Here is a 144,179-nt window from a genome sequence, read left to right as displayed (position 1 = left end):
AATGCACACAGATGAGTGAAATAAGACATTCTCAAAAGGTCACTGTACTACACAGCTCCACATACAAGACATTTCTGAAAAACAAAAAGGTGATGATGGGGAACAGAGTGTCTGTGAGGGGCAGGTGGGGGGAAGGGTATGATCATTAAGGGTAACATCAAGGAGGTTTGGTGGAGTAGGAACACCTCTGTAACTTGATTGTGGAAGTGATTACACAAATTTGCATATGTGAAGAACTCTAGGTATGCATACCAAAGTGGTTTTTTTTAATAACATTATTTCAGAAAACAATAATGTGTCCAAAGAAGAAGTGCTTTAAATGGCTTATGGAGAACTTAGCACCACTTTTTAAACATAATATGATTTTGCCTGTTTACATGGAAGTAAACTAATTGCAAAGACCAAAATGCATACACATGACTTGAATGTGGTTTGTTAGAGATGTGCACGTGGTGAGATGGAGCCACCTGCCCCCAGAGATCTCAACTCAGATCAGAAAGTTCAAAGATGGCTGTGACTTGGGGCCTCTGTGTCCTCTTTGGAAGTTTGGAGGAAATGATTTCCCCTGTCCTGCCTATGCTAGAGTCTTGTTTGGGGAATCAACTCCACAGGGAAGGCCTAATACCTGGGGTGAAGTTGTTTGTACAGAAAGCCTGATGATCATGCTGCTCCAGAAGTAGCTGATTGGTCTCCCAGGACAATGGGTGCTTTTCAGAACAACAAACATGTAGATGGCTTTGCAGGAGGATGAGAGGACAGTGTTGCTGTATCCCCCCAGGTCGAGGTTGTTATGAAAGTTGTTAAAGTAAAGGTGCCTTAAAATTTTTCAAATAAAAACAGAATTTTGCTTCTTTTTATGTTCTACCCTACTGTTCTAGCAATTTTATTTCTAAAACATTGACTGAAAGTGAAAATAAAACATATGTATTGTGAAAGTTACGAACTAAAAATCAGATGTGATGTTTACTCTTCATCCTAAAAGATCTGCCACAGTCTCATTTTTATTTGCCCATGGAAAATAGATCTATACTCAGTCAGCAAGCGAAAATTGAAGGTGGACATTATTTCGGCCTATCCTTTGAGCGATCTTTTTTAAAAATTAACAATAAATAATGATTTGAAAGGCAGAATGACAAAAGGAGGAATACAGAAAGAGTTCAAGATCTTCCAGCAACTGGTTCACTCCCCACTTGGGCTATAAGGGTGAGGGCAGGGCCAGGCAAGAGCCAGGAACTCCATCCAGTCTCACATGTGGGGGCAGTGGTCCATCTGCTTGGATCCTCTTGTCTTCACAAGCTCGCTAACAGGAAGCCGGATCAGAAACAGAAGCAAAGCAGCAGAGACTCAAAGTAACACTGATACAGGATGCTGGAGTTGCAGGTGAAAGCCTGACAAACTATCACAATCAAGCATTTGCTTCTGCGCCAAACACTCTAGCCATGGTCTTGTTTAATACCAATCATAACACAAACGACAGACACTGTGATTACCTCCACATTACAGATAAGAAATCCTGTCACGTTTGCTGAAGGACTATACCATTGTAGTAATGTAAGGGGAAATGTGTGTGTGTGTGAGAGGAGGGAGGGTAAATAAAGGGGCGGAAAGGGAAATCCCAGGTCTATAGAACTGTATCATGAAAAACGAAAAATTTAAAGGACATTTTAAAAAGAAACCTTAAGTTCAGATGAGCATTTCTTCGAGTCATCTGGGTTCCTAAATTATAAGAGATTGGCTGAGAGAAAATATCTTTAGCATAGTTGATAAATGTTAAGTGCCAGAATGAAATAGTGAGCTTGTAAATCAATAGCCAAAATAATGTGCAGAAGGAATGAGCGAAACAAAGAAGCAGCTAATTCACAAAAGAAACATCACCAACGATCCATTAAATATAAGGAGGTGTTCAATATCATTTAATGATTTTTTACTGTAAACTCAAAGAAGGAGAAGTAACTTTTCATCTGTCATGTTGTGAGAAGGTTGCAAAGATTGACAAAACCAATGGATTTTATACGTTGTTATTATAGACTGGCACTACCGTTTTAGGGGGAGATTGGATACTTTTTCAGTGCATATAATCTGTGACCCAGAAATTTCAGTGTTTTGATAGTTCTTGTAGAGAAGTATCTGCTCATGTGTGGGAGATGGAAGTATGAAAGTGTGATGGCAGCTTGCTTTGGAAGAGTGAAAAGGCAGAAAAACCCTCTTCACTTGGTGACAAATTGGGAACTATTTGGCACAGCACATTGTGGAATAAATATTACACTAGCTTAAAAGGATATTCAGATCCACAAAGGCAAAAAGCATTTATGATGATTCTTTAAAAAAAACTGTAGGAGACAAATATCAAATAACCATAACAAAATATACAATCACAGCAAGTGCTTTTCATGGAAATGTAGACATTTCATGCATAGGAAGAGGTTATAAAATTCCCTGCCAACAGTGCTTACGTGGGCAGGAGCCTGGAATTACTTTGTCAAAGGGAATTTAGACAACACCTCTAAAGTTCAGATTTTCACGACAGAAGATGTAGCCTCGCGTTGTTTCATTACTAACAATGAATACTTTAAGAGTAAGAACCAACTTGTTCTTAACCTATTTTTTATAGTTTGGCTTCAGCAATTTCATTAATTTCCAAAAAACTGTATGCCCCGTTATGCACGTTTTGGGAGGGCATATGTTCTCCAAGAGATTCAGGGCGCTGGATTGATTCCCAAGCATTCGGCTTAGTCATTCATATTGCTATAACAAAATGTCCAAATGTTTGGGTGGTTAACAAAAGTTTATTTTTCAATTTATTGACAAGGTGTCCAAAATCAAGTACCAGTCTAGGTGGGTCTGGGAGATTGCTTCTTCCTGATTCGTGGACAACAAGATGCTTGCTGTGTGAAAGAAGGCACAGGGATCTTTCTGGTATGGACAAGCACCAGGACTCCATTCTCAAAACCTGACTACCTCCCCAAACCACCTTTCTCGTAATACCATCATGCAAGGATTAAGATTTAACCAACAAATTTGGGGGAACAAAGACCTTTAGCCTACAACAGGAGCCAATATCCAAAATGTTTCAGGAATGAGTTTAGTGGAACATGCTCCTGTTCTGATGTGGTCTTGGGGAAGTTATTTTGCCTCTCTGGAAAATGAAGGTTTGCAATGTACTTAGCTTATGGTGATGTGAGCCTGATGGGAATCAATATGAACAAACCTAAATGCACGTTACTGCTATTACTTTTGTTGCTGGCTACTGTTACTATTTTTGTTGTTAGCTACTATTATTACTCTCAATGTTAGCTGCTGTTATTACTTTCATTGATGTTGCTATTATTAACAGCTTGAAAAGAGTCTTTCATTCCAGTGACTGGATTTCTCAACAATGTTATGCAACAGACAATATAGAGATCATTCTAGCCAGTCTGAAACTCCTTCAATTTCAGATTCTGAAATTTTCTTCCCTCTGTAAAAATGACAAAATGTTGAATGACATCAATCTTTCCATCTGTTCGTTCTTTTATCCAATAAACGTGTGGTGAGTGCTCCCTCTCATAGACATTGCAGAAATAGCTGGAGATAATGATGTAGCTAATATGGCCAGCCGAGTGCTTCTCTCGGGGAGGTGGGAGTCCACCATGGACATGGAACCCAAAAGCACAAGGTCATCGCTGCTCATCGGCAAGTGCCAAGTGTGTGCCCTCGGGGACTATCAGGACTCTGATCTGTTACTGCCTTTCCAGGGTAACTGAATCTGAAGTCCAAGCATTAATTACTGAGCAGTGCAGCAATTGTGTCCTTAAAGCCTTAAACCCACCATTTCTCCTTTTTACTGGGTCATGGAGGGGCCTGAAATCAAGAGTCTCTTGCTGGCCCTGTCTTCCCAGCAATGAGGCCCGATGAGCATGATGGTGCTTAATCATGGTAAGGCACTTGTGTCTCCAATCACATTCACTCTGAGTTCAGGCAATGGATTCAGTAGCAGGTAGAATCTCAGAATAACAAAGTGGACACATGGGCGGCTCAGATGTCAGCCGGGCATCACTTTTAAAGGTTCCCATCGGACCAACACGGCCCACTCCTCACACCTCCGAGGCATGTGACCCTTGGGTTGTGAGAGACCTCGGAGGGAGTGATTGAAACATGTTCCTGAAGGACAACGAGAGAAGTTCAGCATGAGTGTTTGACTGCCTGAACTGGAACCTGCGCCTCCTGCCACTCCCACACAGGCACTTTCATGGCTTTGGTCCATTGACATTCTTGGAGGGCTTGTTCTCTTTGTTTCCAGAGAGGAAAGAACTTTGGATGCGGGGTGGGGGGGTGCCAGTGGGCCAGGAAGGAGCTGAAGGGCCAGGTGACTGAAGGTCCAGGCTGATGGAGCTGTTAGCACAGGAGGTTTCTGGGCTCTGGTCGAGGAGGCCACATATAAGTGCTTGGTCCTCCACTCTGCACAGTGCCCAGTGACTGGCTTCTGCAGCAGTGTGTGGAACAGTGCTCTTCCAGGGACTGTGACAGTTTCATGCTGAGACCTCAGAGGCTTACAGGGCTATCCTTGTCCAGGGTTGGATCTAGGTTGTCACAGTTTTATGATCACTAACAGGACTGCTTTCAAAAGAAAAAAAAAGATGCATTTATTTTTACTTGAAAGGTAGATTTTTATGGGGGGAAGGAAAGACACAGAAAGTCTTTCATCCACTTGCTCACTCCCCAAATGGCCATAATGACCGGAAATCAGCTGATTCAAAGCTGGGAGTCAGAAGCTTCTTCCAGAACTCCCACGCAGGTGCAGGCTCCTAAGGACTTGGACCATTGTCTGCTGTCCTCCCAGGCCATAGCAGAGAGCTGGCTCAGAAGCAAAGCAACCTAGATACAAACCAGTGTTCACATGGAATGCTAATGGAAGATTAGCCTGCTGAGCCACAGCACTGGCTCCTAAAGACTGCTCTTAGTCGATGTCTGTGGGACCTCTTTGTGGACTCCCACAGATCACAGGAGCATGCTTTGTGGCGGGGGACATGAAGCCATAGGAGAAAGCTATAGCTACAATACCTAGTGGAGAGCTTGTGCTCAGAAATTGATGTCTTTATCACTCATGCATCTCTCTGGCATTGAGATTGAACTTCATATATATACACATGCCAGGGGTCTTCACACATTCTTGAGAAGATACCACCTCCCTCCTGCCACCCAGTCCTATCCAGCTGCACAAGAGGTTGGAAAATAAAGCCTCAGTACTAGGCAGCTCGAAACCCAATTTAAAAAGTAGAATAAGAAGTCCATTCCTGCATAAACAGGAGGAAAGCAAGCAGTTCCCACACAACAGTTTATAAGGCAAAATTTTAATTAAACATCATTATCACTATCTCTTTAGGCAGAATTCCTAATAAGTGGTAAGAAAAGCATTAAAACCACAATAAATGCCAGGTCTGGAATGCTCTTTGCCCAGCTCATCAAGAGACTGGCTGTCTCCAGTGCCCTAGGCCCATTACCGGTCACTCTCCATCCCGAATCCACCTCTGCTTGGCTTGTTGTGTCCTCTCTGACCTTAAAATCTAATCATGTATCTGTTTACCCTGCATCCTTCCCAACACAAGAGCTCAGTACGGGAGGGACGTCTCTTTACTGTCCCTTTACTGTGTGAGCAGTGCCCACATCAGTTCGTTCCACAGAGTAGGTGTTTAGTAAGCATTTGCTGGTTGAATGAAAGCACATGGCAGAGCACACAAAGAATTTATCTTTGCCTTGGTGCAGGAGCGAAGAAGCACAGCTAGCGAGAGAACATGGAGAATATTGAGTATTCTTGATAGTGAAGCAGAATAAAGGCACAATGAGGCACCTTTTTTATTTAGTGATCTAGTTAAGTGAAAATGTTAAATGATAAACATGCCATCAAGCCAGCACGCAACAGCAGCCTTCCGCATCCGTGGGATCGTTGGGGTAAGAACTGTCCAAGTCTGTCAGGCTAGCAGGTTCAGGGAGAGAAGGAAGGGGGCCTATGCACCTTGCACTGACAGTTTTTGGGGGTGACATCCACATCACATTCCACGTGAACACCGCTCCCCCAGAGCTGTGCTGATGGTACCCTGAAGCCACCAATGGGCATCAGAGGCCACAAGAAGACATGTGCCTGAGAGTTCACCACAAAGTCACTGATAAAAACAAAAGCTAAAAATAAGACCCAACTGTCCAGCTCTATGGAAATATTCTAGTAAATTTGAGCACGTAACATTCATGGGCTAGCACTAAAAATAGCATGATACAGAAGTCCCAAGACATGATGACACAATATGCTGAGGGAAGAAAAGAATACCCACAAAGGCATTTTTAAAATTCTTTGGATGCTGAGATTATATGCACATATAGTCTAAAGTTCCTTATCAAAAGTTTTTAAAAGCACATTTTTACGCCCCCATCCCCAAATGCTGCAAAATTCATACTTCTCATCTTTGAGGGAAATTTATATGAAAATTAATTAGGACCAGCACAGTGGCATAGCAAGCTAATCCTCAGGCTGCAGTGTCGGCATCCCATAGGCACTGATTTGACTCCCGGCTGCTTCACTTCTGATTCAGCTCTCTGCTTATGACCTGAGAAGGCAACAGAGGATGGCTCAAATCCTTGGGCCCCTGTACCCACATGGGAGACACACAGAACACTCTTAGGTCCTGATTGCATGTTGTCTCAACTCCGGGTGTTGCAGCTCTTTGGGGGAGTGAATCAGCAGATGGAAGATCTCTCCTTCGCACTGTAAATCTACCTTTCAAGTAAAGAAAAATTAAAATCTGTAAAATTTGAAGACTACTATGCAGAGAACATTATTCTGAATGGTTTTCAGTGTACTTAAAGGAAAAGAACATCCACAAGCCATGAACCACAGGGGTGATCTCTAGGTTCCTGTCAGTACACAGCATTGATGTACAGTTGGGAGCTGTTGTGCCAATCTGCTGGGGCGTTCTACACATTACAACAGGCACGATACCCCTACCCCTAGGACCAGTGTCATCACCATGAACACATTTTGCAGGTAGAAACATGGAGATGCAGGGATAAAGCTGTTTGGCCAAAGTCAAGCTACAGCTCACTACAGGGCAGCCTTGCCACACAGATACGATCCTTCCATCTATGGTATTGCAGAGGGAGATTTTTTCATCAGAAAGGAGCCACTAGGAGATCTCCAAGAAGGGTGGCCCAGGAGGGAGGACCTCAGAGCAGGTACACTTCTGTGCTTTGCAGGGCAGTACGGTTGCATGTAGCCCACAGGCAGCCTGGCAACCACGCTCCCAGAGTCATCCAGCGAGGCCAGTGCACAGGGAGGAATGGAGGCTGGAGATCCTAGCACATCACTTGCAGGAGGCTGAGACAGTCGAGAGGGGGGTGGGAGGAGGGGACCCTAAGAGGCTGCTGTCTGCGCGAGGGTGGAGAGAGAGCTGGAATGCAGAATTGGAAGAGCAATGTTCTGAACAGCAGAGACTCCTAAGAAATGTCAGGCTGCCCAGAACAGACAATTACCCGTTAGCGACACCCTGGCTTCTGGCCCGAGTATGTCTGATAATGGCACCTGCTGAGAGGAAGTCACAGAGGATCCTGAAATTTATTGGTGCTGTCCCAGTCTTCAGGCTTTGTTTTTCTTTGTCTTAAAGAAACGGGCTAATGAGCCTGGGAGTAATGCAGCAATGATGGGAATATGCACAGAAATGCTTGTTAGGGTTTAAGACAGTTGTTCCTTAGGATGGCACATTCTCTCAGAAGCAGCCTATCATTTCATTCTCCAGGAACCCGCCTGCACTGCTCTGTCAGGCTCTTGCCTTTCCAGGTCGGTGTTGGGAAGAGCAGAAAGTGCCTGGCTGCCAGAAGGCCTGGTGGACCAGACAGGAGGCACCAGGATTTGTGCCCTGTCCAGTCCACATGTCTCAGGGTGAAGGGACACAGGAGCCATCCCAGCTCATGTTTAGTCCCTTTGGGCCAGTTCACCTGGATCTGTGCCCAATCAGCTGAGAAGGCTCCCAGGGGAGCGGCTACTTCGCTTTTACCCCACCAGAGCTTGTTGTAAAGGGGATAGGAATTCCATCCGCGTGGCTCGTGAGATCCCTGTCACCCACAACACTCCCTGGGGCCTGGAATGACACCTGCATCTAACCCTGCCGAGGAATGCAACAAGAGCTGACAGCCTAGACTCGGATCAGCTTTTCACTCTAGGGAACATCTCCCACCACAGCTCTGTTTTTTACTTGGCGTGCTCGGTCACCCCTGCTCACACAGAGTGGATGTCCAGAGCAGGTCAGGGAAAGGACCAAGACAAAAGGGTCACCAAAGGCACAATGAGCAGTGAAATCCTGGCTCCCAGAATTTTTTTCACTCTGCTCACCTACAGTTAGCATCAGACACTGTGCTAGGTTACTGGGAAGGCCTGGCCACAATGACGTGGATTAAGAACACATCACTCAGATAAACCTTACCCACCAGGAATGGCAACTGGTACTACGCCACAGACATGGCTCTAAGTTCTTTTCATGTATTGTTTTGGTTCCAGAAAGCACTGTTTTCTTCCCATTTTACACTTGATCTTAGCCAAAAGGCCGAGAAGCGATTGTTTTCTTCCCATTTTACAGATGAGTAAACTGAGTTTTGGAAAGGTGCCCCTGGCCAGTGGTAAGGACCAGGCTCTGATTCCTGCTCTTTGCCTTACCTGTGCGCTTGGCGACTCCCAGGAAGCTTCCCCACAGGCAATCCTGAAGGCACAAGTGCCACATGGCTTCCCAGGAATCACAAATGCTGGATGAAAATGCAGAGTCCCAGGATGGGGGCTGAAGGATCTGGTTTTCTGGAGCGGAGCTTCCCCAACCTAGACATTCAGATATATACCAAGGCTTTGCAAGCCCAACATGCCAGTGTGCCCCACCTTCTTCATTCAGTTGAACATGCATCCCAACTGCTACTCATTTCCTATCCCCTAGCAGGAGAACAAACAGAGAGAACAGACTATGTAGAGGTGCATTGCCCCACACTGGGCTGAATCTCAGCTCAGAGCAGGTTGGCACGCAGCCCTCTGCTCTCCTGCCGGTCCCACCTGCCCCGGCCCTTGCCCTCTGCGACCAGCTGTGCAGCCAGTTGCTGCTTAAGCCATTCAGCACAAACACAGCAGATGCAAGCTCCCAGAACCAACAGTGGGGTGAGACACAGCTGAGCTCAGAACCCAGATACTCGGTCTTACCCAAGTCCAGATGCCGCTGGGTTCTTCCTCCCCGGGGATCCGTGTGTAGGCAGGGAAGAGTCCTCCAAGAGGACGTGGGCAGGCAGAAGGAATGGTGTCAGGAGCCCTGCCTTGAAGAGGTCCTCTGTGCAATGTCAGAATCATGCAGGGAAATTCCAGCCACGGAGGCGGGAGAAGAAGGGGGTTGTAAGTTCCCAGTGTAGGGGTGGGAGGAGCAGCACACGCACTGCTGGCTCCCTTGCATTTCTGGGTAGCATCATTTTATGCCCGTTTTACAGATGAGCAAACTGAGCCTCAGAAAGGTTAAGTTTCCTCATTTGTAAAAGGAAAGCAATCACTGTTGGTAGAGACTCCTTATTAGCAAGGAGCTAGATGGAAAATAGAAGAGCCAGGACTCGAACCGATGTCCATATGAAATGCCAGCTCTGCAGGCAGAGGTTTAACCTGTGAGCAGCAGGTCACACTTGTTCACACTCGCTGTATGTGTGACACACACTGCCTAAAATCAGTCAGTTGATCTTAAATAATTTTCTGTGGAGTCATTTCGATCCCTCTGTGATAGATAGAGCCCGCCAGGTTTGCAGTGTTTTCCCAGAAGGTAAGAGAGGCAGGATTTGGTTCTAAAGTATGTCTTCCCAGGAACTACCCAAGATCCTTCCACTTTTCAAAGTGTCCCAAACATGAGCTGTCTGTTGCTTCAGAGAAATAAGATTCCAGCCTGTCTGCCCAGCTCCACATCCACACCCCAAACCCCAGTGGATAAAACACCTGCGTGTTCATCTGCAATGGGGTTGAGGATTCATCAAGGACAAACATACAAGTGCTGAGAAGGGCCCAGAAGACAGATCAAGTCACAGCTCACCCTGGCGGCATGTCAGAAATGTGGATACTGGCACTGCCTTCTGCTTCTCCAAGCATCAGAACCGAGGAGCCTCCCCTCCCCGTCCCTGGCTCCGGGTGGTGAGGAACTTGCAGGCACTGCAGAGTTCCTGGAAAGCCCGGTTCTCCCTGCAACGGTCTGTCCGGATCTCTACCTCACCTCCTGTCATCTGCACCTCACTCCTGCACGCCAAGCTCATTGCCACCTCAGGGCCTTTGCTCTCGTGTGACCTCTGCTGAAACTAGATCTGCCCCAAAGCAGCTGTTGCCAGATTGCCACAAAGCTTCCTCCTCCTGGCCACCCAGCTCTCAGACCCCAGCCCATGCCCCTGGGAAGCCTTTCCAAGCTAGCTTGTCTAAATTAGCCCCCACACCATCCATTCCTGCCCATCACATCAGCCTGCCGGATTTCCTTCCTGCTTGATGTTTACCACATCTCAAATCATCTTATAACTCCATGTCTGTTGACAGGCGAGAAGAGGCTCTGGCCCATGAGTGCCTCTCAGGATATGTGCTGCGTGAATGTACAAACGAATGCATGGGAAATCTTACTAACTTTCCTTGTCAGAGGGATCCAGGAGCCTGTCCCACAAACTGCTACCTCCTGATTAACAAGGGCAGAGACCACAACAAGTAATGCCATGGCTGGTAACGACTTAACAACCTCCCAGCAGTTCTTTGCACACATTTCGCTGGGCATGGTTCCAACCTTAAAAGGGCACTAATTGCTTTTCTATAAGGAGGTAGGAATGCAGTTGCTCCGTGTCCTTTAGTCCTGCTGGATTGCATTATTGGATCTGTTACCTTGTTAATTGGGCCTGTCTCACACAGCCAGTTTGATCTTTGTTCTGCATATGTCTGGGATTTTGACAGCTCCCCATCCAGAGACGAACCAGGGTAGCGTGTATGTGTGTGTGTGTGTGTGTGTGTGTGTGTGTGTGTGTGTGTGAAGGGTTAAGCTTCAGCCAGGCTGTCTGCGCTCAGGGCCCCAAGATTGGCCCAGCAATGGGAGGGGTGGGCCTGGAAGGTGGAGCAGGCTGGGTGTGCACCAACTGCCTTCCCCCACTTCATGCCCTTCCCCAGGAGCGCACATGCTTGCCCAGCTGGACTGAGTGCAGGGGAGCTCAAATCCCTCTAGGAATGGCTGCAGAAGCCCACACCTGGAAGTACCCCCTCCCTGGCCCTCGGCAGGCAGCAGCGGCAGGTTGCGCTAGTAGAGACTCCTGGTCATTAGAGGAATGAGCCGGGAGGGAGCAGCTTCCGAGCCCGGCAGCACTTGGTGGGAAGCGCCAGGCGAGGATGGACGCAGTCGCCAGCCTCCTGGTGAATTCAAGCGGCATCCCTCCTCCCTGCGAACTCGTGCTGGACAATGAAACGCTCTTCTGCCTTGATCAGCCCCCTCCTTCTAAAGGTAGGTGCCAGAAGCTGCTGTTTGATTTCCAAAAACTGTGGAGTTGCGGGAGGAATCCAGCAGGGGCTGATAAAGCCAACAGAACAAAGCCATTGTGAGGCAAGGCTGCCTAGCTAGAGTCACGCATGGGCTCAGAAGTTTGGCTAAAAGATCAAAAGGAAGAATGGAGTTAAACACGCTGATTGTTCTCCTGCTGGGAGAGTTGGGGAATCATGGGCAGCACCTGGAAATGGAAGGGGCACTAAATCAGGGAGAGGGAAAGCCCAGGGGCACAAGAGCGGAGGACAAGCACTGGGGCTTGAACTCCACAGCATCACAGAGAAGGGGCTGGCCCCATGTCTACTGTGACACCCAGCACATTGCAGGCGAAATAACACTTCCCAGCAAGACAAGATGCAGACCAGCTTTTCCTCAGGAAGCTGTGTTCCTACAAGGTGCTTCCCTAAGTGACCCTGGAAAAGGGTGCTTGTGTTGGCCCAGTGGGTGTTGTCAGGGCAGGAGTAGATGGGTACATGCATGTGCACCCCAGGAAAGAAAGAAAGAAAGACAAAGCTGGCAGGGACTCAGCAGGCACATGGTGTGTGAAGGCTTTACCGGTCTGTGGCCATAACCCCGGTCTCCCGCCTCGCCCTGGGTTCTCTGCAGAGTGGCAGCCAGCAGTGCAGATCTTCCTGTACTCTCTCATCTTCCTGCTCAGTGTTCTGGGGAACACACTGGTCATCACAGTGCTGATTCGCAACAAGAGAATGAGGACCGTCACCAACATCTTCCTGCTCTCCCTAGCGATCAGCGACCTTATGCTGTGCCTCTTCTGTATGCCCTTCAACCTCATCCCTAACCTGCTCAAGGATTTCATCTTTGGGAGTGCCCTATGCAAGACCACCACCTACCTGATGGGTAAGTTGCTGCAGGTGCCATGCCCAGAACCTGCTCTTGATCCCCACCCCCACACACACACCAGCTCTCTGCCAGGCACTGCAGAGAAGCCCTATCTAGGGTCACAAGACCAACATCTGGTTGTGTGTGACTGTGTTCTAGCAAGTAGCTCAGTCTTCTCCCGCCCCAGGAGCCGGGTCCTTAGCCATAGGGTTTCCAGGCCAGTTTCTAAGAGTCAAAAGAGTTGATGGGAAAACCTAGAGCAGTCTGACTTGCCTATTGGAGAGGAGACTCAAATGTGACTCCAAGTTTCCCAAGTGTCCTATCTCTGTCAGCAGGTCTGTATTCCAGGGCAGATGTAAATGCTAGACCAAAGAGCTCTTGCTGGAGGGATCGGGGTTGCTTGGAAAGCAGCTTCACCACAGCTCTGAGATCTCCTCTTCAGACTCACTTCACAGCTACCCTGTAGGTTGAGGCCATCTCAGACAGAGAGGAAGAGAAATTGAGTCCCTTGGGCTGTGGGCTAACTACATGCACCCTGTCAGACTGAGCTATGCAGTCCTGTGCCTCTAGCAGTCAAAATAATGGAACTATAAGCAGCACAAAGCTGGTGTTTGCAAGAACTTCTTACACAGCAAGCATTGCACTGAGAGCTTTCATCTCCACAGCTTCACTTTATCTCCCAGGCACCCCAAGAAACAAACACAGTCATTCTCCCTGATCTCACCCAAAGAGAGAGCACAGAGGCCCAAACAGGTTCATTCTGGGCCCCAAGACACACAGACACTAAGCCACCATGGTAGGATTCGAACCCAGGTTAGGAGGCACAGCCTCGCCAACAGAGGTCATGTCGCCCAGCTGGTTGACTGTGGTTGTCCTGATGCTAAACAAATTTCTGAAGCCTGTCTCCTCTGTGTGCCAGATAGCCCAGCACTGACCCATCCTGAAGCCAACTTGGGAGCAAGTTGGGACCAGGTAGGGAAGGACCAGGTAGGGAAGGAGAGGGGGAGTTGCTTTTTGTTCTGGCACATGTTGTGTAAGATCTGCAGTGCTGATCTGGGCCAGAGCAGTCTTTAGAAGGCTCTAAAGACCTGTATTTTCCCCCAATGGGGGAAGCAGGATCCAGCACTGACAAAATGATGACAAATTACTGACCTCCATGTCACACACACATGACTGAGAACAGTCTGGTTCCTCTGAAAAATTAAAAAAAAAAAAAAGGCTAAGCAATGAGAAGGATCACTGTGAGAAAACAGTGACAATAATGTGCGATACTGCACAGGGCTGTTGGCTGTCAGGCCCCAAGCGTGTCTCGCCATCACAGCATCTGAGGGCCTCACCCAGGGCACGGGGCATAAGACTAGAAAGAAGCGCTAGGTGAGTGTCACAGCACAAATCACTTGAAAATGGTTAATTATGTCTCATGGGAATTTCATCTCAGCAAATATACTTTAGCATCAAAAAAGAAGAGCAGGATCATCCTAAGAGTATTTGTAATGTCCTAATGATTTTATTGCATTTCCAATTCTGGTATTCTGGTATAGCAATTTTGTGGTCTTCTCAATATTGTTAGAAGCAATTTACATTCATTGAATTCCTAATTTGAAGCGCAAATAAAAATAAAAAAGAGTGCTTGCCTGACAGTGAGTTTATGATGGACTGTTTACACAGAATGAACTCTGGAATTTGGAGCTAGCCTCAACACATCAACTCTTTAAGGCAAAATAGAGGAAAATGCAGCGAATCCTATCCCAGACTCCAATTTTTGGTTAATGGGTTTGGAGTCATGGACCAGAGTAAACCTAGAGAAGTCATAGTTAGACTTCCAAGAAAAAAAAAAACACATTTTTGTTCATGATTTTAGAGAATTGATTTCTTCAAAAAGCATTTGTAAGTCTGAGGCTATAGAAAGAGGTCTTCCATTTGTGGATTGACTCCTCGGATGGCCAAAATGGATAGGATTGGACCACACCAAAACTAGGAGGCAGGTCTCCTAGGTAAGTGCATTTTAACCATCTTCCGCTGCTTTTCCAAGGTGTGTTAACAGAGAGCTGGGTCAAAAGTGGAGCAGCCAGTGTACAACAGGCATCCATATGGACTGGCAGCATCCCAGTGTGCCAGCAGGCATCCGTATGGGCTGCCAGCATCACCTGCTACACTACAGTGATGACCCTCGGAGAATTAATTTCTACCCATAAGCATAATGAGGATCTACAGACCTCAAGTTAAACCTCTGCTCCCAAATCTACATCAATTGGGAAGTTCAATAAATCATTTAAAGAGGCAGACAGAGGCTTGGCATGGTGGCCTAGTGGCTAAAGACCTCGCCACACCTGGAATCCCAGATGGTTACCAGTTCATTTCCTGGTGGTCCTATTTCCCATCCAGCTCCCTGCTTGTGGCCTGGGAAAGCAATCAAGAATGACCCAGAGCCTTGGGACCCTGCACCCATATGGGGAACCTAGAAGAAGCTCCTGGCTCCTGACTTCAGATCAGTACAGCTCCAGCTGTTGTGGCCACTTGGGGAGTGAATCAATGGATGGAAGATCTTTCTGTCTCTCCTCCTCTCTGTATATCTAACTTTCCAACAAAAATAAATCTTTAAGATAAAATAAAGAGGCAAACAGATGAATTGACAGAATGTGTGGCTGAAGGATTCTAAAGGAAAGATAAGACAAGTATACAGTAGGGAAATTCAACCATTTTTGGCCATGCCCAAGCACACATTTTAAATGTAGTGTATTCCATATCTTTCTCACTGTAATGGTGATGTATACTTATTCTATAAAGTATAGAAAGGCAGAATGGATATAAAGAAAATCCTAGCTCCACCCAGAGAAAGCTGTAGCCACAGTGTGGCCTTCTCACTGCCATCTTTTTTTAAATGTGGTTTCCTTGTGTTCCAACTAGTACATTTTGAAACTTGGGATGATTTGCACTTAAAAAGCACACACTTAGAACTTCTTACGAGGAATCTTAGGGATGCCAGCACAGACCCTAGTCACTTTTCAAGGTGATAGAGTCCTTGAGAAACGTGTCTCTGTAAGATCAACTCCATCATGCAGAACCATGGGGGAAACCCAGCTTTTCTCTGGTCTCTCCAAGCCCTCAGCTGCAGGGTAGTAATGTACTCCTTCCCTTTGACTATGAACTAATGAGCTCTCTCTGCTAAGCAGGAGTTAGGCTGTAATCAAAGCTCAATAACCTTATCTCCAAACTGGCAAGAAGATGTATTTGCAAGCACGTTTCTTTAACAGCGTTAAATCCTTTTTTGGAACAAAGCTTGGGAATAAATCATCTTTGAAAAAACACACACACTTTCTCTACCTGTCAGCGATTCCCTCTGCTATCAAGCCCACTGAGGTCAGATACACTAAAACTAATGTGCAAATAAGCCTGAGGTCTTGGAGCCACCATCAGCAGCCTCTTTGTTCCTTTTCCAGGCACCTCTGTGAGTGTATCCACCTTTAATCTGGTCGCCATATCGCTGGAGAGATACGGCGCAATTTGCAGACCCTTGCAGTCCAGGGTCTGGCAGACGAAATCCCATGCCCTGAAGGTGATTGCCGCCACCTGGGGCCTCTCCTTCACCATCATGACTCCATACCCCATCTACAGCAACCTGGTACCTTTCACCAAAAATAACAACCAAACCGCAAATATGTGCCGCTTTCTACTGCCAAGTGACGTCATGCAGCAGTCCTGGTAAGATGGGATGGCCTTGATCTCTCTTGTTAAGTATCATTGAGTTGGTCCTGCAGTGTTATGAAAAGCTGGGTTTCTTTGCCCAGAGTTGCTGGGGGGGGGGGGAGGGGCGGGTTTGGGGATCAGCTTCGCAAAAATTTTTGGAGAAGCATCATTCAAACTTTGTTCTGGAATAACAATGGCAAACACTGAGTCAGGGGGCTTTGTTTTAAACAATGTTAATGCAATTGATTTCCCCCAATCCTGCAGGGTAGGTACTATGTATGTCCATTTTACAAACAAGGAAATAGAGATTTGGGAAGGTTAGGCTGCCCAAACTCACACACCTAGGAAGGAGCAGTGCTTAGCCCCAATGCAGGGCGCAGCCAAGTGGTCTAAGGGGGTTTATACTGACTGGCATGGACAGCTGTGATTGTAGGATTGAAGAAATTGCAGAAATTGAGGCCCATGTTCCAAGCAGGTTTTCTCAGAGCTGCAGTGGTAGAACTCTACTAGAAATAAAAAGGCAAGATGGTCCAGCTGATGCCTTGGCTTCCTGGCTGGAGAACCTTGGGTACGTTCACACAACGTCCCTAAACTTCAGGTGCTTTGTCTTGCCAAGGAGATAATGCACAAATGTTGCTTCATTTGGCTGCCTCACTGGCTGGTGGTGAGGTTCAGCTGAGAGTGCATATATGGGAGTGACTCTGAAGTGGCAGTACAAATGCAAAGTTTCTATTTACTGACCACAGGTAACTTAGAAGCTGAGGACCAGACATTGAGACACGGGGGCTTGGAACTGCTGTCTTTGCCTTGATCCTTTCATTTCCACCAAGCAGCACACATACAGGAAGCATCAGGTGCCAACAAGAAGAACAGTTCTGAGACTTGAAAAGGAACCTTATAAACACATGTCATCAAAAAATGGTCCCACTACCAGGAGCCTCTGACAAGTTCATGGCCTCATTGTATAACCCTACATACACCAGGCAGCAAATGTGATGGATGGGGCCACTTATAAGAAGGGGATGGTGATGCCCAAGGAATCAAATGTGCTTAGAGAAGGCATAGATCTACCCCACCAGGCACCAACGTGAGCCTGCCATAAGGCCATCTGCCCAGGGTCATGAAGAGTGAATGCCTATGAGCATGTTAGAGATGCTCATGAGCCAAATGGAGCCAGAATGTCATCTATTATACAAACAAAACCTCAGGTTATTCTCTCATTATGAAGGTCACCAGAAGTAATGCATTGTGTTGTTGACAAGCACAGATTTTAGAATCATGTTGCTTGGGGTTGAATTCCTCCACTATTCCAACCTGTGTGACTTCAGACAAGTGATTTCTTCTCTTTCAGTCCCAGTTTCCCCATCTCTAAAATAAGTCTTGGCATAACAGTGTCTATCCCCAAGGTTATTACAGGAGTTAAATCTAGCAAATACACAAAATGCTTCGCCTGGTGTGGAGTACAAATAACCAGTCCTCAGTGAATGTAAGCTCCCATTATTACCAGGATTGAATTAGAGTTCACATATTTGGAATCATTTTTGAAGGCTTTTGTTATAACCAGTGCTCCCTAAGAGACTTTCTCTAAAAAAAGAACAGACATAAACAACTTGTAATAATTGAAACCCCAGACGTGGAGCTGCCAAAGATATTAAATACTAGTAGTTAATGTGTTTGGCTTACCCCAATGAGAACCAAGAAGGAACCTGCTGGCTCCTTCCCACTTGGGTCTGAGGGGCCACAGTTACCAGTTACTGGATTTCTTTTGATTCAATCAGGCAAACGTTCCTGCTACTCATTCTCTTTCTTATTCCTGGAATTGTGATGATGGTGGCGTATGGATTAATCTCCCTGGAACTCTACCAAGGAATAAAATTTGATGCTAGCCAGAAGAAATCTGCTAAAGGTAACTCTCTTTCAGCTATGTTGTGATGCCAAAGAATGTGAAAGCTTCCATCACTTAAATAAATACACCCCGAGTGTCTATGTAGTGCACTCGAGGTCCTGACAATATCAGAAAACTCGGGTGTCATAGAACCAGTCCCGTACGCTGCCTATTTTCTCATCATTAAATGGGGAATGAATGCTTCACAAAGGCTCCTAGGTGGAATCAAATGAGATGAAGCGCCTATAACCCAGTTCACAGCTGAGGGCTCACAAGTGCCAGACTTCTGCAAGGCTGTGTTCAAAGGGACAGCCTTCAGCAACCAAAGCCCCCTGCACATGCACCCTGCTTGGGATCCCCAAAGGCTTAGAAGAGAATACATTGACGGCCACCTGCCACAGCCCAGAGCTGTCACCTCATCCCAGTCCCCTTTCCCCACTTTCATGCTCACACTATGGCAGGCCACACAACTCACTCCTCCACCCATCACACCCTCCCCCCATGAGCATTTACCCCACACCTGTGTGGACATAACTCCCCTCCCTTGCCCCACCCTTTATCAGGCCTTACTGTGTAGATAACTCAGACTCTCCAGCCTTGCTGTTCTTGGACTCCTTGTCATCCAGATTCCTTACACTAAAGGTACTTAAAAGCATTGAGCAAGCAGGGAGGCAGGCGAAGCTTGGGAATCTTCATTCTTTCTCTTTATCCCTGTAATCTACAAGTGGAAGATGCTATGGGACACCGTACTATATGTAGTGTCTGCTTTTATTCCTTTCAAATAGCTTTTCATCGGAGTAGGCTAACAGATGTCCACACAGCCACGTTCCTTTATCGGTAGCTTCAGTCACCATGGTTTCATTTATGTGAGGTCAAACACAGTCTGAAGAGAGTAAATGGAAAATTTCAGAAATAAGTGAGTTCTGTTTTAAGTAATGTTTATTATACTATATATTTTTACTTCTATTTTCTTGATAGTTATTGTTGTGAAGTCTTTACTGTGCCTATTCTAGAACTTAAGCTCTGTGATCAGAGGTGTGCATGTATATACCGAGCAACCTTAGCCTGAGAATCCAAACTGAGCAGTGTCTGAAAGGAGAGATGCTTTGAGTGCTGTATTCAGATTCCGGAGCATTTAGGATTTCTGGTTCTCAGATTATGGTTAATCACCTGGCATATAAATACTCTAAAAGCTGAAACACTTCTGGTCCCCAGTATTTTTGGGAAAGAATATTCCTCCTTCACCAAGAAACATGAGGCTCTTCATAAATATTATGGAAAAGTGGAATTGTGGGAAGAGTTTCTGTGGTAGGCGTTTGGCCCAGCAGTTATGATGCTGACTGGGCCATCCCCATCACACATTAGCATGTTGGGGTTCAAGTCCTGATCCCAACAGTGGTGGCCCAAGAAATAGGGTCCTGGCCACCCATAAGGAAACCCAGATGGAGCTCCTCCTGGCACCTTGATCCAGCCTGGTCAGCCTCTGACCACTGCCAGCATGGAAGGAATGAGCCAACAAATGACAGCTCTGTCTGTGTCTGCTCACCTCCCTCTGAGCCTCTCTGCCTTTCAAGTACAGGCAATAAAATTATTTAAAGTTTATTTTGGAATCCATGCTAACTTTTCCCAGATTCTACATTTTCCATGAACTTTTTCAAGTACCCTCCTAAACAGTTTGGTTCCAAGCCTCCTCCGGGATTCTGGGAAGGCATGCCCCAAGTGAGGGCTTCCTGCAGTTAATCATATCTGGGTTACCTGTCCAATTCTCCTCCAGTTTGGTTGCCCCTGTTGATAGAGGTAGACAGAGCTTCTGTCTGCCCTTACCCCAACCCAAACACTAAGCAATGTCCTTTGCCCCTCATTCCATTCCTCCCTTCTCCAGAAAGGAAATCTAGCACCGGCAGCAGCCGGTTTGAAGACAATGATGGGTGCTACCTACAGCGGTCCAAGTCCCTGAGGCAGCTGGAGCTTCAGCGGCTGTCAGGAAGCAGGGTCAGCCGCGTGCGGAGCAGCAGCTCAGCAGCCAACCTCATGGCAAAGAAGCGGGTGATCCGCATGCTCGTAGTCATCGTCATCCTCTTCTTCCTCTGCTGGATGCCCATCTTCAGTGCCAACGCCTGGCGGGCCTATGACACAGTCTCGGCTGAGCGCCACCTGTCCGGGACACCCATCTCCTTTATTCTCCTGCTCTCCTACACCTCCTCCTGCGTCAACCCCATCATCTACTGCTTCATGAACAGGCGCTTCCGTCTCGGCTTCATGGCCACCTTCACCTGCTGCCCTAACCCCAGGCCCCAGGGGCCGAGGGGAGAGGCAGCAGAGGAGGAAGAAGGCCAAACCACCAGGGCATCATTCTCCAGGGCGTCTCTCACCGGACGTCCCTCATGAGCAGGTGCGGCTGCCCCTGCAGACGGACGGAGCCACAGGAAGTGGAAGAGGCAGAGGAGCAGGGGCGTTGTGTGTCCAGCGGGAACCTTTCAATGTGTACTTGTCCTTCACCATCCAGCCGGGGTGAGGCCAGGGCTTGGTACCCAGCCAGCTCACAGCCAGCACTTTGCAGTCACTGTCAAGCTATCAGCCAAAGTAGGCCCTGAGAGCAGGCACCCCATAGGCTCAAGCTGAAAAAAAAAATAGAGATGTGGACCTACTGGGTCTTTTGGAAGGTTCTGGAAAAGCCAAGGCAGGCTTGCACACCACACAGGCACACACTTGTATGGTCTGCTGCGTCTACTCACGTGCTATTGTAGATGCTGCATGGCCCACGGGGAGTCAGTGGCTCCTTCAGCTTCACGCTGTACCACCCTCATGTCTGCCACAAGTGGAGCAAGATGCAAACTCCCAGTGGCCATTGTCAGGCCCAGTTTTCTTGAAACCCTCCAGGGGCAAAGACAAAAGAAGTATCGACATCAAAAAAAGCCAAAGGAACGTTGTCCGCAAGGCAGAAAGTGGCATTTTGTTTCTCAAGAGGAGATGTGGATCGGAGTGGAAAGTTCTCTGGCTCTGAGGAGTGTTGAGGGCAGGGGGCATGGAAATATTTGTTTCTACTTTAATAATAATATCTATTGCTTTACTTTCATTCATATGGTGGTTTCACAGCTCTTGACTCCTTTGCCTCTATGTAATGTCTCATTGTTAATTGTACTTCCTTTCCAGAAAGATCTCCAGGTAGAAAGAGCAAGCGTGTGCCCTGCCAAAAGTAGAAGCATAGGAATCAAAGCTGGCACCCTAGGACTCAGACACCTTTGAATGCTGATGCTTTTAAATGCCTTTGCTTTTCAGTACACTGTTTCCTCACGACCACTCAGCTAATGTGTATGTGTGAACCAAACGTGTAGCCATGTTCTTTGCATGTAAGGAAGCTCTTTGTGTGTGTTTTTTAAAAGTATTTAATGGATATTAAAATTCAGCAACTAATGTCATTTTACATTCTTCTACCGCAATTGATGTCTTATGGGAACTTCGCTTCCTTGCAAAACTGGTGCAGATATCTCTGTCCAAAATGTAGGAATCTCTGTTTAAGATGAGTAAAGGTAAGCTTTACTTTCAGCTACCAGAAAGTGCTTTTCTAGAATAGTATGTATTCATGCATTCAGCCAGCATGTGTGCCTCTGCTTCTTTTGTTTTTTCTTACAACAGCATAGTCCTGTCCATTTAAGTAAGGTAACTTGGGCACTTTGATAGAAGCACACTTACATGCTCGTGTGGGAATGAACAGTCTTCGCCTTCCTGTCTGTATGCACGTAAGATGTGCCCTTATCTTCTTGTAATCACGCCACGGATCTCTATGGTTCAAGGCCCATGTTCCTTGTGGTACCCAAGGGCCATCGACCCCGGTGGTCCAATGTCATGAATGTGGAGGAAAAAGGTGGGGAGTGACAGGAAGTGATTGCAAAGAAGGCCACTGGTGTTGTGGAATGTAGTAAGGCATGAGCATCACACGTGTTCAGGGAAATTGGTCCTGTATGGAGAGGAAATACTGGGGTGGAGGTGCGTATTTATTATACAGGATTTTTTTAGGTTAGGTCGTCCCCAGTCAGCAATCTTATTGTGTAATCTATCACTGGCCATCCCAGAAAGATCATAAGGTAGAAATCTAACCAATAGGGCATGGCATGATAGCCTAGTAACTAAATCCTTGCCTTGCACTCCCAGGATCCCATATGGGTACCGGTTCATGTCCTAGCTGCTCCATTTCCCATCCAGCTCCCTGACTGTGGCCTGGGAGAGCAGTCAAGAATGGCCCAATGCCTTGGGACCCCACACCTACGTGGGAGACCCAGAAGAAGCTCCTGGCTTTGGTTTCAGAATGGCTGAGCTCCGGCCATTGTGGCCACTTGGGGAGAAAACGAGCAAATGGAAGCTCTTTCTCTCTGTCTCTCCTTCTCTCTGTATATCTACCTTTCCAATAAAAATAAAATATATCTTTTTTATAAAATCTAACCAATGGTAATCTGTACTGCTAAAATTGTGAGGATAAGAATTACAAATGTCTCCAGTTTTTGAGTGAGCCCTATGCCATCTGTAGTGTTCCTGACAAAGGAATAAATGTCCCCTTCTGACAGTGTTAGCTTACAAATGAAGATGGATTAAGCCTCCCATTATTAGGAACTGCTGGAAAATCCAAGCCTACAAATAAAGATTTAAAGGATCAAAATATACATGCCCAAATGCTTTGTAATTTCCAATTAACAATGGATAGTTTTCCTATGGCCATGTCGCATACACTAAAATACATCCTGTATTTTTTTTTTAAAGATTTATTTTTATTATTTTTTCATTGGAAAGGCGGATATACAGAGAGGAGAGACAGAGAGGAAGATCTTCCGTCCGATGATTCACTCCCCAAGTGAGCGCAACGGGCCGATACTATGCCGATCCGAAGCCAGGAGCCTCTTCTGGGTCTCCCACGCGGGTGCAGGTTCCCAAAGCTTTGGGCTGTCCTCGACTGCTTTCCCAGGCCACAGGCAGGGAGCTGGAAGGGAAGTGGGGCTGCCGGGATTAGAACCGGCGCCCATATGGGATCCCGGGCGTGCAAGGGGAGGACCTTTAACCACTTGCGCCACCGCGCCGGGCCCTACATCCTGTATTTTATCTGGCTATACACTATCTTAAAATGTTTTAAAATGTGTAAAAATATAAATAATATTTTCCAGATATAGAACAATTAAAATTTGCTAAATTCATTGCAAAATCTTCAGCATCCTGAAAGCTTTAAAAAGAAGGAGAAAGCTATAAACTTGTACAGTATACATGTGACCTTTGGAAAGGCCTGATTTTTACTGATTGGGGAAAATTCCCTCATGTTAACACTATTCTCATACTTTGCTGGGTTAACTGCCTTCATCTTATGTCAAAGTAGGTTTATAATTTGTATTTGGAATGAGGGGAGACAGTAGAGTTAAGGGGGGAAAAAAAAAACATCGATTTTCTATAATTTTCTAGTGTTTTCTGCTTGTCACCAGAGTGTTAAGTGCGATCTTGCGCATTGGGATGGAGAAATGCATTTTGTTCTTTACTTAAACTCTGTATTTTCTTGGCTCCCTGTGCTCCTGTCACTTAGACAATCTCTCATTAACAAATCTGGGGAGAGAGAGAGTGTGTACTACTCGGGTTTTGTGACACATGTCTTTGTCTACTTAGCAGGTGCCTTCTCCACGCACATGAAGTGTTGTCTTCAAGGGGTTGAGTGATGATAGCTGTTGAACCTCCACTGTATTCCCTTGCTGTGCTTTGCCCGGTACTTTACACACTGTGAATGTTCAATAAATGTCACGCCTGACTCCTGTCCTGCCTGCCATGCTTTTTGGCTTCTTCTCTTTCCATTCATAGGAGTGATTCACCATGAAACAAAACACATCCTTAGAATAGTGTGAAGGCAGCAGAATTTGTAAGAGACTTTCTCCCACTCTGTGCGCATCTCCCCAAGATTCTGGCCTTGCTGCAACTGGCCCTTTCCCATCTTGTCTTCCTGGCATGTGTGAGCAGGGAAGAGGGGAGTATCATCAAGATGTTGCTTGTGAATGGTGTTAAAACACTGATTTTTAAAAAGGGGTTGGAAAACAGGTGTTGAGCCTACCAGCTGAGATACCCACCCCCTGTATCAGAATATCTAGGTTCAATACTCTCTCTGCTCCTGACTCCAGTTTCCTGCTGATGGAAACCCTGGGAGGCAGTGGTGATGGCTTAAGGATTTGTGTCCCTTCCGTGTGTGGGGATCCTCGACTGAATTGCCAGCTCCCCGCTTTGGCTGATCCTGCTCTTGGCCAATGAGAATATTTGGAGAATAAATCCGTGGATAGGAATCTCTCTGGTGCTCTCCCTTCTGCTTTCTCCTCCTCCTCCTCTTCTTCTTCTTCTCCTCCTTCTCCTCCTTTTTCTTTTCTCTTTCGCTCGCTCTCTTCCTCTTTCTCTCTCTCTATTACAAAGGCAGATACACAGAGAGAAGACAGAGAGAAAGATCTTCTGTCTGCTAATTCACTCCCGAAGTGGCCACAACAGCCAGAGTTAAGCTAATACAAACCCAGGAAACAGGAGCTTCTTCCAGATCTCCCATGTGGATGCAGGGTCCCAAGGCCCTAGGTCATGTTCGGTTGCTTTCCCAGACCCAAGCAGGGAGCTGGATGGGAAATGGAGCAGCCAGGACATAAACTGGTGCCCATTTGGAATCCCAGTGCATACGAGGTGAAGACATTAGCCACTAGGCTACCATGCCAGGTCCTAAATAAATAAATATATGTTTAATTTTATATCCATGGACCTCTAGAGGAGGCCTTCCTGGCTTCATCCCTATCCCCACATTTATTTTCATTTCTTTCTTTCTTCTTAAAATATCCTTGTTCTGGGAGAAGGATTTGTAAGCATTCTATCCCTGGAATCCAAACATTCTTTTTGAGGACGCATCTTGGTCTCATCTATTCCATTTTCATTAAAAAACAAAGAGACAGATCTTCCATCTGCTGCTTCACCCTCCAAATGCCTGATGCAATGAGAGCTGGGTCAAGTCAAAGCCAGGAGCCAGAAACTCAATCCAGCACTCCCATGTGGCTGGCAGAAACCTAAGTATTTGATCCATCACCTGTTGCCTCCCAAGATGCATGCTAGCTGGAAGCTGGACCAGAAGCAGAGGAGTCAAAAGTTGAACCACGTACTCTGATAAGGAATTTGTGTGTCCCAAGCAATGACCTCACCCCTGTGCCAAACACCTGCCCTAAGATACGTAATCCACTGCTGAGAGCTGGCAAATGTTATCAAGCCTACGTGGCTCCCTTGATTGTACTCTGCCCTGCATCTGCTCTGCTATGGAGCCCCTCCAGGAGCTTTTCCAAGTCTCCCCAGAGGTAAGCCACACCTGCTCTCTCCCCACAGTGGTGGGCTCTCAACTCTAAACATGATCTTGCATTCCTCTGCTTGCTGGAATGGATGTTTCAGACTCCACTAGCTTCTTGACACTCTGCAGTGGCACAGAGCTTGCTGTTTGCTCACAACTGTCAGCCTGCCAATTCCACCTTCCCTGGAGTCTTGAAAGTGCAACTTGGTGAAGGAGCAAGTTCTTCCTGCACGAAAAGAGCAAACAGACAAGAATGAGTTCTCCGGTGCCTAGCATGGTTCTTAGCGCAGCTTAGCTGTTCAGTGCATGTTTCAGGGAAAGGATGGATGAAGGCACGAGTCTGAATGAAGTCATTCTTTTCCTAGCACTCTGGGGAGGGCACCCTTCCCCACTGCGGCTTCCTGTGCAGGCTGTGCAGCAGATGCTTAGCAAAGGCTGTGGTTGATTGAGCGCTCACATTCCGTTTCCATAATTCCAGAAAACTCTCGTTTTCTAGTTTGCTGGCCATAAAAACTAGGTCTGCAGGTGAATAGATAATATTCTGGATGGGAAGTGTTGAAGTCCATGACCCATTCTCAGGGGCTGTCACTCAGGTAATCCCGGCAAGTCACACTCTCCTCTGGGGACTTTTTTCTTGTGCTTAGTGAAGGGTGAGGGATTGTCATGCTGCTTCTGATACTGCACGACTGGATGGGTCAGAGTTCCCAGGCCTGGAGTCATCCCACACTCTCCCTTCATTTGGTTGGCTCCATGTCAAGTTGGCAATCAGAAAATCTGCTTGACACCCAAGTGCATGATCACCTCAGAGGAAGGCTCCCAGGGTGAGAACTAACAGGGCCCAGAGAGGCATTTCCATGCTCCCAGCCATCCTAGGTCATGGTTGCCTGAAGCTACCTATGGGAGGGTTGTCCCCACAAATACTAGCCCCGGTCCCAGAGAAATACAGGAAAGAAAATCCACATATGGGCTAGAGACAGGCTCCCAGCATTTATTCAGCCTGCTCTGTGTAGATGCCAAGGAAGTCAGAGGTGACAGCAGATGATAACAATTAACCCTGGCAGAAAGGTGTCTGGCACCTGTGGCTTCCTATTTAATTCTCCAAAGAGAATAAAATGTGAGAGACACACCATTTTCCAAACGGAGAAAGAAGATCAGAGCCTGTCCAAGGTCAGACAGCTGGTCAATGTCAGAGACAGGACAGAGCCCCATTCTGATTCCACCAGAGTGGGGTGGGATTAGGTGTCACTCTAGGTAAATCAATAGCTGGCCGTTGAGTTCCCTATCACACTTTCCAGTCACTGCCCTTGGGGGTAGCAACCTTTTGGCAGGGAAAGTGCTTGTGTTCCCCTCAACCACCACTTCCATCCTCCCACCCTCAGCTCCCTTAACCTGGAGGATTTGATACCTGGGTGGTTTTATTTATTTTTTTTTCTGCTTGTACTCTGCATGCTTCTCTCTCTATGTTTATTTTTAGAATAGAGATAATACCTCTGCTACCTCGCACTGAAGCCAGGAGACAGTATCAGTAAATGAGCTTTCACTAGCATTTAGCAAATCACCAGCATTATGAAGGGAGATCTGCCAGCTCAGAACGGTCAGAAAGGAGACAAACACGTGCCAGCCTCTCCATCAGCTGCAGGGCAAAGGTTCCTGGTTCCCGCTTCCACCTGTCACCTTTGATCAGGTGTGAGGTGCAGGTTTCTGATGCCGCGTCCCACGGGGCCTCACCCTGCAAAGCCCCAAACACATAGTATCCACAGGAGAGGTAATTGCCAGTACCACCCCACATCATTTCTCCTGAGTTTCCTTCCGTTAAAGTAGCCTCCTTTCTCCCCAAACCTCAGACTGCAGACCTGACTTGTCTATTAAACAAAGGCAGCAGGAACTGGGGAAGGTTTGGGGCTTCACATCCCAGGCCCAGCTAGGTGTGGAATAGTGAGCAAACTACTCAGGGCCCGTGTCAAAAAACGGTCCATTTCCCAAATCAGATCACAGCTGTAGGCAGTGACAAGTGGCTCACCATTCCAAAAGAGGGACCAGATGCAATCCCACAATTTACTAAGTGGTCATAATGGATGGGGGGGGGGGACAGGATACCCAGCATGGATCAAACATGGAGCTAAGAGGAAAAGGAAGCTATTCCTGATCATTTCACATCTTACAATGAATGAATTACACATGAAGAGTGTCTGACAGGCAGTAGGTGTTTCATGAATGACAGTCGTCATAAGCAACACCTGACTCCGATTTCAGCCGTCAGCTCTGTCAGACTGGTCTCTTGGATTTTGATTGAGAACATTCTCACTGAAACTCCCCCTTTTCCTTAGAACTCAGAAAGTCATGGGGACCATCCAAGTCTCCTTTCTCTGCACTTCACACCAAGCTCTGCCATCACATGGGTCTGACCATAGAAGGCCAAGGTCATCTCCCTCTCTGCCTGGAGGCTCCCCATGGACTAAAGATCCACGTTCCTTGGCCTGGCATCAAAATCCTTAGTGATTGGGAGCCAACCTTCCTTAGTATCCTTCAGTTTCCTCTTCCTTCCCGAACAAAATGGTTTGCTATGCCCCTCCCCCAAGTCCTTCCTTAAACTCATGCCTCCCTCACTTTTGGAGAGTCTCCTGTTCCCTTTAGCTCTTTCTGATGAAATTCTGCCATCCTGTCACTCTTTGTACCCAAGCTCACCTTTTACCTGCCCTGTGAAACCTCCAAAATCTATCATAAAGGACTTCTCCCTCAGACTCTTCAACGTGGTCTTTGCAGACTTCTGGGTACAAAGCTTATTCCCCTGCCTGCTCCTCTTGCTCCTCCTCTACCTGCTCCTCTTGCTTGTCAATGAAACTATCACATACAGGTATTAACAGTTTTGTTTTCAGAGGTGGGATGTGGCAGTCCACAATGAATTTTGGCAAAACGTGACAAAATCTCCTTCTAATTTGCTGGTTGTTGGGTTAGGGCTGGGACTGTGACCCTGATGTTTAACAACATGCTGTTGGGTTAAAACAGCCAGATAGCAAGACAGCAAGTAGGCAGTAAGTGGTCTGATTCCTGTGGTGTATCAGCTCCTGCCACAATCAGTTTCAAGCTACCTGCATGGCATCTTTGATGGGGAACTGGAAAGAGATGTGTTGTCAGCACACCATTTCAGATGTTTCTCACCAGGCAGAAACAAGAAGCGTGACTAACAGCAGTATCAATGATAGCTAAATATAGCAAAAATAATTGCTGATGCATCTTGAGCTTTGACTGCCACATTTCCTGAAAATATGATGATTGCCCTTGAAGCCAATCCCCACTAGCAGTAACTCACCACTGGTTCTGGCTAATGAAATGGGAAAAGTCTGCTTAGGGTCTCTAGACTTGTTGGTGAGTGTGGGATGCTTTGAGCTTTGGTAACAAACAACCCTGAGATGAATCACATGCTGGAAGGTGTTCAACACAACAATGTTTGAATCCTTTATTCCAAAAATGAAGGATGGGAGTGAATATTGTGGCTCATCTGGTCAAGCCACCGTTTGGGAGGCCCATATCAAGTCCCAGCTACTCAAGTCCCCTGCTAATGTTGTTGGGAAGTAGTGGATGGGTGGCTCAAGTATTTGAGTTTCTATTAGCCATACTGGAGACCCAAACAAAATTCTGGGCTCCTGGCTTTATCCTGGTCTCGCTCTGTCTGTTACAGGCATTTCAGGAGTGAAACCAGCAAATGGAAAATCCTTCTGTCCCATTCTCTCTGCCTCACTCTTTGCCATTTTGCCTTTCAAATAAATCAATTAAATAATTTTTTTCTACATAGAAGTATTTGGATTAGATTGATTCATTTAAAAGCTTAAGCACAAGGAAATCTTTGCTTTTCCCACCAAGAAGTTCAGGGCAGAAGTCCAAAATGCACGAATGTTGATACTATGGTTGAAGCAATGGGGCTTGGAACACATCCTTGAAATCCAAAGGGACTCCTTGGGTTCCCCCAGAACTTGATTTGAAAATCACTAATTTGGGCCCTCATCAGGACCCATAATCTGCACCTGAGAGCCTGTGATGTCATCCTCTATTTATCAGGCCTAGGCAGTAACATCAGTGTGCTGGGCTTCCTCTCCAGTCAAGCTGTGCCCTTGGCTTTGTCCAGTAAGCAGACTGCCATCTGCTAGGCTCAGGATTACAAATAATTCCATGCATCATTCAGGCCCATCCTGGCATCTCCAGCAGGCTCTCCCTGTGTGGATTTGAACAGTCATGTACTGATCCCGTGCCTGCCGGTGAGGGCCTGAGCCTTGCTCCCTCTCTCCAGCTGCTAGTACAATTGTTTCTCCCACAGGAGCAGCTTTTCCAGGCTGGCTTCTGCACAGAATCATCAAAGGCTCTGATCCACTGGGTAACCAGAGGATTCCTCTTTCCCTCTGACAAATAAACACCTAAGCATGGCCTCTGTTCAAGAAGGAGAGGATTGTGTTTTCTTGGTTTCTAAACCTGCCCTGGAACAATGAACTAACTGCCCAGAGATGTGTTTCAACCCATTCTCTTTTTTCCTTAAAATTTATTCATTTTTATTGGAAAAGAAGATTTACAGAGAGAGAAGCCGAGACAGCATGATCTTCCATCCACTGGTTTTTTCCCCAAATGGTCACAGTGTCGGATGTTGAGCTGATCCGAAATCTGGAGCCAGCAGCCTCTTCTGGGTCTCCCACAGGGTTCACAGTCTTAATGGTTTTGACCATCCTCCACTGCTTTCCAAGGCCCTAAGCCTGGAGCTGGATCAGAAGTGGAGCAGCTGGGACACGCATGCCTACATGTGCAATGCCAATCCTTGAAGGCAGAGTATTAGCCAGTTGAGCCCACCCACTCACCATTACCTTTTGAGTCCTCAGTTCTGGTAGGAGTTTTCAGAAGGCCCCACTCATTGGGCTTTAATTTTTAAAATAATGAGAAAGAGAGATAAACATATATTTTGATCCTAATGGCTCATATCCGAAATATCCAAGACAGCCAGCACTGGGCCAGGTTGAAGCCAGAGGCAGGAACTCAATATAAGGCTTTCCCCTAAGTGGCAGGGCCCCAAGCCTTCAGCCATCAACTCCTAGGAAGTTGGTTTGAAAGCCAAGGAGCTGGGACTTAAACCAGTACTCTGATATGGGATGCTGGCATCTAAGTGTGGACATGACCACTGAGCCACAACTCTCGCCCCTTGTTGGGCTCTTTATGATACCTAGTGCATCAGCAGTGACCTGGGTGCCTATCCGCAGGCTCTAGGCAGGCTCTGTGCACCACCACAGCTGACACTTTGCTTGTTTGGAGGGAAAGCAGCCCCTTGAAACATGGCGAGGAAAACCATGTATCCTTTCTTCATGAGCCACAGCACTTGGCTATGAGGCCAGAGTTTCCCTCCCACTCCCTGCTGTGGGCTGAGCTGTCCGTCCCTAAAACCCAGACTTTGAAGGTCAGAGTGACACCTGGGGACCTTAGTGAGAAAGCCAAGTACAATGGTGTCTTAAGGGGGCAGCTCAATCCTTGTCCAATCCAGCTGGTGACTACATACGAAGCAAGAGATTAGGGCTCACACAGGGACACTCAGGGCACTTCTGGACAGAGACAGCCTTGTGAAGAGGCAGCAAGAAGGTACCAACTCAATGCCACAGGGGAGCCCTCCCCGGAAACCAAACCTGCCACCTTGCTATCAGACTTCCTGCCCCAGCAGTGTGAGTAAATGCATTTCCATTACTGCCGCTCCTGTACTTTATCGAGCTAGTCCTTGCAGGTAAGATGTCCTCCTTCCTAAAGGGTTCAGGGCTCACAGGCCACTCTCAGTCCTAAGGGATGATCCAAATGGCTGACCTCTCCCCTCCCCAAACCCTGGGCTGATTTTGTGGCACAATGCGCTAAGCCTCCACCTGCAAAGCCTGTATCCCAAGTGGTTTTGGCTGTCCACTGCTGATTCAGCTTCCGGTTGGCATTCCTGAGAAAAGAGCAGAAGATGTCCCCAGGGTCCCAGGACCTGTTGGAAACCTGGATGGAATTTCTGGCACCTGGATTCAGCCTGGCCCAAGACTGGCTGTTGCTGTCATTTACAGAATCAGTTAGCAGATGGAAAATCTGCTTCTCTCTCTCTTTCACTCTATATAATTCTGTCCTTTTAGTAAATAAGTAAACATTTGAGAGAGTGGAAGGGAGAGAGAGAGGCTAGAACCCACAATGTCCCTGTCTTGGGGACCCACAACCCCTGAAGCATAGAACTCAGGCCTCACACCTGTTCTAAGCTCACTTCTCTCTCAATGTTACCATCGTATCCTCCTGGTCTCTGATGTCAGTAATTCCTCCAGGCACAGAGACAGCAGCTGCAGCAAGAAAGCAGCCAATCATAGCAAAGAGACAAAAAGGGTGTGTAGAGAGCCAGAGGCTCCAGCGGTAGAGCCAGTGAGTCCCAGACTCAAATTCTGCAGGAGTTTTCTGAACATCTCCAGACAAAACACAAAATGCCACTTCAATTTGAACTTCAGATAAACCATGAATAATTTCTTACTCTATGCATGTCTCCTGCAATGCTATGGGTTTTTATTTATTTGAAAAGCAGACAGATGAAAGCCAGAGAAAGTTCCCATCCTCTGATTCACTCCTTAAATGCCTGTAACAGCCCTTTGCTGGGGCCAAAACCAGGACCCAGAATTCAATCCATGCCTCCCAAGTAGATGACCAGGACCCAAGTATGTAAACTGTCACTGGCATCTCCCAGGAAGTTGGAGTCAGGGGCAGATATCAAGCCCAAGTACTCTGGTGGGTGACAAGCATCACAGCAGGCATTTTAAACAGTTAATCAAATGCCCATTCCCAAGGTTGCATTTGTATTTGCTTCATCTAGCAAATACATCCAGCTCTACTTGCAGACCCCATGGACGGGGCACTGACTCTTTAGAACAGCAATGACTGCAGGGGTTTCCCAGGCTGCTGTGACAGCACACCAAAGACTGGGTGCCTTAAGCAACACACACTTACACCCTTACAATGTGGGAGGTTAAGGGCCAAAGTCAAGTTGTGGGCTGACATACTTGCTTCAGAAGGTCCTCCCAGCATGGAGGGGTTGCTGGCAGTCTTTGGCATGCCTTGGCTGGTGAAAGCATCTTGCCAGTTATTTTCTGCATCCTCACATGGCCTTCTGTCTATGGGCATGTCCCTGCATGCACATTTATCCCTCAGGAAGAACATTAAGATAACTGGGTTAAATCCATGCTCAGGACCTCACCTGAGCCTCTGAAGTGACCCTCTTTGCTCAGAATGTCACCTTCTGGGTGGCACTAAGTGTTAATATTTCAACATACATATTTTGGGAAGTCCCAGATCTGTGGAATTGGCACATGTGTCTAAACCCATAGAGCAATCACAAGGCCCCTCAGAGCTTGAGGGACACCAGGTCCTGTGCCATGCAGACAGCCTCTCTGGCTACCCAGGGCCTGGCATCTGTGGTCTCCAATATGCATCCTTTTGGCTAGTCTCACAACAGCTTGAGGTGGGTGTGTCAGACCAACTGTGCCCAGGCTTATAGAGATTAAGAGATGGAGACATATATGCTGGATCACAGGGCTAAGGCCACAGCAGGAAGTCCCACCTTTAGGATGTGCTGTCCATTGGCCCTTCCCAAGATGGACAAGTGACAAGACTCATCAAGGAGAGTCATCTGATGGACAACAGAGTTCTTTGTAGGAAACCAAGCAAGTGTCTGGTCCAGACTTGCCTGGAAAATCATTGAACAGCAAGAGGCACTGTCTGTCAGAGCACAGCTGATTATGCTTGGGCAGATGGGACATATGGGTGCATGGAGAGGCCAGCCTCCACCTCCAGCCACAGCCTGCATTGCTGCCTGTGAAAGCACAGTGGGGTTCTGGGTCACAGTCTGACATTTGCCAGTGGCCCCTCTGCCCTGCCCTTTGAAAGTATGCATCTTGAGAACAAGATAAATAAGGCCACTTCCCTGGGCCAAAGCTCTGCTAGGAGACAGGCAAACAGCGTTGTCAAATGCCAATTTGCAGGGGAAGACAGGAAAAATTCAACACAACTCAGGTAAGAGGCTGGAGTGGGGCTCAGGAACACACCTAAGTAACCATGCCCCTAGGTGACCCAGAGAGGGTGCAATTGAAGACTCTGCATCTTCAACAGCTTTGGTCACCTGTTTCCCCAGGTAAAGGTTCACAGGGCGACAGCTCTCATTGCTGCCCCTTTCTGAGAGCCATGGAGGACAAGCAGTCACACAGGTTGGGACTGACCAAGATGGATCAGCCTGCCTATCCATAGACACTAGCAAACAGAGGGAGAAGTGGCCTTGCCAGAGAAACAATATGCATTTGAGGGGATACCTCCCTTTCTCCCCAAGGTTGGACTCAAGGCTGACCCTTCAGGAACTGCGCAGTGCTGGTGGGGATAGTGAGGGAGCCCAGTCGTAGATCATATGGACAAACAAGAAGGCTTGACCAGAAGACCCCAGGGCCAGCCTACCTGGCTCCTCACCAGCACCACCCTTCATCTGTCCCCTTGCTGGCTGTGAGCCCTTGGACAAGTTGACAATCACTCTATACTTCCATTTTATTATCTAACAGGGGGAGGAGAACGGTAGCCATCTCCAACGGAATTGCAGAGAACAAAGGAGATCTTCTTTTTAAATATCATTTATCCTATCAGAGGGTCATAAAAATGTTAGCCACAATTCTCAGGCCAAGGAGACCTATTCGGATAAAAGCCACTTCTGCTTCCAGAGGACAATGGCACGGAGTGGATACTACATGACACATGTTGGACTTAGGGCCCTGGGTGTCCACCACCACCAGATTCCACGCAGGTGGCTTTGCAATATGTGGATTTGCACTACATCCTGACCCTTTGCGTTTGACAACTTCCTTGTGCATTCTTTCTATTTTCACTCTGAGATCCCAAGCACCAGCAGAGCAGGTGCAGCATCCTGCAGTCTTCTATGTAATTGCCAGCATGGGATTTGCCCAAGGTGGGTATCTATGACACAAAAACACAAGTGGAGACAAATTTGTTTACCTCTAAGCCCCACTGTCATGTCTAAGAGTAGCTGACCAGGCCTCCCCTCCCTCACACAACTCAGTGTTGCTCCTTCTTCATTCTCCCCCACCCAGTGACTCCACAGATGCACACACACGCATGCCCCTATTTCCTTCCCAACCCCGCAACAGCACCAGGGTGGCTGTGCTGGAGAATGGAGGCAATGGGAAGGCAAACCAAACACTGTTGAGCTTGTTGTGAGCTTTCTCCTGCTGCTTCTGTGAGCTGAGGACAAGGCATGAGGCTGGCTACTCTTGACCATAGTGGTACCCAACACCAGCTGAGAATGCAAAATGCTAGGCAGCCCTTCCTAGTTCTCAGCTCTGGTGCCTCTTGTTTACCCAAGGGGGTGGGTGTGAGCCCAGCCGCCAGCAAGAGGCCAGAGCACGCACATGGAAGGGCCAGCAAGAAAACACAGTCAGGGCCAGCTGGAAAACATAATCACACATTACTGTGGTCAGTTTTGATTTGTCAATTCCATATTTGTAGTTCAGCAAAAACAAAATATACTTATTAGCTAAAAAGACACCTTTATAATTAAATTATCTATGGAAAAAAGTCATGGAGGTGAACCCAATGCAACTCTAGTTGCTGGTCCGCTGACCCCTTGTTAATACAGAAGGAGTTTGAGACAGTCAGGTAGACAGGGCACTGGCTGAGATTTCTCATGGAGGGAAGAGTATTACCCTTCTCCCCAGTATCCCTGCCCTGTCAGGGAGGGAGGTGGAAGCACAGCTATTTTAGTCCAAGGAAACACGCCACACAGGGTTTGCTGTGCAGGAGAGTGAAGCAACAGTACAAAAGCAGGAAGCCCTTTGCAGAATCAAATTATGGTTCCTGGGGCACAGGGAATGCTGTGACATGACCCTGAGCCCCATCTGAGGGTTCTTATCCTAACTTTAAGAGGACACAAGAAAATGGAAAAGGACTAAAGCCATCCAAGCACGTTGAGAGGTTGGTAAAAGATGGCCTTTGATACCCACATTGCCCATAGAGGATTAGATGATTGCTCAGCAAATATCTGTTCTCCAAATACCACCATCCCTGCCAGTGTGACAAGCATGTCCTTCCCTAACTCCCAGCCATGGGGACTGACGGCATGATTTATCTTGAGGGTGGTGGCAGGGGGAGCAGAAGTGACAGTAGGCAAGTTTGGTGCTGATGACTGAAGAGAGACCAAATGTGCCCCATCACTCTTCAATTTATAACTGGTCCATGAAGGAGAAAAGACCTGTGGAGCAGGCCTGACCTTACCCACAGCTGGGAGCCCCGAACAGAGCCTGGCAGGGATCGGCTCAGCCTGGCTCAGTGCTTGGTTGACAACAGGTTTGTGAGTAAAAAACACCTGCTTAATTCTTCTTGGTATCCTTGGGTCCTGGATGCTTTGTTACACAGCATCACCATATCAGTAGCTCCCCACTTTCTTGCTGGTCCTGCACTGCACATATACAGGGGCTCTTGCCTTTGGTTGTAATCTTGTCATCGGCTGGCAGCTGGGCTCACTCACACACACACACACACACACACACACACACACACACACACACTCTCTCACTCACCTGGGTAAACCAGAAAATGGAGCTGGCAACCAGAAAGTGGAGACAAGATACCACTTCGGCTCTTGGCACCCTCAGCTGGTGCACCCCAAGCTTTTTGCTTTCCTGCCACTTTTCCTCTCTGATTCCCATTTCTCCTCTATCTCGTCCCAAACAAAACTTTTGATCTAACAGCCCTAAGCTGAGCCTTTGCCTCTTCTGACTGAACTTCAGTTACAAACTTTTCCCTCTCAAGCCCATGCATTTTGAAGTCTTGTCCCTTGACGGAAAGACTTTGCCAGCAGGAGTCTAGGCATCAGCCAGGAGGTGAGAGAAGCTCTTAAAGACTGCAAAGGCCCTACTTGGTTCTCTGATTTCACACTGCTAGAGCCTAACACGGGGTGGATCCCAGCAAATGACTCCCTCTCGGCTCCTGAGTTTAGGGCTTGTCCAAAGCCACACATCTGTTCCTTTCTGTCACTTGTCTGGGAGAAAGTTGGAGCAATTGGCTCTTCTAGCAGGTTGAGTGAGGACTTCGCCTCTCCGCCCTCCCTCCGCTCTGGCCAGCTCCCCGGGCCTAGTGGCAGGATGTGTTCAGGAAGATAATAAATGCTCAGAGGGTGCCAGCAACTCTCTCAGGGCCCTCGTGTTTATTAAACATGAAATCCCATGTGTAAATACAATGTCAAAGGTATGACACCACCAATGTGATACAAGACAGACTGGCGGCTTTAACCTCCCATCTCTAGATGTTCTTCAAGTTCTGACTTTCAGGCTTAGAATCTCTAAATATTCTCTGGGAAAGCTCAAACGACTCAAGAAAGAGGTCAGCAGAGGCCAGCAGAGGCCAGCAGAGCCAGGCTGTGTCTCCCCATCGTGTCCCCAACATCCAAAGCTGCAGCTTTTGGCTGGGGCACTGAACATGGCAGTGTCAGTATCGGCGTACTGGGAGGTTCCCACTCAAACTGGATGCTGGACCTGGACTCAAGAATACAACAGTGCTCTCCAGAGCCCCCCAAAGGCTCTCATGACTCAATCCCTTCACCATAGCTGCCGAGAGCCTGCTGGCTTGCTGGCTCCATGGCACAGGACATGGCACAGGACATGCAAGACAGCACACTGCCCCGAGAGTGGGCTGGCAGACACATGGAGGAATGCAGGGGCTGGTCTGAGAACAAGGACAAGAGGCAAATAGGACAGGGCTAGGTGATGCAGCGAGGAAGGCAATGAAAGAAGGCCCAAGTACTTGGACCCCCTACCATCCACATGGGTGACCCGGATGGAGTTCCATGCTGCTGGCTTTGACCTGACCCAACCCTGGCCATTACGGCCATTTGGGGCGTAAAGTAATGATTGGATGATCTTGCTCTCTCTCACTCTATCTGGTGTTTGCAACTGTTTTTCAAATTAATAAATAAATCTGGGAAAAAATGGAAAAGAACTAAAGCAAGCAAGAAATTCAGCTCTGGGACCCGGCGTGATAGCGTAGTGGTTAAAGTCCTCGTCTTGCACGCTCCAGCATCCCATATGGGCGCCAGTTCTAATCCCAGTGGCTCTACTTCCCATCCAGCTCCCTGCTTGTGGCCTGGGAAAGCAGTCGAGGATGACTCAAGACCTTGGAACCCTGTACCCATGTGGGAGATCCGGAAGAGGCTCCTGGCTCCCAGCTTCGGATCGGTGCAGCACCGGCCGTTGTGTTCACTTGGAGAGTAAATCATCGGACGGAAGATCTTTCTCTCTGTCTCTCCTCCTCTCTGTATATCCACCTTTCCAATAAAAATAAATAAATCTTAAAAAAAAAAAAGAAATGGGGCTCTGTGTTTGTCTGCTGCTGATCTGAGCATGACAGTTTTTAAAATAGTGTCCTTTGCTCCTTTCCAAACATTTGGCCTCCAGCCTGCTCCGTGTGTGGTGCTGCCTGAGCCTCCGTGCTTTGCAGCGGATCCAGCCTCTGTGGCTGCACTCCAAGTGAGACATCTAATGAGCTGAGTGTCAAACCATCAGCCATCTACCCTGGACAAGTCAGCTGAGCCCGGAAGGATCTGATTGCATGCGCCAAGGGCGCCTGGGCCCAGCAGGCATGCTGCCCAGCGTCCCTGCTTCCTGCAAGAGCATTGCTTTCATTTAGAAGTGTTTTGTCCCCTAACAGTTCATGTACTGAGAACTGGTGGGCAGCATGGCAATGTGCGTCAACTGGTGGAAACGTTAAGTGATGGGGTCTCATCAAAAGTGAAAATTTACATAGATTTGTGCAACCCCGAATGATCCCCCAAAACTGAGCTGCTATAAAATCAGTTATGCCTAGCCCCTGCACATCACCTTGATGTGGAATAGCACCTGCTTTTGCTTTATGGTGATGGGGATTCAGAATGGCTGGGAAAGCTGGACTAAGAATCGCTTAGATAGCTCTTGGGAGTACCTTCACTTCGCACTTCTGTGCACCTATTTTTAAAACATTCTGAGACCATCTGTATTGTGATGTGAAATTGAGTGATTGTGCTAAAAGATAACAATCTTTTTCCTTCCTGTCTTCCATGAGCACTCTACCTCTGGTACCCAGGGGGCAGTTAACATGGTATTTCTTACTAAAGACCAAGAAGCACTGGTGCATAGGCTATATTCCCCCACTAAACATAAATGTGCTGCCATCTACTGGCCAACTCTGATCACAACCATAGCTTGCCTACATTTAAATTTTAACTAAACTCATGTGAAACACAAAACATATTTAAAGAAACTTTTGGAAACATAATCTATCCTAAAGACTATATCAGGATTGCATCTTTGAATTAATAGCATTTTAGAGGTTTAGGTGACAAATTGGAGCTCAATGAAATGTCCCACCTACATGTTAGGTGCTACAAATTCTCCTATCACACACAGTTAGATACAGGATTGGGAAAAGGAAGGGAAATAGAGGGATGGAGGGAGTGAAGGTGATGTTCTGTAAGGACCTGCGAGGGTCAGGCTGGCTGCAGGTGGATGGCAGCACCAGGACCCCAGAGGAAGTGAAGTCAGGAGCCTCAGCTGTGGCCGCGTCTGCTTCTGTCATGGGCCCTGACTCGGGGCTCCTCAGCAGAGGGGCAGAGTCCCACGCCGTGGGGGCTCTTGCCAGCCCACCCTGTGGCCACTGCTGGGCTGGCCCAGACAGGCCGAACGAACAATACACAATGGCCATCCAACCTACTACTTGACTGACCCCCACATGAAATGGACAGTCAGTATTGCTAATCATGGGCGCCCTCGGGGCCGAGACTGGCCGCTTGAGCTGAGGCCGCCTTGTGACTGGCTGCCTCGGGGCCTCAGGTTGGATCAAAGGAGTCTTCAGGTTAATGTCAACATTTGCTTTGGAACTCTTGATTCATTTATTCTGTCACTATTTGCTTCTGCTTGTCCTTGCCCTGTGTGAGAACAACCGGATGCAAGAGGCCTTGAGCTGTTCCCTTGTTCCACACCTGTGGGATCCTGCACACCTGCGTGGCCGCAAACACTGTGTCCCACTTCTGGGGCGATGTCAGATTCCAGCCCAGGAAGGGGCTGATGAGGTCACGTAGAAAACCGGCTGCCTGCCTCACCTGCCTCACCTGCTCTGCAGGGAAGCTGGCTCCCGTACTGTGGAAGGGAAGGCTCCCACTGGGGGCCGTGCACCCTGACTCAGCTCCCACTTCCAGGTCCCATTATTAACTCAGGGTGCTTCTACGGCCCTTAACTTTCTGGCTGTAACTTGCCCTCTCCCTGCGCTGGGAAGGAGGGGGAGGGGTCGTTTCAGTGCGGGAATACTTCTAGAAGAGTGAACAACTGGGGAAGAAGCAAAACAACACCCCAAGAAACGCCACTGCTGTTCCCAAGAGACCACCGTGAGCGGCCAGGGACTGTCCTGTGCGTGGGGAAAGGAGTGTGCAGCAAGATCCAAGTCTAGTGCTGAGCACACAGTGGGTGCTCGGGGTATCTATGCCAAATGGATGCCTGTGTCCCATGGTGTCGCCAAGCCATGTTGACTGTACATCCCTGCTCTCACTCTGAAGCTTCATCAAGCTTCCCCAGCAGCGCTGTAAGGAGCAAAGCAAGGTCTCAAGGAGGCTTTTTTGTGCCGGTTGAGAGAGACGGAAATAAACACATAGCCAAGTGTCATGTGGCGATGCATGATATGGACGGGGGAAAACAAGGAGGCAGGGAGGGCCCAGCACGATAGCCTAGTGGTTAAAGTCCTCGCCTTGAATGCATCGCGATCTCATACGGGCACCGATTCTAATCCTGGCAGCCCTGCTTCCCATCCAGCTCCCTGCTTGTGGCCTGGGAAGACAGTTGAGGAAGGCCCACAACCTTGGGACCCTGCACCTGCTTGGGAGACCCAGAAAAGCTCCTGGCTCCTGGCTTCGGATCGGCTCAGTTCCAGCCCTTGCAGCCACTTGGGAAGTGAATCAATGGACATTGTCTCTCCTCCTCTCTGTCTTTCCAATAAAAATAAATTTTAAAAAAAGGAAGGCAGGGGGAACATGATAGGAGTGGAAACAAATTCGCAACAAGGTTTAGAGATGATCTGCACAAAATGAGGGCAAGGCTTGGGGACAGCAGGCAGGAGTGACCCTGAAGGAGTGAGCATGGCGCGTGCAAAAGCCCTGGAGTGGAACATGACACGGTGAGACTCTGGGTTGATATGAGGTGGCCGTTCCCCATCCCAGGGGACTGGGATGTGTGGAAAGTCCTGAGTGGTTTTCCCCCTTGTCTCTCCCCTTTTCCCAGGAGCAACAAGAAGAAATAGTAAATTTGGAAGCAATGAATTCACCCAATTTTCCCTAAACCTCAATCCTTCCCGCCCTGATCAATCATGTAATCATTCTAAAAAAAAAAATAATAATAATAAAAAAAGCCCTGTGGTGATAGCATGCTGAGTGAATTAAAGACAAGGGAGCCAGTCTGCCCTGGAAACGGGGTGGGAGGTGAGGCCCAAGAAGCCAGCGGGGGGCTGAGCAGGACCCCCGCGAGTACCTGGAGAGGGACAAGCAGCAGAGGGACAGGGCTGCTGGCAGGAGGAGGGCAAGAGGGGAGCTGGGGTGCCTTGCAAGGGGGAGAGACCACGCTGGCCGGGCCCACAGTGGTGGCAGCAGAGGCGGGAAGTGGACAGATTGAGGGCAGATTTTGAAGTTTTCAGGGCCTGGCTTTCCTGGGGGCGGGGGAGTGGGGCTGCCTGTGGAATGCGAGACAGAGATGTGAGTTAAGTTCACCTTCAGCATCCTGACTTCCTGGCAAAGGGAAGACTGGGTGTTGACCCACAAGGAAAGCAGCTATGGCGGCGCGGGCTGAGGAGCCAGGATGGAACCCTGCGGTGGTGTGAGACGCGAGTCGGGGTGTTTGTTCATCTTCAGGAGACAAGTCAGCGGTGACAAGCACAGTGCTGGCGTCCAGGCGAAGGCTTGCTCAGGAGACAGGAAGTGTGGGGCAGGTCCATTTCGAGGGTGTTCCAACTGCGAGACAGGGAGAGATGGGGACCGGGGCTCTGTGCCTGCGGAGGGGAAGGGACAGGATGCGCTCCTGGGCCTAAATATGGTAGCAAAGTCTGACGCGCCGACAAAGCTGACTGAAGCAGCGCAGCCACAGCAACGTGTGTCAAAACCGACCGGCCCAAAGCCTGGGTGTGTGACACTACGCTGAACTTTCTGGCATCTTACTAACCAAATGTGGGCTTGTAGGGGAAAAAAAATGTAACAGCTTTTTAAAATTGGAAATATTTTTTGTATGCCTTTTATACGCTGCTTCCAATATGTCACATTTGTTCACAAATTAAGACGGGCAAAAAGAGTCAAAGTAAAACTTCAGGCTACCCAGGACCCCAGCACCTACAAAAGCATCTGTGTCTCCTTCTCTGGAGGGAATGAAACTCCAGGAAATGCGCGCACAGCACAAAGAGCCAGACTTCGCGATAATTCAAGCACAGACATTTCCACTTCACCGAGACACCTGCGGCACAGGGGCGGGGCGCTGAGCAACAGTGGTGCGCATGTGCGTGTCCCTGTTGCGTCCCAACAGGCTTCTTTCACTCCCTGCGAGCGAAGGAGGCGCACGTCTGCGTTTTCCTCCCCACACCCCCCTGCCCTACTGGGCCCTTCAGATCCCTGGGCCGCCGCCTTCTGTTTTGCTTCTCTGCTTACCTGGCACCTGTGGTCCCATGCCCTAGGAGGCACGTGTGTATTTGTTGATTTCACTTCCACGTGCCTCCTCCCAGCAAGGGAGGAAGCCCAACAGAGTACCTTGGCGGCTGCAGTGAAATCTCCACACTTGCAGGATACTGGAGGAGTCCAATTAAAAACAGCCTTTTTATTCCCCTCAGACTAAAGTTTTAAAAACTCACAAAGCAGCTGGAATTTTGGCGCAGTGGGTTAAGAGAAGCCAAGCACCCCGTGAGTCCACATTGGAGTCCCTGGCGTGCCCCTTGTGATCCAGGACTCTGTCAACACACTTGGCAAAGCAGCGGAAGGTGATCTGAGTGCTTGGGCACCAGTATCCATGTGGGAGACCTGGATGGAGATTCTGGCTCCTGGTTTCAGCCTGGCCCAGTGCCAGCCGCTATCGCTGTCCAGAAAGTGGACCAGCAGATGGAAGATGTCTTTCTCTGTTTCTCTCCCCCTCTCCATCACTCTGCATTTCAAATTTAGAATGTTGTTTGTCAGGGCTGGCTAATTTGGGGGCTTGGCAGCTTCAGCGAGGCTGCCAAAAGCCCCTCGATTTTATGAAAAGCGGGGATGCAACTCTGCATCCTCACCGCAATCGCCTGAGACCATTTAGGTTCTCAGACATGGCAGCCTGGAAAGGAGCCTCTGAAGAGCGTGTGTGTGGCAAGGTGGGCAAGGTCTTCGCAGGAATTTTAACTCTGAGCCCGTAAGACTTTCCTAACATCAAATGATTGATAAAACTCAGGACTATCATCATGTTTATGGACCAAGATGTTTACTCTCTGTAACCATTCCCATTTCTCTATGGGAATGGGACCTCTCAGATCCAACTGCTGGCCAAGCAGCCTGGGCATCACCTGGGAAGGCAGTCATACACTGTAACCCGGCTCCAGCATCCAGTAGTTGGAGAAATGCCGCTCAGAGCAGCGACACTGGCTCAGTCTGGGACCTCTTGGCCCCTTTGAACTCCTCCCTCAGTGATCTCAGCTGCATCAGGGCCGGGCCTATGTGACCTATGTGTCTATGTCCAGGCCAGGCCAGGCCAGGTTTTGCCCCCAGCTTGGGGCCTGGAGAGCCAGTAAACAGGGCTCTTTCATTGATTGCTGAACCCAGCGTGCGGCTGTGGCAGAGTTAAATAAACACTTCCCAACACTAGATCAAAGGCAGAAGCCAGGGATCTCATTAAATTCAAATGAACACCTTCAAAGGGAGCTGGGAATGGGTACGTAGCTGCTGTTGGGACTGTATTCTGCATCCTCCCTGGATGTGTCACACCAAGGCCAGTGTGAGCTCCCAAGTTCATTTCCTGTGCCCTGGCCACCCAATGGTCCTAATGCACAATGCCTCACACTGTGGTAGGGGCAGAGGACAGGAGCAAGACGCAGGCTAGAGCTCCTGACAGCCCATTCTGCAGACAAGACAACTTTTCTTTTTTAAAAAAAGACTTACTTATTCTTACTTTGAAGAAACATTTTACAGAGTCCAGAATGAGAGAGATCTTCCGTTGCTGGTTCACTTCCCAGATGGCCCAATGGCAGGTGCTAGGCCACCCAAAGCCAGGAGCTCGGAGCTCCTTTCACATGGGTTCAGGGGCCCAAGGACTTGAGCCATATTTTGGTGCATTCCCAGGCTGTAAGCAGGGAGCTGGGACATGAGCTGGGCCCCTATGGGATAGCGGACTTAAAGGCAGGTGACTAGTTAGCTATGTCACCCAGCCAGTCCCACTTTAAAACACACATACACACAATTTAGTTCAAAAAACAAAGGAATAAAGAATGAGGAGGACTGAATCTTATCTTCTGGTTCATATAGCAACAGCTATGGTTAGGCCAGGACAAAAACTAGGAACATGGAAATCCAAGCACTTGGGCATCATCTGCTGCCTGTCCAGGTACATGAGCAGAAAGCTGGATGGGAAGCAGATAGGAGGTGACAGCGACACAAGCGGTGGCTTAATTCATTGTGCCACAAAGCTGGACACTGGAAAGTGGTGTCTAGAACAGGCCAGGTGAGGCAGGCAGGGTTTGGAGCTAGTGCCTTAAAGAGCTTTTCAGAATCTGGCCCATGGGTGGGTCCTGAGAATTGGACGAGCGAACTACTTCATGTACAGTCGTCAACACATGGAAGAAAGGATTCATCATGGATTCTACAGTTCGGAGTCTTCTGAGCAGCTGCCCATCATGGTCTTGCTTCCTAGCAAGCTGTTTCCTCTCCACCTTCTCTCCTGACAGTTGTAAATACGGGCTTCTCATCACAGAAGCCACAGCACTACAGCACGTTCCTCCCACAGACCCTTCTAGACATGCAGGCAGACGACTGCTCTTGGCTCGCATGGCCAGGTACTTCCATCTGCAAAATGAATCTTGTGCAGGTGACACCAGGAGAAGACAGCTGCCTTGCAGGAGAAAATCTAGCAAAAGATGAAAGCCATCACTGTCTATTCAAGGGGCCCTTCTCTATGAAGGCGTTTCTGTACTGATGGTTTGAGACTTCAGCCTAGCAGCAATGATGGGATAGTGTAGAGGCAAAAAGGACGGGCAGCTATACTCGCTGTCCTGAATGGGCAGGGCAGTGGCAGGAGACCACAACCAACATACCCAGGACTTGACCCAGCTACATGCCATTCATCCTTCTCACATTCTGATGTGCTTATCCATGGCAGAACATTCCATTAATGCCAACCATTGCAGAATAACCTACTTACGTTTCTTAGCAGTTAAAAACTTGTTTTTCTGTATCGGAGAATATTCACCTGCATCTTCCATAAACCAAGATTCACCACGATTTCTAGGTGTAAATTTCTGACAGCTTTGATGAAATCTTCACTGGACACCTGTGTGCCGACATAGCCCGTCTTGTCCTGAGCACGAAGCAGTGTGTGTGCAACTGTCTAGTGTTGCAAGTCCCGACGGGACTTGGGGTTTACAGCTGTCCATTAGCCTTCTGCTTTCGGCTGTACGCCAAGGTCAAGATGAACTTAAATCATCTCACATGTACTTTATTTATAACCATTTCACCTTTCTCTCAACTGTTTCCCAGTACTGAATTTGTTCCTAGGGTTTCCTTTATATAGTCCATCTTCCCAGAGTTTTTTTTAAGGGGCAAGACTTCCTTTGGTCCGTAGACCGAGGTAGCTCACTTATCTAGTAAAATCATTTAGAAAGTCTATCATGTCACTATTTTTCCATTTACAACAGGAGGCGCACACTGATTAAAGTCTAGTGGTTAAGGCTGAGAGGCCTAGCTCTTAGGCTGTCTGCAGGGCCTGGAGGGTTGACACTGCTTAGTCTCCTAGTCTCCTGACTCCACCTTTCTGCTACTGCAGCCCCTGGGAGGCGGTAGCGATGGATCCTGAGTTTCGGTCCTTGCAATACAAGGGACACCTTGGTTGAGGTGCTATGGCCTGTGACCAATTGTGTCCCAGGCATCTGGCAAGCCAATCGGAAGATGCTTTTTTCTGAATCGCTTGTCAGCCTTTCTGTTAAGATCAAGTACAGAAGATGCTCACATCTCTCTCAAAGGACATCTACTAACTCACTATCAAATCTCAACTGTTCAGTCCTCACACTTCAATTTCCAATGGAACCATTTCTTATTTAAGTCAGTATTTCTACCTCAAGAGGCAGTGGCAAAATGCTTGTTAACTACGCTTACATTCTTTTAGAGAGATTAGAACAAACTATTATTTAAAAATTATGTCTCTCCTACTTTGACATTTGTGTTGAAGCTTAAGATGCTCTCTCCAATTCTTGAGTCCCCCTGCAAGGGCACAGTGGGCTGTGCTGTACGCCAGACCGCGTGACTGCCTGCCGCCAGGTGTGCCACTCCCCACCGTGGTGGGCTGCATCAGCTGCTCACCACCCAGGGATGGGAGACGGCACCCAAGGGACAGAACAACAACATAGGAGAGAGGAAAACCACATGCAGACCTCCCCAGCAAGCACAGCACAGCTGAAAACGCTGAAAAGCAAACTACATGAACACAGTTACCTCTGTGGGGGCGATTTAGGAGGCAAGATTGTAAATATAGGAATGGTAGCACAGAATTTAGCTGTATCTTTATAAAATGTTCTGGATTCGAAGACGGCAAGACACGCATCAGCACATCCAACACACAGCGTTTACAATGGTTTACATTTTCCTCTTTATTTATTCCTGGAAACTGCCCGTATTGCAGGTTTTTCATGGATGAAATATGGAACTGAGCAGATTTTCCCTTTTTTTTCTACAAAATTATGGTATAAACTTGCTTGATTTTCTATCTTATTGCTAATAAACCTTACAGGCGCACAGTTTGTAAAATAACCCCCTTAAGGACTGAATGCATAGAGCATGCCGCAAGGTACGAGAAATCAGCTAAAAAGGAGCATAGAAACCTACATCTGGACCAACACAGTACTGAATGCCGGCAAACATTTATCACGACACAGGGAAAAATGAATGAAAAGAGATACAGTTCAGTCCTGAATGGGTTAAACAGAAACCCTAATATATTATTGTTTCTAACCATCAATCCAACATCACAGTGCTTGAAAACAAAGTCAAGGGCTGGCACGGAAACTGACACATGGCTGTTCAGTACTCATCAGAAATACAGCTGCTTTCACAAAAAAAGGAGAAAAAAAAGAGCTTGGTAGATAACTGAAGAGCATTTTGTTTCAAAAAGGACCCTCATTCCCCCTGCGGATATTCTGGTTTCCATGACTAGTCAGGTTTAGTTCTCAAAAACAGTGTTGGAGAAGCTCCATGGGGGCACAGCTGGTACTAGTTTCATTAAAAACAAAAGCAAATCAACCAGTTAGGACTCCCCAAGGAATTCATGTCCCCATGATGGCTGTAGGTGCCAGTTTAAGAAAAGTCAGCAGCAGGTTAAATGTTAGACTAGTGTTCAACTGTGAAATCATTCAAAATATAAAGGGCATTTTACAATAAAACTCCTCAGTCTGATAAATGTAATGGGCTCCATGGACTGGATCACAGCTCAGCATTCATGTACATTTGTAGAAATTGCATAGAATCATGAGAGCCCAAGACACCTTTCTGAAATCGCATTCTTCAAAATGTCAAACACCCTCCACTTTCACCTCTGTGCACACTGATCTCAGAGTCTCCGTGAGCGTGAACAACTGGCACCTCATGTCTCCCCGTGGGCTGGAGACAACACGTCCCACTGCAGCCGGAGGACCAGGTGCCTCCACACTACACGCTGGAAACTGACCCCAGGACCACCGGAAACGTCTCCTCTTCTGTTTTCAAGCAGCTGACAAAAGAACTACTGACAAACAACAGACTATCACAGACCTATCATTTCACTCTTCAGTCTCTGGTAAGAAAATGGCAAAAAATTGGTGGGGAAAATGGACATTTCAGAAAAAAAAAAACAAAACAAGGGTGTGAAGGGTGTGTGTGTATTTGCTGTCAATTGTCTGATTACAAAGGAACAAAGAACCAAAATAAGATACAACCATTTGGAAAAGCCAAAGTTCATTTTGATAAATCCATGACTTTGAAAAAATCACTTTGAGCTACAAAGCTGGGTAACGAAGTTTGTTCTTCCAAAGCTTCTCCTTTGTAATCAGTTAATTTCATAACATTCCTTAACTAACCATCAATAAGAAGTGGAGGATTAAAAGTGGCCCGCTGAAAGTAAAGCAGCATGGAAAATACCTTTACACCCAGAATAACAAAGCACTCTGCAGTAATTACTTCCCATGACGCAACAGAGAAAATAAATACTACCCAGAAATAAGCAAGTTTGCAAGTCAAAGCGAGTGAACAGTTACAACAAAGAAAGATAAGGCCACAATGAGCTCTGCCCTTGATCACAGATTTAAGGTGTGAGGCAGGATTAATTTACAAGAGAGGAGTGAGTGACTGGAGCAGATCGGAAAGGCTATATACATACACACAGATATTTACATATAGTATAGTGCAGCCTGGGGTGATTAAAGGCTTTCTTTCAATAAGAGGAAACCCCAATAACATTGATTTAACCACCTCGTGTGTTTTACAAAGGACTTTCCCCTTGAAAAGCAAGGACAAGGCAATTTAAGGATGTTTGGAACAGTATTTACAGTGGCATAGTCTAAGCACAGAGTAATGAAGACTGCAAAGCAGGAAAACAGGCTCCTTGTATTTAAAAAGCCTAACGATGGAAACTTCTTAGTAGTGGCCCAGGACACCAGAAAGACACCAGGAACGCTGCAGGAAGTCACAGTTTTGCACTCACAAGGTACTTGTGGCTCCTGTTTTATGGGACAGTAAAAGCTTACCACAATCCAGAGGTAGTTTTTACTCTAAGGATGATTGTATCTTTGCCTGTGTCCTCAACACATTGCACACAGGGCTCCTGTACTCAGGTACTCCGACGAGTCTGCTGCAGTTGCTAAGAAGCTGAACAAAGGCGTAACCAAAGTGCAGGAATGGCAGCAGCATCAGGCTGGCCAGACGAGCATGTGAGCCAACACAGCCCTGAACACTCAATCACGTCTTAACACATTTTTCCTTTTTTTTTTTTTTTTCTGAGCAGGAGACATTTGTGGAGATGCCCAGTACCGGGGAGGAGACCAAAATAGGCATGGGGAGAAATAGAAACATAAGTTACATTTGCATTTTATGATCTTGCAATGACCTGCTTCTAAAGTACTGTCTTTCAGCTATTTTAGTTTATCACCTAATAAAAGCATCTTCTGTTTAAAGATTACAATGATGATTTGGATTAGGCTACCAAACAAGAAAAAAAAAAAAAAAGAGGCAAAGGTAATAAAGCATGCTTTTGTTGAAATTTTCCACATTCTACCATAAGGGTGTCATTATCAATTGATAGCAAATAATTCTCATGATATATTCTTTTTTTTCCATTTGTCAACAAGGCAGAAAAAGACCCTGCTGAACGAAATCATTGGGAACATTCCATGTTCAAAATAAAATGTTTAACTTACACATAATACAAGTTATGTACAATATCGGGGCGGAGGAGGACCTGAACACGTCCCGGCACGTACAGATGCACTTACGCACAGGGAAGGGGGGCCAACACTTCAAACACCGACACTTTCTGCGCCATTAGCTCATTAACTAAATGGCCACATGGGATTCCACACCAACGTTAAAACTTCTTGGATTACCACTATAAATACAATTTCTTTGTAAAAAAAGGAAAACATAGAAGAACTCCCAGCAGTGTCTGAGGACAGAGACCAAGTTCACGTCCATTGCGTGTAGGCAGGCAAGGCAGAGGCATCTCTTTTAAAGCTTTTGCACAGACTTCATTTAATCTTTTAAAAAAAAAATATGCAGACTTTTGAAGATGTGACTTGCTGAAATTTAAACAATTTCAACTCACGGAAAGTCATTAAGACGTCAGCATAAAAAAGGAAAAAAGAAAAGTTCCAGCCTTGGACCAAAGCGACCTGGCATCGGGTAACTGGATGAAGCAGTGCGGTCGGGCTTGGAGCCGGGCTGTACTTCAGAGCAAAGCTCCAAAGGGCAGGGAGAAGAGCCTATTTGGTAACAAGGTGTACTATATACTGCGATATAAAAAAAGGTATGGTGAAAAGGTACCTTTTACTAAAGCTTATACAAGTTCCTTGGTCCGTAAAAACTATGTTAGATTTGTGCCTTCTAGTTTGCTTAACTTTTATTCCAGCCACATATCTATTTCTTGCCCATTTAAACAAAACTGACCAAACAACAACAGAGAAACAACAAAGACCAAAAAAATAAAAACAAAACAAAACAAAAAACAGCTGAAAATTCAACTCCAATGCTTTGTACATTTAGCTGTTGTTTTCGTTTGACGGTGGCTTCTGTGTTTCCAATCAGCACTTGCAAGTAACAGGCAGGGGCTTTCTATAGTATCACCTGGTATGAAAAGTTTTCCCAAGAAACCACAAGAGATTGTTCATTTTTTTTTTTTCTCTTTCCTTTTTCTGTCAACTTTCGGCCACACTCCAGTCAGTTTAGGTCCCAGCAAAAAGACGGTGGTTAGGATAGCACCGTGGCTGCGGATGACGCTGTGACGCTGGTTGAATTTGTACTGGTGTTTGTGTAACTGCCCTCGCTGTTTGTGCTGGGCTCGCTGGGGGGCACTTGGCTGGAGTTGGCTCGAAGGATGGCTCCCGCGGCGCTGCAGTGTGGCCGGGGCCCTGGTTCTGGGGTGTAGGTAAAGGTAAGGCTGGTGGAATAAATGATTCCATCATTACGAACCAAAGTTACTGGAACTTGGACTGGCTGCCGGACCCACCTCCAACCTTCTCGGAATGCAGAAATGTCTGGGACAACACAGAGCATGCTCTCTCCACATCTGAGGAGGAAAAAGAAATCATGCACAGGCTACTTTCAGACAGCAAAGTTATTTTAGAAATGATACTTAACAGAAGCTTGTCTGACGTAATACAACCAATGCCAGGAAAGAACCCCAGTTCCCAGAACCCCTCCCCCGATGCAGGCAGGACAAGTTGTACAAGTACCTGTACATCGTTTCGGCTTCCACATCCCCAAACCACACTCGTAAATTTGGAGTGAAATTCTGTCCTGTGAGTTCAAGCATCGCCACGTCCCCTCCACCATTCAGCTGCAATTCACACAAAAAATCACGCCACTGAGATAAAACTTCATTTGTCATTAAAGTACAGCAACCACATCCTCATGCAACTTTCACTTCATCTGCGAAAGCTTGTAAAGGATTACAGCAGAGAAATGTTTAAGTAGCATTATTACAAAGTTAGCTAGAAACACTTCATGGCAAAACGCCACGGTCATTTACATTTGCATTGTCGGGAATGCCAGTTCCTTCCCTCCTATTTTGCTTTTCATAATTGATGTATAACAAGACTTCTGTATCACAGGATTTGGAGGAAAAGTCAGAATTACTATGAGATAAAATCATGCTAGGTCCCAGTGAAGAACGGCTACGTGAGCTAAAAGCCAGTATGTGACTTAAGTGGCCTTACCTGGAGACTTTCCACAACAGGCACAGGGGTGACAGGGGCAAGGACGGGGCCCATTCCCTCGTAAAAGGTGTACTCCGCCTTGTCTGTGCTAATGATTGTCCAGGAAGCTCCGTCATTGATCATTTCTTTATTTGGTTCTTTTGGACATGGAGTGGCCTTATGAGAAAAGAAAATTTGCAAACTGAGTTTTATGTACATTGCAGTTTAACATTCACAGACTAAGGCCAACAAACAGAGGATTTAGTAAAAATTCATAAACTTCCTAAAGCCTGATGCTTCACTATTATAATAAATGTAAACAGAATGTTAATAGAGAAAGCCCACAGACAGCAGTTTTATTATGACACAGTCTTTCAGAGACATATTAAACAGCTAACACTATCTTCTGGAGTAACATGAGTGTAATACTGTGGGAGAAAGTTCATTAACAGAATATCAATATCTGTGACATAAGCAGATATATAAAAGCCTTTAGGCTCCTCTACAAAACAAGAATGGGAATCCCTACACTGACAGAGCAGCTAAGGAAGGAGCTGACTTCTGACTTGCAGTCCCAGGGACCCAGATCTGCTGTCAGGGTGCGTGCGGCCACCTCTCTGGAACACGAGCTTCACATGAAACCACAACCACCGTTCCATCACCTACGTGATCATAAAAGCCCTCAAGGAAACTGTTCTCAGATGAGGGTCAGGTTCACTTCTGAAGCTCATCAGGACGCCCCCAGGAGACCCAGGGCAAACATGATCCAGGCTAAGCTCTCAGAAGTGTTCCAGGCACTCAGACACAGTACAGGCCTCACCCTGTACTCAGCACAACACTGCCACAGGCCTTACCTGGTACTCTTAAGTCTGTCTGGGATATTCGGAGGGGCTGTTTCCAAGATTTAGAACCTTGGCACTAGGTGTTAACTATTCCCTGGAGAGCATTTCCCTCCCTTCTGAATTCTTCCAGGGGCAGGATGGCAAGGCCACTGGAGAACCCTGCCCATGCAGGATCCTGAGACCCAAGAGTGAGATCTGAAGGAAGCTTCACACACTCAGACGCTGCTCACCTGATCGCCTGTCCATCTGCAATTAAGACATACCTGAAACTGGATTATTCTTTCTTGAGAAAGGCACAAGTACATTCTTTCTGTATCCTTCAGGTAGAATGCGCACTTATGGAGTTGAGACACAGGATCATCTGCATCCAGCAAAGCCGTCTGCTTATCAACCTTCCTAATTATCTGTATTTTAACAATGAAAGAATAAAAGGTCATCACATGCGAGTTTTTCCTTTTGCACAGTCAAGAACACACAGTAAGTACACAGTATATGATGATACCTGACAGTATTCACACATCGGCAAACAACAAGGAGAGGAAGATGAGTACTCTTAGTTTGCAAGCAGGTTAGAATGGGCAGAGTGCCCTCTCCCATGAATATCTCTAAGCTGCAGGGAGAGAGCTGTTCTTAGACTAGCGCTTTCCAAATGCTGCTGTGCACACAGAACATCCGGGGCTTCGCGGGCTCCAGGCAGCCTGCTGTCTGCACTGCCCCCAAGTCTCAGGTGATGTGAAACTGCTGCACACGGGCCACGTCTTCAGTGCTGATCTATCCAAAAACATGTAATGGCAAATGTTCCAACATCAAAAGTAAAAGGCCTAATAGGTTACTGTTTTCCACTTCTCATGTATTTGAAAACTTAACTGAAATAATTTTACAGATTAGGAAAGGGATTCAAAGAGGTTAAGTCAAATTGCTTCAGTGCCCAGACAGGTAGCTGAAGGACCAGGAAGCTGATCCCAGGAAGGCTGTCCACTCAGCCTGATTCTCCAACACATTCTATAGTTCTGAATTCCAGAATCCAGGGCAGGTGCTGCGGCTTAGCAAGTTGAGCCATCACCCAGGCTTCCACTTCATAAGGAAGTGTCTGATTTGGAGTCCAGGCTACGTTCCTCGGATACAGCTTGATTCTAACAATGTTCACAGGAGGCAGATGATGAATGGCCAGGGTTTAACTGACAGCTATTCTTTTGTTGTAATGTTATCCACTAGTTAGTTATTTCTTCGGCCCTAAGCTTTCATGGTGCCTGCCACATCTGCTGTCCAACCACATGTTCTGTATAACACTATACAAAACCAACTTCATTAAAGTCTTCCCCTCAGGCCCCTTCAGCTGTTGGACACACTGCTTTGTCAATAGCTTCCATCAGGTGGTCCACTTCCGAAGATGCTGCACAGGCCCTGGTCTTGGTGTCCCCTGTGATGTCATGGCTGTGTTTGCAATCTTCTTCCATCCTGAGTACCAGGAGCAGACACGTACTTAGCAGCTCAGGAAGCTTCTTTCTGTATTCCAAACATATTTTTAGAGAACTGCTCTGAAACTGGCTGTAGTTTTATCTTCTGCCAACTAATTGGCCTAAATATTTTTGAGTAATTCTTTCTTATAACTTTGAGAAGACTGCTTTTTAAAACATCTCATGGGAAATATTCATCTTCTCAGAGTCAAGCCCCCCTTGAATGAAATCCAGATGTAAGTTCAGCTCCTCACAGCCACAAGGAAAGACTTGTGCACTCACACCTTCACGTTTTAATATTTATCTTGTATTCTCTTCTTCATTTATTTGGGTCTAGCACCCTCCCAAGATGTGTGCTTCATGAGAAAGGAAATATGCTTTGTTTATCCGTGTCTCTCCAACACTCAGATGCACCTAGCATGAAGAAGGTGATGCAAGAACCACCTTGCAGCCAAGGAATTCTTGGTGCCACAGTTCTTAACAGTAACCACCCACGGGGGGGCGGAGGGGGGAGGGGAGGGCTGTGAGGGTGAAACGCAGCATGGTGTATCAATATTGTGAAATGCTACAATTTGAGTATTCCTATTTCAAGTATTTGAACTGCTTCAAAATCTTAAACTTTCTAAGCATCAAACTATTACAATGTTCCAAAAAGTTTGGGATTTTAGAGCAGTTCAGATTTCTAAACCAGAGGCCCAATCGATAGTCTATCCCAATGTCCTCATATCTGAAAGCCTCTTGAACTCTGAAAGTTCTGGCCAAACATTTCAGATGAAGGATATTCAAACTGTATTGAGGCTTACCATATGATTCATGCCTCACTTACTGGTTGTTTGTTTTCTTTAGCTCAACTAAAACTGTCTAAACCTCCCATCTTTAAATGTGCTATTCACATTCACAAATTTATCCCTATCATTGCTTAGAATTACCACCCAGCTAGTGCTGTAGTGTGGCACATTAACGCCACCGCCTGCAACACAAGTACGTGGGTGCCACTTCCAGTTCTCACTCCTCTACTTCCAATCACACGTGCTTGGGCCCCTGTCACCCAAGTGAGAGAGGCAGGTGGAACTTCTAACTCCTGGCTTTGGCCTGGTCTTGCCAGGGCCCTTGTTGCCATCTGGGGAGCGAACCAGAGGATAGAAGATATCCAACTGCCCCATGCCATGCAAGTCTGGCTTTCAAATAAACAAGCGAAACTTCTGTTTTAAAAAATAATTTTTGTCAATCTACTAAAAACATTAATTTTAAACTTTAAGATGAAGACAATTCATTTTGAACAAGTATGGATTCTATAACAATCTGTGAGATTAACTGAACTCAAATATTCCAATTCAGTACTAAAGCCTTAAAGCTGTATTTATATTCAGTAAAATTTGAATTTTAGAGAAATAATTTATTTTTAAACATTATAATCCTGGGGGCTGGCACTTTGGCATAGCGGGTAAAGCTGTCACTTATGAGCTTAAGTCACAGCTGCTCTGCTTCCAATAAAGCTTTACTGATAATGTGCTTTGGAAGCAGTAGAGGATGGCTTAGTGCTTGGCCCCTCCCACAACACAGAAGACCCAGAAGGCCCTATACCCAGAAGAAGCCCCTAGCTACTGCCTTCAGATGGCCAGCTCCACCTGCTGTAGCCATTGGAGAGTAGACCAGCTTAGCAGATGAAAGATTCTGTCTTCCCTCTCTGAAACTCTTTCTTACAAATAAACAGTTAAAACTTTAAAAAAATTATAAGTCTAACTAATGTTTCCTTAATTTTTATAGTTCTCACATGTTTACACCATGTAAGAGTCATGAATTCTTTTTAGAGCTACTACTTGTGTGCCTCACGGTTTTTATACCAGCTGGTAATAATAAGCAGATTCACAGGTCATGGTTTTCATTTTTCATAACAGCTCTTGCTTTGATGACTTCTAATTACTAAGAAAAGAAAAAAAGAAATCTGAGAAAAAAGGTAGCATGAACTCATTGTAATTGAAGCTGTACATATGAACTGTCAGAAAACATCAGGGGTTACTCCACCTGGCCCAGCGTCCTCTAAGTTGACCTTGTAAACTGCTGGTATTTTATTTCCCAAATTGCTGAGATTAAATGAACAAGAAAATTTCTTATTCATATTCTTATCTGTACCTGCTACAGGTATAGCAAGTATTGGCTGAGTCATACCATGGGTTGCTCATCAGCTAGAGACCGAACAGTGGGCAAAGGTTACTAGGCGTGACAGGAGGCGAAGTAGAACAGTGACAGATCTCAGCTGGCCCAGCCCCTAGTCCTGACAGTGTTGATGAACATGTGGGGCCAACAGCTAACTGGTTCCCAGTCAGCGGCGAGGTCGGCTTGTAGACTTTGAGGGAAGGAACCTTAAGAGACAGAGTTTGTTTGTTTGTTTTTTACTGGGGCATTCAGCTCCCTGAATCCTGGGCTTTGGGAGTTAGTATGCCTCAAGCTAGGCTCTCCAGTGAGGGGACATTCAGGAGAGTAGCTTTCAGAAAATCAGGGTTGAAAGCACCTTTTTAGAAAGGATAGGAAAGGGAAAACGTACTATCAAAGGGAGTGGAAGTGACTAAAGAAGTGGTATAGACATCTAAAGTCCACCCAGGATCTTGAGGACACTATTCAGAGTTTTGCAGTCTTGGCACTGCTAGGAGTCTATTTAGCAACATGTTGGTGATACCACAACTTTTTCTAACATATCCTCAAAGTTAAGTTTTTATTGTATCATTTTTACAGTGACCGGCACATATTTTTCAGCATAACGCTTCAACTAAAGAAAAAGTCACTTCAGGCATGGCATTTGACATGAAATCGTAAGTGGAAACAATGTTGTCAAGACTTGAGTCTCTATGCTCCAGGGTTCACAGGTGAGCTCTTGCTGACAGAAGCACACACCTGTGAAGCCCAGCTTCTGCAGCACCAGTGTTTATTTGCATACACACACCTGACACCAGGAGTAGAGCCACACACAAGAAGAATAAAGGAAGCACTGACTTGCTTGCCTTCTATTTTTTCACACTCTTCCTAACCATGACAGGAAAAGCAGGGGAAAAGGCAAAACAATAGAAACTAGGAAAATACATTCCTTTAGCCAGTTATGGATCAATCCAGTCTCTGGGTGAAACAGCTGCAGAAATAAAGGTCAATGAAACACTTCACCAAACATAAATATGTAGAATGTTCTCCCACTTTCCCCCTCAACTTGATTTTGACTCAGATTTACCGATCAATTCTCTTGCACCTTTAATATAAATAAATAAGGGAGGAAACTGGGGGAAAAGGTAAGAGTGCAATAAATTTTCACTTTAACTTCTTAATTAAAAAAAAAAAATTCCAAGCCTCCCTCAAAATAAGAAATAGCAACTTACTTGTTTGTGAGAGTAAGTTAAAGAAGACCTTAAAAAATAAGAATTTCTACACTTTTACAAACCTGGTGTTATATTAGAATACAACAGTTATCACAGTAAGTGAAGACAGTGTATCTGTGTTAGTGAAGCAAGCAAGCACAGTGTAGATTACAGTACCGGCTGTGGAGCATGTTCAGACAGACAAGCACAAAGGAAACTCCTAGCAACATGTTTGCAACAGTAAGTTATTAAGAAAGTACTCACTCCCAGCTGTAGGGAATGGCCCAGATTGTATGGTACCTAGGTAAGTGTTACACTGTTGGGAGAAAAGCAGCTAATAGCTGCTGGGCACCCTGGGCCTGGTAAATGCCAAATTTGTGTTAACTATACCAGAGTGCCAACATTGTCGCCTCTTCCAATTTTTTTTAAATGTGTGGAGGACAGACAGGAGTGTGCCAACCACAGGGTCTGGGTCCTGGTGTGGGCGATGGGTAGGCAGGCAGGGACCAAGGTTGGCACAGCACACTGCCAGAGGATCAGACGTTGTGGGCTGTGGATTGTTCAGGGAAGTGGGTCTGAGGATGTGTGAGAGGGAGGACAGCTGAGGGAGATGCGACAGGTGAGGAGTGACTTCTGGTAGACGTCCACCAACCTGGTTACTACACTTACAGTTAAATGAGGGGGATGAGACTGAGTGGTTTAGAGGAGCAAAACCGGAGGCTCTTTTGGGGACTCCCAAATACACCCACCTACATATAAGACCTGAGCTAGGATCGTTGGTAGTAACCACCACCTACCAGTAAACACAAAAGTCATGGCGGGGGTGGAGGGGTGGCATGCCTGGCAGGGCTCAATCATAGTACCTGTCAATGAATGTTGGAGCATAGGGTGGACCATGTTATGCTGGGTCATGACATTAGCCAGATCATGAGAAAACCAGGTCTGGGAGCAGATTTTGTGGGGATCATGTGCTCACCCCTATGGGACTGCCATCAACTGGTTTGCTCAAGGGCTGGGGTGGTGTCAGGCTGAACTGGGCACGACCAAGAAACTCAACACTCATGGGTACTGGGGTTGGGAACAGGCTGGGCTGGTCCAAGCTGTAGCACCCACACGCACAACCAAGAATCAGGTGTGGAGTGGGCAAGGCTGCAACATCTACCAGGGCACACCAACGCCAAGAAAGACTGAGGGCAGACTGCAGGTAAAGGGGCTAGCACCTGTTGCCATACCTAGGACCTGAGTCTTAGAGTGGGAACTCTCCTGTGGACCAATGTGCCGGCTGATGAGCATGTGTGTCAGGGCTGGCTATTGGCCTGGCCCGGTATGGCTGCTTTACTTCTTGGCAGGTGGGTTGGTGCTGGGACAGAGTTGGGGGAGGGAGGTTGCCAGGCAGGGCTAGATTAAACCATAGCACATTAGCATGCACAGGAGACAGGAAGGGGTGCAGCTTAGGTTAGGGTATCACACCTAATGGTCTACATGAAACCCAGGGATGGAGGCAGACTGGGTAGGGTTAGGCTGCAGAACCCACCAGTGAGAGTTGGAACTGCGGGCAAGCCAGGTGAGGCCAGACTACAGCATCTGATGGCAAAGGCCAAGCTAGGCGATAGGTTATGCTGGGATGGATCATGGCAACCACTGGTACACACAAGATCTGTGGCTGCGAGTGAGCTGGTTGGGGAGCTAAGGAGACACCAGTGCAGGGCTCAGGTTTCCATGAGTGATCCTCATCAGAGTTGGAATGGGGGTGGCAATCTGGGCTGGACATGGCTGCAGCATTCCTTGGCATAGGTGTGTACTGGGCCTGAGTGGTGCCAGACTGGACTAGGTCTCTGCTCCTGCTGAACCATGTGAGAGAGCTGGGTCTGTAGGTAGATTAGGCAGGGCCAGGCTGTAGTATCCAACAGTAAAAGCCAGAACAGGACATAGGCCAAGTCAGGCTGGGCCAAGAACCCACTGGTGTGCGTGAGATCTGTCACTGGAAGGTAAGCAGCCCAGACCAAACCAGGCTATAGTACGAGCTGGCATACATGCAGGTCAGGTCTCAGGGCAGGCCAGGCTGGCCAGTTCATAACACCTACCAGCAGATCTAAGAAAGGGTAAGATCCAGGATGAGGAATGGTCCAGTGGGGAAACCTTGAGTACCTCTGTTGGGCTGTAACTACCACTGGTGAGTGTGAAAATCAGAGCAGGGGGAAAGTCTGGTTAGATAGGCAATGGCACCGCCAGCATGAGTGTGGACTGAATAGTGCATTCAGTTGGGTTGAGCTAAGATCCAACGCCCATTGATGTGTGTAAGAGCTGAAGGGGTTGTGGGACAAATTGAACCAGTCTGCTGTACATACCAGCATGCACAGGAACCAGAACTGGGGACAGGCCTGGTGGGAGTTGCAGGGGGTCACTCCGACTAAGCTGCAGTGCTTGCTGGTGTGCTTGAGGGCTGAGTGTGTGGTGGGCCACACCATAATTAGTATGTGTATGGGATGGGGCTGGGGACAGAACTGGCCACAGGTGACTGTAACCACCAGTGTGTGTAGGCTGATGTGGGTGATGGACAGAGCCAGACCCCGCCCTGACTGACACACACGGGAGTCAGATTGGGGTCATCTTTAGTGAGACCTCTTTCAGGACACTCCCCCTACCCGCCTGGTCAACTGGATCACTAAACTCAGAACTCCAACCACAGTGAAAAATCACAGGATCTGTGGTCAGACCATGAAGTGCTTGTGTTAGAATTGGGTCCCTATGGTTATTGAGGCCTGGGCAGTGAACGCCATGCCCAAATGCTCACGGGGGACATGACAACCAGTTTACTGAGGCCTACAGAAGACATCCAGTACCATGGAGGGCAGAATAGATTGGATAGCTCCCCTGGACAAGTAACTGGGCATAAGATGGATTGTCAGCCAACGGACCTTGGAAGGATTTCCCCAGTCTTGGAGCAATGAAATCAATAGCATCTCAGAATTACCCAAACCACCTAAGCAATATCCTTGAAACATGCTCCATGTCAGAAACCCTGGGATGACATCGGGTGGCCATCCCCCATTCCTGCGTACTGATGTGGTTGGGCTGCTGGGAATGGCCCTGCCCCTTCACTCTACTTTCCACAGATACCAGAAGAAAAAGAGGAGGTTGGAGGCAGTTGTCTCATCTACTTTCCCCCATTCTTCAACTCTCCCCATCCTAACTGGCAGTCAATAAGGGCATGCATTCCTCTCAACTTTGTCAACTATGTAAAAAATCATAAAAAATAAAATTAATTTATCATTAAAAAATCAATAATAATTTTTCAAAAAAGAAAGTACTCAAAAAAATAAAAACTGGCTGATTACCTTAAAGCATTTCCAAAATAAGGTAGGGTACTCTTGCTAATCATAGATAGCATAGATTACTAATATAAGCTTTTAAATTAAAAATCCTGAAAATGAGCTGTATCTTTCTATTCCAGTGTCACCAATTCCCTGTTCTAAGAATCAATTATTCCACATTTCACTAAAGCAGAAGGAGAGCCATACCAATCTTGGGAGTGCCATGCCAGTCACAGAACACACGAGTTTGACCGTTTGTCCATAATGGATGTAGCCATCTCGGACGGTGAATTCCTCCCCTTCTGATTCATCATCATCCACTGTGGTGGGTGGACAAAGAGATCAACTTATTATTTATAGAATTCATTACTGTTTAGGAAAATAACAAAGATTAATACAACCCTATATTTTATTATCAACAACTGCACAGTAAAAATACTATGCGCACATATACTCACAGAGATGGATGTAAAATGCTCCCCACTGCTGGGAACTGGCGTGGAAGTTGCCTCCTTCTACATGCAAGTATCTGGTACTGACAGTCTGGGACCGAAGCCGATTAAACAGAGCCACCTTTGTTCCTGAGGCAATGCACACTGCAAAGAAACACAGCTTCTGTGGACAAGCTCGGGGTAGGTGGCCAGGAAAGGGGCTCTTCTGCTGGCCAAGTGACACTTGCTCTTCACCACGATTTAATAATTAACAGATTCTGACAACTAACAACTTAAACCTCCCAGGAAGTGCAGATGCTATCAGAAAGACAGAAGGACACGGATCTATCCGTGAGTCATTTTGAAATGACAGCTGAACAGGATGCTCAATGTAGTACTGATCACCGGCAAGGAAATCACTTTAAAAATATTAAATAACTGATGAGAGGAATTTGCCTAAATAAATTCTAAAAGCGTACACCCACTTAAATGATGCGTCTCTAAATGCACGGATAAGTACTATTTCCCTGGGATATCATCAGAACATTTCGTGAACCTCGATTCTAGTTGGCAAAGACGTATAGTGTTCCATGTAACTTGCACTGAATATGTGGGCATAGAAGAGTACAAAAGTATTTGGTGGCAACTGTGTCTACATACTATGGTTTTAGAAAAACTAAAACTAAAACTTTTACGTAAACACCAAGCATTGTATATATGAATTTTGGGGAAAAGAGGCAGACGGGGGAAAAAAATCTTAAATTGAAATAGTTCTCTGCCATTAAGAACCACACAAGAATTTGGGGTGGGCATTTCACACAGCAGCTAAAATGCCACTGGGGAGTGGGGGGGCCCACAGCCCACATCAGCTTGCCTAAGTTTCAGTTCTGGCTCTGCTTCCAGTTCTACCATTCCACTAGTGTAAATCCCACGAGGCAGCAGTGCCAGCTGAGATGGTTAGCTTCTTTCTACCCACATGGCTAACACTAGACAAGAGTGCCAGCCAGGTTCCAAGCTTCAGCACTGCCAGGCTCGACTGCTGTCAGCATTTGTGGAGGGAACCAGAGGAATAAAGATCAAAAACAAAAACCCTTAATTAAAAAAAAATCAAACAAACAAACAAAAAAAACAAGTTCAAGGGCTTGGGCCCCTGCTACCGACACAGCAGAACAGGCTGGGGTTCCTACAGATTTGATCTGGCCCAGCACTAAGTCTTGTAGGCATTGAAAAATGAGTCAGCAGAGAAATCATCTCTCTCCGTCTTTCAAGTAGATCAAAATAATTTTTTTTGAAAGTTTTTATTCAGGATCCTAGGATGGCCTTTTAAAACCCTCTTGGTACAGAGCTTTCTAGGTGGTACTTTCTACATTCTGAATACATGAATTCGTTTGGAATGGAAACCGACTTGGAGACTGCTTGACTGTTAACATCAAAGACTCAAGATATCTCATGCCGATCAATATCCCCAGCCATATCCAATCACTATACTGAAGTGGCTCTAATGAAGTTGCTGTCCATTTTCAATTTTTAAAATGTCACATACACACAAAGCCAATTATGGATAAACTAGCTATTTAAAAAAAAATTATTAATTCACACAAGCTTGTCCTAGAACTTCATGGTGGGAGATGGGAACAAGAAAGGAACAACAGGTCTACATACAGTCTGCATTTTTCAGTGACTGCTTCTTTTTGGAAGGCTTGGAGATGACTTTTATCCGCTTGCTGAGGAACACACCAATGTCATCACTGTTGCCATAGAACATCTTTACAGATAACATGAAGTGTTTTCTCTTGTCTGAATCAGATATGTACAAGGTTTTGGCTGTGCAATAGCTCTGAGAAAGAAAAGAAACATTTTCATTGCACCAACACCTTGCCAGCTAAATACTTAACAGCTCACAAGGACCTTGACAGTGCCTAAATGAAATAATTCCACTGGATGATCAATAAAAGCAACAGCAAAATCACCAACTGTAAAAATGACGAAAACTGATCTCTGAAAAGAAAGCGTAAAACATTAATTATCAAGTCTACGAAATACAAATACTGTGTTCCATTTGACCCTCTTCAAAAACACAGTTTTGAAAGTTTTTTTCCTGTTTTATGGTACTGTATAATTATCACTATAATTTGGGCAGAAAAAGCAATGACTCATTTTGTAAACAATTCAAACAGAACTACATTAAAAAGGTTTAACAATGGTGCTTCTAAATGTTCTAATATTTGCTTTTCTTTACATAGCTAAGCGCTAGAGTAACCACTTAAAAAAACTAAGAAAGAAGGCTACATTAACTGGGTTGACGGATTCGCCATGTATACATTCCAGGCCTCTTTTCACTGCGCCCAAGAGGACCATTCATACAATATCTCAAACAGAAGTGTATTTCAAAAAACAGGCAAGGCGTTAAATCAGCTTACCAGAATACAACATCTGGTAACTAAAAGTATTGCATTGGAAGCCAACACACTCACCAGACAGCAGGCACTGGTACACTTCTAATACCACTGCCACTACTCCAACAATACGTAACGACTTTAAATCTCTTTCTCTCAATTCCTGAACATCAGCAAGAGCCTAAATTACTGCTCTGGCTTTCCAGATATGATAGCTGAAGCTCCAATACACCAAAGTATCAAGAACATTTTTAAAAGATCAAAGTTGTGCTTTAGAGCTAGGCTAAACCAAGTTTTTTCAGCTACACTGTTTTTGTATTCTTTTTAAAAGGCAGAGCAAATGTTGCTCATTTAAGAAATGACTAACAAGTTCTATTTTATCTTGAAAATTTATTCACAGGCAGCACTTGTGGCAGACAAAAGTACTGCTAACAGTTAATTTCATTTCTCAATGGCAAAGTGACACTCGTATAAAGAAAATTTAAGTAACATGGATATGCTATACTCAGTTAAATTTTCATAGATTTAGTAAAGTATTGAGAGACTTTGCTCTACAGAAGACAAATCAGCATATAGCTAAGGAGAAAAACAGAGCAGTACATGGCAGGCAAACAGCTCCATTCACTCAAGACTTCCCAAGCCTTCAAGAGTCAACGGCTTTCCGGGAAGACTGTGCTTAAAGGCCCACCCTACTTTTACAATGAGTAACATCAAGAAGTCATGAATTGCTGTGCGCCCTATAATGATATGATCAAAATGGGATTCTGCATACTAAAGTAGATGTTGCAGGGAGCAAAAGCAAAATGTGCTTCTAAATGTGAAGAATTAAACTTGAAAGTTGAAAAAGGTTGAGATCACTTTTAGTACCACTACAAATGGATATGACTGATATTGGGAAAGAGTAAATACTGAAATCTAACAGTAAGTTCTACCAGCAAACACAAAAATAAGCAAACTGGCAGAGAGGTTGGATTATAAAACTTACACACGGGGATTTTATTTTGTTCACTGCCCCTTCCTCCCCAGCCCCCAGGGTTGTGGTACATTCGGGTTAAGCTGCCGCTTATAACACCAGCATCCCTCATCACGTGTTGGCCCGGACGGAGCTGCTCCAGCCAACTGGGAAGCCAACATACGAATGCAAGATCTCTTTACATCAATCTCTCTCTATTACTCTGCCTTTCAAGTTAGTTAAATAACAATGAAGTGAATTCCAAATTAGAGCATGTAGTGTTTTAGATGTTTAAAAATCTACGTGTTTATTTTTGTTTTACTCCCCTTTTATTTTTTTCTCAAAATGCTTTTCTAGGATCTGAAATTCTAACTCAGCAATTTTAGATTTAATTTCATACTTACGAATGCTATGCCACTTACATTTAACGCGTTTCATTGCTTCAGCCTCTGTCACATGTATCTCATCCGAAACACTACTGCTCCTCGCATCTTCACACTTGCCCTCTGCACCCACCTCTCCGTGAGCTCCCAGTTCTGTTTGGCTAGGACTACTTGACATTGTTCCCCATGCCATTGTGGTTTATTCTGGTATTATTTTCTTGGTGATTTTCTCTTTTTTTTAATTTATGTAGTTTATTATTTTATGATACAGTTCCATGGGCTCTGGGATTCCCTCTCCCCCCCTTGATGTATTTATTTCTATTTGATAGAGAGAGGAGAGACAGCGACACATTCGATCACTGGATCACTCCCCAAAAGCAACAGCCACTGCTGAGTCAATCTGAAACCAGGAGGTAGGAAGTTCTCCCAGATCTACTTCAGGCCTTCCTCCATTGCTTTCCCAAGCCATACACAGGTAGCTGACCGGGAATGGAGCAGCCAGGACTCAAATCAGCACCAACATGAGATGCTGGCAATGCAGAAGGAAGATCACCTTGTTATAACACCATGTGGCCCCCAAAAGCGCGTAGTTTTTTTTTTTATGTACAGAAATTATGCCATAGATTAACCTTATGGCAATTAATAACAAAAAGAAAAAAATTACAGGAACATAAGCTAGGAATGACTCAAATTTCATTAAGAAAAAGAGAAAGGGCCTGGCATGGTAGCCTACTGGCTAAAGTCCTTGCCTTGCATGTGCCGGGATCTCGTACGGAATCCGGTTCCTCCTATGGGTGCCGGTTCATATCCTGGCCTGCTCCACTTCCCATCCAGCTTCCTGCTTGTGGCCTGGGAGGGCGGTGGAGCAAAGCCCAAAGCCTTGGGACCTTGCGCCCACATGGGAGACTGAGAAGAAGCTTCTGGCTTCAGATTGGCTCAGCTCAGCCACTGTGATCACTTGGGGAGTAAACCAGCAGATGGAAGATCTTTTTCTCAGTCTCTCCTTATCTCTGTAAAATCTGACTTTCCAAAAGTGAATAAATCTTAAAAAAAAAAAAAAAAGAAAGAAAAAGAAAAAAAGTCTTACTGACCCTTAGAAAATATTAAGGACTCAAAAAAAAAAAAAAATCACAAAACCCAAGCACATAAAAACGAAAATGTACTTTCTTTACCATACTAAAATGCTACATTAGCTAATGGCACTTTAGACAGAAGATGGCATATAATTAAACTGCTAGCAGCAACTAACATAAAGACAAATCTTTGAAGACAAGATCTTCACATGACACAAATATCTTCCTGAAATAAGAAATAACAAACCTAACTTTGCAAAAAATCTTAGTAAGAATATGCAATTTTTAAAACTACGAAAAATAGCAGTATGCTAATGAAGGAAGTAGTTCTTGTTGTAGAGTTTACCTAGATGTAACTATGAAAAAAGTTAAGAGAAAACATTTAATGAAGAAATTAAAAGAACTCTCATATCCAAAATATTACCATTCATAAAAAAACTACATTCAGGGCCCGGTGCAGTGGCGCAAGTGGTTAAGGTCCTTGCCTTGCACGCCCGGGATCCCATATGGGCGCCAGTTCTATCCCGGCAGCCCCACTTCCCTTCCAGCTCCCTGCCTGTGGCCCGGGAAAGCAGTCAAGGACCACCCAAAGCTTTGGGACCCTGCACCCACGTGGGAGACCTGGAAGAGGCTCCTGGCTTTGGATCGGCATAGCATCAGCCGTTGCGCTCACTCAGGGAGTGAATCATTGGACGGAAGATCTTCCTCTTTGTCCCTCCTCTCTATATATCTGCCTTTCCAATAAAAAAAAATAATAAAAAATAAATCTTTAAAAAAAACTATATTCATAAAAAAAACTATGGGTGGATTTAAAAGATTTTTTTTGCCGAAATTATCTTTAAGTTTTTCAAAAATAAACCAAAATGCCTTCATACAAATTACTTGAGTATAAGCCCTTTAAAAATTAAATGTTCTAAGTAAAGCAAAACCAACAAAAATTTTCAACAATGACTAATTAAATTATGTGTTCCATAAATCAGACTGCTGCAAAAAAATGTCCTTACACTAGCACAGTGTGAAGTGAGGCAGCTGGGAGCCAAGGGCTTCATGCGCCAACAGCACACACTGCCCAGGACAACCTGGCCAACCTGGACCCACATCACGTCCCTTCAGTTTGCTTGAGCAGACTCACTTTTGATCCTTTTCTTTTTTTCAGGGTTTACTTATTTATTTGAAAGTAGTCACAGAGAGGGAGGAGAGAGGGAAGAGGACAGTCAGATATCGTCAAATGTGCCGATTTACCCCTCAAATGGCCAGTAGAGGGTTGGGCCAAAGCACAGCCAAGAGCCAGGAACTTGATCCAGGTCTTGCAAGGGGCTGGCAGGAGCCCAGGCATCGTTTGCTGCTCTCCCAGGTGCACCTGCAGGAAACTGGGCCACATGTGGAGCAGCCAGTACTCAAACTGATGCCCCGCTGGGATGTGGGTGACACAGGTGGTGTCTCAGCCAGCTGTGCCACAGCTGTTTCCCTGTTCTTCGATCCTTAAGTTCTGTGCACAGGATTAGAATGCCTCTACAGAGTCTTAACCAGTCTTTCTCTAACAGCATTTTTTCATTAAAATCAAAAATTATGGCTTACTGATATTGTACTTCCTGACATTGTACTGCCCTGTTAGTAAATGTTTTAAGTATGATTTAAATGCTCAAGAACTCAAGTGCTCTCTTCCCCTCTGAGTTCCTCTGCCTTGGGGAAAGAGTACAGAGGTGGGAGACCGCAGCACCTGCCTGCCGAGGCAGCCCAAGGGGACAGAACCTGTACACGCACTGCTCGGCCGTGGGCCAGGGCCAGGCGGCAGTGAGACGACCACTGCTTGACAGTTTGGTAAACTAAGACTGTGCAGGCAGTGGGTGCTTACAGCCAGCAGTGAAGTCTGAGCAGAACACACATGCACCAGTGGCTAGAAGCCCTGCCGTCACTTCCCGTGTGATCCGCCCATTCACAGGCTGACTATCTGGACTTGCAGCTTGCAGGACTAAAGCCTCTGAGACTCCATTTAACAGGGAGATGAGGAAACAAAGCATCCAAGTACAGCCTCACCACTGAAACACATTCTTCATTTTAGCTCAGGGTCACAGTTCAGAAGTGGTTTATTGTTCTAGCTCCTTTTTTAAAAAAAAGATTTATTTATTTTTATTGGAAAAATCAGATATATATCAGAGAGATAGAGAGGAATATTTTCCATTGGATGATTCACTCCCCAAGTGGCCACAACGGCCGATGCTATGCCGATCTGAAGCCAGGAGCCAGGAGCTCTTCTGGGTCTCCCACGTGGGTGCAGGGTCCCAAGGCTTTGGCCCGTCCTCGACCGCTTTCCCAGGCCACAAGCAGGGAGCTGGATGGGAAGCGGGGCTGCCGGGATATGAACCGGTGCCCATATGGGATCCTAGTGTGTGCAAGGTAAGAAATTTAGCTGCTAGGCTACAGTGCCAGACCCTGTTCTAGTTCCTTTTAAGATAAAACAATTTTCATTTTAAAAAAATTTTCATTGTAGTAAGTTATTATCCCAAAACTAATTTAAAATCCACAGTGCAGTTCTGCCCCACACACAATGACAATAAGTAAATCCCAATCCTGGCCAATGGATCTGCATCACTCATCTAAGATTCAGAGCAACGAGACAGAGCAAAATATGACTAAGTGCTGTGTTTGAGTGATCACACAGAAGATGGGTATTAGCCTAAGTGTATTGTCGGCTTCCAACAGCAATCTGACTTACAGTCTGTCAGAGCTGCTGGCATGATGAGGAAGTCTACGGCAGCCACCTGCACATGTCACCAAGCCTGAGTTCCAGTAGTCATGACCAGGTCACCGCTACTGAGAGGCATCAACACATTCTTACCAAAAGTCAAAAAAACAACAACTGCAACAGCAAAAGCAAACCACCACAAACAATACGGAAGCACATCCTGGCACCACCTTGCCCTCATAGGCACTGGCAGGGCTTGCCTTACCTTTCCTTCCAAGTTCAGCTGCTGCATTTCTTGGTCACTATTTCCTATTCCAATAAATGCACAAGGTTGAGACTCTTGCTCAGAACAACCATCGCGTTCCATTTGCTCTTTTTTTTTCTTCCATCCACTGCCCATAAGATACACACATGGAGGAGGGCAAAAGAACCTAAAGATTGGGAAAGAGTGGGGAAATACGACAAAACACAAAGAAGTTTAATTCAAGAAACCCTCTCCTTCTCTTGACCACTAAACATAAAGCACATGCTGAAACCCAGTGAGTTACTGTCCTTATAATGTAAGCAATCATGTCCACAGAGAGAAATCAAAACATCACAAAGACTGCATTTATTTAATGAAATACTGGAGTTACACATCCACACTAGACACATTTTAACAACAGGATCTCCTCTGTAATTGTCACAAAGTTCACCATTCTGAACTACTGGAGTTCCAAGAAATGCAATGTTCTCTAACATGTTACAAAACAGTCAGGGTAGCCCACCACAGAGTCTGCAACTACTAAGTAAGGTTTGCTTAAAATGATGATTATTCATTAATGGCATCACTACTGTAGACACATGTAACTTTACTTGGCAATTCATGTAGAAATAACTTTGTAGCAGTACTCCAAGTAGAAATTTTTAAATATTAGCATAAACCTCAGAGTCAAAAGCAAGCTAAACAGGATAACAAGCTCTGCAAGAGTACTACTGTCTTTTCTGGGTCTTACACCTTGTCCCTGGCGCACAGCACAAGGCACAAATATCTCAACTATTTTATTGTATTTTTAGAATTATTATCTGAAAATCCCAATGAATACAGTATCTAGAAAATAAAACCAGGAGTATAAAAGGAGGCTTATACCCAGATGTAGTTCTTTCCTTTCTTAAAACAAACACTAGTTATAATACCAACTTTTTGTATAGTTGTCAATATAGGAAATTATTTAATTTACAGTAAGAAAGCAAGCACTCAATTTTAGTGATTATCAGTTGTTGGTGCATGCCTCTAACAATAGCAAAAACTATTTAGAGAGGCAAATCTGCCAGTATATACCCACACACACATTGCTGAAATGCAAGCGTGTGGGCCCAGTGTGGGTCACTTCCTCCAATTGTTCAATGGACACGTGAAGTCAAACGGTAGATGTAATTCTGAGCTTATTATCTTGGCCATAATCCATGCCTATTTCAACCTGTGGGTCACTGTTGATGGACTAAAAGGAGATTGTTCATGTGTGTATGTGGATGTGTGCACACAGGCACACACTTGCTAAGCCACAGCCATATGGCTATCTACGGCAGATGCACTCTGCAGAGGGAAGAAACACATGGCTCAGAGGCAGGAAGGACAACAGCCAATAGTGCAGCGACAGTAACAGCAGTTGCAGGAATAGAGTCCATAGGAGTCAGAACCCGAGGAACATACAACTAGGAAAGGTCAGCCCTGGGGATCAAGCTGAACGAACGAAGTCCCGGTAGCGCTCCCAGGTCTATCTGGAACAACAGCAAAGCAACAGAGCTGCCTTCATGCCCACACACTTCTGCAGAGGCCATGGATATAAAAGTCACAGCCAAGGTAGTGGGCCCTGCTCCAGGTCCCTCCACATTTGGACGGATGCCTAGATGAGCTGGGCTGGTTTTGGAGCTGATTCAGTTCCAGTCTAGCGTGTGGCACTGGGAGATGTCCAACACTTATGATGGCACAGACTCAACTACCTAGCTTGGCACACTTTCAGCAAGTTGTGAAGGCCATCCATTTTGGAAACATGCCTCCTGTTAGTATTTTATTGAACACTGATGGTAAGTCAATGATCTGCCAGCTATCAAACCCAAAGAGTGTGCTCTGGTGTTGCATAATAAATGCAGTAGTCTGAGCTGAACGGTTTTCATAAAAGACACTTATGGTGTCATACAGAGGGTTAAATGGTAACAGTGTGGGAGGGGCTGGCTTTTCAGGTGTGCTGTGACAGGTTGGTTAGCAAGCCATCACTCAGAGCGCTGACCGGAGCTCTCCCCTGAAAGTGGTTTCCAACTCTGCAGTAAAGCTAACAAATGAAGACCTCTGACTTGCGTTGGAAAGAGCCCTGGGCTTTGATATCAACTCCACAACCACTTAAAAAGACCAAAGATGCAAGAAGCCAGCCAGTCCGACACAATGCAAGCTGGGATTGTTCTCGTAGCTGATGAGGCACACATATCTAAGATTCTAATATTGCTATACCACCCTCTAAAAAAAGTGAATCAAACTTTCATCTCCTCAGATGACAATAATAATAATAACATACAAGATAAATGCATATATGCAAAGAAAGGAAAGAATACAGAAAAAAGGAAATTAAATGGAGTGTTACTAGCCATAAAAGGCCATTTAATTAACAGAAGAAATATCTGAATGTATTCTTATAATGGCTACTTAAAATTAATGACTTTTTGAAACTGGACAGTTGACCAACATGCATCAAACACTCATTAAATGCTGAACCAGTAGGTGATTAGCTTACAGAGCCTGACATCTGTTGTGAAAAAATCTCTAAGTAAACAATGTTCCCTTTCATTATCTAAGCAACTACGACAACCAATGTATTTTTCTGCCACTTGGTGGCGACATTCACACATTTAAGATTTTATTCATGTTAGAGTTGAAACAATCGGTCTTTATTCTCAAAGAACCCAACAACTTTTCCCTCCTATCTTCAGATGAGGTCTAGAAAAAGCCCTTAAAGATTGGAAGGTGGTTTTTTATTCAGTCCAATACAAAAATAAGAGAAAAGCCAGGCTCGTGCTAAATTACATTATCTGATTACTTTGGCAGAACTGTTAACAAATTCAAGACCTTTTTTGTACACCAGTTATTTCAATTAACACAATTCTCAGAATGACTTTAGCATCGCTGTCTCACTAAATGGCTTTACTGTTAATTGTCTCAGTAACATCACTACCGCTACTGTTTAATTCCTTCCCTCAAGATAAAGTTCACTGTTATGTCAAATGGTTAACATTTCCTCCTTTTAAAAGAACAGTTTTTAAAAGAATCGTTTTAGAAGCTTCCCCCACACATACACCCGGGAAGATTTTCTAATGAAAATTTACAACTAGTCACTAATCTTAATGGCATACTAACGATGGCACAAAAGCTTATATCAAAAACAACTGAAAAACCTCCCGCAATCACGTATTTTTAGCACCATTCACTGGAGTCACTGCCAAGAGGACCGACTGTGGCTGTGTCCCCAGGTCACCTCAGCCTTTGTGCTTAAGCCAACCCTTCCAAAAGGCTGGGACCTAGATGCGAAGAAGCAGGCAGATCCTCTTCCCACCGCACGGGGCCTGCCAACAGCCAGGCCAGGAGCAGCCTGGCCAGGGCTCGCCGCGCACCCAGGGTCAGCCTAGCATTGGCACACCCTCACTGCCACCACCATTTTAACACCAAATTAATTTAACATTAACTGTAAATATACTGTAAATATTTAAATTGTTTACACACAAATTGTAAATATATTCTAAATTGTTTCTACATAAATTGTAAGTATATTGTAAATAATTGTAAAATATACCAATTTAGTTTGGACATTTTTAAGAGTACATAGAAGGTAAGCCTTTTCATCATTTTTTAAAGGCTTTGAAAAATTACATTCTTTGCCATTTTTTTTTTTAAAAACTTGGGTTAAAAAAGCATTAACAAGAAAACTCTAAGACCATTAAGAAAAACTACATCATAAAGCCTACAAATACACCAAAAAGATAAATAATAATCACTGAAAAGCCACTTTGTTGAAATTTCATTTTTGCCAACTGCTTTGCTGCACAGCACATTCCCACGTACCCACACTGCATGCTCTGAAGGGACAAGCCCCCGCTCTTCTGTTCTCAAAGGAAACAGACCCCGGAGAGGGGAGGCGTGCCAAGGGCTTGCCGCTCCTTACACCTGCTCCACAGGGACTGCAAGCTGCACTCAGGACAGTTTCAGCATCAGGCACCTGTTCGGCCTCTTCCTTTTTAAAACAGTATTTCATTTGGTTACCAAACTGTATCTTCTGTCGAATGGAAGGCTTCTTTCTGAAGGAGTCAACATGTCACAAAAAACTTAAGGAACATCATTAGCCCAAAAGAAAGCTGTGGATGATCTCATTTTGAAAAAGCAGGGATTTAGCCGAATGATCCTTAACCATATTCTTGCTGGAACAAGCAACAACTCTGCTTTTTCTCTTTGACAAATCCCCTGCTTCTCATTCTGTCCTAACAAATTAAGCCATTTTCTGACACAACTATTTACAGATCATTTGCAAATTCACATAATTACTATTAGCCATTCTTCAGGGAAAAAAAATAATAATCTTACCTTTTTTCATTTCCATATGACTTCTGTGCAACTTTTGCATGAAGAATAAGCACTGTTTGATCCCCTCGCTCTTTTAGATAGTTCCGCATAGCTTCCCTGAAAGCAAATATAAATATTACTATTGCAGAGATGAAAGTTTTCATGAAACCTTTTAAATTCTATGCTCTGTAAACAGTGCTTATGAATATTTCCTAAACAAATAAACCTAAATACAAAAGAAAGAAACAGAAAATTCACGATTTGAATTTAAAGAACACAATACAATGGGAGAATAAAGACTGGTTATCTTCCATTCTGTTTTTTGTTTGTTTGTTTTTGTTTTTGTTTTGTCTTTTAAAGATGAAACTGACCCTCAGTCTCTGGAACTTGTGATTTAACGCAGAATCAACACATCTGCTAACAGGGCTTTAAACTCGTTATAAAGTCGATGACATGCAATACTCCTGCAGTTTCAGAATCTAAACCCTCACCAGGAGCCGGCACTCAACTATTAAAATCAGTGTTCTTCACTAAACACAAATGTCCTAACAAATCATTAGACAGACTACTCAAATTTTTTTATCACATGATGCTAAAATGACAATGCTATAAGGGCTAAGAAAGGCCTATTGTTTAAATACAAACAACATCTGAATGATGTTACTGAATATATAAAATAAAGGCTAATTAAAATCAATGGAAATCTGAATTAAGGATAAAGATAATGCTAATTCTTGCAATTATAAATGACAATGCATTAGGCAAGTATCCCATAAAATTCAGTATCTTAAAAATATTTGCTCACCCAATTACCTTGCTGTATTATAGGATAAGGTAAACAACCTTGAAGGAGACAAAACTATAGCAATTTTTAATCACCAGAATTCCAACTCTTGACATGTTTTATATATCAGAAATTTAAGCAATAATACTTAAAGCACTACCATCAAGAAAAAATTTACTAAATTGCATGCTATTATAAAAGTTTAAGGACACCTCTATAATACTAATAAGTCACTAAATATGAAGAAGCATGGATTTATGACAATAACACCAAGCGGCCTAGAGCAATTCATTTCCCCTTATCTGATCTGCTGTCCCACCTCGAAATCGAGGATGAGGATAATACACAACAGAGTACTCTGAGGACTGAATGAGATTCTAGGTGCCAGCCTTTATCTCTATCAACAAAAAGAAAACAAAAAAAGCCTGTCCACAGCAGCAGGCAGGTGACACCAAAATCTAAGCAGACTGAGGACTAACTTGCACCCAAACTGGAACACAATGCAACGATCTAAATAATGATCCAAAGGGGCACAAAGGAAAAACACCAGTAAGGCATGATCAGCTATGCAAAGGGTGGGGACAGCACAGGACTGCATGCTGGGAGTTTCATACAAAACAGCTGAATCTTGAAGAATGCTCAACAGACACAGGAAGCGGGAGGAATTAAAAACAAGGTATTCCAGGACCTGGGAATTGCACACCACAGCAAGCAATGTGGGCTGTGGGCCAAGGCAGCCACAACAAGAAAACCTCCCCAGCTGATGTCTCTGAGCATTCACTACGTGTCAGGACCCAACGTAAGCACATTAAGTGCATCGTTTCATGTCACTCTCATAACCCTAAAAGGCGAGTACTGTGAATACTTGCTACTGCCTTGCCCAAGGTCTTGCGGTAAGTGGCAGTCAGGAACTGAAACAAACATGTCAAGATTCTGAAGTGAGCCACTGCAGTGAAGAAGGAAGCTTCTGTGGACAAGGCAAATGACCCAGGAACTGTGTTAAAGGGCCAGCTAGATACTACAGAATCTGTAAACAATGGGGGCTGCCTGCGGCTAACAGCCCACCAGTAGGAACCGGGAATACACGGTCACCCACTGCAGATGACGCCCAACAGATGTGGCTAAGTCAGGAGACCCACCGGACTTCAGGGTGGGTAAGGAAACAAAAGCAACGCCAGGAGAATGCCAGGATCTGACACAACTGGCACAAAAGGCCCCAGCATGTCGTGTAGCAATTACTTGATTAAATATTTATTACCCTTCACGAGTATTTTTCTCTTCTTCCCAGGCTACAAAGACTTTCAGGCCAGGGTTCTGTGCTATGTTTCCATCCCTTCCTTGACAGTATGCACAGAGCAGCACAAGCAGCTGCCAACCGGTAATACCGAAGGTCTCAATCCTTCCCTCGGAGTAAGCTGTTAATTCTAATCACTAAAACAGCTAAAACCAGTCAGCCACTGTGCCAGTACAGTTCTACACATGTACTAACAGAACCAACATCTACGAGGGTGACGCGCTACCAGCTCTAACTCACAAGGGAGGGACGGGTTAAACAAGTCTCCCAAGACAACACTCAGTCACTCAACATTCAACCCTTAGGTCAGCTCTCTCTCTAGACAGACGCTTTGCAGCGGTCAAGAGAACAGCCTGGGTGTGAAACCAACCAAGGTGTCTCACTCACTTACTAACCCTACTTTTCTCACTTGTGAAATAAAGCCAGGAGTTATCTCCTGCTGTGACAGCAACTGAAAGTCAGCTGACCCCACAAACCAACACACAGCCACTGTCACCTCGGTGAACTTCAGTCACTTTTGTTCTTTAGAAGGACTCCAATTCCCTTAATGACTACGCAGGGGTTGGGGAAGGAGAGGGGATTCCACTGAAGCTTGGGGAGCAACCTGAGAAAGACCTGGGGCCAAAAGACCAGCACAGGTTTGGCAAGAGTCCCAGGAAAGTGGAACACCTAACCATCCCTCCCCTTGCAGCTCACGGGACACCCACTATATCCGGCTACCACTGCTATGCTAGTTTCCCATACTGGAGGGTTATCAAGACCTTTCTGACAGACAAACGGACGGCTGGCTCCAGTTTCCCCAGTCCTGTCATATTCAGACAAACATTCCTGTGAAAGGAACTAGAGCCTCGGGGCAATAGCTAGTATTAGTTTATCCTGTGACAATACTTTGCCAAGTAGCTTCTTTCAACAGGAAAAAATCAACAAAAATTGTGTTCTTGGGCAATTAAAGTTTAATCATCTACTTTCTGTATCTTAAGGAGTCATTCTCTAATTCAATACAAGTAAATCCACAGACTGCAAACCCGCATGCTCTAGACCCACACAGAGCAGGGTCTCTATCTTAGAACTAGCCACACACAGAGCAGGCTGAGCCTTCACCATCAGGAACTGGCCAGTGTGTGAGGATGTTCAGCAGAGTCCAATTCTGCTACCTAACAGACGCCAGTAGCACGCTGCTTCAAAACATGTCAACCAGAGGGGGCTGGGAGCCACCTGGGCTGAAATCACTAGCGTAAACCAGAGACAACACTGATGTAAGTCTTATTACAGCCTATTATTATAGATGTTTTATTTTACTATTAGTTACTGCTACTACTTTTACTGTGCCTGATTACAAATCAAACTGTACCTACGTAGGTATGTGCATACACACATGCTTCGGTACTCTCTGTAGGCACCCATGGCATGCCCTGCACAGGAGCCCCACAGCGAAAGGGGAACATTTACTGACCCGGGTAGACAATTGAAAAGTGAATGTGCAAAACACTCCGGATGGTCTAGGCATTTTAGTCAATTAAGTCTATCTTGGATGTTGGGTTCAATTTTTTTTTAATAAAGCTGAGCATTCAGAAATCACAGGTGAACTTGGTGCACTTCCACCTCATGGGGCTACCTACCAACAGACAGCCCCCAGCCTTCCCCTGCAACCCCGCCCTGCTGGCTGACAGCTCCCCCCCTTACACTCCCCTCAGACAGCGCGTTGAGATCTGAGCTTCACAGCACTTACAATTGACAATGCCTCTCTTCAAGAGGTCTTACCAAAACCAGACACAGGAGCAGCCTTTTCAGTGCCTGACTGCCCTGAGTCTTAAACATCATCACGGCAGGTATCTGCATGCAGCTTCCCAGCCAGGAGCCCACAATAAGAGCTTGTTCTCCCAGGGAGAACTACTTCTTACCCTAGGGCTTGCTTTGAAAGTAACAATGCAGCAGTGGTACCAGCAGGAAGCCAGCCTGAGGCCAGAGACAAACAGGCAGCTGGTGTCCTCAGAGGTGATCAGGCCCACTTGCTACGGGACAGTAGCCTGCAAAGTCCATTTCATGTCCCATCTCTTTATGACAGAAATAAAAATGATCCTTAACTCCATATATGCTTTTGCTAGAAGGGCCAGTACTGGAACTTGAGTAAAGCCGCCACCTGTGGTGCTGGCATTCCATATGAGTGCCAGCTGCTCCACTTCCCATCCTGCTCCCTACTTGTGGCCTGGGAAAGCAGCAGAGAATGACCAAAAGCCTTGGGACCCTGCACCCCCATAATAGACCTAGGAGCTCCTGACACCTGGCTTCAGACTGACCCAGTTCTGACCTTTGTGGCCACCTGCAGAGCAAACCAAAAAATCCAAGATCTGCCTCTCTGTGCTGTCCCTCACTCTGTCATTCTTTCAAATAAATAAATAGATCTTAAAAAAAATTTTTTTGACAAACACATCGGTATACTAGCTCAAATCCTGTCACACAGCAATGAGACAAATTTTCCCCTCTCAAATGGCCACAGACCATCATCACATTATGAACATGACCCAAATACTCTGTGCTTCATTTTAAAAGATTTTAGAAATAAACCATTTCAATGTTTTAAGTCCTTATACTATAGGAAATATTGGGGACAGAAGGAATCCGAGAGGCCGTTTCTTAAAATTCATGTAAGGGTTCCCTCAACAATAAGCCAAGAGAATTTCAGAAACTGTTTATTTCTATTGGTTCTTAAAAGATTTGTTTTCATGTGAAAATAAAGTTAACAGAGAGAAGAGACAGAGATCTTCCATCTGCTGGTTCATTCTCCAAATGCTGGGATCCAGACGCTTCTTCCAGTCTCCCATAAGGATGGATGCAGGAGTCTCAGCTTTCCCAGGCACATTATTTACAGAACACTCAGATCTAGAATTGGTGCCCACATGGGACGCTGGCACTGCAAGCAGAGGCTTAAGGTAATACATCATGGTGCTGGCCCCTATCTCTACTAATTGTGACCAGTGCAGTTGATCACATATATACAAGCAGCAGCAGAACAGTGAGAGGAATAGGAGATGGGCTTTAAAATAGTTTTAGTCCAGGACAAGAATGTGGCAGAGCATCCTCTGCATACCATACTGCAGTGCCTGGGTATGAGTCTGTCTTTGCTTTTACTGTGCACCCTGGGAGGCGGCAGTGGGAGTTCAAGTATTGGGTGCTTTCTACCCACTTGGGAGACCCAGATGCCTGGCTTTAGCCCAGCCAATCCATTCTCTCTCCCTTTGAAATAAACAAAAGTTTTCAACGGTAGGGGATGGGATGGGGGTTCTGAAAAACTATTGATCAAATAAAAAGCTATGAAATGAAGCTTTTTTTTTTTTAAAGAGAAGTAGGAAAACAACTGTGAGGTTGAAACCTAAATTTCAGTATGAAAAGGAAAAAACATGTCCTGAGTTTCAAATCTGTGCATTAATAGATTTTTACGAAATAACTGGCCATCGCTTTTCTATTAACTATACGAACTGTTGCTGTTAAATCTGCGCGAGCTCTCATCTCTTCAAGGCTGTGTTTTGGCTACTTAAGATTTTGCATTTCCATGTAATTCTAGTAGCACTTTGTCAATAGCTACAAGAAAGCCTATTGAGATATTGCTTGAGACTGTATTGGAGCTATGGGTCAATTCTGGAAGAACTGACATCTTAACAATATTGCCTTGTTAGAAGAAAATTTTCTTACAATTTCAGGTTCCCTCAGCAATGTGTGGTTTTCACTAAAAGTTTTGTAGTCTCTTTTCAGATTTTCCTTTAAGAGTTACATATTTTTAGTATTACTGTAAAATACCACTTTCAAATTTAGTTTCCTATTATTCACTGCTAGAACATGGAAATACAATGTAATCTTATGCTTAGCATGTATCCTACTATCTTGCTAATAAACATGGTAGTTCTCAGAGCTTTTCAAGGACCCAACAAAATTTTCTATTTAGAGATGTTTACAATATTCGGAAATAAAGATAGTTGTAATTTCATTCCAATCTGAATCTCTTTAATTTTTCAGGACTTACTACACTAATTAGAACCCCAAGTATAACCCCGGCCTGATGCTGTTCCCACTGTTCCAGGATAAGCACTCAGCGTTTAGCCACTAAGAACAGTCATAAATGACAAAAGGCGTCTAGCACGTAGGTAACCTTTATCCCAATGAGGAAATTCCTTCTCATTTCTATTTCACTGAAAACTTTTACAAAGACTGAATGTCAAAGCTTTTCTAAATCCTTTGAGATGATTTTTGATCTTCCTTATTGTTCTACTAATATACTGAATTACACTACTTCCCATTCATCAGATAAATCTCAACTGGCCATAATGTATTGTTGCTTTAATATACTTTTGGATTTTATCAGAATTTGCTAAGATTTCTTGGGATTTTTGTTCACAAAGGACACTATTCTGTAGCTTCATTTTCTTATGATGTCTTTGCTTCTGAATGTAGGCTGAACACTGAACACTGGGGCTGGCACAATGGTTCAACTAGCTAATTCTCTACCTACCAGAACCAGCATCCCATATGGGCACCAGTTCATGTCCCGGCTGCTCCACTTCCCTTCCAGCTCCCTGCTTGTGCCCTGGGAAAGCAGTCGAGGGTGGCTCAAAACTCCCTGGGTGGAGACCAAGAAGAAGTTCCTGGCTCCTGGCTTCAGATAGGCTCAGCTCTAGCCATTGCAGCTACTTGTGGAGCAAACCAAAGGATGGAAGATCTTTCTCTCTGTTTCTCCTTCTCTATAAATCTGACTTTTCCCCCAAATAAATACATCTTTAAAAAAAGGAGTGGGGGAAAGAAATGACACGGGGTACTGCTGTCCTGACAGAATGAGCTGGGCTGGCCTGTTCTCTAATTATCTCTTGAGGATATACAGAACTGGCATTATTTTTTCTTAAACCTGTGGTAGAACTGGACATTGATGCCATCTGGTTCAATTTCCTACATCAGCAGGTTTATGATTACAAATTCAACTTATTTACCTAAAGGGTGACTCAGGTTATCTGCTGTTTCTTGAAGCTCAACATTCACTTATCTTTCAATCACATTAAGAACCTGCAGCGATGTCACTTTTCTTGTTGTTGACATGGTAGTAATTACACAGAATCTGTTTTCTACCAGGTATGATAGTCCTACTGACCAAAGAAATGGTTCAGCATCATGACTGTTTTTCATTAATTCCTGAAGTTTTAAAACATGTTCTGAGAGGTCTTAAATTGCCTTCGCTAGGTACAGAATTCCAGGATAGGTGTTTTCCCTTTGAGCACATTACAACTATTGTTCCACCACCTAAGCCAAAGCCCGGATTCAGATTAGAAATCTGCTGTCACCTTTATCTTGGTTCTTATATACATAGTCTATCCTTTACCTCTGTTGTTTTTAAGACTTTATCAATGGTTTTGGTCAAGCTGATTATAACCTGTCTCACTGTCATTTTTGCACTTAAGGTTTCTTTGTCTTTTTCAGTGTCTTTGATTAGTGATTCTCCAAAAGGCACCACTCCTGGAGCCCTGGACTGCTCATTGCTGCCCAGGGCATGCATCACAGGAAGGTGGAATCCAGAGCTGGAGCCAGCACTTGGATACAAGATTTCAAATGGCAACTTAACTGCTGTGTCAAAGTTTATTTTGGTATAAAATTTTTCAACCCATGCAGATATTGTCAAAATCTACACTTCCTTTTATTCTTTTGAAGATTTATTTATTTGAAAGGCAAGAGAGAGTGTGAGGGAGAGACATTTTAGCCACATTCTCCGCTTGAATCACTTTCAAGACTAATATTTTTAAGTATCATCACTAATTAAAGTGTAACTGCATAATTAGAACACAGTATAATATTCATACTCATTAAAAACTGGTTAAACCTTGATATCATTACAGTTCTTTTCTAAAAGCATTCAATAAAAAAATTCACTAAACCTTTTAAGTCTTACACTCAACAAATTGTGATGAGATAAACAAAGCTAGATTTAGGAGACTGTATTGCTGCCCTTGATATACTCATTATATGCAAGATTAACGTTTAAGCTTAATTCCTGAAATGGCTTCCCTCTCGTATTGTTTTGGAGGACACAGGAAGTGGTGGTAGAAAGCATAAGAGTAAGTTAATGAGCTAGTCAGCAACACCTGAATGCTTTGTTCGGGACCACCCAACGTCTACCGAGGCAGGGGATGCATGCTCAGGAAGTGCTTGAGTGAGGGCTGACCAAGACAATGCTTACCTAGTGAGTCGCTTGGGTGGAGGTCGCTCACCAAATTTCCTAAAAAAGAAAAAGAGGAGTTAAGTAGACTGTGTGATAAACTCCACTGTGAGCTTTTACAGGCACTCCAAAATACCCTTCAGGACTTAAACTTCAACCTTACAGTCAGGTGTACTCAGAAATAACGAAACACCCACTTCAAAGTTCTTACACAACACGCTCTAAGGAGGCGGTCTCCCCTACTCTGCGCAAGGTCACAGATCAAATGAGGAAGGATAGTTTTATCTTTCAGACAGCTCACCAAAAACCCCCAACAGTGAAGGCCCCGTCTCTGCTCTCCCGGGCAAGAGGTGGAACAGTACTCAGAAGTGGTTTTATCCCCTGTGAGGTACTACACTCTTCCCATCCATTTCTCCTATTTACTAGTTACAAAGCAATTTCATAAGGTACATACTGACCCCATTTTAAAGATGTAAAAAGCAAACTGTCTCATGTCACAAACTGCAGATTCAGAGTACAGATTACCTTAAGTTCAAATCAATGACTCAGTATGTATTTGTACTGTAATCGTTAAGCTTTTTTTCCCCAGTTATTTTTTTTTTTAAAGATTTATTTTTATTATTTTTTCATTGGAAAGGCGGATATACAGAGAGGAGAGACAGAGAGGAAGATCTTCCGTCCGATGATTCACTCCCCAAGTGAGCGCAACGGGCCGATACTATGCCGATCCGAAGCCAGGAGCCTCTTCCGGGCCTCCCACACGGGTGCAGGGTCCCAAAGCTTTGGGCCGTCCTCGACTGCTTTCCCAGGCCACAGGCAGGGAGCTGGAAGGGAAGCGGGGCTGCCGGGATTAGAACCGGCGCCCATATGGGATCCCGGGCGTGCAAGGCGAGGACTTAACCACTTGCGCCACCACGCCGGGCCCTTTTTTCCCCAGTTATAAAAAGGACATAATGACATAAAGTACATCAAAAAGTATATGAAAAAAAAATGGAAATAAGACATGTATGCTCTGCAGTAGGCATGTAGTATAATATTTACGCTATTTGAGACATCTGCAACCAATATTTGGAGCGCCTGGTTCTACGAACTTTTTGAAGTGCCTCATCACATCGGTCACTCCGTTCTTTTTAGCAGTAAGAAGATGGTCAAGATAAACCAGGGTGCTGTACAAGCAGGGCCTTCTGAAGTTCATGGACAATGTATTGTTATTAGAGCAGTGATGTGGTGTAGAGGGTCAATCGGACTTAGGCTGCTTCACTTCTAATTCAGCTACCTATTAATTCACCTGGAGAAACAGCAAAGGTGAACCAGTGTCTTGGGGCCCAGAATGCATGTGGGAGAACCAGACAAAGCTCCTGGCTCTTGAGGCCATTTAGAGAAAGAACCAGCAAATCAAAGAGCTCACTATGTCTCTCCCTCACACTCTCTCTTGCCTTTCAAATAAATAAATCTTCAAAAGAATAAAAGGAAGTGTAGATTTTGACAATATCTGCATGGGTTGAAAAATTTTATACCAAAATAAACTTTGACACAGCAGTTAAGTTGCCATTTGAAATCTTGTATCCAAGTGCTGGCTCCAGCTCTGGATTCCACCTTCCTGTGATGCATGCCCTGGGCAGCAATGAGCAGTCCAGGGCTCCAGGAGTGGTGTTCCTGCTAGCCACGCCGGGAGGCCTGCACTGAGCTCCCGGCTCCTGGCTTTGGCTGGCCCAGCACAGCCTTCTCAGATAATTGGGTCTCTCTCTCTCCTCTCCCTTCCCCACCTTTCAAAATAAATTTAAGGATTTTAAGGAAAGCTACCCTATCTTTAATTTTTCATTTTTTTTCCCTTACAAATGCATTTATTGTATTTGGAAGGCAGAGTTAGAGAGACAGAGAGACAGACAGAGGAAGAGACTTATCTCCCATCTACTTGTCTATTCTCGAAATGCAAGGATGGCCAGTACTGGGCCAGTCTAAAGCCAGGAGCCAGAAGCCAGGAACCTTGCCCAGATCTCCCATGTGAGTGCAGGGGCTCCAGGTCCTGGATTGTCCTCCTCTGCTTTCCCAGGCCAGAGAGCTGGATTAGAAGCGGAACAGCTGGAACTCAACCGCACACCCTCTGGGATGCCAGTGTCACAGGTGGAGAATCAGTCCGCTATGCTACCATGCGAGCCTCTAATTTTTTACTTTTAAATGAACTTCTCAAAGCCCTCACACAGGTATCCTGTACTTCCCAAGAAGAATTTTCACCACTGACCTTATATACTCACACAACAAACAAGAAATAGCTACTGCTATTGATGATTCAATAAAATTCATGAAAACATTTACATTATGAAAACAAAACAGTACTTAACAGAACCACAGCATGGTACACTTGCCACCTGCTCAGAGATTGCTTAAAATGAACAGATGAGGCTGTCTCTCCCAGTACCAATTAGGACACAGAGAGATGGATAGGCAAGCACACTTTTACCTTTCCTTCCTACCTATTTTAAAAACATGATCACTAGGGCCTGGCATGGTAGCCTATGGCTAAAGTCCTTGCCTTGCACCCTGGCATCCCATATGGGCACCAGTGCATATCCCAGCACTTCCTACCCGGCTCCCTGCTTGTGGCATGGGAAAGTAGTCAAGGTTGGTACAAAGCCTTGGGCCCCTGCATCCACATGAGAGACCCAGAAGAAGCTCCTGGCTTCAGATTGGCTCAGCTCTGACTTTTGCGACCACTTGGAGAGTGAACCAGCAGATGAAGATCTTCCTCTCTGCCTCTCCTTTTCTCTCTGTATATCTGCCTTTCCAATAAAAAAAAAAAAATGAATAAATATGGCTTTTAAAAAATATGATCAGTTGCCAAATGAACAAGCGTATCTGCTGGATGTCCCCTCCCCCACCGCCAAAAAAAGAAAAACAAAGCCCAATATCACTCAACATGATCTGAGTTGAAAACTGACCTAGAAGTAAGCCAAACCAGTCAAGTTTACATAATGGATATTTCATAAACTTAATGCCAAAAAAGAAAAAAAACTTGTAAAAGACTATATCTTAAGTACCTTAGAAATCCTTTTAATTTCATAAAACAGTGAGTTAATTTTTCACTGTAATAAATAATCACTGTAATCCAAGTTCTCTTGACAATTAAATATCATCAATAGCTTAGCTGTATAAGATGTCAAATTTTCTGCATGCTACATAAATATTAATTTAAAAGTAACAATAATTTCTGGTAAATGTGCTAAAAGAAAATGTTAACAATTCTGGTTTGAAGAAACAACTGTTAGCCAAATGAGCTGGAGCATTTTACGGAATCGCACCCCCCTTCCCTACCTGCTCGGTGTTTGTTCCTCAGCCCGGCAGTGGGAATGCATCAAACTTGTGCTTGCCCACATTTCTGGCTTACTCATACTACTATGGCAAAGAAACATTTATATTCTTCAGTATGCAAATGAGAAGTATAATTTTAATCTAGCCTGTTTGACAGTAATTTCCCTTCTTGGATGACAATGATCTCACACTGCAATTAAGAAAAATTAGAAAAAAAAATGTTCACCTCTACAGTTAAATCTGATTTTATACCACCTAGAAACATGAGGACTTCTTCAAAGTTGCCATCTATCATCAGATATGTTTCCTACCTGTTAATAGTAGCGAGGCTCCCATATATCCTCTGATACTATGACTGTTCAAATAAGTTTCAAGTCTGCATACCTATTACACATACCAACTTCCCTTCTGATCCTCACAGAGGTGCAATGCTGTTCTATCCCATATCAGATACATTAGTCACCAATCTGCTAAGTACATGACCACAAATGTACAGAGAACAAACATGATAAAAGTTATCAAAACTGAAAAATCTTATCACCTTTTCTTGCTAAAAAAATGCTTCACTTGAAAAAAGTCAAAAACCAAAAGAGGAGGAAGACCACAATAGGGTATAGGTGTTATAGTAATTACACCACCATAAGACAACAGAAAAACAAAGCTACCAACACTATCGTCTGTCTAGCAAAGCACCAGAACTCCAATTTTCAAAACCAAGCTTAAAAATCAAATTTAATCATGCAGAAAATTCTTCTGTTATAACTAAAATGTCCTGCATTTCACAATTTTGTTTAATGAAGTGACAACAAAATTAATGAATGCAAGAAAAACTTGTGAGGCATATCTATAGAGAAGAATTAGAAAGACAACAATGAACCATCTGAACTCATAATTAAACCAAACTTTGCACCAAATCTGTAACAGTATGTAAATCTTACAGAGTTGAGAATAACTGAAATGAAGCAGCACCATACAGGCGTGTACTCCAACAGGAGCAAAGGAACCCAATTCAGCATCAGTATCATGTTAGTATCTGTACTGTATCTGCTGGCAACAGATGACACTGAAAGCAAAGCAACTGCTATGAAGGAGTTACAAAAACACAACATACTCATTAGAAAGACTACACAGAACATTCTCTCCTAATCTCCAGATTCTTTTTTCTTAACTAAGTATATATTTGAGAGTCCAGTATGGACCAAGTACAACATTTGGATAATATGTGGTTGAAGTAATAAAATTGTATCAATTTTAATTTCATTATTTTGGTAACTATACAGAGATTACACAGGGAAGAAATCTTTGCTTTTAGAAACCCTCACTGCAGTATGTAAGGAGAAAAAAATATTAGGTCTATATCTCAACCTCACATGATTCGGAGAAAAAAAGCCACTTCTGTGTGTGTGCATACATATGCATACACAAATACATTTTTAACAGCAATAATGTCCTTGTAGTAAACATTAATGTTTGACATATCTTGGTAGTATTTTATAAGCTTTTCTGTAAATCAAACAGAAAGGTCACAGCCAGCAAAGCATTCATCTCTTAATCAAAATGCTGACCTGACTCTGCCACAGAACCTGGTAGTGACAGCCTATCAAAAAGCACGCAGACAAGGGAGGTGACCTACAAGAGACTCCACAGCCAGCTCCCTGGAAGAGCTTCTAGGTTATTAAGACAATTACTTAAGAATTATTTGCTGTATTGAAAATTTGACAATACAAAAAAAGAAGCAGGACCTGTCACTCACTTTAGGGAGTTTAAATTTGTGCAACCTTCTTGAAAGACATTTTAGTGATACCTACTTAACACAACATTTGTATTCCTTAGACCCAGACATTTTAATTCTGGAAATTTGCATGCAATAATTTGAGACTGTGCAAAAACATACATAGAATGCTTAATAAAATATAGTTTACACTAATCAAGAATGTTTTAACCCATGTACACAAAAGCAAGGCTGCCTGCCTGGCTTTCCCCAGGTATGCCTATATTGCACACACACCCTATGCAGAATCATCAGTGAAAACGGTGGGCAGCAAATCCCCTTTTGTTTTACAATGCATTACATAATCTGACAGGTAGAACCCCCAAACTGGGTCAGCTCACCCAGTGGGCAAAAAGTCAATCACTAGCGTTGGGATGGTGGACTCAAGTAGCTATACTGTTAGGCACAGAGAAGGCGTCAGGTGGCTCTTGCTCCCTGAAGAGTTAAGGGCAACAGTCCTTGAGAGATGGAAACTGTGACTGAAAAGCTCATGATTGGCTACACCCAAGGTCCTAGTTGGTCGGCACAGCTCGTGACTGCCCTTTGGTTCACTGGTATTATTTTAGACAGCTTAAAGTGCGCAATTCCATGGCATTAGATGCAGTGGCACTGTTAAGCTTCTGTGATTACCAGCCATTTCTAGTACTTTTTCATCTCCCCAAACTGAAGCTCTGGACCTTTTTAACAGCAGAAGCTCTCCATTCTTTCATCTCCCTGCAGTCCCTGGCAAACACTGGCAACTTTCTGTCTTTGAATTTGGCTGTTCTAGACACTTCATATAAATGGACGCATATAGTATTTGTGCTTTCGTTTCAGGTGTGTTTCCACTTGTCAAGACGCCTCCCAGGTCCGTCTGCGTTTCTCCTTCATTCACTTAAGTCCTGAGGCCCATCGTGTAGGAGGCCGTCTGTGTCGCTGCTGTGCTGTGGTTGTTGTGAACAGTGCTGCTGTGGACATACATGAACACTGTCTACGTTTTGAGTTCCTGCTTCGGCTTTTCTGGAGCGTATGCCCAGAAGTAGACTCTCACAGGGCAAGTCTGTATTTAATTTTTTGAGGAAGCATACTGTTTTCTGCAGCAGCTACACACTCTTACAGCAGCCACTGCACGAGGGCTCCGATCTCCCCACATCCTTGCCAACCGTTGTTACTTTGTTGCTTTTTTTCTGAGAGCAATAATTTGAGAGCAATACCATCTAATGGTGTGAAGTGTTATCTCTCACTGTGGTTTTGATTTGCATTTCCTCTATTAATGATGATGGCATATTTTCATGTATTATTAGCCATTTGTATAACCTCATTGGAAAGCTGTAAAACTCTTCTCTATTAATAATTGGCTTTTGTAATGATTCAGTTGTAGGAGTTCTTATATGTTCTTTATGTTAACCCTTCATTACATATGTGATTAACTACATACAAAATCTTCAAAAGTTGATGAAAATGTCTACTGTAAAGAAAACTACACATGGATTTCAAAACTATTTTGCACCAAAAAAAGATTTATACACTACACTTTTTCTAAGTACTCTCTATTTAAGGCCATGTACATAAGTACTTGTCCTGAAGGGTCCTTTCCAATTTCATGGTATTTGTTACTATGAATGTCATTCAGTAGATCAACCTTGAAGACGCAATCACATTTTATCCGTCTTGATGTTTCAACAGTTTCCCCTTCATATTACTGGGCAGAAAATTAGAACCAGCTAAGGTTCTTTGTTTGGCACTTTCCCATGTATATGCCTTAAAAATAAATCACTACTCAGAGTCACAGAAAGCATGCTGAATGTTTCTTTGCTGATTTAAAAAAAAAATGTTTCCTTCACCTATTTTACCTAAAACTGAGATGAACAGGGCCTGGTGGTGGTGGTGGTAGGGGGGGAGGGGTTGTGGCTACAATCCACGCTTTGAATGTGCCAGGATCCCATTTGGGTCCCACTTCTAATCCCTGCGGTCCTGCTTCCCATCCAGCTCCCTGTTTGTGGCCTGGGAAAGCAATAGAGGACAATCCAAGGCCTTGGGACCCTGCAACCAAGTGGGAGATCCAGAAGAGGCTCCTGGCTTCAGATTGGCTGAGCTCCGGCCATTACAGCTACTTGGAGAGTGAATCTCAGTGGACAGAAGCAGCAGATCTTTCTCTCTGTCTCTCCTCCTCTCTGTATATCTGATTTTCCAATAAAAATAAATAAATCATTAAAAACAAAAAACAGATGAAGAGAAGGGAGGAAGAATAGTAAAATAATCTGTTACCTCAGATTATCACTTTCTTTTTCTTTTATGCATCATATAATATTCACATGCCTTATGAACTGGCTAATCTCCTAGATACTTGGAAAATACAGCACTCAGTAAACCCTTCAGTCCCTATTCAGAGGGAATGTCCTGTAGCAGCAGCAAAGGGATGACAGGCTGTGGCAAGAGAATCTCACTTGGGATATTAATCTTACCAGACAGGTGCAGTATTAACTTCATAATGCACCAGGAAAGTGGCTCAAAAACCACTTTCCCAGGATTCACACAATAATAATTCCACTTCAGAATGTCACAATTTTCTACATAATGTAGATTAGTACACAATTCCACTACAGTTCAATTCTGGATGTAAAATATGAAGAGTAACTGGATATAAATGTAAAAGTACACCAACTGAGCCTAAATATTTGTATGATACAGCAGGGATTTGGTTTGCTTCTATCGGACAGTCATCACAAAATTTTCTTTTTTCATTACTTTCCCAACCCTTCAGTTACTAATTACATTCCATAAGGATAAAGAGTGGAGTTGGTTTGAGGCATACCAGGTAAATTCACTGCCTGCAATGCTGGCATCCTATAGGACACTAGTTCGAGCCCTGGTTGCTCCACTTCCAATCCAGTTCCCTGCGAATGCACATAAAAAAGTAGTGGAGGATGGTCCAAGTACTTCAGCCCCTGCACCTTTGTGGGAGACCTGGAAGTGGCTCCTGCTTCGGACCAGCCCTGCTCCAGCTACTGCAGCCATCTGGGGAGTGAACCAACAGATGAAAGATCTCTTTCCTTTTTGGGCTTGCTCCCATTCTCGTTTTTTATCCCTCTTCCCTCTCTGCAACTCTGCCTTTTAAATAAACCAATTTTTCTTTATAAAAGATAAACAGTAAATATTATCTTAGTTATTCAAAAACAAACAAATCTTTTCTAAAACTGAAAATACATAAAATTCAGGAGATCTACATATATCTGTGGCAGTACTCAGGCCTTGACTACTGTATACATACACAAATGTGGATACCTATGTGTGTACAGTACATGTGTGTCATAATTCAATAGCGTTTTCCCAAAGTGCTCCCTCCTGCACAAGGATACTGTTATTATAGGTGCAGTGAGGACTGAGAGGCTTTCCCGACTTTGTGATGACAGGATCAACCAGAGCTCTGTAAAGGAGATGTTTTCTGAATAGAAAAGGACTATGATTTCTCTTCTGATTAGAACAATCTTTTGCATTCTCTTTTCTCAGTTGGCAGCAATCATGTACCAACCCAACCTCCTTCAAACTGATTGGACAATTTCATAAACTATACAGATATGCCTGATACACATTTTTATGACTTTACAAAAATACATAAATGACAACCACTCAGTAGATAACATACTTTGAATTTTGATCTTTTCCAGGGCAAGTAATATGTGGTAAGATATTCTCCCGAGCCTTTCGGGCAACCCATGGGGCAGCATGGGGCACCACCCTGTATTCCACACAGTGCTGTGCTGCTGAGCTTTGATGCTCACTGGATTGGTGTACTAAATGAATTTTTCACTGGAGATACTTCTGATTTACAATGAGCTTTCACAACATAATCTCAGTGTAAGAAGAGAAACATCTGTTAACTTGATTCAGTAGTGCAATCACCTTATTATTTGCCTTTTAAAGATCAAAAAAACTTAAGGAGGGGACTGCCAAAATGAGACCTAATGCAAAAAGGAAAGACAAAGACTCATATTTATAAAAAATTTGGTTGGTACAAAGAAGCATGTCCTGGGTCCAGTGCTGTGGCAAGCAGGGTAAGTGGTGACTTGTGGTACAGGCACCCCATATCAGAACACCTGCCCATTCCAGTTCTGGCTGCTCCACTTCTGATGCAACTCCCTGTTAATGCACATGGAAAGGCAAGAGAAGATAGCCCAAGTACTTGAGCCCCTGCCAACCATATGGGAGACCCAAATGGGAGCTGTAGGCTCCCAGCTTCAGCCTGGCCCAGTCCCGAGTGTCAGGAGAATGAGTCAGTAAATGCAGGATCTCTTTGTTTCTATTGCTCTTCAAATCAATAAATACCTTTTGAAAAACATACAATAACGTACTGCAGATAGCCTATAGGAGTTCGAAGAAAAAAGTTAATGAACTAAAATAAAATGAGAATCAAAATTCTTACATTCAGAACAGGGAAGAAAAAATTTACAAAAGCGTTCTATATAACTTCATTGCATGAATAACGAAATGCCTTTTTACCTGAGTATTAACACATAAACAATATATTTCTTTTAAGATTGCAATACAGCTTTTTGTTGTCACATGTCATGTTAAAAGGATCAAAATTACATTTGTGGTAAAGCCAAAAACCACTCTGAAGAAGCGGTCTTAACCACAATCCAAAGCTTCAAGAATGGCTTTCTGCCGAAGTGTATCGTTGCCACTAACCTGGCCTTAGGCCTTCCTGTACTACTAGGATCAAAACAGCAGGTGTAGTGCCTAGCATGTGCTCATTCAAGCCTCCCAGTGGGCCACAGCTAGAGGACTCCAAAGGAATCAGTCACAGAAGAGCACGGGCGGAGGATACCTGGGTACCTGGGTGTTGTACCTTGCACGGGGAACACAGGCCTCCAGCAGACTTGACTTTCACATTTGGGGTCATTCATGCTACATATTTTCCTAGCTTATTTCGGAGGGGTGGAGAAGGGAGCATTACAACTTTTAATTATGCAAACTACAAAGCTGCTATGTGACAGTTCATTTACTAATTACTAATTAAATGCCTGGCTAACTGCCTTTAAACTAATTTGTTTAATTAGAAAATACAATAGATTTTGAGGATGAGCTCCACTGTGGCCACTTCATTCTTATTGTTTCCCCATCCACTGCACATGCATGCCCCTTAAAGCCAGTGACTCATCTCCAGCTTCCAGCACCAGCTCCTCCTGACTTCTCCCTTCACTCACCTTCCACAGGCAGCCCACTGACAAGCCTCCTAGTCTCTACCTTCATTCCTTAATCCCCTCAGGGTGGATGAGACTCTCATCACCACTTTCACCTGGAGCTTAGACTAGCTATGTGTTCACTCTTATTTAAACCGCAAGCTTAACAGGGAAAGCTGAAGCTCAGACAGTAACAAGCAAAGGTTTCTGCTACTTCTGATTATATATTTATCACACTGAACCTGAAGATACCAAGCCTCACATACATAAAAACAGGAAAAGCCATCCTTCAGCTGATATGCCACATGACATTCCTAGCCTTCCCAGAATTTTTGGCATAATTTATTGATAATACCCTTTCACTTTCTCCATTAAACAAACAAAAAACTTATTTCAGGAAAATCACATAACCTAACAATTTCTCAGCATCAAATGTATTAATCCAATGAAAGAATGTGAAACAATGTTACAGGGTTAATTAAACGGGAAAACTGTGTTACCAAACTAAGGATGAGTCAAATTCTAAGATTATTTAGTTCTTAAAGAGAACAGTAGCCTATTTGCAAACTAAACTGGAATAGTCAGGGTATAGTTTTTGCGCTGGTCAATTTTATATATCTTCAAGTGGTAGACATACACATTACAGAAATGCAGTCAGTTATTTGTTTGTATTATGCACATTCAAGTTGGTTCAAATGCATCTGATGTTAGCACCAAATTTACAAATACAAGTCTGTACAAGGCAGTTGCTCACTAAAGCAAAAACACTAATAAGTTATCTCAAAAGGGGTAAGGGGAACTGGCAACAACAACCAAAAGCAATAGATTTACGCCTCTTAAACTGTAACTCTATATCAACTATTTTGAGTTACACTGTTTATGAGAAAGCTGATCTGAAATGTCTGATAAGCTAACTTTTATAATGATTGATATCTACTTCACACATCTTCATACCAGGAGGACAGGGAACTGTTTTCCAAGTCCAAACAGCTAAAATGATGACTTACTTCATCTCCAAGGAAACTACTTCACTTGTCAATGCCCCACAAAGACACACTGCTATCAGTCACTGCTGTAACTAACTCAGCCAACAGCACAGGGCTTAACAAAGTATGCTGGCACTTTCGAAGAATGCCAGTGCACAGTTACAACAGGTTTTATGAAGAGGTGGCATCAAAATCTAAATGAAAGGGTAAGTGTTTGGCACAGTGGTTACACTGCTGGCATATACTGGAAGGCCTGGGTTTGATTCCCACTTCCTGCTAATGCATACCCTGACAGCTGCAGTGACAGCAGAAGTGCTGAGGTCCCCAGGCCTCGACTGTTCCGGTCTCCTGGCAGAGCTCCAGGTGCTGCAGGCATTTAGGGAGAACAAGCAGATAGGAGATCTGTCCATGCCTGCCGCTTTAAGTATGACTTCCAAATAAATCAAGTAATTTTTAAAGATATTTTTAAAGATCTAAGTAAAGCTGTCAATATACATTATATATTCCTTCATGTGAAGTTGAGTCTACAACCAGTAAGACAACTGGCACACACCATATGCAGGTCTTCAAGCAGTTCTTTATATTATTAACAATAATCATCTAATCTGTATAAGGTTAAGTGAATAATAACGATGTGGTTAGAATTAGCTTTCTATGGTTTAAAATGTTAAAGTATAAAGCATAAAGGAAAATTTAAGACTGAAAACAATCTTAAGCATAGGCTTGAACCTTTCAATGTGAATCATTGAGGAACAGGCATTCTGTTAGCAGTTTTGGTCTCATCTGCTTTTACTGTGTCCCCCAAAGTTCATGAGTTGGAGATTTAATCCCCCATGCCACAGTGCTGGGATCTAATGGGATGGGTATAGGTCACGAATGAGCTAACTCTCCATAAGGGATGAAAATAAACATTTTTGAAGAATGCTTTCGGCCCTCTCTTCTTTCCCCTAACCGACAGCGCCAATCATGCTGTGATGCGGCAAGGAGGCCCTCAGCAGCTGTGCTGTCTCAGTCTTCCACAGCTCCACCTCCAGAACTCTGCTCTAACTTGCCCAGGGTGTGGGAGCCTGTTGTTACAGCACAAAACAGACTAAGACATCCAGCAACAACAGGGTTTGGTTCTAGTATTCTTCAAGAATTAACCCTACAAGTCTGCCCACTATATTCAACAAGTCTACTATTATGAAATAGAAATACCACCTGTTCGTTCTCTTCACTTCTGGGTAATCTCTTACATTCCATGCTATTTTCATACCTCATCCCAACTGACCCTTGGTGATCAGCTTATTTCTCATTCACCTGTCTAGTTCTGTGACTCAAAAGTTGACTTTGCTCAACATGCACACTATTACTTGCTTCAGGCAGAAAACAGAGTAAATCCTTTTGTTTGCATAAAGTATATGTGATAGGAAGCAAGAGGGAGAAAAAGAAACTGGGTGAAGGGAAAGGAAGATATAAAAATAGAAGAGAAAAAGACTGAGGGAATGCCAGGGTTACTAAGTGGAGAAGTAAGAGTAATGGAGACTCTAATGGCAATAAAAGGGCAGTTGTCCACCTCCTGACATGCCAAATCTGGGTAACCCCAAATATGGTAATGTTTCAGTGAAACATACAGCTTTTCTACTGTGGAATATAAACAAGGGTCACAATCATCCGCTCCCATAAATAACTTCATATTTGAATATTCACTATTTCCAACTTTTGAGCCCGCAAGTCCTGGGTTTCTTGACCTCCTCTATCCTATTCCCAACAAAACCCACTTCAGCCCTTTTCATAGTTATTCTAGAGCTTCAATGTTCACATTTATAACACAGGAATGTGAATTCTAGTAACTTGAAGAGCCGAAGAGGGAAACCCAAAAGCGCTTGGTACATGTTGGCATAGTAACACACTCCGGTGTGCTCAGCCTTGGGACTTGGCGACCTTCAACTCACAAGAGAGCACTACTGGCACATGTGCAGACACACCAATCATCTCAAAGGATACTTTCTTACACATTCAGCCATTTTCTCCATTCATACATTAAGAGCCTGGTAAACAGATGCAACCTGCTAGGCCACAACAGGACATATGCGTATCTTACAAATCTAGTCCTTCATTCACCTGCTGCCACAATTAACTGTTGTGGGTGTCAGGAACACCCAAATCAACAAAATAAAACTTCTTACTGGGGTTAGGAGAAAGAACAGCATGGCTGATAAGGTCCCCCTACTCTCATTTAAGCAACAAATATGGCATTTTGAAGAAAGAATGCAATTTCTGTTCTATATATTTCCCTCATATTGCTCTTGAACTATTCAGTGATGGAAGATAAATTGCCTTCATTCTGTTTTCCAAAAGAAGCAGATACCCTGACTTTCCTGATAGGCACTGACATAGTGAAGTCCACTTTTTGATTAGGTTCATAACTTGAGATAGATTATGAGTAAGCACCTGAGTATTGGGGGGGCTGGCATCAGGGCACAGTTGAGTCACCACCTGCATCCCATTTTGGAGCAACAGCTTGAGTCACGACTGCCCTGCTTATGATTCAGGTCTCTATGATTGCAGCCGGGAAAGCAAAATGTGTTCCAAGTACTTGGACCACTGATATTCACATGAGAAACCCAGATGAGAGTTCTAGGTTCCTTGATTTTATTATAGACATCTGAGGAATAAATCTGCATCTCTCTCTTTAAAAAAAAAAAAGTATACATGAATTTCAAAATCAATTGCACCATAAACATTTTTAAAATTCCACTTCCCTTGAGGAGTTTTTCGTGATTTTTATTTATTTATGTTGAAAGGCAGTTACAGAGCGACAGGGAGAGACAAAGAGCTCTTCCAGTTGTTGGCTTACATCCTAAATGATTACAATAGCCAGAGATGAGCCAAGCTAAAGTCAGAAGCAAGGAATTTCATACTGTCTCTCCTGTGGTGGCAGGAGCTCAGATACTAGGGCCTCTTCTGCTTTCCCAGGCCATTAACTGGCAGGAAGCTGGACTGAAAGTGAAGTAGCTGAGGCTCAAAATGGCACTCATACAGGCTACTGGTGCTATAGGCAGCAGTTTTACCCAACTCCACCATAAGACCAGACTATTTCTTGAAGTTTCTGAAGTACCTTTAAAAATATTCCAACTCCACAGATATCCAAATCAGAACGATTGTTCAAAGTGATAAGCTGCGGCAACAGAAAGTGTCTAATGTCAAGAAAACTGCCATTTGCTTAGCATATGTTTAATGCTTCGTCACATTCAGAATCTAAAATACCTTTAGTCTCATAGCTTATCATTCTTCGAGGATGATTGCGACTCAGTTCCAATAACTAAGAGCATCCTAGAATCCTATCTAGAGAAGGAAATAACTTAATGTCCTAATCCAGAATGTGGGGCTTAGGTGCTGCATCTAACACTGACCTTGGTTCCAGGGCCAACTAAATGGAATAAAGTTCAGCTTCCTTCCAAACCACACTCATGCATAATGATAACCAGAAAAGTGACAGTTTTACCAAAACAAATGCACAAGACATCATGAGATCTCATGTTCCTTGTGGCATAAAGTAACATAAAGGTGTCTAAAGATGACAGGAGAAAGATTCAATCTTCTTAACAGTGATAAAAAGGCAAGTAATGGTATTGAAAATAGGGAGATCTGAGTAATGCAGGAGAAGACAGGGTGGAAGTGGAGTAGTGCTAGAGGAATAAAATTGGATGCAGTATATTTTAGGAAATAGAAAAAAAGTCAATTATTCCTTATTCTTAATCCACATACTGCACATGTGCACACATCTGCACCAAGTCAGTCATCCCCAGGACAGTAAACCTGCTGACGGCCAGATTGCCACCTTATCACCTGTCATTTTAAAACATGATTTCTAAGAGTACAGGAGCCCTAAATCAGAGGAGGAACATTGTACTTCAACTCAGTTTTGAAGAACTTGCAGAGGGAGATAAACTGTGCCTATTATATTACATCTTCCTCTTTTGGCAAAGAATTCCTCTATTTTTTATTTTTTCAGTTCTCAAGTGTAGAAAACTAATATACAAGTCCCACTGCTATGAAACAATTTACCAGAAATCTTCAACCTCTTACTATTTTCTAGAGGAGTAAACTGGTTTTTTTTTTTGGGGGGGGGGGACCATAGTAGATATGTTGATCTTGCCCTCCTTTCAAGATTTATATTCACCTGAAGCTCTGTGCAGTAGGCACAGGCACTTACCCAAGAAAAAATAAAAATCTTAATGTTATCAATCTCACAGAATAAATCTTTTAACATGAAGATGTGCCTACATAAGCATTTGTAATACATATGATTTATAGTGAATTTTTGCAATGCTAATTCTGTATTTACCTTCTGAATTAACAGAATACCTGTTAAATGAACAAAAACAAATACAAATAATAAAATAGTAGTGAGTTTACACCATAAATTGTTGTTTTGTTTTTACTGCATGGTTGTATTCATCCAAAATGAGCATAAACTACAACAATGAGGGCAAACAAAACACATTATCACAAAACAGCAGAAACAAAAAGCAATGTGTCATAGATAATTAATTATTCCCTGCACCATAGATAAGATTGTTGATTTTCTAAAATGCAAATCTGAAAGCTTCTGCGGATGAAGTCAGTTTGGAAAGTTGAGATTCCTAAGACTGAATTTCATTTGGCTTCCCAGTTGATCACCACTCTAGATTTTGAGTATTCCAGTACTGCGTTCCAGCATGCATGCATACTCTTCAAACAAGTTTTACAAAACTACATTAAGTGGTACATTTCAATTCTGTTATTTTGTTTCACTTGATTAGAGGCAAAAAGATGGCAATTTGTGATTTCAGAATGACCTACTATTGGCTCTATGAAAACTACTGATCTATGAGCTGATAAATGAGACAGGATGCAAGAAAGAGCACTCTACTTAATGTGAAAGCCTCACTAGTGCCACTCAAAAGCTACATCCTGGGGCAGCACTGTGGCATCGAAGGCAAGGCCACTAATTGCAACGCTGACATCACATATAGGTGTCCTAGCTGCTAAACTTCCGATCCAGTACCCTGCTAATGGCCTGAAAAAAACAGTAGCAGAGAATGGCCCAAGTGTTTGGGCCCTGCCACTCCTGTGGGGACCTATAAGCTCCAGGCTCCTGGTTAGGCCTGGCCCCGCCTACTGTGGTCCTCCAGAGTGAACCAGCAGATGGAAGATCTGACTCTTCCTCTTTTTCTGTAACTCAAACAAATTAGTAAATAAATCTTTAAAAAAGAGAAAAGCCACAGCTGGTATCTTCTATTTTCTTCTGTTTCTTGTTCAGGTTGCCATGAAATGACAGCCCTGCAAAGAACTAGCCTATGATGCAAACCAGAGAAATAAATACAGACTAACATGTGAATAATCCCTAAACTACTGGGTGAAATCAAGCACAGTTCATCACTACCAAAAGCTTAGGAAAAATATCTGTCCATATTGCCTATAACCTTATCTCAAAGAAAAATTCACTTACACAGCTTGTGATTTTTTTAAACAAAAACACTTCCATAAATCCACAGCTACATCTGCAATCTAAATATTAGACATCTTAAAATATGCAATATCAAACACAGAAATTATGAGCGTTCTTTCTGTCCCAGACTTTGGAGTCACTGGGAAATTTCTGGAGCATACCTTTTAATCCACGCCATGGTACTTCAAGAACATGTTAAGGAAAGTCCCAGCCTGGAACACTTCGGTGCACCTCAAAACACCTCAGCCAGTGTATCTGTATCATTCTCTTTTCCTTTTGAGATCATAATGGTTGCGAAGAACTAGCATGCTTCCATTTGAATGATAGTCTCATAATTTCAAAGACTTAAAAACAAAAACAAAAAATAAGGACTTAAGTGGCGATTTGTTAAAGGCTAGTGCACTGTGTTAACCGAGAAGCAAAGAAGCTGCTGCTATCCTGCTCCAGGACACACTTAATGCCATCATCCAGGGGACACACAATCAGTGGTCAGACTGACAGCTTGTTTTAGGATTCTCTCTCAAGGGAAGACCATGAACTGCTTTGCCCCAAATATTTCTTTAACACACACACACACACACACACACACACACACACACACACACACACACACCAGCAAAAGCCTGAGGGCTTACTAGATAGCACCAGCTCCTCCTCTGAATGGCCACTCTTCTATTCAGTGCTGAGTGAGAGCTGGCAATCACCCAGGAGGAAAGGGGTCAACAGGCCAAGAGTTCCTTTAAACAATGGGCCTCCTGGTATTTACAAGCCTCAATCATTTAATTGCATGCAAGTCATTAAATGAAAAGGAGAGTTTCTGGCAGGTACTTATGTTAATGAGATGCATATAAATGAACATAGGTTCTGATGTTGTAAAGTAGGTATTTGGTCTTTGTCCCAATTTCCTGGCATACAGCTCCTTGCTTCAAGGGAGTAAAGGGCTTTTTGTATGCTAATGAGCTGACTGTGACAGGTAGCCCCTAGATAGTTTCGTTACTGGGACTGTCACCGGAAGGATGGATAGGATTAGGACATTCAGCCCCACTCCTGGAGGAGAAAGCAGTTAGAGGCTAAACCGACCACCATGGCCTCCAGAGAAAGGGACCAGGCTTACAGCGTGCTTGCAGATGGAAGGCATACTGTTCTCCCCTCATCTTGCCATACCCATCTCTTTATCTTAAGTTCATAAATACGCTTTGTAATGTTTGATAAAACAAATGTTTTCAAAAATTTCATGAGCTAATTAAGGAATGTCCATTTACAACCCATCCAGCAGAACCACAGGGAAAACCACCTGATGCTGGCAGGAAAAAGGGCAGACCCCAGGAGGTCAAGTCTTCCATCTGTGGGACCAGATGCTGTCTCCGAAGGATCAGACCCAAATGGAACTAGAGGACATTCAGAAAGTGTTCACTCTACAACCGAAAGCTTGCACCTGTGTTGTTTTGGTGCGAGAGCGGAAGGGTTTTTTCTTTCTACAGAATAGTGAACTACCAAGTGTCACTGAGGCTCTATGATTAACCTTAGAAGTGTCTGTCCTGGTTTTTCATCCCAGCCCACTTTTTCTTTTAATTATTACTTTATAATACAGTTCTATAAACTGGAACGTCCCTTCTGCCTTCCCCAAATTCCTCCCCTACGGATTTCCCCCATATTCATAAACAGTCTTAACTCCATCATCCTGCTATTTACGTGTATCCTAACACTGTAGGTATAAATGATGTCAGCCCACTTTCTTACATAAAACATTTTTTGCAAAGAAACAGGAGCATGTATCACATTTTAGTCTAAGAATTCAGGTTACTTGGGTTAGGCACAATAGCTCAGTGGCTAATTCCTTGACTTGCAACCACCAGGATCCCATGTGGGCAACAGTTTCTGTCCCAGCTGCTCCACTTCCCAGCTAGCTCCCTGCCTGTGGCCTGGGAAAGCAGTTAAGGCTAGCCCAAAGCCTTGGGATCCTGCACCCATGTGAGAAACCCAAAAGAAGCTCCTGGCTACTGGCTTCAGATTAGCTCAACTCCAGCTGTTGTGGCTACTTGGGGAGTGAACCAGCGGATGAAGATCTGTCTAGCTGTTATGGGCATTTGGAGGTGAACCAGGAGATGGACAATTTCAGTATCTCCCATTCTCTCTCTCATGTGCCCTTATGCACACACATATTGCCTTTCAAATAAACAAAAATGATCAAACACTTTAAAAAATAATGAAACCTGCATTCACACTGCTATATTCAACATGTACATATTTTTTCAAGCTGGCTGGGTAAGCAATAATCTAACTATGCAACTATTAACTATTTCGCACACAAAGTCTAATGACTTTGTTTTAGAAAGAAAATCTATAGTTATTAAACTTACTATAAGTATACTTGTATACGTATACTCTATACTTACTATACTTACTAAAGTCACTAAGAATCAGAACCATATTTAATCACAAATTAAATCAGTCACTTTAAATAAAATCTAGTTTTCTAATGAAGTCATATACTTGGTAATTTTTGAAGGTTGACTTAAACCATAGTAATTATAAACATAAATGTTTGTTCATAAAACATACTTCCTTAAGGAAAGCATGCTGTCAATTTTCCCCAATTTGATTTTTTGCACAGATTACTAACAGTGCTTACTCTCATGGGAAAAGAAACAACCTATTAGCTGAGACAAGCTAATTCATACAGGTTGTCAGTAATTAACAAAAATTAAAACAATGCAGATGGCCAGCTCTTATCAATGCTTCCAAATATTATTAAACTAAAAATAGAAAGTACTGGTATTCCCCGCCTTACTCGCTCCCCACCCCCAACAATTATGGACAGAAAATTTCCTTAAAATTCAATATTTGAATGGAAACAACCACCTGCATTCTATTCCAAAACCAGTTTCAGGAGAGATAAAGCAAACTACATTTCTTAACTTAGGTGAATGAAACAACTGATTCAAAAATTATGACAGCCTTTTGACAGCTAAAACAAATATTCCTGCAGAAACACAGCACCTAAAGTTCAAAAACATTTACAAGAAACTTAAATGTTTGGGGCAGCATATTGGCTCAATTGGCTAATCTCCTGTCTGCAAGTGCCAGCATCCCATATGAGCACCAATGTCCTGGCTGCTCCACTTCCCATCCAGCTCCTTGTTTATGACCTGAGAAAGCAGAGGATGGCCCAGAGCCTTGGACCCCTGCACCTGCAGGGTACACTGGAAGAAGCTCCAGGTTCCTGGCTTTAGATGAACTCAGCTCCAGCCACTGCAATTATTTGGGGAGTAAACCAGCAAATGAAAGCTCTTTCTCTTTCTCCTTTTCTCCATAAAATCTGCCTTTCCAACAAAAATAAATAGATCTTTTAAAAAAGGAAATTTAAATGGTTGCTTTTAAAATAGCTTCAATAAATAGCAGTTATGCATAACTGATTCTACAAATGTTCAGCATAGAAATTAAGACACCAAACTACGTAATCTTTTGGTGGCAAAATGATTAGGTATTGAGGTGAATAGCTGTCACTGGCAAGCTGGCATTCCATGCTATAGTACAGTTGAGGTCCTGGCTTCTCTGCTTCCTTCCCACCCAGCTTCCTGATAACACACCTTGCCAAGTAGGATATGATGGCTTCAATGCTTGAGCCAATTTTTCATTTATGAAGTTAATTTGGAGAGCTATATTTTGAGGATTATGTTATTGTAAGATTTATAATTAACAGCAGCATTTATTCCTCCAAACACATTAAAAATGTATTCTGTGTGACACTGGAGCCCTCTTGGTTAAACCACCACTTGGGACATCCCCACCTGTATTAGAGTGCCTAGCTCTAGTCCCAGCTACTCCTCATGTCCAATCAAACTTCCTGCTAAGGTAACTGGGACACAGCAATGATGGCCTAACTATCTGGGCTCCTGCCATCCATGTGGGAAACCAGCATGCATTCACTGGTTCCTGGCTTCATCCTGGCCTGGCCTAGCCTTACCCTAGCTGTTGCAGGCACTGGGGAGTGAGCCAGTAGACTGAAAGTGACTCTCAGCCTTTCCAACCATAACTACATTTCTAATAAATAAATCTTAAAAATAAATTAAAAAATTCTGAGGTCTGTGTGTTGGTACTTGGTTGAGCCACCACCTGTTTCACTGGCATCCCATATCAGTTCAAGTCCAAACTGCTCCAGCTCTCTACTAAAATGTCTGGGGGAAGCAGGGGATGATGGTCCAAGTACTTGGTACCCCTACGTGGCAACCTGGATGGAGTCCAAGCTCCTCTCTTTGGCAGCCCTGTCTTTTGTAGCCATTTAGAAAGTCAATGGATGAAAAATCTGTTCCTCCCTTTCAGTCAGTACATGAACAAACAAACAAGATTCCATGGTACACTCGTACAGCGGGAGGAGAGGGCAATGGCGACTCCCAGATTTTCTATCCTAAGTAGCCTAAAGCGCAAGTTAGTACTAAATCAGCTGGGAAGACTACAGGCAGAAGCTGGTTATAGAGGGAGTTCCAGAAATTGACGCTGGATATGTCAAGCTTTATAGCATGTTGAGTTTACTACAGTTTACCAGAAATTTCTATAAAGCTTAGGGAGTCATAATAAGCCAAGGCAATCTATCTAGCCCTTGTTAATGAGGTTAAAAGTATTCACTGAATAGGTACTCTAAGAATTTTAACATTTTAATTATACAACCTCTGTCATCTATATTTTATGTAAAGCAAAAAACAATATTGATTCATAAACCCCACTTATATAAAGTATACATTCAAATTAACATTGAAAGAATGATGGTACCAAGAACTTGGGGCGGGGGAAGAAATGGGGAATTAACCGCATAACTGGTGTGGATTTTCAGTTCAGCGAACCAAAAACCCTGGAGACTGATGGAGCTGAGGATGAGACAGCAATGTGTGCATTTCATGCCATGATATGAACAATTTTAGAAACCTGCAAATACCTAATGAAAAAGGACAAACAGAGCATAGTAACTTGGTGTCTCCTTATATCTTGACAAACTTCCTAAAACTGCCCTTTGTTTTATTGTAAATCTGTCTCTCCTCTAATTTTCTTAAGGGGTACCATCTCCCCACCCACACAGTCACACCCATCTAAGCATTCCCATTCTGAGCCAATGAGTCTCATAGATTTCAACATTAATGCCTCTTCAGTCTAATGCTTTTTATTTTGAACAACACTTACCTGCACACCAGCATTCCTTTTTCCCACTTAAAGGAGACTTTACAAGTACTGGGCACTCATGTTTTTGGAATAAACTCGTCTCCAACAAGAACCACACCCTCACTGACAAGAGTGCAAAGCACAGAGTCAGTACCTGGTATTTTTGTCAAAATATCCTGCCCCCACATTTCCAGAATTCCTCTTCCTCTAGCAAATTAAAAAGTTTAAAAGCACAGACGAGGAAGAAAACAGTCCTTCAGGAAGCTTTCCTGATTGTCTCGGCTTGTGTTACTTACCTGGTTTCTCTCCTGTGTCCCCTACAAAAGGGGTCCATGGGGGAGCCAACCTGTCTTCCCCTCCACTTTGCTTACCTAGGAGGGCCCAGACATGCCATCAGGCACAATTAAGGACCACACTGTCTTCACTTAACAACATTTTATTTAATCCAGGTTGTTCAAAGTTCTTGATTACAACAGACTTCCATAAACTATTTCCTGAATAAAATCTGATGTGTAGAAAGCAGTTTGGTGCACATCCAAATATGTCTAACTTCAGAACAAAAGCATCAGTAAGGCAACATCAAACCAAGTAAGGAGGACTGATAACAAGTTGTACATGGCACTCAGTTTCAATTTACTTGGTTTCATGAAAACTGAGCTGAAAGACCGTAAACTTTAAAACCTACTACATGTCAACAGCAAAGTAGGGCTAGGGTTAGGCAAAACCAAAACCCAACCTTTCCAAGGCCTTACATTCAATTCTACTGAATCCTAAAGAAAAAGACCTGTTTACACTCCTCTTTACCCTGAGCCTAAACACAATTACTGCTTCTGTATATTCTTTACTTGATCCGTTTTTATGTAAAAATTCTTGCTAGAAATGAAAACACAACTTTTCCATTGATTTCACTTTGTAATGCTTCCTTTGTGATGCATACTTGATGGTAAAACAAAATCCTGGCTGCTAGTAAATATTTTGTATGTTTAAAGTAAGAATTATTTATTTCTACTGGAAAGGCAGATTACAGAGGAGAGACAGAGAGATCTTCTATCCATTGGTTTACTCCACAAATGGCTGCAACAGCTGAAGCTGAGTCAATCTGAAGCCAGGAGCCAGAAGTTTCCTGGAAGTCTCTTATATGGGTACAGGGTCTCAATGACATGTGCTATCCTCCACTGTTTTCCTGGGCCCTAACCAGCGAGTTGGATGGGAAATGGAATAGCCAGGACATGAACTGGTAAAAATACAGGATGCTGGTGCTTGACACCTGCTGAAAACATTCGTTGGTGGTGGTACGTACTACCTCATGCTCTAAAGGACACTGTGAATTATCAATGATAACTGCCACCAGGAACTGACATGTATTACTAGTGCATTGGGTATACATAAGGAGTGTCTAAATACTTCAAATGTATTAATAACCTACTAAGAATCTTATGGATGGGCATGGTAATTAATTTCATTTTATAGTTCTGAGGCTTTAAAAACATCAGGCACCTTACACAGAGTGGCATTTAAGTGGCAGAACCAGAATGCAAAGCTTGGTCTCTGTGGCCTTCCAAAACTGCTACTCCCTTGCATGCCATGCATGCATTTAACAAGACAAAGCAGTCTGCTTTTGTAGGCTTTTTTGTTCTGCATCCCTTTGGATAGGTAACTGGCATTAGAAGGATGACCTTGGCATAAAATCAAGTCATGTTACCTTATAGACCATTTGTCTCTGCATATTAATATTTTCAAGTACCTGGAAACAAACTCTTCACAATTAAAAAAAGAAAGCCCTTAGCAACAGATGAAGAGTTTATGCAAAAGAGCTCAACATCTACAGGAGTGCCTTCTTGGTTGTTAAGCACTAGCCAACCTAGTGGATTCAGGTATCGTTACTCTTAGTGCTGAATTGTGCAGATGAAGAAGACAGTCTCTTGCATTTAAAAAAAGAAAAAGCTACACGTTAGACTGGATTTTAGTTTCATGAAAACACTCTTAGAAGCAGTGTCCTTGAGAACCAGACAACTCTAGGGACGTAGTTCAAGACTCGAGACTGGGACCAGCATTGTCGCATACGGGTTAAGTCACTGCAGCCTACTGGGGAGTGAACAAGAAGTTGGAAGATCTGTCTCTCCCTCTTTAATTCTACCTCTGAAATAAATTAATTAATAAATCTTTTTTAACGACTGTAATATATGCTATAAATGCCACCCTTCTCTCATTAGGGATGCTGTTGTGTTAGTAAACAGACCAGATCTCCTTGGCTGTGAGTAGCTTGCCTCAGTCTCTTGTTCCCTAAGCCTTATTACTTCTACTGCACAACACCGCAGAACTCGCAGTTTGTGCCAATATATGAACTTCAGGACAGACTTGTGTATGCATCAGACAAACATCACCTATGAACCTTCAGTATCATGTCCTCTTAAAATGTCATAGTTGGTTTTCCCTACCTTGTTTTGTTTTAATGTGTATTTTTTTCTGTATACGTGAAAGACAGAAGAAAGATAAGAGAAATCTTTCATCTGCCGACTTACTCCCCAATGCCTACAACTGCCATGGTTGAGCCAGGTGCCATGAACTCCATCCAGGTCTCCCAAACTGGAGGCAGGGGCCCAAACACTTGAGCCATCAACTGCTGTCTCCCAGGATGCGTTAGCAGAAAACTGGATTGGAAGCAGAGTAGCTGTGACTCAAACTGGCATTCTGATACAGACGGCAGGCGTAGCAAGAAGTGGCTTAACCTCTGTACCACAAAGCCTGCCCTGAAAATTCATTCACTGAAATCTTAAGCCCCGAGGTGACAGTATGGGAGGAGGGGAAGTAGTAAGCTTTAGAAGATGATTCAGGCATGGGGGGGCAAGCAGGATTAGTGCACTTCTGGAGATGGAGAAAGCCCGACCCCCTCCCACCACATGACAGAAAGTAAGAAAGAAGGCATTATCCATGAGCTAGAAAGATGACTCTCACCAGACACTGCACCTGCTGGAGCCTTGATCTCTGCCTTCCCAGTCTCCAAAACTGTAAGAAATAAGTTTCTGTTGTTTATAAACCACTCAATTAACAGTGTGTTTATTTTTTATAGCAGATCAAATATACTGCAGTAGTATGATGAAATCTAATTTTACAGAGAATATAATGGATGTGTGTTAAAGCTGCTATCACCAACCGCTGCTTGGAACAACACATTCTGCATCAATGTGCCAGCTTCCAATTCAGCTTCCTGCAGGTGCTCCAGAGTAGACAGCAGACAATGGCCTAATGATTTGGAGTTCTGAGCTCCTGGCCCCTGGTCTTGTCCAGCCCAGCCAAGACTTGCTGAAGTCAACCAGATGTTAAGTATTCTTCTCTCTCTGTCTCTCCTTCCAATTCCATCTTTCACACAAATAAAAAATATTTTTAAAAAGAATGTATTTCTTGCTACTTAAAACTATAAATATACCTTACAATTTTTTTAGAATCTAAAGTTACTTATTTTAAAATCATAAATATAAACAAAAATAAAATAAAATCATAAGTACACATTCCTAGTACATAAGTAGATTCCTAGCGTACATGGTTTTTTTTTAATTTCTAATGGAACAAAGAAAATAGACATTTAAAAGGAAAAAGCTATCCAGTTAACAAATGGACTTCACAAAAAATGTGCACAGTACAACTGAAGAAATAATGTGATTTCATAATTGTAAGACCCAGCATTCTAAAAACCCTCCCATTTCACAATGGAAATCTAACCTTAGATGCAAGAACAACCTGCCAACGTTCAAGGCACTGAATGGGAGAGGTCACATAACCAAGCAGAAACGACGAGAGCCGGGCTGCTGTGACGTAGGATGTCAGGGCTGTCCAGGATACTGACATCCCACACTACAGCATTAATTCAAGTCCCAGCTACTCTGTTTTTCATTCAGTTTTCTGCTCATATGTCTGGGAAGGCAGTGAATGACTGTCTTAGTATATGGGTCCCTTCTACCCAAGTGGGAGACCAGGATGAAGCTCTGGAACCCAGGCTTCAGCCAGGCCGAGGCCCCCACTGTTGCAGTCATTCAGGGAAAGAAACAGCAGGTGGAAGACATCTCTACCTCTGTTGAAGGAGACGCAAGAAGAGAAGGAGGGGGAGAAATTTTTTAAAAGACGTGTACACTGTGGCAAAGTCCTTCCTGGACCCAGGGATACTGAAGCTATATACATTCTCAACTTTTGGAAATGTTCAAGTTTACTAATTCATCTTCACACCTTATACGTTGTTCCAAGTGCGCTCTTCTCAAAGTATATGGAGTTAGTTATTAGGAAATCACCCAACATAAACATGAACCTCAGTACGCGCTGTTAGGGACCAGTGCTAGGAAAGCCATCTGTTTGATGGAACTAGTATTTCTACTTCCCTGGTGATTACAACTATCAATGACAACTGCAGAGCCCCAAGAGAAGAAAAAAAATTTCATCTGCCTCAAAACTTTAATTATCCATATAAACTAGCCAAGATATTAAAGTTTAATGTTACACAAAGGGATCGCCAACCTCTAATATTTTTTGGCTAATTGTTCCACTGGTAACCTACATCTGCTCCGCTAAACTTTGGTTATAAATCAGAAGTAATTCACTGGGAATGCCTTTATTTCTAAAAGCGATGTAGATAATAACTACAACTCGCAAGAAATGCTATAAAGTCCTCCTGAAAACACATTCGATCCAATAAAATAGATGTTACTGTCACAGCTTAAAATTTCAAGTAATATTAAGCATGAGACTAAATATAATAGAAATTTTAACCTTAAAAAAGCAACCAGAATTAACCACTCAACTTGTATTTTTTAAAATATTTTCAAAATTCAGCATCTCTTGACTAGGAAGCATGTTATATATCTTTAAAAAACACTCAATTTATTATGATGACTTACTTATATAAATAATTCAGAATTACAAATATATACTCACACTTTCACAAATACTAACTATAATCTCATATGAAAGGTTTTTTAATACGTATTTTTTGGATCAGACACCCATGGTTCCACTTCTAGTATTTCACACTTTTTTTCAGTGAACATTTTCCAGAACTTGTTGAAAAACTTGTCTTCCAGATGTTTTGATATAAAGCATATTGAATATATATCATAAATTATGCTATAAAACATAGAAAATAACAAAAGTATTTTTATGAAAATATTATAGCTCCCTTAAGTTTCTGTAGCTCAACCCCAGGCAGTACTTTTAACATTGCAGAGTAAAACTATTTTTATCACTGATAGATACTATCCATCAGTAATATTTTAAAACATCTTATTTAAAAAAAGAAGTTGGGGCTGGCCACAATGGTCCAGCTGAATCACTGGGATGTCCACACTCCACATCAAGAGTGCCAGTCTGAGTCTCAGCTTCTCTGCTTCTAATCCAGCTTCCTGCTAATCTGCCTGGGACAGCAGTGATGGCACGAGGACTTCGGATCCTGCCACCCAAATGGGAGACCCTGGTCCAGCCCCGGGTGATGTGTGTAGTTCATGAGTCAATCAGCAGAAGGAAGGGAGATCTCTTTCTCTCCTTCCTTGCCACTTTTCAAGTAAATAAACAACATTTTTAAGAAATAATAAAAGTAGTATAGGCACTGTGCCCAAAAAACTACTCAGATGTATAAACTAACCAGACAGAAAATACAAACAATTCCTGGACACAGCCTGAGGCCACAGACGGAGTTTACATCGTCCTTAATGCTAACACACACAGCTGTGAGCAAGATAATCATCATCAAATAACTTAGATTTTACCTCACACATATCTGAAGAATACTTTTGGAGAAACCATCATGAAAACATCCAACCAAAACTATTTCAAATTCCTTCAAATTCGTAACAAGGGAAGAACAGCGGCAAAGATACCAGAATAGAATCAGTGTCTCAGTTTGTGTCATCGTAACTCAGCCCTTTCTTCACCACCCTCAAAAAGCATTCATTTGCAGGGACTCACAAATAACAAATACAGAATTCATTTCAACCATGCAACAATTTGTAAGCAGCCTTTCATTGCTTAGAAAGGCTCATCATTGTAGGCACTCCGTGGTTTCTGAGCCCCAGCCCCAGCTGCTATCTTGGTTAGAAATAAAAAAAAAAAAAATTTGACAACAAGACTTTCAAGTGATACTTTACAACAGTTTAACATAAAATTAAAAAAAAAAAAAAAAAAAAAAGCCCTCCAGGATCATAGCAGGAAAATGCTACCTATAGTTCCAGAAAGAGAATCCTGACACATTCTTAATAGTACCACCTTTCATTTACATGATGCTAGAATCATTTTCCAAGCTCCCTGGCACATCAACAACATCATTTATTTTTTAAAAAAAATTTAAACCAAGAGATCACCAAATTAGTTAGCAAGTGATGGGATATTTTGTGACCGCCAGCCTGTGCTCTTTCTGTAAGTCCTCCTTCCAAAGTCATAGCCAGAAACTCAGTATATGATCTAACATCAAAAAAACTGTCACACGGGATGGTGGCATCGCACGATAAGCTACCACTTGGAATGTCCACACCCCAGCTGGAGTGCCTGGTCCAAGTCTCTGCTGCACCATGCCTGCCATCCAGATTCCCACTCATGTGCCCTGGCATATAACAGCTGATGGTCCAAGCATTTAAGTTCCTGCCATCCATATGAGAACACAACTGCAACTCCTGGCTACTGGCTCCCTCCTGGCCTAGCACTGCCTGTTCTCAGAGGAACACCCTACTCTCTTTTTTTACCTTTTCCATCTTTCCAATAAATAAACAGGTAAACATTCCGAAAGCAGTTACATTGGGGTCAGTGCTGCAGCATAGTCAGCTGCTCTACTTCCCATCCAGCTCCCGGCTTACTACCTGGAAAACAGCAGTGAACAACCCAAGTCCTTGGGTCCCTGTACCCAAATAGAAGACACAGAAGCTCCAGGCTCCTGGCTTCAGATCAGCACAGCTCTGGCCACTGGCAATCATTCAGGGAGTGAAAAGATCTCTCTTCCTCTTTCTTCCCTTCTCTAATTGTCCTTCAAATTAAAAAAAAAAATCTTAAAAAACAAAAGATAAAAACAATCTCACATAAATCAATTCTCAGTTCAAGTTCACCCTCATGCCTCTTATCTATGTTCTGGCTGGCTGGTAACATAGCCAATCACGTCATTCGATAACCAAGAGTCAGCCATGTGCTGGTGTGCAGGGGGCCTAGAGTGCCCAGTAGCATTCACATATATTAAATCACACATTTACTGGAAGTTCATACTACAGAATGGCAAAGAAATTGGAATTCCAAGGCATGGGTTCGACTCGCCCACCCACTCATAGGTAACTTTGGTTGAGGTGCTGCAAAGCAGGACAATACCACCTTCTTCACCAGGCTACATCAGGCTGAGACAAAATGCCAACCTCTGGGCAAGTCAACAGCACATTCCGCTAACCGATTCTGTGTAACACACACTAGAAGAATCTGAATGCTTTCCAAGGAGCCCACTACAATTTTGTAACGTAAAATGCTAAGAGCAGCTTTCCATTTCAGTGATAAGAGAACATAAGCATTGTGAGTGGTGAAATGAACACTTCATTTTCTCATCCATTCAGCAAATCTTTCCTGAGAACCCTTTATATACCGAGTTCTGTGTTCTAGTGGTGAAGATCAAATTTCATAAACAATTAACATCCCATGTTAGGGGGTGATACATACGAATGGGAAAAATAAAACAGAAAAAGAACACAGAAAATGGGAAAAAACAGTCAGGTGGTCGGGGAAGGGTGACATCTGAAAAAGATGAGAAGGAGGAGGGGTTCTTGTTGCCATGTGGGAAAACAGCATTCCAGGTGAAAGGAACAGCATGTGCCACATGGAACAGAGAAGTAAGCACAAGAGTGGCAAGAAGTTCAGAGCGAAACGGCATCCACACAACACAGTTTCAAAGAAGGAAGTGAGTTTTTTTTTACTGCAGGGTCTTGACAGAGCAGTTTCCCAGTTCCCCAGGATCATCAGCAGCACCTGAGCAGTGAAGAGCAGGGGAAGCCCCCAGGGCAGCCCAGGCTGAGGGAGGCAATGAGAGAGGATGTGAATGCCACAGGAGTGAGGAACGAGCCACAGCTTGGGCTAAAGCAGGTGCAGAGACTGACGCCCTCATAACTGGAAAATAAAGCTGGAAAGGGGGTGGGGCTCAAGTGTTCCACCTCACGTGTGCTGAGTTTCCGATGCCTTTTAGTCATACCTAAGGCAGCTGCATACTGTGTGGGGTGCTTAGAAGAGAGGCCAGTTACAGACAAAACTTTGGAAGTTATCAGCATGTTAGTAGCAGTTAATGCCAAACCAAACAATCTCTGTTAGTGACAAAGTAATGTTTGAAACAAGGGGCTAAGACTGAGCATGCCTTAAGTTTAAAAGAGAAAGAAGTAAGAAGAAGCGGACAGAAGGTAAACCAAGAGTTCGGTAGTGTGGTATGCTAGAAGCCAAAGGAAGAAAATGTCTCCAGAGGAGGGAATGGTGTAAGGGCAGTGCTGTGGAGCCAGTAAGACAAGTGAGATAAGATCTGAAACTCGCCGAGTGCTGCCTTCAGCGGTGCGCGGGCGGAGGCCTTTAGGTGTGCTTCGTTGAGCCAATGGGGCCAAAGCCGGGCTAGTGCCGGTTTAGGGAGCATGGCGTGACAGTGACTGGACAGAAAGAACTTGTTAGGAGGTTTACTGTAAAAGGAAGTACAGAAATAGGGAACCAAAGAAGGCTGTGAGGTCCAAAGAAATAACAAATGTTGGCAGACTGCTAGGAACACTTCAGTAGAAGAGAGAATGGGCAGGCAGGCAGGCAGGTTAGCTAGCTCTCATCTGGAAGGGCCATGAAGGGAAGGGATGCAGCAGTGCTCCACAGGATTCCCTGAGGGGCGCTCTCCCGAGACCCGCTTACTCTGGCAGGCATCAGAACCCCGTGCAGAGCTCACTGCGGCACATAGCCGGAAACTCCCCAGCCCATTTTCGTAGTTGCTGATATAGAAGCTGGGGCAGTGCCCTCAAAGCTTCCAGGTGACTTAACTGCTAAAGCCCAAGAAAGTGTGAGTTATCTATCCGAGAAACCAAATGAAGCTAGAGCCTACATCATGTTATACCTACCAGAACAAAGAAAAATGCCTGACCATTAAATCTGTTTTTAAATTGTAAAAAACAAACAAAACACACACACACACACACACACACACACACACACACACACACACATAAAAAACACACTTTTAGAAACTCAGGGTGAGAAAAAGAAACAAAATTGGCTACATGAAAATTTTAAGCTCTTATATGAGATCAGGTAAAACTGAATGACAAGAATGGAGCAAGAAAATAATAGGTCTAAGTAATACATGGAAAATAACAAGTTCTTACACAAAACAGGAAAAGATTCCAATAGGAAACATTGGCGATAGAAATATATAATTCTCAGGAGAAATGCAAATGGCCATACCATCACATAATAGAGAAGTCTTTTTGTGACGGCAACATAAAAAACCTTCAGGTTGGAAACAGCCTCTAAGAATCATGAAGAGCAGGAACATGGGGTCAGTGTCGTGCCGCTAATGTGTTAAGCCTCCACCTCCAACAGCAGCATCCCATTAGGTTCCTGTCCCAGTTCTTCCTTCTCTGATGCACCTCTCTGTTAATGGCCTGGGAAAGCAGCAGATGGCCCAAGCGCTAGGATCCCTGCACACACGGGAGGCCCAGATGAAGAGCTTGACTCCCAGCATCTGTCTATGGAGGCCAGTGCAGAATGACCAGCAGGTGCAAGATATCTCTCGTTGTCTCTCCCTCTCTAACTGCTTTTCAAATACAACAAATCTTTGCAAAAAGAAAAATAAGAAAACAAGAAAGGATTAAAACAATGAAATGTTCAAATGGCAGAGATGGAAACTTCTTAAGAATGAAGGCAACAGAGCATACAGGAAAATGAAATGGGCTGATGACTGAAATGAGGTTTCAGGAACGGGGAAAGGAGGTTACGGAGTGCATTTGTCCCAGGGGTTAAATGATGGTGTCCCACACTCCAGGGCTGGATTCAACACCAGCCACACCTCAGACCCTCCAGGCAGCATTGCTCAAGTGCTGGGCTCCTGCCACTGAATCCCAGGCTCCTGGCTCCAGCTGTGGCCCCAGCCTGGCTGCTGCAGGCCTGAGGAGTGAGCCAGCACATGGGAGCTCAGTGTCTGTAACCCTCTCAACAAACCAGCTAAATTAATAAGTAGATGAACAAATAAGTACTTTAAAAAGCAAAACTGAGACCACGTTAAGCAGTCTCACCTTACCTGCGGGAGAAAGGAAAAGGACATTAAGCAATTCTTCAAGACAAGATCTGCCCTTGCAGCGCGCGCGCGCGCGCACACACACACACACACACACCCCCCTCAAGAATTCTTGAGGTATGCACTCTATTACGCAAATGGTGAGACTTAACTTACAACAATTAACTTGTCCAAGGCTATATAATGTATATAGAGAGCAATTAAAAGACCTGAAAGGGCCCAGCGGCGTGGCCTAGCGGCTAAAGTCCTCGCCTTGAACACGCCAGGATCCCATATGGGTGCTGGTTCTAATCCCCCAGCTCCACTTCCCATCCAGCTCCCTGCTTGTAGCCTGGGAAAGCAGTCAAGGACGGCCCAAAGCCTTGGGACCCTGCACCTGTGTGGGATACCTGGAAGAGGTTCCTGGATCCTGGCTTCGGATCGGCATAGCATTGGCCGTTGCGCTCACTTGGGGAGTGAATCATTGGACAGAAGATCTTCCTCTCTGCCTCTCCTTTTCTCTGTATATCTGACTGTCCAATAAATAAATAAATCTTTAAAAAAAAATAAAAATAAAAGACCTGAAAAATTGTCTGAAGGTAGGAAATAAATATTAGAAACAAACTGAAAATACAAAGCAGAACAGAATAAACTGATGACACAACATCCCAGGAGATCGGACAATGTATTTTAATGAAATATAAATTTCACTTAAAGATGAATTATGCTAAAAAAAACAAACAAAAAAAGATGAATTATGCTACTTCAGTAAATCATTTGAGTTCAAAGACTAGTCTAATCAAGTGTAACTGCATTTCTAGAAACCAGTTCTACTTTTAAAACACTCTTAATAGAGAACAAAACTATCTCCCTAAGCCTTCTTTCTGGGACTGTCTTGCCACCGTATGGTGAGCTTGAATGTATTCAAGGGAAACATAACAAAAGCACCAGAAGTGTGGAGTACTGATACCATGGCAAAGACATGTGAAAAAAAAATCCCTGACCTTCAGACTTCTTACCTATAAAATGGAGATACATACCATCTCCCTCACAATGGAGTGGAAGACTCAACAGAGATTCAATACAATGCATCCCCCCACCCCGTTTCCTAATGTTTGCTAAATTGTTGATATTCTTTTTCTTTTTTGGAAAAATCAGAATTACAAAGAGAAGGAGACAGAGATCAGGCTCTTCCATCTGCTGGCTCACTCCCCAAAGCAGCTGCAATGGCCAGAGTTGAATCAATACCAAACCAGGAGCCAGGAGCTTCTTCTGGTCTCCCTCGCTGGTGCAAGGCCCCAAGGCTTTGGCCAATACTCCATTTTTTTCCCAGGCCACAAGCAGGGAGATGGATGAGAAGTGAAGCAGGTGGGACAGGTAATGGGGCCCATATGGAATTCTGGTGCATGCAAGGCAAGAACTTAAGCCACTAGGTTACCATACCAGGCCCCAAATCATTGACATGCTTAACACAAAATAAAATATTAGTGCTGGTAAGAAGTAAACATTTAGTACAGTTAAGAAGCCACTTTGGAAGCATCCATCTTCCTACTCAAGTACACCGAGGAGCGTAGCACATGACAGCTGAGCTATGGATTCCTGCATTTGGCCTGACCTAGCACCAGCGGATATAGGCCTTGGGGAAATAAACCAGCAGGTGGAGGATGGATAGACTGATTTTTCTTTCCTCCCACATCTCCACCTATTTTTCAAATAAAAAAAACTTTTGAATGTATTTTTAAAAAACTTTTAATTGAGGAATATACTCCTAATTGTTAACAACAGCCTTGTACTGCAAGACTACAATGGATCACTTTCATATATTTAACGGACTTCTGATTTTCTTATAATAAACATTATTTTTCCAATCAAAGAATCAAGTTGAGTATAAACAAATGTGATATTAATAACACTAAAGAAAAATTTCCACATCAAGATAGTTACTTCCTCAAAATAACTAAGAAAAGCTAAAAATGAAATGTAAATTAACTTTACACCTAGGCTAGCATGTAAATTGATTTAAATTTGTGGGGACAAGTGTCATGATATAGCATGCTATGCTTTTGCCTGTGGCTCTGTCCTACCTGCTCCACTTCTGACCCAACTCCCTGCTTCTGGCCTTGGAAACAGCAGAGGATGGCTGACATCCCAGGACCCTACACCCACATGGGAGACCCAGAGGAAGCCCCCAGATCCTGGTTTTGGATCAGCCTACCTGCAGCCATTGCGGCCATTTGCAAACTGAATCAGTGAATGGAAAATCTCTCTCTCCTTCTCTCTTTAACTCTGCCTTTCAAACAAAAACAGAAAAAAATTAAAATCTTCGAAAAATAGTTTAAATGGTTTTCATTCAATGGGTATTTACCAATGACAAGTTTTAGCTAAGAAACTATCGGTACAGAAAATGACCTTTCGTTAGATCCTGTTTGCAAAATGTATGTATCACACTGAACAAAGCAGAAGGTCCCAGTACAGACTGGCTTACTTACCAGCAATTATGACATGACCTACAAAAGCTCAACACTCTGGGTTTGCTTTATTAAACATCACAATAGAAAGCAGCAAATCACACTAATTCAATGCCAGTCACTTAATCAAATGATATTACCATAAGCATACTACCACTACAGCCTTTAGAAAGCTGAAACAGATTTAATTACGTTCCTGACATGTAAATAAACAGGGGTGACAGATTTACTGAATTTCATGGTCAACCAAGTAATGCTTTGACAAATACACTTGAAAAATCACTGCATGGCCATTCTCAAATTCATAACCGGCCCATCTTGTAGCATAAAATCTCAAGTTTTGTCTTCCCCTGACAACCTTCTCATTCCTCCTTTCCTTCCGTCCTGTCCTCAGGGCACTCAGCAGTCTGAGTGCAGCTGGCGGAACAAAGTCCAGACAAGCAGCAGAAACGGAGCGACCTAGGGCAACTTCACCCAACAAGTCAGGTGGGAGGGAAGGTGTTTTGTGAGCATGATTACATTCCTAAAGAGATTTCTCCAAAGTAAAGATCAAGAACAGGAAAACAGCAAAGGAGGAAAGATCAGGCAGCCTCAGATCTGACCACTTAAGATGCAAAACTGTCAGCAATAATCCCACGCAGGCTTGAGTGCTGAAGGATTTGCAATCCTGCTCTAAATCCATACCTTCAGGAAAAGCTGGCTATATTTAAAGGGCCACGTAGCACCAAAAAGTGGTACAAGTGGCATAAGAGAAAACAGTGAGGAGATGAGCTCAACCTTCCCTCCCCCAACAAACCAGCTAAGCAGCTAAGTCTCACAGCAGGTGTCCCAGGCACTGGCCAACGGAGCTAACCTGCCTGCTTTCTTACATGAGTGTTTTCTTTAAACATGATTGTAAGGTCTTTCCCAGCTTTGAAAGATCCTGAATCCAACAGACCTTTAATAATACATGTGTCAGATACACAGAATGTAGGTACCATTGAATAGTGTCACTCCACAACACAGAGTAGGAAGGGCACGGTGAGGGGGTGGGGGGGGGCGCAACATAAGGAAGCAGAGAATCCGGGACAGCATCAGTACAGATCACATTTCATCATCATTCACCAAACCCTCTGTGAAACAAATTTTAAACGTGTTTCTTTCTTCAAAGGAATCAACAGTCTTAACAAAACACATCATCTAAAATGGAACCACCAGGCTTCACCTTGGACATATTTAAGACAGGGAATCTGACTCTTGCCATTTCTTTGTGCTTCCCTCCCTTCAGCTTCTTGCTACATCTGTGAATATCCTTGGGGGTGGGGGGGTGGATTTTCCATGAGGTTCTATCCAGGTAGGAAAACCAATCTGTGGAACACAGGCTCAACAACTTAAACCAAGTGCCACCTAGTGGCAAGTGTAACACAAGTGTATTATTAAATACATTCAAGTTCATTCAATTAACCAGCAAGATGATAAATGCTCCCGTCCTTATGCAGTTTACAGACAGAGCATACACAGTAACTGCACAACAATCTTAAACATTATATTTGGGCCATGCGCAATGGCTCAATTGGCTAATTCTCCATCTCTTAAGTACCGGCATCCATATGGGTGCCAGTTCACATCCTGGCTGCTACACTTCCCATTCAGTTCTGTGATTTTGGACCTGGGAAAGAAGAATGGCCCAGGGCCCTGCACCCACATGGGACACACTGAAGAGGCTCCCAGCTTCTAACCATTTCAGCTTAGGCTGTTGCAGCCATTTGAGGATTGAACCAGCCGTCTCCCCTCTCTGTAAAACTGCCTTTCCAATAAAGGTAAATACATTTTTAAAAAATGTTCAACATTACAGTAGAGGCATACAAAAACATGCATCCTACAATAAAACCCCAAAATAAACACAATGTCAAGTAGCTGCCCTTACACTTGTTCTCTTCACTCAAGCTTTTCCATTCCTAATAATTTCTTTCATCACTCACATTTCAACTGTTCATGGCTTATGTCCCCCACCCCCAGCAGCCATCTTGTCATTTAAGTTCTACACTTCAAGTGACAGCTCTTGTCCTGGCTGCTCTGTTTCCAATCCATGCTAACTGTGCCTGAAAAAGCAGTAGAAGCTAGCCCAATTGCTTGGGCCCCTGGCTTGCAGGGGAGGACCCAGAGGAATTCCTGGCACCTGACTTCAGTGGTCCAATCCTGGCTGTTGGCGCCATTTTGGGGAGTGTACCAGCAGATGGAAGATTTGCTGGAAAGGTCTCTTTCTCCATGTCTGTCTTTCTCCTGTTCTGCTTTCAAATAACTAAAGAAATCTTGGGGAAAAAAAGAATAAATAAAAGAAAAAGACATTTCAGGGTTTGGCATCACAGCGCAGTGGGATTTTGCTGTGGCACCAGCAACCCATATGCCTGTCAGTTCAAGTTCCAACTGTTCTGCTTTTAATCCAGCTCCCTGCTAGAGTGCCTGGCAAGGCAGTGGAAGAACAACCATCATTTCTCAGCCTTCTGGCTAAGATCAAGCACGGAGGATGAGTCAAGGGCTTGGGACCCTGCACCCAGATGTAGCCCAGGCTTTGTATCCAGCTCAGCTCCGACTGTTGCAGCCTCTTGGGGAGTGAAGTAGTGAGTGGAGTATCTCTGTCCCCTTTTTCCTCTCTGTACTACTTTCAAACAAAAACTAAATATTTTTTAAAAATACACTTCAGATCACCTGTTACTATCACAACCAAGTCAGGTATTTTGGTACCTTGTATTTCTCACATTAATACCACAAGATAATACTTCCTCTCATTTTTCACACAAACAGAAAGACTTATATTAAGTAACATGCTTACAGCTGCAGATCTACAGCCAGTATAAGAGCTCCAAAGCTCCTACCACCATCCCATCTGAACAGCTATTCTGCCTTGCCATTCCTTAGGCCTTGGACCAAGATCAAATTTTGATTATATACTTCTCTATGGCCTCCACCTACTAGCATATATATATTACTTACATCCAAACTCATCTCATCTAAATCAACACCCTACCCACCCCTATCTGTGTCTCTGCCTGACATTCATTTCTCTTATCATTCAAGGTCCTTCAAGAGGTCCCCAACCACCTTCCCACCGTGCTTCAAACTACCCTTCAACTTTCAACCTTTCCATGACTTTGCTTCCAACTGGAGATAATCAGACACACCACCAATCCATCTTAACAGCACTTATCAAAATCCCCCTGAAGCTGTAATTCTTTGTGTTCTTTCCAATAAATAATGAGCTTCACCAATCCATTTCTCAGCCACCTTTATAGTCAGAATGGAGTGGTTTCTTACATGTAAAAAAAATGCTCAAAACGTTTTTTTTTTTCAAAGTCGGATATACAGAGAGGAGGAAAGACAGAGACGATCTTCCGTCCGATGATTCACTGCCCAAGTGAGCGCAACAGCCGGTGCTGTGCCTATCCAGAGCCAGGAGCCAGAAGCCAGGAAGTTCCTCCAGGTCTCCCACATGGGTGCAGGGTCCCAAGGCTTTGGGTCATCCTCGACTGCTTTCCTAGGCCACAAGCAGGGAGCTGGACGGGAAGTGGAGTTGCCAGGATTAGAACCGGCGCCCCTACGGGATCCCGGCACATTCAGGGTGAGGACTTTAACCACTAGGCCACGCCGCTGGGCCCTCAAAACTGTTTCTTTACTAAACAGTTACAAAAACAACTGAAAAGGAGCTTCTAAGAATGGCCATACTTATTTTTCTCAGGCCTTGGACCTTCCGTGTCTGATTACTCGATGAATAGGTTTTGTACAGAGCTACTTAAATTTCTGCATAAAATGGCTTCTAACACTCAAACCAAACAACAAGACTTAAAGAAAAGGATGCTGACAAGACCTTAGTAGGCCTGCAGTTTCCCAAAAAAGGAGCAAATACCACTGCACTGTTCTAAGCATGCCAGCACGACTATTCTAAAATAGGTTGTTCATGTTAATTCTAAAAACCCACATAGCTGGGTGTACGTTTCATAAGGCAATAAATCTTGCACCAATTTTTTTAAAGATTTATTTTTATTGTAAAGTCAGATATACAAAGCGAAGAGACAGAGAGGAAGATCTTCCGTCCAGCAATTCACTTTCCAAGTGGCCACAACGGCCAGAGCTGCACTGATCCGAAGCCAGGAGCTTCTTGTGGGTCTCCCAAGAAGAAGGGTGCAGGGTCCCAAGGTTTTGGGTTATCCTTTACTTCTTTCCAAGGCCACAAGCAGGGAGCTGGATGGGAAGCATGGCTGCTGGGATTAGAACCGGTGCCCAGATGGGATCCTGGCGTGTGCAAGGTGAGGACTTTAGCTGCTAGGTTACCGTGCCAGGCCCAAACCTTGTACTTCTACAAAACAGTTTTACCACACTCATTAAAAATATCAGCGTTTTTTTACAGTGATAAACACTTTTCTGGTTATGTAAATTTTTATGACAAACTATTCTTATTCACTGACAATTCTGATTATCAATTAACACACATTAGCCCTAAGGAATACAGAAAGGAAACCATAGACGAGCCATTATACAGGCAAGGGCCAAGTGCCTTCCTAAGGTATTCCACACTGCAACCTTTCACTGCAAGGACGTGTAGGGAGCCCAAGCAGCAGCATTTTCTACTTTTTATAAATTTTAACTAATGTAGCCAGGAACCTCACCAATTTGACGCACACACCAAAAACCTGTCACGTTTACCTATACAAACTTTCATAAATATTGATACAGACAGAAGACCACTCACTCTTGCTTGCTCATCAACCCTTCAGTGAGTATGATTTGTTGGGGAAATACATCACCCTTTTCAGGACATCATTTCATTCCCTGAAGCCAAAGGAGACATAAGCAATAATACCATGATATTGTGCCAGGACTAAGAGACGTCCAAAACTGTGGGCAGCTTAAGTGTCTGAGGGATGGTAGCAGCTGGGCATCCAACATTCCTACATCCTTACAGCTGTCCTAGCAGAATAGTAGGAAGTAAGAGGCAGACATGGAAAAGTTGGGGGTCGGGGGGGGGCTCAATGACAACATCTGTGGTCAAGCAGCAATTTACCAAATATATCCACTCCAGCGCCTCCACACATATTTCAGAGATTGCAGTCCTTGGAATTAAATATGCTGGTGCCCTGCTAACACATGACCGGCCAACCACAGCTTGCAATAGGAAAAGCACATCTTGAGCCCTGCCCATCAAAAATCATCTGAAGATGGGGATTACAAAAATAATTAGAATACTGGGCCCAGCACAACAGCTCAATGGCTAAATCCTTGCCTTCCATGCACAGGGTTCCTGTCCCAATGGCTCCACTTCCCATCCAGCTCCCTGCTGTGATCTGGGAAAGTAGTAAAGGATGGCCCAAAACTTTTAAGTGGGACACCTGGGGAAAGCTAGCTCCTGGCTCCTGGTTAAGATTGGATCACCTTAAGTCATTGTAGCCATCTGGGGAGCGAATCAGTGAGTAGAAGATCTTTCCCTTGGTGTTTCCTCCTCCCTGTAAATCTACCTTTCTAATAAAAATAAATAAGTCTTTAAAAAAAGAAAGAAAATTATTAAAATAGAGTAGCTGTTGCAGGAATTTGGGGAGTGAAGCAGCTCTCTCTCTCTGTGTCACTCTGCTTTCCAAATAGGTAAGTCTCCTTTAGAAAAATGAAAGCAATGGCAAACAATTCAAAAGAGGCAAATGAAAATAACTAGAAGGGGGCCCGGCTCCCGGCATCCCTGCTTTCCATCCAGCTCCCTGCTTGGGGCCTGGGAAAGCAGTCAAGAATGGCCCAAAGTCTTGAGACCCTGCACCCATGTGGGAGACCCACAAGAAGCTCCTGGCTCCTGGCTTCGGATCAATGCAGCTCTGGCCATTGCAGTCACTTGGGGAGTAAATCGCTGGATGCAAGATCTTCCTCTCTGTCTCTCCTCTTCCTTCTATATGACTTTGCAATAAAAAAAAAAATAAAATAAATTAAAAAAAAAAAAAAACAGAAAATAGCCAGGAGGACCCAATACACCTCATGAACTTGTTTTTAAAATTTTATTTATGTGAAAGGCTCGGTGAGAGACAGAGTGAAAGGAAGCACTTCATCTTTCATTTGCCAGTTTGCTCCGCAAAAGGCCACAACAAATCCAAGCAGTCAAATCCAGGAACTCCACCTGGAGGTCCAACATGCGTGGGATGTGGGTGGCCTGGGGTGCAAGTGCTTGCACCATCTACTGCTGCCTTCCCAGGTGCATTAGCACGAAGTTAGATGGAGAACAGAGCATCAAGGTCTGGACCAGCATCACAGTACAGCGGGCCAAGTGGAGGAGTATCCCCAGCCCCACAGCTAGTTCTAAGTACTTGCTATATACCAGGTAAATGCTTTCATGCATCAATCACCTAATTAACTTGCACAACCACCACCTTAAGACTGCAGCAAATGAAGAGGCAAGGATAGACTGACTTAACATAATAAAGGTTTTAAGTACACAGAATTGCAGCCTAACTCGAATGAAATCCTCAACGTGAACTTGTAACTCCTGGGCGCTGCCTCTCTTATCCAAGGCTAGGGGGAGCCATTGAAAGGCTTTTAAACTCAACAATGGCCTCAGCAGATTTGCTCTTCAGGAACACTTCACCGCTCCATCCGAGCTGGATAAGCAAGCAGGTCTAGAAGCAGACTGCCAGTGGCTGCAGTGACCCAGGTGAGACAGGACAAGAGCAGGAACTGCAGCAGTGAGGCTGAGGAAGGCAGAGTCAAAGAATTTCTAAGAGGGGGAACTCCTAGTTCTTGGTGAATCAAAGTAAGAGTTTCAAGACAGGAATCCGGGACCCTGGCTTGGGAACCTTAGCCAGGTATCATTGCTTTGACAACCACAAAGCATCAGCCACAGATGGACCTTCGAAGGTCCAGAGTCAAGTCTCAAACTCCAGTCTAGCTGATACACAGTACTTCTGAGACAAAAATACAAAGCAGTTAAAAAAAAAAAGCATAAGGCTTATTTCAAATTAGCCATCACTATTAACACTGTTGGCTTACAGTTCAAAGAAAACATTTTGTGGTACCTTTAAAAATACACACTCCACCCTGTCACCTGTTTTGCTTGTCATTCTCCAAGATTATGAGGGAAATGCACTGGTTTATTAAGCAAACTAGAACATATTTGGATTTTCTCTCATTCCTTTATCATTACAGCAACTTGCCAAGAACTCAGTTCGCAATCATTTAACCTCCTACAAAGCATGACCTACCCCACACATAAGCTTATTTCAGCAATAGTTTCTACACCTTAACCACGCGGTTTGTCCAAGGATGCTCTCTGCAAATCTTAAAGTAAAGCGGTTCTGTGAAGATGTAGCAACTTATTACAATTCCCATTTTACTACAGAGTTAGGAAACTGGCCCAGGGGAAGTAAGTAAATTGGAAATAATCACAAAGCCAGAAGCCAAAAATAACAACTTGTAGCCAATCCATGAGAAAACACTGCCCCTAGTTGAAATAACACGAATTTTAGTATTAGGAGGAAGCAAAATGCAAGCTAACACATTTAAGTCAAGTCTTACAGCCTTATTTCTAAAAATGCCTCAATAACAAGACTAAAAAGATTTGTAAGAAATAAAACCACTTTTTCCTCATGCCTTTCCCATTCAAGATGCCTAATATTTAATGAGTTATATCTGGCAAGAGTGGCTTTTTCCCCTCAAACTGTTTTAATTTTTTAAAAGATTTATTTTTATTGGAAAGGAAGATTTACAGAGAGAAAGAGATTCAGAGATCTTCTGTCCACTGGTTCACTCCCCAGGTGGCCTCAATGGTTGGAGCTGAGCCCATCTAAAGCCAGAAACCATGAGCTTCTTCCAGGTCTCTGAAGCCTTTAGGCAACCCTCCATTGTTTCCCCAGGCCACAAGCAGGGGCCTGGATGGGAAGTGGAGCAGCCAGATAGGAAGTGGAGCTGCCTGCAGAAGTTCCTGGTGCTTGCAAGGCAAGTATTTAGCCACTGAGCCCTTGCACAAGGCCCCCTCAAACTATTTTATCTCATCCACTTAGAAGACACTGATATAAATCAGTTGGTAGAGGTTGATGGGTAACTTACCAACAAAACTAACCACTTAAAAACTATGCTATGAACATATATTAGATGGGGCCAGCACCATGCAACAGCATGTAAAGCTGCAGCTGCTCCACTTCACATCCAGTTCCCTACTAATGAATCTGGAAATGCAGTGATGAATGATCCAAGTGTTTGGGCCCCCACATCGGAGTTCCTCAGCACCACCCCCTCTCCTGCTCCAGCCTGGCCCAGCCCTGTGGGGAATGAATCGGTAGATGAAACATCACTCTCTCCCTTCACCCCATTAACTCCTTCAAATAAATATATCTCAAAAATATATATGAAGTTACAAATAAGACAGTCCTATTTTCTTATAAATGTATAGTCTGCCATAGAACCATCTACAATACATAGATAAATTGAAAGCTTTAACAGTACCAAGATGGGCAAAAGCCACTGCAGCAGTAACACCACCATCCCATGGAGGCACCAGTTCGAGGTTTGAGTCCTAGCTGTTCCATGTCCAATGATAGCCTGGGAAAGCAGCTGAGGCTGTCCCACAGGTATGGGCCCCTGCCACCCACCCAAGAAATGCAGAAGAACCTCCTGGCTCCGTTGCCCCCAGCTGTTGCAGTCATTGTAGGACTGAACCAGCAGACGGAAGAGTCTGTCCCTCCCTCTCTGTGTGACTCTAAATTTGAAATAACTAAAGAAATCCTTTAGAGAAAAGTCATTACAAAGAATGACAGCTTCCCAGTCACAACTCACCCTTATTTCCAAATATGTTGCTGATATATTGAAAGGTACTGTACCAAATACAGGTCTTACATGATTTAGGAAAACTCAAACTAGAAGTGCATACTAAATTAATTCTGTGCATTCGCCCTTATACCTTTCATTTTGCATAGCTTTTATAATTTATTTAATTAGAACAGTGTGCCAAGACAGTACCTTAGACAGCGCATATACTTTAAACTCTGGAACCAGGTTACAAATTTGTATGAAAAAACTTCATCAGGAAACCCATGATTTCCCACGAATTAAAATACGAACTACTTTTTTTTTTTTTACTTGAAAAGTAGCATTACAAAGAGACAATATCCACGTGCTGGATATTCCCCAAATGCTGCAAGGCCAAGGGCTGGGCCAGGCTGAAGACAGGAGTCCAGAGCATCCAAGGACTCGAACCCATCCTGTGCTGCTTTCCCAGGCATATTAGCAAGGAGCTGGATTGGAAGTGGAGCAGCCAGAGCTCAAGAGGGCACATGGGATGCTGGCACTGCAGGAGGCAGCTTCACCTACTATTCCAAGGAACCACTTCTAAATTAAGTCTTTACAAAAAAATTTTTCAATGAGCTAATTCCTTAGACTAAATTTTGTATATGTCCTACTAGGTGCACCTTACCTGGAACTTAACAGGGAAACTGTCAGTGTATCTTCTAAAAGTTGTGATTAACCAGCAAAAAGAATCCTTAACAGCATATTCAGCAGGGTAATCCGGATGGATTTAACTTCTTACTCAAGTACCAGAATAATCCAGGCCATAAAACACTACACCACACCCACATCCACATCACAGAACCCCAAGCTTTCAACATTACCATAACAATGAGAGCAGGCAACAACGTAATACTTCTTCAACGTTAGGAAATGGCTTTTAGATAACCCCACTAAAGGCTTGCTTCCGACTGTCTTAATTGCAATTGATTGATAGGCTCCACAAAGATCCTAGAAGCAGTAATCATCCACCAGAAACTGCAATTCAACCCGTCCTGAGACAGAAGCGCAGTCGCTCAACTCTAAGCCAAAACGCAAACACTGCATGGTCAGCTCTAACTGTGAAATGCAATGACTAAGAGAAACAAGTTTATATCAAAGTGTCAAGTTGGAGACTTCTCTTTTTCCTTATGCAGCCATAAGAAGTTCCTGGCAATCTTACCCAACTCTAGATCTCAATTCTAGAAAATGTTGGAATTCTCCACCAACATTCATTCAGAGAAGTTTCTTTCACATCCAATTCACCCAACTCCTACCCGGCACATCAAATGAATATCCACTGTGGATACCTGAAACTATTCACCAACACGAAGGCGAGGGGGGGGGGGTGGGCGTCTACTTCTAATTCTCCTACAGGACCCTTCAACCACCCACCACCCGCACGAAACCCAGACTCAAGGCTGGGGCAGTTGCCCTTGGCCTAGGCTGGCAGAATCAGCGGCGCAGGGGAAGAAGGGGGCGGGAGGGAACAGCCACCGGGAGACCTGATCTTCCAGGGCTACTGTTTCCAAACAAAACCACCATGGCCTCGGAGGCAAGAATCCGTGAAAATGCTGCGATCCCGAGAGAAAGAGGTGTGCATATGGGGGAGAGGGGAGTCATCCCAAGAGACGCGGGGTGCCCAGGAGCAACCTGAGCATCCCCAAGCATCTCGGACTCGCTAGACAACAAACCGTAGCGTCTGTGTGCACTCGGAAGCACCAGATGGAGTCCCCGGGGCTGAGACAGTTCAGTGCACAGACACCGGGGGCAGCGGATAAATCAACCGGTGATGGGAGCGGAAGGGGGTGATCGGAGGACCGGTCCCCGTGGTGGGGGGGGAAGACAAAGCCCCCCGGGGGTGATCAGGGACCAAACAGCGGGCTGAGAGGGCAGACAACGGAGTCAGACAATGGAAGGAAAATCAGACAGGAACCTGGTGCCCGGGCTGCGGCAGGTCACTGGGCTCCCGAGAGCACAGGGGCACACAACAAAAGGGGCACGGGAGGATGGACAGCCGAGGGCAGCAGACGGAGAAGGGACGCGGGGCGCCACGGGTCGGACAAAGCGCCCAAGGCGGCGAAACAAAGGGCCGGGGGTAGAGAGTCGCGGGGGGCAGCGGGGGTGGCGCCGGGGCACCCGCGGGGCCAGGAGGCGACGGCGGCCGCGGGGAACAAAGCTGCCCCGGGTCCCCGGAGCGGGAGGCCCCGCGCGCAGGGCCGCGCTCACGCCCGCAGCCGCCGGCCTCGCCGTGGCCGCCGCCACCCGCCCTCACGCGCCGGAGCCCGAGCCACGGCGGCCGCAGAGCGGGCAGGCGCGCAGCCACACGCCGCCGCGCCCGGCGCACGCGACGCCGCCTCCCGCGGGGGGCCCCGGGCACCCGGCGCGCCGCGGTCCCCGAGCCCGCCGCCCGCCGCGGGGCTGCCAGGCGCCCGCAACTTTCCCGGTTCCCGGCGCTCCGGTTCCCCGAGACTTACCCTGTCACAACAGGCGCCATCTTCCACAAACTCTCGCCAAAACTCCAACCCTCGCGAGATTCCCCCCGCCGCTTTGCCCGGTCCCTCTCCCCCGCCCCTTGCCTTTTTCCTCACTGCTCGATCCCACCCAGCCCCCGCGCGCCTTCTCCCCTCGCAGCCGCCGCGGAGGAGCAGACGCCTCGCGCCGCCCGCGGACTCGGCAAGCCTGCTCGCTGCCGTCCCTGGAAACCTACCCCAGCGATGGAGCATGCGCAGGCGGCTCCCCGGCGGGCGAGCCCTCCGTGTGGTCCATGGGGAGCGCTCCGCTTTTCCGGGTTTTGGGGCGCGCCCTGGAGACTGAGGAAAACCGGAGGGGATTCCTACGGGGACGGGGAATGGAGGGGTCAGGAGGCGGGGCCGAGGTGGCAAGGGAGGAGGGGTCCTGGGAAAAACGGGCCGCCTCCTCAAAGGGGTGTTTTCCAAGTGGCTTCCCGCGCTCACTGCGGCTTCCCAGCCCTTTTCATTCATTCAGACGTTCGTTGGACGCCTCCTTTATTGCTAACGTCGGCGCCAGGTGAGCGAGCTGCGGGCGAGTGACAGGCCAGCAGGAACTCCCTTCATTCATTCCGCTTGCCGGCCCCCCCTCCTCCCCGCGCGCGCCCCAGGCCAGAGGGGACGTGGACACGGGCGCCCTCGTGACTCGACCCTTCCCGAGCTCCACACACGAGAAAGTTGTGCGGGGAGCCCTGTGGCCTTGGCCGCTTCTGCCGGGTGCCAGACGAGGTCAGCCCGAGGCCTCTGGCAACCACAGCCCTCCTGTCCACCAGCTGTCTGTGCGCGCCCGGCCACAGGCGGGGCCCGACGCTGCTGCCCAGGGAGCGGGTCCTCCTGTGGGCCTGGCATAGCCGAGGACGCTGCCCGTGGCCCGAAACGTACTCCAGTTAGGGGGGCGCCTAAGCCCGGAAGCCCCAGCTAACGTGGTCCGGCTGAGCACTTACAGCGCGGTGCAAGGCCTGAACCCGCCTCCTCCTCTGTACCTGCAGCCCTCCCTGCGTTCACCTCCCCCCCCCCTTCTTTTCCCTGTCCTTTCCAGAGATTCCCAGGTCCAGCACTGCCTCCCGCAGGGAGCCCCAAAACCCGGAGAACTGGAATCAGCCGCCCGAAACCTGCTGTAGGCGCTGCAGGATTGGCGCGGCACACACACACACACACACACGCGCGCGCGCGCGCGCGCGCGCGGCACTGCGCATGTGCCCAATGCGGGCAGCCCAGTCTCACGCTACACCTCCTTCCCACCGCCTTCCACTACGCGGCTCAGACACAACACGGGCCGTGGGAAATTTCCTAAACCTCGCGAGAATGCACCTTCCCACCCCCACCCCCACCCCCAGTTGCCTAGGCTTTCTCTCCTACTCTCGCGGAGCTCAGGCCACACAGGTGTACACGGTCTAGTGCTGCACCAGGCGCTGTCAGCTCCCTCGTGCGCCCGTGTGCGCCCGGGCGGCCGGCCGCGGCTGTGGAGCAAACCCTGCGTCTGGCACACGCGCGCACACGCCCTTGATGAGCGGTGCAAGAAATGGGGCAGGGTGCGGTGTAGAAGAGGGGGGAGCCCGGAGGTTAGAAACTCCGCGAAGTGCGGAGAGGAAGAGGTCTGGGGAACCAGGAGCCCAGGCCAAGCCCCGGGGAGGTTTCCTGTCGCCTTCCACGAGGCTGGTACTTTCCTTAGATGTGTTAGACGCCGCGCCCCCGTCCTCTGGGAGCTGACAGACCCCAAAGTCGAGTTTGAGTCATGCTTCTGAGTCACACCTAGTCTGGCCACTACTTCAGTTGCTTTAAAGCAAATTAAGTTCCCTTACTGCCCTCCAGCAATTTGTTTTCTTTCTAATCTCCACCCTCGCCTTGTGCAAAAAAGAGAAGCTGCTTCCCACGCTCTCACACTGCAGCTTCATGCAAAGGAAGCGATTTGTACCTTTCTTCCATTGCTTTTCAAAGAATCCCTGTATATCTCTATATGTCCCTTTGCTTCCCTGGAATACAGACAAAATGGTTTTGCTGCCCTTCACCTTCCCACATTTGTTTTGCAACACTCATCCCGTTTTAGGTATCGTTTTGTCAGCTCTACTGTTCTGAGTGCCTCCCTTCTTTCTGGATTATTCAGTTGTCTTTTGAGTTCCTGATTTCCTCAGCCACATTCCGTACTGGGCCTGGGGTGGTTTATAGCCAGCCTAGGCTGGTTGACAGCACACACTTGCAGTGTGGAGCTGAATGGGAGTGACATTTGGAGAACTAATGAATGAATCCCTGCTTTCTAGTTCATTCTGCTGCTCATGGAGTGGATAGGAATTCAATTTTCTGACTTGATGAAGTTTGGAGGGATGTAGGTGTGCGTATGTGTTGGCCTGTTGCTTTGGTTATGTTTTATACAGGGGGAAAATGGTCTACTATAGTACCGTAGTGCAAGTCTGACTTAAAATGAGAAAACTCAGAACAAAGTCCTTGGGCCTGTACTCTTTGGAGCCTTAATCCCAACGTGTTTTGATCTGGGCTAGCCGGGTCCACTGCTGTAATTGGACTCCTGCCGTCTGAGAATCTCAACAACCGTGGAGGACTATGGCAACTACCAATGTAACTTCCCATTTTAACCTGAAAACACACTCCACCCTCAGCCTTCCTCCCACTTACGTAAGGCCAGAACCTTGGAATTATTCTTGCCTTCTCCTCTCATACTCAAAAACCAGTAAGACAGAAAATTAAGCTAATCCCATTTCAGTTACTGTAGCAAAATGCCAGAGGCTAAGTAATGTATCAAGGACCCTTGGGAAGGTTCTCATGGCAGATGGTATCACAGTGGTGAGAGCACCCAGAAAGGGCATGTGGGAGAGAAAGGAAGCTAGAGTGTGGCAAGGAGCCCGCCGTGCTCTTTTGTAAGACACCATTGACAAGATGACCATTATCAGTTCCTATTGAAAGCATCTCGCAACCTCCAAGTTCTTCCCAGCCGGGGTCTGCCTCCTGTCACGTGGCTGCCCTGAAACCAAGTTGGTAGCACACGAAGCTTTGGGAGATAGTTAACCATACCCAGACTACATACCTGCAAAATACACACACAGTCCACACCCCACACACAGGCCACCAGCCCTGTCCAATCTAGACCATCTCCCATGGGGCTTACAGGAAGGACATCTCACCTTCATGGCTCTGTGCTTAATGAAGCCTTCTATGCAACTTTCTAGAACTCTGCAGTGGTTTTCTCCATTTCACTGTGGGGCTATCCACCGTGGGGCCTGTGTCCATCCCCCACCTCTCTCACTGCCCCTCTAAGCAGCCCCCTGCCTTGCTCTTCTTGCTGGCTGCAGCATCCTCCCGTCAGAACCCTGACTTACAGCCCATTCCTTCATGCTGTCAGGTCCTCAATCAGATGTCACTCCCTTGATCTGCCTTCATGAGAGGCACTCCCATACTGGTTATCCCTGTTCCCTGCATTTCCCATGGTGTGGGTCAGACACTAACATACATTGGACTCGTGGATGGCAATTATGGCTGCCCTCACCCTTTAGCGTGGAATCTCAACATGTGCAAGGACTTGGTGTTCAATGTTGAGGCCTCAAGCATTAAAACTATGCCTGGTGCATGCTAGGCACTCAGTGAGTTGTTTCAGGTTTGGCTTTTCTCATTTTTGCTAGATTTATTAATTTTTATTACGCAGATTTACATAGAGAAGGAGAAATAGAAAGATGTTCCATTTGCTGCCTCACTCCCCAAATTGCCACAACTGCCATAGCGGGAGCTGAGCTGATCCTTTCCCAGGCCATTAGCATGGAACTGGCTGGGAAGTGGAGCAGCTGGGACATGAACCTGCACCCATATGGGATGCTGGTACTTGGGAGAGGATTAGCAAGTGGAGCCAAAGCAACCAGTCCAACTCAGATTCATAGAATGCGTAAATTGTCTTTTCTTTTAGGGTGGAGATAATTCTGAAGCCTCACAAAGCCTTAGAGGTTTAACCACAGTGGACAACGTGCATTTGGTGCGGGAGATACCCACACCCAGAAGGCTAGGATTACCTCCTGCCTCCTCCACATCGGATCCAGCTTCCTGCTGATGCAGACTCTGAGAGGTAAACCTGCCATTCACATGGGAAATGTGGATTGACTCACAGGTTACTACTGGCTTCAGCCTGGCCCGGCCCTGAGTGTTGCAGACATTTGAGGAGAGCATGGGAATGGAACAGAGGCCTCTCTCCATTTGTGTCTCTGTTTCTACCCTCTGTGTTTCTCTGCCTTTAAAATATAATGAACCGTGTGACTGGTGTGGTAGCATGGTAGGCAGAGTAGGCTATGCCTACATCTGTAGCACTGGCAATGCATGTGGGCACAGGCTTATATTCTGGCTGCTCTACTTCCAGTGCAGCTCCTTGCTTATAGCCTTTGAAACAGCAAAGGATTGCTGAAGTCCTTGGGCCCCTGTACCCATTTGGGAGACCCAGAAAAACCTCCTGGCTCAGCTTGGCCATTGTAGCCATTTGGGCTGGCATTGTAGACTAATCTTCCACCTGTGGGTGCCAGTTCCAGTCCCAGCTGTTCCACTTCTGTTCATCTCCCTGCTTATGATCTGGGGAAGCAATAAAGGATTGTCCAGGGCCTTGGGACCCTGCACCCAAGTGGAAAACCTGTAAATCTGCCTTTCTTTCTAAACACTGTTTTTTTAAAAAGATTCGGTTTATTTTATTTTAGATTTATTTATTTTTATTAGAAAGTCAAATATAAAGAGAGGAGGAGAGACAGAGAGGAAGAATTTCCGTCCAATGATTTACTCCCCAAGTGACCACAATGGCTGGAGCTGCACTGTTCTGAAACCAGGAGCCTGGAACTTCTTCTGGGTCTCTGGTGAGGGTGTAGGAACCCAAGGCTTTGGGCTGTCCTCAACTGCTTTCCCAGGCCACAAGCAGGGAGCTGGATGTGAAGCGGGGCTGCCAGGATTAGAACCAGCGCCCATATCAGATCTTGGCGAGTTCAATGCAAGGACTTTAGCCACTAGGCCCCTGCAACGGGCCCTAAATCTGCTTTCTAGCAAAAATAAATAAATCTTCAAAAGTCTTTTAAGAAATAAGGTGTAATGAAAGTAAATGAATAAAAATTGAAATGATAAAATAAAAACAATGTTGTTAAAGTAGCAGTGAGTAAGCCAGTACAAGCCTGTCTAAGGAGGAGAAAAAAGGCCTACAGGACTTACTGCAAAAATAAAAAGCTCTTATTTCTGGGCTACACCAGTAGATGAGACCACATTTATGAGTTTCCTTTACAGTTTAGAGCTGCTGGAAACAAACTGTTAGCAGGAGAGGAAAAAAATACAAAGAGGTGTTTTCATGGGTTGCTAATGGCAGTGAAAATGGATATCTTCTTTATGGAAATGATTTTGGCAAAATCTAACACTTCCCGTTAATCCTGCAACTTATTTCTAGACGCTCTCACAATACATATTTGTGAAATTACCTACATATTGCAGCATTGTGGGAGGTAGAACAAACACTGGTAATGGCCTGAAGTTCAATGAGGGCTGTGTTATTTTTTAAAAAAAGAAAATCGTGGTATGTACTTGAAATGGAATAATGTGCACCTATTAGTCAGCTTTTATGTACTTATCTGGAGAGATCATAAAGATTTTAAAATATGGTACAAAACAGTGATAAGTAAGTGCAGATTTATTTTCCTGTAGGTTTCGAACATGGCTGTGGAAGGGCTAACTAGAAACTCTCAGTAGTGAATGCTTCTCCACGAAGGATTCAGAAATTGGAGGACAGAGAGACTAGCTTTTCTTAAAAGTCCTTTATCTGGAGTTTTTAGAATTTTATGCTATGTACATGTATTTTCTAATCGAAAATATAAAACACAAAAATGGAGGAAAAGAAGAAATGCAGCAAATGTCAACAAGAAAAAGTGGATCCAGTAAAATTGTTCCCTTTCTTTCACTTGAGCAGAATTATTTTCTAGTAGAAGTTATGTGCATGATCTACCGTCTTCGTACAATTAAAATGGTCCATTCCAACAGCACATTCTGTTCCAACCACAGCACAGTCAGCATCTTCCTTGGGGTTTCACAAAGACTTTGCCCTCAGAGGACATCAAGGGTAACAATGCACAGACTTGCTTGTCGTACCATGCCAGGGCAGGGGTGTGAGTTGCAGGAACGGGTACAGTAGGAGAAGCCCCTAACTCCTGTTTGTGGAACCAGGAAAGCCTTTGCAGGAAGGACGTTTGAGCTGACTCTTACTGTAGTGGGGATTCAGAAGACAATAACAGGAGGAAGCAGTGTGACAGTGCAGCAATCAGCATGTTCAGCCTCTGCGTTGTGAGTCTCTTGTATTCCAGAAAACTCAGGGATGCAGGTAGCTGAGCGCGAGGCATCCTAAGCTGCACCATAGAAAGGGCCTGGTAGAACTATATTCCTCCAAAGTTAGGTGATATCAACATCATCTGACGCCCCCCTAACCCTCTCCGTTCTGGACTGAAAACTGCGCAACAGGCGTTTCTAGCAGGCTGAGTAGGGGTTCAGTTGCAAATGCTCTGTGAACCACGCTTTGAGAATCCCTGTTAAAAAGTTGAATGTAATCTGTCACCAGGATTCCTGCCTAAAGGAGTAATGGCATACAGTTTCTTTTGTAAATCAGTGAGCAACATATTTATATAGAAAAAGTATGAGATTTGGAGCCCCCTGAGTTTGTACTGATGGTGAAGCAGTTCCTAGCTGGGGAGTTCCTGGCTTTGCTGTGGTGATTGCAATACTGGTTTCAACATTGCTTTCCTTCTAAGATCAAGTTACACCAACACCTCATCTTAACGAACCACACTAAAACATTTGAGGACTTCACCAGACAGGTTCACAGCGCAGAACATAGGATCCAAGGCCACTTCATCTGGGTCCCTGCACCAGGCTTTGGACAAGTTCCTCAAACTGTCAGAGCCTCAGTTTCTTGAATGGAAAAAGCAGGGAATAGCATCTAATTCATGAGGATTCAAAGTGTTACTATGTGTTAAGTACATAGAGCACCATTCATCTCAAAATTCATGTTCTTTCTCTATCCATGCTTTACTCTTGCCTCTCTCTGCCTCCCTCTCTCTCCAAGTAGATAAAAATGCACACAATTTTTAAAAAAGACTTAATTATTTTTATTGAAAAGACAGATCAGATTTACTGAGATAAAGATCTTCCAATTTTTTAGTTCACTCCCTAAGTGGCCACAACGGCCAGAGCTGCACTGATCAGAAGCCAGGAGCCAGGAACTTCTCCCAGGTCTGCCATGCAGGTGCAGGATCCCAAGGCTTTGGGCCATTCTTCCACTGTTTTCCCAGGCCACAAACAAGGAACTGGTTGGAAAGCAGAGTAGCCAGGGCATGAACCAGCGCCCATATGGAATCCTGGCACTTGGCAAGGTAAGGATTTGTCCATTGAGCCATTGCACCAATCCCACACACGTTTAAAAGTGTGTCAAATTGCCATTATTACTTCAAATTTCAATGTTGAAATGCCCAAACATAGTGATAGCTTTATCCACATTGCAATTAATTCATTTCTCTATTATATCCTATCCAGAAGTGAAAACATTGGGATGGTCTTTTTGGTGCAGCAAATTAAGCTGCCACTGCCTGGGTTGGAGATGTGACTCTGTTTCTGACCCAGCTTCCTTCTAATGTGCCTGGGAGGCAACAGTTGATGGCCCAAGTATTTAGCTGGGTTCCTGCCTCCTGTGTTAGGGACCAGGCAGCATTTCTGGCTCCTGGCTTTGGCTTGGCCAGTCCCCAGTTGTTGTGGCCATTTGGTAAATAAACCAGCCCATGGAAGATTGGATTCTCTCTCTCTTCCCTCTGCCTCTCTCCTTGTTGCTCAGGTTTTCAAATAAATAACTAAATAAATCTTTGTTACCAAGAAAGAAATGACTATATCATGTCCAAAAGGGTCTCCATGTCCAGTAGGTACATATGGCCAGTAGGAGCCTCTAACAATATTCAGCAGGCTTACATGCAGTCAGGTGGGATAGCAATTGTGTGCCTTAGAAAGCCTTAGTGATTGCTCCCTTTAGAAATTAGGAGCCATTTACTCCACAAGCATTTCTTTGCTCGTTTTTCGCTTATCTTTACATCTCCTTTGTGTTTTTGTAACATCACCTCTGTCATTTTCTGCTGTGTGCTAATCAAAGTTAATAACATGTACAGGAGATTGAAAGAATGCCAAGAAGGAGTCCATCAGACTATGCAATTGTATAAGGAAAATAAGCTGTAACTCCAGGATTAGGAGAAATAAAGAGAACAGTGGAAACAAGTCACTGAGGAGGCCTTGGATGAACTTGAGAAACAAAAATAAATATTCGCCTTTTCTTTCCAAATGTGTTTGATTCCACAGAATTTTTTGGCCCTAGTAACTTGATGTTTTTGCAGGCCCAAGGGAAGCTTTGTTTAGCTGGCTAACATATATAGTAATTCAGGAAGGTGAAACAAAAAGAAAACAAAAAGAAGAAAAAGAATAGGAGATTTACTCTAGTGATGTAGTTTGTGACTGGAATTAAATGCACATTTAGTGAGAAGGTATACAATTTAATTTTTCAGCAGTGTTTGTAGTTAATGTAATTGGAAGAAATTATTTCCATGTGTGATTGATGTTTCATTCCTTTTATAATATGAACAAGATGAAGCCAGTTAATGTTATCTAGTCAACAAATGACAACACCATGTGAATCTCCTGAGTGCCAGTTAAGTGGTTATTGCTATTTACATTCAAGTTTGGAATACTTAAACTTTTTTACTTTGTTATTTATCACATATTACAGTGGTTTGGGGTTCTATGTTCAGCCAGTGTTAATACCCATAGCTTCGAAAACTAACTGAAATAAGAATGAAAGAGGTAGGAATACCCCCAGTAATACTGGACTAGTTACTAATTCTCAAAGTGATGGTATGCAGTTAGTTTTATAAGCTTGCCCAGAGCTGGCTAGCTGCTGGTAGTGGAGACCTACGTGCACTGTGGGTACTCAGTATATTGTTACTTTCTTTAGGAGATTTTCCAATTCCTATCCAGAATCATACCTAGTTTTCTTATCTATTACATAGACTAATAAATACCTCATGCCTTCAATTTTTTTTTTTTGCATTAGCCAAATCAGATCATTGTTTGGGTTATAAAATAAAATAATTATCTTTAGGTAAGTAAGTTCATACTGTTTAATTTAAGTTAGCACACATTTTTTTCTCCTAAAGATTTATTTATTTATTGGAAATTTCTTCGAAGATTCACTCCCCAAGTGAGTGCAGCGGCCGACGCTATGCCGATCCAAAGCCAGGATCTAGGAACTTCTTCCAGGTCTCCCACACAGGTGCAGAGTCCCAAGGCTTTGGGCCGTCCTCAACTGCTTTCCCAGGCCATAAGCAGGGAGCTGGATTGGAAGCGGGGGCTGCCGGGACTAGAACCGCGCCCATATGGGATCCCGGGGCATTCAAGGTGAGGACTTTAGCCGCTAGGCCATGCCGCCGGGCCCTAGCACACTTACTTTTTAAGTTTGACAAGGAGAGCTCTGCATTGTGGCACAGTGGTTAAGCTGTACTTACATCCTACATCAGGGTGCTGGTTAGAGTCCTGATACTCTGCTTCTGATTCAGCTTCCTGTGAATGTGCTTGGGAAGGCAGGAGAAGAAGGCCAGGAATTCTACCTCCTGGCTCTGCCTTGGCCAGGAGCTGGCTTAATACAGTTATTTAAGAATTGAACCATCAGATGGAAGATGATCAGTCAAATCTGTCTATCCATGTATGTATGTATCTATCTACCCATCTTTTTAAGTAATTTTTTCCCTGAGTTTAACTGTGGTTGTGTAGCAGACCAACAGAACAGAGATTCCAGAATTATCTCCTCTTTCCTGTGTTACTATTACCTCTATGTCTTGATAAACATAGCTAGCCTTTGTCACCTTTTCAAAGAATCCTATCAGGAAGGGTTCATTCTTGCTCATGTATTGCTTTGTGTCACAGAGGCCATAATGACAGGCCTCAGCTTGTAGATGTGACGTTTGTGGCTAGCACCTTTGCCCAAAATAGACCAAGGGACACCATGATAGACTTTGGATCTTGTCTATCGAAGCGCTGACAAATAGTGAAATATCAACCAATTCTCATCTTGTGAAATCCCTAATTCAATCAGTTAACTGAAAATCCCCTTGAACATTATAATCCCAGTCATAAATCATCTGTTGAAGTACTTGCTATTGTCATAATGTCAAGTTTAAAATTGTGAATTTTTCAAATTGCAATTGTCATTATGTCGACATGTAGGAATTTTAAAAACAAATTGTCATAAGGAAAAAGTCCCAAAGATAATTTCTAGTGATGATGTTAGTAAATATTGATTACAGACTTTATTTGATATAATAGACGTATCCATAGATTTTTCATCTGAATCAAATAATGTATTTTGTGTACTAATGCATTGGAGAAATCTATGCAAAGAAATCCTTACAGACTCAACGTTAGTGCTGTAACTGGCATTTTCTCTTGTTGCTACTTAGTGATTTAATTAAATCTTGTCAGGATTAGCACCCTATGCAATGTGAGGTAAATTGTGTTAAAGTGTTACAAATATCCCAATACTGGGAAAAAATTTCTCAGCATCTCAGCTACAAATCACCTCCCGTGTAAGGACTTTAGAAACATGTGGAAATGTGTGTGTACTTCTTTTTATTCTTGGAGCTTTCCAGGCACGCAGCCTGAGTTCTACTCTCAGGATCTTGACTCCAGTGAATGTAATAAATGATCGTCTGGGCCAAGTATTTGGCTCTTTCTTTCTTCTCCAAGTCTAAAGTTCTCTGAAAACATTCTTATGAAATATGAATCTGATTTTCATCAGGCATTTTCACCTAGCTAGCATCATATTTTCCTTCACCAGCAAACTCTATTTTATTTTTAACTAGCATAGCTATATCTGCATTTGCATGGTACTTTCCAAGTTTCTGAAATAGGAAACAAATCACAGAATCTAGGCAAAAAAAAAAAAATACCAAAGAACTGAAAGATAACTTCTGAAAGAGATAACATGCACAAGTATCTAAATTCATTGAACAGAGGGTTTGTAACAGGTTAATGTTCATCTAAAATACACCTGCTCCTATTAAAAAGGACGCTGTGATGTGCAACTTTTAAAATGACAATAAATAATTTGAGTCTACCAGGGGTCATGATATCAAACATCTCAGTTAATCCTTAGGACACTGATGAGTCTAGATAATTTTGTGCCTGTTCATTCTTACTGATAATTCTCAAATAACATGATTTGCATGAGTTATACTCCAAAAGCCAGTGAGTTCTTTATTTGTACAGATATAGAGATTTAAATGAGGGCCTGGTGTGATGGCCTAATGGCTAAAGTCCTTGCCTTGAAAGCACCAGGATCCCCTATGGGCACCAGTTCTATTCCCAGCAGCTCCACTTATCCAGCTTCCTGCTTGTGGCCTGGGAAAGCAGTCGAGGATGGCCCAAAGCCTTGGGACTCTGCACCTGCAAGGGAGACCTAGAGGAACTTCCTGGCTCCTGGTTTCGGATTGGCGCAGCTCTGGCTGTTGTAGTCACTTGGGGAGTGAACCATCAGACGGAAGATCTTCTCTGTCTTTCCTCCTCTCTGTATATCTTCCTTTCCAATAAAAATAAATAAATCTTTAAAAAAAAAAGAAATTTAAATGAACTGATAGAAATACTATTGTGTCAAGTACTCACAAATTCAATCTGTAATTTTAATAATTTACAAATGTATAAATGATAAAGGATACAAAATAATTTTATTTTTAATTAGTTAATACATTTAATTTTGTTTTCTTATTAATTTTTTTAAATCATATGGATTAGTCACAGTCAATGACTGAATTTGAGTAAGCAAGGCAGTGTAAAGACCTAAAATCCATTGACATTTTTACTGTGTTTACTACTTGAAAAAATGTGTAAGAGATATTACTCAAAAACTGTAGACCAATGAGTCTTATAGATACAGAACCAAGAATTCTCAGCAAAATGCCAACAGGCTAAGGATGGGAGCTGACTTCCTCACCTTGACACAGGACACTTATGAACAACCTGCAACCAACATCATATTTAAAGCTGTCAGGCTGATGGTTTCCCACAAACCTCGGAAATAAAGACAAGGATTTTTGTGTTCAACTCTGTACTGAAAAGTTCTAACCAACAGAGTTCAGTAAGAAAAAGAGATGGAAGGTGGAAGCTGGGGCCAGCCTCACAGCATAGTAGGTGAAGGCATTATTTATGCTGCAGCAGAAGGCACAGCTAGAGGATCCGGCATGGTGACTCACTGGCAAAATCCTCACCTTGCAAGTACCAGGATCCTGTGTTAGTGCCCTGGCTGCTCCAATTCCCATCCAGCTCTCTGCTTAAATAAAATTTAAGGGGGGAAAAAGGCCAAATATTGGATCCCTGCCAGCTTCGTGGGAGACACAGATGGAGTTCCCGCCTCCTGGAATTGGCTCCCCTGGCCCAGGAAGTTGGGGCATTTGGGCAAAGAAACAGAAGATAGTATCCTTGGTGCTTATATTTAATCTCAATCTATATCATGTCTTCTTGTCGTTTTTAGCCATAACCAAAATTACCTTTAAAAATATAAAAAAAATCACTGAATTGCTTATTTTTAAATTTGTTATTTTTAGAAGGAATAGTACATGCACAATGAAGGCTATTTAAAATCTATTAATGAAAAAAGAACACAGGGCTGCCAGATTTGACAAATCAAAGTATAGAACACCTTTGGATTTCATATAAACAGCAAATATGCTTTTTGTATTGATGTATCCCCTGCAATGTTTAGGACACGTTTATTCTAAAAACTGTCTGTTGTCTACTGAAATCAATATTTTATCCCACATGTATATATTTTGTAAAGATTTATTTTATTTTATTGCAAAGTTAGATATACAGAGAGGAGGAGAGACAGAGAGGAAGATCTTCCCTCAGACGAGTCACTCCCCAAGTGACTATAATGGTCATAGCTGCACCCATCTGAAGCCAGGAGCCAGGAACTTCCTCCAGGTCTCCCACGCAGCTGCAGGGTCCCAAGCACTTGGGCCATCCTCGACTGCCTTCCCAGGCCACAAGCAGGTAGCTGGATATGAAATGGAGCTGCCGGAATTAAAACTGGTGCCCATATGGGATCCCAGCATTTTCAAGGCGAGGACTTTAGCTGCTAGGCCACCATGCCGGGCCCTCTACATATATTTTTAAGATTTATTTATTTGAAAGGCACAGTGACACATGTGCATATGCTACACAACACACACACACACACTGACAAAGGAGACAGGTGTGCAGATAGAGAGAGGAAATTTCCATCTGCTGGCTTATTTCCCAAATGCCCTCAATGTTTGAAGAGAGTCAGGGAGCCAGGAACTCCATTGGAAGCTCTCATGTACAAGGATCCAAGCAATTGGGCCCCGGTTGCTACTGCCTAGGCATGTTACCAGGATGTTGGATCAAACTTGGGCTCCAACTAGGTCTTGTGATAAGGGATAAGGTGTCCTAAGTGATGGCTTAGCACTGTACCTCAATGCCAACGCATTGGGTATCCTACATTTTGTCTGGAAACTGAGGTATACAGAGACCCCCCTCTGGCCATATTCTCCCAGAGATGGAGCTGCCCTGTTGAAGAAAAACCCTATTAGATATCTTTAATATATTTACAGGTATGTTCTATAAACAACTTTTTTTTCGTGCAAAATAAATCTTAAAAAAGAAAAACTTCTAGGATGTTCATGATTTCAATTTGAACTCATAAAATACTAAAGCAACTTGAAGTAGCTCACATTAGACCTTAGTTTGTACCAACTAGGAATCTTTGGGTATGTTTCCTAACTCTGGGGGTCCATTTCCTAAGGAGAATGAGGTGTTTATATTCAGTTTGTATATGTGTAGTGAATTACAAGTGATATACGCAACACAGATGCAACAACACCTGGCGCAGTGTAGACACTGGATGAGCAGTCCCTGCCCTATATGAATTCTGGGGTCTGCATCTCTAACTTCCTTAAGAAGTAAATCACCAAGACCTCTGTAACACCGCAGGCCAGAAAAACCGTGCATCCCAGTGTAAGGTGTCAGTTCGCCCTCAGGGAGTCCAGCTGCCTCCTGCGGCCTCTGGCTTTCATTTATCTTTCTCTGCTTTCCTCTCTCTAAACGTTCCATCCATTCAAAATCCACCCATTCAAAAATGCCCGCTAGAGCTCAGGGTAAGCAGGATGTAACAAGGAAGGTGAGGCCATTTGCACACCAATATCCAAACCTGGAGACAGAATAAAAAGGTAACCAAATGAGATCCTCAAAAGAGCTTTAAAAAATCTATGCAAAAAATTAGCAGAGAAAATGCTAAGGAGAGCTGGAAGTTGACTACTTAAGTCAACTGCTGCCTTACTAGTAAATTCCTAGTACAAATAAATTCGACCTGCTCATACTGCCCAAAATACTTTGTAAATAAGAAAGGCTTTCATTCTGTTTTTTTTTTTTAAGATTTATTTATTTTTATTGGAAAGGCAGATTTACCAAGAAAAGAAAATACAGACAGCAAGATCTGCCATCCACTGTTTCACTCCCCAAGGGGCTGCAACTGATCCCAACCTGAGCTGAGCTAAGCTGATCTAAAGCCAGGAGCTTCTTCCTGGCCTCCCACGTAGGTGCAGGGTCCCAAGGCTTTGGACTATACTGCCTTCCCAAGTCACAAGCAGGGAGCTGGATGGCAAGTTGAGCAGCTGGGGCTGGAACTGGAGCCCATATGGGATCCCAGCGCTTGCAAGGCTTTAGTAGGCTATAGTTCTGAACCCAAAGAAAGGCTTTCAAACAATACAAACAGAGAACAACAACCTTTACAACTGTTAAGTTTGTTCTTTATACTCCAGTGCTATGTAGATACTAAGGTCTTTCAGATGTACATACTTAAATATTTTTCCTTCTGTTTGGTTCAAGTCTCTGGGGAAAAGGGAGGATATGAGCATTGAAATTCTGAGTGTCAATCAGTTAAAAAAAGGTGAAGGTTCCCACCAACTATTAATATTTACAGTCCAGTTGCCCTCCCCTCACCCACATCTAAATTAGAGCTCTTCAATCCCTATTTTCAAAGGCAAAAGAAATGAGGCTCCCCCAGTGCAGAACATTTTCCCAAGGTCATCCAAGCCAGATCTGAAGCCATCCTTCTCTTCAAAGTGAAGAACTTTTTTTTTGTTTGTTTTACACCAGCCATATAGCCTACAATATTATGCTGCATCCACTCTAAAAAAATTTACTTCCACACTAGGTGGTTTGCATTAAAAAAATGTCTCTGAGTTGGATTTCTTGGGGAATTTTGGCATGAAAGACTCAGCATCATTAAAAACCCAGTCTAATAGCTTCCCGTTTTATTTTGCCTGTTAGGTCACATATTATCAGAGGTAATATTCAGAGATAATGATCTGGTTGTAAGGGCAACGATTAAGTAAATTATTTTAGAACCAGTTTTGGCTATCTTTTCCGAGAAGCTGCTTGCTTGCCAAGGAAAATACAATTCCTGTTTGTATATTATACATTTGCTAAAATTCATATGCAAAACAAGTTTTCCCTTTTTCCTCCCAGTGAAATTATGCATTTTCACGATGATTAAAAACAAAACACCCTAAGATGCTATATTTGTTCACAGAAATTTCTGAGAATAGTGTATTAAAACTGAAACTGAAACAGTGCCCACATGGCAACATCTACTCACATTGAATTATTTATGGACAGAAAAAATATTAGATACTGTCGGAGTCTACAAATCTAGACTGTGTTAATAATATTAAAAGGTAAGAAGGAAATGGGGGTGGAGAATCTTCTAGGTAAGGAAGCTCTTCTAAACAGGATCACAAGAATTGGTGAATTACAAGAACTTTCATGTTAACCCAAGTACCAAATATGATTGGTTCTGCCTTCTACTTACTTACTTACTTATTTACTAATTAAAATAGGAAGTATTTTAGGCCCAGTGCAATGGCTCAATTGGTTAATCCTCCCCCTTCAAATGCTGGGATCCTGTATGGACGCTGGTTTGTGTCCCAGTTTGCCCTGGTTTCCATCCAGCTCCCTGTTTGTGACATGGGAAAACAATGGAGGATGACTCAAAGCCTGGGGACCCTGCACTCACGTAAGACACCCGGATCAAGTTCCTGGCTCTTGGCTTTGGATCAGCTCAACTCATGACAGTGCAGCAATTTGGAGAATGAACCAGCAGATGGAAGATCTTTGTCTCTCCTTCTCTCTAGTCTGCCTTTTCAATAAAAACAAATAAGTCTTTAAAAAAAAAAAACACGAGATATTTCATTGCTGCATTCCATCTTTGAAGTTACTCTCTCCTCTCTTTCTCTCATTTTGTTTAAGAGTATGGGAGAAACTTGATTGCATTAAAACAGCTACTAATACAGCTTTCTGTTATCCACCTATTCCCTTTGAAGCCTAAACTTTTTTATAATGCCTCTAAAATCCTTGGTCTCAATTCTACTTCAATTACTCTTTAGCACTTTTCGAAATATTCCTTTTTACTTCTTAGTAGCTCTCTGGGTCTTCTGCCTGTAAAATTTGGATTTTTCCTGACTTGATGACATAATTTTTGGCATTGTCCCACTGTCCTTTCCACACCACCCTCCCACTCTGAATCAGCCTCTACTGTTTGTAATACCAAACTAATGTGTTAAAGAGCAGGCTTGTGGAGCACACTGCTTTGAACTTGAGTTTGTAGGAATTTATAAGCCAGCATGTTAACTCAAATTATGGCTATAATGAACACGTACTAGTTATTAACAAGATGCTTTTAATACCTCTCCTTCCATTTCATTCACCGTAAAGAGTTTGCTTTCTTTTGGAGGTACAGAACTAATGTGGTTTAGTTTGACCCATCTCGTGCAAATCCCCCTACAGAGTTTGTAATACTGCAACCCATAATCCCTTGTTGAGAAAACACACTGATTATTTGTGCTTATGCTAGTTCCAAATATTACAATAGTTTCTGGATTTTTGCCACATTCCTCTCTAGATGGCCATTTGGAAGACTTTGTTTATAATGTGTGTTTTGAATGAAATTTTAAAATTCCAAGACCACAGGATGTAAGTCTAAATTGTGGGTTAACTTAATTTTACATTTTTTTTTTTCGAAGAGGCCCTTCTTGGGTTACAACAATAGCAAACATTGAATAGAAAATAAGGTATGTTTTTTCCTCAAGGATTACTGTTTGGAAAACTGTGAGAAGCACATGCTATTTTCAAAGGTTAGGGGATATTTTCAAAATAGCCTATAACATTCAGCTGGCAGTTCAAGTGCATTAAAACATTAAGCTCTTTTATGGAAATCAGATGAAACATTTTCTTTAGTGATTGTGTTAATTGTGATTTTAAAGCCCCAAATTGTAAAACAACATCTTCTCTTTTGGTTTGGTTTTGTTTTTAGATTTAACAACTTTCCTGGAACTTGTTCCTTTTTTACTTATTTGTTTCTTTAAAAAGTTATTTATTTTTACTGGAGAGGCAGTTATACCGAGAGGAGACACAGAAAGATCTTCCATCTGTTGATTCACTCCCCAAGTGGCCACAACAGCCGGTGCTGCGCCGACCCGAAACCAGGAGCCAAGGGCTTCTTCCCCTGGATCTCCCATGTGGTTGCAGGGTCCCAAGGCTTTGGGCC

The 144,179-nt window shown here is 44.2% G+C and overlaps 2 protein-coding genes across 5 annotated transcripts; one reads left to right on the top strand and one right to left on the bottom strand.

The window, feature by feature from the left end:
* Positions 1-11,380: 11,380 nt before the first annotated feature.
* On the top strand, positions 11,381-20,331 carry CCKAR (cholecystokinin A receptor). The gene is made up of 5 exons (XM_040966326.1): positions 11,381-11,492; positions 12,138-12,389; positions 15,812-16,073; positions 17,837-17,964; positions 19,826-20,331. The coding sequence occupies exons 1-5, from the start codon at positions 11,381-11,383 to the stop codon at positions 20,329-20,331; spliced, it is 1,260 nt and encodes a 419-aa protein (XP_040822260.1).
* Positions 20,332-46,303: 25,972 nt separating this feature from the next.
* On the bottom strand, positions 46,304-127,841 carry RBPJ (recombination signal binding protein for immunoglobulin kappa J region). 4 transcript variants are annotated; one of them, XM_040966230.1, is made up of 12 exons: positions 126,494-126,540; positions 97,553-97,735; positions 80,709-80,747; positions 72,438-72,533; positions 68,097-68,262; positions 62,004-62,178; positions 60,369-60,506; positions 60,118-60,230; positions 52,059-52,199; positions 50,975-51,130; positions 50,492-50,595; positions 46,304-50,325 (listed from the first exon to the last, which is right to left on the bottom strand). In XM_040966230.1, exons 2-12 carry the CDS (start codon positions 97,567-97,569, stop codon positions 50,007-50,009), a joined length of 1,464 nt encoding a protein of 487 aa, XP_040822164.1. In that variant the 5' UTR covers positions 97,570-97,735; positions 126,494-126,540; the 3' UTR covers positions 46,304-50,006. The 4 variants fall into 4 exon arrangements, with proteins under 4 accessions (XP_040822164.1, XP_040822163.1, XP_040822161.1 ...); XM_040966229.1 differs by lacking the exon at positions 126,494-126,540 and adding an exon at positions 105,501-105,529; XM_040966227.1 differs by lacking the exons at positions 97,553-97,735; positions 126,494-126,540 and adding an exon at positions 126,727-127,841.
* Positions 127,842-144,179: the final 16,338 nt, after the last annotated feature.

This window comes from Ochotona curzoniae, unplaced genomic scaffold (genome assembly GCF_017591425.1).
Source record: "Ochotona curzoniae isolate NIBS_2020 unplaced genomic scaffold, NIBS_Ocur_1.0 scaffold_4505, whole genome shotgun sequence".
Lineage (NCBI taxonomy): Eukaryota > Metazoa > Chordata > Mammalia > Lagomorpha > Ochotonidae > Ochotona > Ochotona curzoniae.
This window is presented reverse-complemented; position numbering and strand designations above follow the sequence as displayed.

Coding starts and splice junctions, on each gene's coding strand:
- CCKAR (XM_040966326.1), top strand. CDS start 11,381: ATGGACGCAGTCGCCAGCCTCCTGGTGAATTCAAGCGGCATCCCTCCT. Junction 11,493..12,137: donor TCAGCCCCCTCCTTCTAAAG/GTAGGTGCCAGA, acceptor GGTTCTCTGCAG/AGTGGCAGCCAGCAGTGCAG. Junction 16,074..17,836: donor GACGTCATGCAGCAGTCCTG/GTAAGATGGGAT, acceptor TGATTCAATCAG/GCAAACGTTCCTGCTACTCA.
- RBPJ (XM_040966227.1), bottom strand. CDS start 126,785: ATGGACCACACGGAGGGCTCGCCCGCCGGGGAGCCGCCTGCGCATGCT. Junction 51,131..52,058: donor AAAGAATAATCCAGTTTCAG/GTATGTCTTAAT, acceptor TTTTCTCATAAG/GCCACTCCATGTCCAAAAGA. Junction 50,596..50,974: donor CTGTTGTGGAAAGTCTCCAG/GTAAGGCCACTT, acceptor TGTGAATTGCAG/CTGAATGGTGGAGGGGACGT.